The following is a 144,179-nucleotide window of genomic DNA, read 5'->3' on the forward strand; positions in this document are numbered from 1 at the left end:
CCCGGATCTCCACTGGTCTGGTGTTACATGAAACGAGACTGCTCAATAGCTCCTACTGAAATGAGGATTTCTGAAAAGAGCGTTCACTGGTTGAATAGTGTAACAAGCAGCAGGCAAAGTTGTTTCCTTGGTTTAAACGAAACAATAATCACTGGTGCAGAAAAGACCGATCCCGGATTTACTAGAAACGATCGGTGAGGACAAGCATTTCCCTTTACTTAATAAACACAGTTCGTGTGAACAAAATGGTTTCCTTGGCTTAAGAAATACAATCGATGCATACACGATTGCTTCCTTGGCTGAAAAGAAACATAATTATGTACCTCCACAAAAATTAATGTAGCTCCAATTCAATTTAAAGCAAATTTCTTTTCTGTGTGAGTCAGTGTTAATATATTTAACAGACATTTATGTTTGGGCGTTATAGGTGTGTCACTGTGATCCTTTTAAGGCATGTATCATGGTAATTGCCGATAATCTACATTGTCGCCAGTCATCATATAACTCAGTTACCAACGCCTGATGCCTCTATTGCAGATTCCAATTTGTTAATATTGTACTTTAACTTAGATTTACGATGCCGTACTTACTTTCCTAGTGATTTTAAATCATACATTTTTTCAGATTGCGTGTCAGAGTACATTAAACATATATAAGAAACCCCGAACTTTGATCTATTGTAAACATGTTGTTTTTGTCATACTAAATCGTCAAGGGAGATGTTTATTTTGATCGATGAATTTCTTACAATCCCTCCTAGGTACAGCTGTCCAATTGATTACAAAGTTAAACAAGTTTATTTGTCTTTCGTACATGCCATATATCAATAATAATAATGTCAATTCTTCCATTATTTGTTTTACAAAGACAACGTTTTGTTTTTATATTTATGTTGATAGGTGTGAGCGGTAACGACATGTTTATCTCATCGAGGAAGCGGACAAAATTGATTTTTTGTGAGTGCCGAAGCGATGAGGGAAAATGCCATTGTTGAGTCACAAGTCATAACATTGTCAGCTGACAAGAAAATAGAAAGGTTCTAATTATTTCTTGAATGTGTGTTTCACCAAAGTGTTCAGAAGATGGTACTCGTTGTAACTACCTGAGATTGGCACGTTATGGGTGAAACATGGAACGTCGACACGGAGTCTGTAGAACCGCATAATGACAGGAATATCCATGTTTGGCCATTAATATTTTTTCTCAACTCTAGCCTGAACCAGCAAAAGAGGGGAAGACGAAAACAATAAATAATAATGTAAAACAATTTAATATTATTCACTAATTATGTAATCTATTTCATGTCTGTCCTTATCTTATAACAACCAGTTTTGTGATTATGAATATATCGTTCTATGCTTATACATTTAACCTTATTGGTTATGCCTTGAGATAGACAAAAGCATGCTTAAAATATAAAAGCAGCTTATTTTATGAAATATTTAAATTTAGATCACTTGGCAACTACCTTTAAATATATTCATGACGTAAATCACGTGGCTTTTTTTCGGAAGCAATTTTGTAATACATGAAAATAAGAAAGATCAAGCTCACCTGGGTATTTTTTATGAGCGTGCGTTGGTAAGATTATTTTTGGTAACACACCGGGGCATACATTTCTACGGCGGCGGGGAAAACTTGAGCTGAGACTTCGTATTGTTTCCCATCGGAATGGAAATTTAGAGTAGGCAGGGGAAACACAAAAATTACGGACAGCCTTAACTCTAGACGTGGTATCTCGGTGGACTAGACTGAGTGAGTGATTTTAGTTTTACGCCGCTTTTGGCAATATTCCAGCAATATCACGGGGTACACCTAGAATGGGCTTGACACGTCGTATCCATGTTGGGAATCGAACGAGCGAACGCCTTAACCACTAGGCTACCCACGGCCCCCGGTGGGTAAGAACTATAAACTGGCACTAGTTCGGACTGGTAAAAGCATCCACGCACACACTTGCACCAACACACTAGAGTCAAACCCATTTCACGTTTCTAACCTAATTCACTCGAGTGAGATATACATCGTACATTGACAGATACTTGATCTCCTCATTAAGTGTATAATAAAAATATTCTATAGTTAATAATATTATATATATAGTTCGTGTGAACAGAGTAAGTTTGTATTAGTATATGTAAGCTGGTATATTCATTCCTAGATTAGAATTGAAATTCTTCAAAGGCATTTAGAAGTTGGTGTAGTAATACAACTTTAGATTAGAATTAGTCACAGAAATATGGAATTTTACAATATATGTCTACAAAATGAAAAATCAAATCAAAATGGAGCCTAGAACAATGCCTTGAGAGAGCTAAAGCAATCTTTGCCTGGTTGCCTGGGTATGCTGCGCTGACGCTGAATATACCAAGGGAGCCAGGCAAATTGAAGTTTGACTTACCAAATCATTTTAGACTTGAGTTTGATATTTTAAAATTTCTTTTAGGCCTGGGCGACAAACTAGTCCATTTAGGCAGCACCGCTGTTATTTGACAGCAAAGGACTTTCAAAACATGAGCATGTAAGCTAAATGAGATTTTATGTTGGCTCCTCCAATTATTTTTCAGCACACGATTTTGTTTTGAAATGGCAGCGACTTTAGTCGATATCGTTTATCCAAAAAATATATGTTTATTTAAATGATATTGAAAAGCTGTGCATTCAACACCTATTGAAGCACTGTAGTTTAAATCCATTATTTTACAACATGCTATATTACATGGAATCAACAAAGAGTATTTCACTTTCAAAGAGTTACCTCCCTTAGAACAGCTCTTCAAAATAATGATTAAGTTTGGTATCAACTTCCGGCTTCGTGTTGTGTAGAAATATCACGTTGACTAGTCAATAGAAGATGGGTAAAGATTCGAGTGAAGAACGAGGTAAGAGTTATATCTTACGCATCTAGTTACATTGATTCAACTGTATGATTTCACGATTCCATCGGGATGGGAGTTCCACCGAGAACCAAAGTGGTACCTTGCAGCGTTTCCGACATATCACCACTATCAGTGTATCACTGATATTCATAGACAAAACAGAAGTGTACGGGCGTACTTCTATGACGAGTTTGTGTGCAGTATACCGGTTGTATCCCAAGCGGACAAACTGTATTGACATGCCTTGACCAGCCGTCTTTGGGTTCTTGGCTTAGTGGTTAGAGGTATGAGGGGTCGCGTCACCAGACATCCCACTTTATCTCCGTGTAATAATCCAGTAATATCAATTTTTTGGACACTCCCCAAAGCTCGACTGGTTAGTGTTTGATGGACAATGGCGGACATGGTTTCCAGAAAAATATGAATGTCACTAACACCTGTGCAGTTAGTCCAGCATATAACTAGACGACTTTGCACTATACCAAGGTGTGCTCGACCTTGGCTGGAATACGAGTTTATTCATATGAACTACTGTGCAGTGCAATATTTACTTCCTTGTGTATGCATATCAACAAGGTAGAATGATCCATTAAATAGCACTAATTAACTGTGATGGTTTCATGGTCCTAAGGTAACTATCTGCTTCACTTTCTAACTGAGACAGTGATCCGGGAAGTGATGCAGCGCCCTCTGAGTCAGAAAAAGTGCACCCGATAATGTGCCCTTCTCTTATTCCCTATGATGATACCTGGCACCAGCTTCGTTGATCTTGCGTTCATTGATCATTAGATTTTGATGTGTTAGGGCTACAGTAGCTTACCCCTACTCTCAATAGCCCTTGTATACCTTTTCCGATCAACCCTTCGATTACAGTCATTAGGGTTAGCATGTTTTGGGACCCATTTCAATCGAACAGTTTTTTATGATGATAATCAAGCACTGATTAGTTGTGGCAGTACCCATGCTTCTGGGTTTATCGCTAATTGAATTAACCAATTTGTTTAGTCAAGCTTCAACCTGACCTGACAATGCCCTGTTTGCTCACACATGCTCATTGGAATCAGAATCACATTTTCAAGTCATGGAAAAAAGTTAAGGAAAAAGCAGGATAGACTCACATAGGTGTCTGTTGATTTTTCTTACAGAAAAGAACACCCAGGCATATGCAGCACTGGGTATTGGTCTCATCTGTGTCATCGTTGGGCTCCCATTGTGGTGGAAGACTACAGAGGTGTATCGCGTGCAGCTACCATATGGAGAAATCACAACACTTGCAGCCACAAAGGTTAACATATGTGATGATGAAAACTACTTGCCATGAAATTAAAGGAACAGTTATTAGTGGCCTGCCCAATACATCCACATTATAATAATGTTCAATAAAATCTTCATACATGTTCCCGTTTGAGAGTGAGAAATTCCTTTTGAATTGTCTATAATGGAAGAACAAAACATGAATCATGTCTAGAAGTAATACTGTATGTGTTCACCAATGCAAGTGTATGAAATAAGATAATGCATATTTAGCTCAGTTCCTTCCTCCCTAAATATATGTGTGCTTCTGTCTTCCGGACCGCCCTTAATCCAGAGCCCCAGCCCTTAATAATTTTCTGGCATAGGCAATAATTGATGGTGCTTTGATAAACCAATCATATGATTAAAAAGGATCAAAATTTGAGGAACAAATAGTGTGCCCTAACATGTCCTAAAATGCGAAGTACATGTTCTCGTGTATTTTATCACATTTGTTTTGGACTCTCATTTATACTTATACATGTGGCGGTGGGGTAGCCCAGTGGTTAAAGCATTCACTTGTCACACCGAAGACCCGGGTTCAATTCCCTACATGGGTCTGGTGTCCCCCGCCGTGATATTCCTGGAATGTTGCTAAAAGCAGAGTAAAACCATACTCACTCACTCATTCACTATACTTACAGCTATACATGAGTTATACAGGAAACGTGGTTATGTTTCAGATTGAGTACCTGGTCAATGTGGAGATGATCAGTTTTGATGGCAGCATTGATTTGTCTCAGTTGAGCAAAGAGGTCCAATCAAGTCTATCTTCAGGTATAAATACCTATGTATGATATATTAAGACAATATAAAATATGACACTGTCATGTTCATGGTGATGACTTGTGGCATTTGATTTGACCACAAGTATCAGGGGAAAGTGCTACTATGATATGTCATAGCTTTGAGGCCTATGGACGCTCAGTTCTACACATTGATGCTGAACCATTAATGTAGAAAAAGCAAGTATCTTTTACATTATAAACTTGGTGTCTTTAAGTTGGTGTTTTTAACGGCGAAAATCAAGATATGAAATAATTTACATTGCGAAAATCAAGATATGAAGTAATTTACATTGCGAAAATCAAAATATGAAATAATTTACATTGACCTCAATGGCAAAGGAGCTGGAAGTTTTTCAAAAGATTCAAAGCTGGTGTGGCTTAAGGCCACTGGTGGATTGTAGTTAATCAGTGTATTAAATATGGGGACTGCAAATATTGCAATATTTAATCAAGCTTTGATTATGTCAAAACGTGCCACTTAAAACATTATCGCATGGTATCACTTCCCACTGTGATTACTAAGCAATATCTCGCAGTTATCCTGCAGTAGCTTGTATTGGTGGTCTGGACTGTGTTAACAATATGTTATTGGGACTGTAAAGTTTGTTGCAATGAAGATGTATATGTGATATTATGATGCATGTTTGTTTTAGAAAACAAGAAGACACTCATACCAACCTACAGAATTTCAGCCAGGGAACCTGTCAATGAAGAAATGGTTATGCTGAAAGTTGCTAGTTCTTTAAAAGGTATTGATTGTAGTATGATACAAATTCTGTGGTTTAAAATGTCATGTCACTCGATCAGATTAAAATGTTAATGTATTTGTGTTTGAATGTTAGTCATATTCACGATGTTCATGTACAGTAGAATACTTTTATAATGAACACGGATATAACGAACTGACGGCTATAGCGAACTGTTTTAAAATAAACCTCTGTATATTATCATATAAAACAAGCCGTGAATAACGAATTCTTTATAATGAACTTAATGGCTATAGCGAACTGATTTGCATCCCCGGGAGTCCCAGTTAACACTAATTATATAACGGTGTGAATAACGACCTGAGCGAACTCAATCAGTGTCAATATTGTGGTGCTCACCTTGAAATCTGTGTATAGCGAACGAGGTATCGTTGCTAAATCATCACACGGTGAAAGTTCATCAGTCAGCCCTGTCCTCGTTCTCAGCTGCCCGGTTACCTCGAAAAGTACGATTTGAATTTGCCGATTTGAATGAGGCTGTATGAAGTCGGCCTGTCGTATGAATGACTGAATAAACTGAGTAGGAATGTACCGTACTGTACAGTGTGTCTTTATTGTTCTTTCAATGGAACTTCATGAATAGCAAACTACGGATATAACGAACTAATTTCAGTGGTCCCTTGGAGCTTGTTATAAAGGTATTTTTCTGTAGTACCTTGTCTGTCAAGTGTCATACAGACCCTGAAACAAATATCCCCAATAAGGGAGTCAGATATCATATAGAGTTATCTTATTTTATACAGAGATATCTTTGGTAGTCATATAAGATTTTTTTCTTTCAGAACTGGACAGAAAGCTGACTAGTCATCTAGGAAATGAACGCAACAAATACTTCGTAGTTTTGCTAAAGGACAAATCGAAAATGTTCTCCACAAAAACTTTCATTGGCTGCAATAGGATCACATTCCTGAACCCCGCTGGCCAAGGTAGGCTGTTCTAATGAATGTTGATGTGCTTCCTAATTACTTTGAGGTGTTGCATCACTGATGATATGTGGAATGGTGCAACATTCCACCTTTCTGAGGGTAACCTGTTTGTTTGCTTGTTGTTTAATGTCGCTCTCAGCAATAATCCAGCTATATTGTGGCAGTATGTAAATAATCAAGTCTGGACCAGGCAACCCAGTGATCAACAGCATAAGTATCGATCTACACAATTGGGCTACAATGACACCCTGACGTTGTCTTATGACATGCATGGGTTGCTGAAGACCAATTCCAACCCAGATCTTCACGAGCAGCGGGTGACCAGTAAATAATTTTGTTAGGACCAGACCAATGGTTGATGTTAAGAGCAAGCAGCAAGTAAGTCACAGAACTTGACCAGCAATTCCATTTTGGCAGAGTCTTACAGCATGGTTTGAATAGATATCTCTTTAGGTAAGCAAGAAATCAAGTCTCAAGCCAAAGAACATAGACAAAAAAACTTTTCTTGAACATTTCTTTTCTCTGACAAAATTCTTTCCCTATCACAAGAGATGCCTTGCAGGCTGGATAGTAATTTTTCTTGTGCCTGTGACTTCAGATGTGACCTCACTGGGGAAGGCGGTGTCTTCTGTGCTGAAGGAAGTGATTGTCAGAGAAGCAGCAGTGAAGAAGAGTCTGGTTGCTGCCAAAGGAGCAAGGTCTTTGAAGGTAATGAGATTACCATGGTTACTGAGAGGAAGGAATTAAATGACCACTTTGGTTTCTAGAATTCTTTATTCCTTTAGGTAATAAATCATTGTCAGTACACAGGTATCACAAACCTTTGCTCGTACTCCAAAGGGGAATAACTCTCAATAGTTTGAGTAAAAACATTGCCCCCCAAACATCTTCTTAACAGTTACTGCATATGTCTTGAAAATCATGTAAACTGTAATGGAGTATAGAGGTGAGTGGTGATGGACAGTATTTGATATATATTTGTAAGGGGGACTACCTCTCAAGGGTTTGAGTAAACACTATTGCCCTAAAAACATCTCAACAGTTACTGCAGATGTCTTGAAAATCATGTACATCTAAATTATGATGGAGGTACCAGGCCCAGAAATGGGCTTCACACATTGTACCCATGTGGGGAATCGACCCGGGTCTTTAGTGGAATGGGCAAGCGCCTTAACCTCTAGGCTACCCCACCACCCCTGCCTCAATACAAGGCCATGTAAAATACTCCTACGATTATAATGACAAACTATATGAATAACAGATTCTTTTATTTCGTGAGTGCAATGTTTCAATACAGATTCTTGTACCCTGCATGACAATGGTACAAAAATCCGTACCTCCTTGACAACAGTACGAGAATCTGTAACAGTAGTAGCAGAGACCTAAGTAAAATAATGTAAGCATTTGGAGTCTTTGAAAATGTTCTGACTAGTGTTGGGAATTGGTTGAAATCTCACAATTGATGATTGGTTCAATACCAACGACCTATCATCGAAAGAAAAATTGGTTAGCGTCATTTTTCAGATTTTCCTATTCAGGTTGTAGTTGCAGATAAGTATAAAGAAAAAAACATTTGGTTCTCTGTTGTTGTGTTTAGAAACTGCACAAATTACATTTGCAGATTTCACATCCAGTGTAAAATGATTCAGTTCCAGTGTAACATTAACTTCCCAGATTCTTCAAGAAATATTCAGTCATGACTTTTCAGAAAGTGAAGTGAGTTTTCTTGGAAATAAACACGCTTTCAGGCCCTGACAACGTCCTAATATTGTTCCATCATCAAGTATTTCAAACTCTGTTACAGCGGTTCCAAAATTGTTTGTGATTGATTATGAAAAATGTGATCGATTGCTTGGTCGTTTGGCCACTGCGACCAATCTTCAATTATTTCAATTAATCGGACCACCACTAGTTCTGACTTGTCATTCATTTGACATGTTAAACATTTATAATCTGTTTGGTTTCATGTCACGTTTAATCATGTTCATGTAACACTTTGTTGGACCTGTAGTCTGTAAATTATGTCGATGTATATTTTCATTCAGCCAGACAAGGAAAGCATGAGATCACTGAGGTCAACACCTGGATATGATATGACCTTCACCTTGGTAAACCCTCAGCCAGATATTGTTGATGCACAGTGGGACATCAAGGCTGGGATTGAGGGTACGTGAGCTAGGTCCTCGACATTGAAAACAAAATCTTCCCTTTTATACTTTGCAGGTTATGGTTGTCAGTGGTATTGTGCTTGATTTGAAAGTAACATACAGTTATGTTGGAGGTTTTACATGCAGTCTTGTAACTTGGAGTCCAATAATGGTTGGTTTGAATCCCTCAGACTAGTGAAGATCTGGGTTAGAATTGGTCTTCAGCAACCCATGCTTACCGTAAGCGGCGACTAACAGATCAGTTGGTCAGGCTCGCTGACTTGGTTGACACATGTCATCGTATCCCAATTGTATAGATCGATGTTCATGTTGTTGATCACTGCATTGTCTGGTCCAGATTGGAATATTTACAGACCACCTTCATATAGCAGGAATATTGCTGAGTGCGATGTTAAACAACAAACCAAACCAAAAACACTGTTTACTGGGACCCTTCTCCAAACCGGAATCCCAAAGCAGTCCAGATGGAAGACTGCTCATGCTGTAGACCACGAGTTTCCTTACCATGCATAACCCAGAAATGACCATTACAATTAGCCTTGTAACAGCTGGATCCTGGTCGGACAAGACGTACAACAAGACGTAACTCCTTTGCATGTGGACATTTAAATAATTGGGCAACAGACCAACAAACGCAGCCGATGATTGGAAGCATTATATTGAATCCCAGATTAGTGCTCATGCTGTCAACCACAAGTTTCCTTAATAATAATAATTGCATTTGTATAGCGCATCATTCACTAATAAATGCTCTGTGCGATTAAGATGGAAATTGACACTTAAAAAGAAATGTTTTGAGGCCAGTCTTAAAAGATGTTAGTGACTCGCTGGTTTTGAGTTCAAGCGGTAGCGCATTCTTCTTCATTGCTGCATTGAAAGCGAACGACCTTTTGCCAAAGTTGGTTTTGATGTTTGGCACTGTCACTAGCATTTGGTTTTGTGATCTCAGTGAGCGTGAGGGCTGATACAGGGGCAGTAACTCTGCGAGGTAGTTCCTGATCATGTATAACCCAGAAATGATCATTACAATCAGCCTTGTAACAGTCGGCCATGGCGTAAAACACCACTAACTCCTTGGCATGTGGATATTTGAAACGAGCAGGCATGATAAAATCCATTGAACATTTATAGAATTCTGACCAGTTACAATATTCAGCAGAGTAACACGACTGTAATTGTGTTACAGCTTACCTGAAACCCTTCCTGAGTAAGCTGGATGCCTTCGCAGACTTCACCCTGACGTCACAGGTGAGTTATCAAGGTGTCGAGATACATTGTCAAAATCTGCTAGATTAGATGTTAACACTAATATCAGTAATTTGCCAGCTTGCTGGTCAGGCTCAGTGTCTTTGCTGATTTGGTTCCATGATATCCATATGGAATATGATGCTTCTTCATCATCTTCAGTCAATCATGAGTGAGTGAGTTTAATTTTACACCGCTTTTAGCAATATTCCAGCAATATCACGGCAGGGGACACCAGAAATGGGCTTCACACATTGTAAACATGTGGCGAATCGATCAGTCAGTGGATTGTCTAGACCAGACTGGAATATTGCTGATTACAACACAGATCACCGAATTATTAACAAAATGGAGTTCATATGTTGTCTTTTGGGTTGCAGTACCATCATGAACTAATTTAAACACTTGTACATGTCCTAAACCGTGAAAGTCAAGAAAGACAGGTGGGGTGGATGATTGCGTCAGTTGACATGACAGAGGGACCCTGTACCCACCTGTACCTATCTCACCAGTGTTGGTAATCAGTTAGTGAGAGAGGGGCGGTGGGGTAGCCTAGTGGTTAGAGCGTTGGCTCGTCACGCTGAAGACCCGGGTTCGAATCCCCACATGGGTACAATGTGTGAAGCCCATTTCTGGTTCCTGCCTTGATGTTGCTGGAATATTGCTAAAAGCGGCGTAAATCCAAACTCAGTCAGTCAGTTAGTGAGAGAACCAGGTGATGTTGTAGGTACTGTACTTCACTGGTCTGGTGCGTCGCCCCCAGAGGAACTCCGTGACAGGGGACTCCTTCTACACAGAGCAGGACCTGCCTCATCTCATCACTCCGCTCGAGTCCAAGCTAGGTGAGAACTCCCCTTCTGCATATAGTACTTGTAGATTCTTCTGTGTTCTGTACAGAGTTGCTTCCCTTAGTCCTGCCAGTATCTGGTTATCTCTTTTTTTAGTCCCAGATTTTCCTAAATTATTATCAACAGCAATATAATGCTGACAGGGGCGGATACAGCTTTTTGAGAAATGTTGTGCGGCACAGTTCATTTTCACCCATTTTCATGAGCGTTTCAATGGTCAATTAATAAACTTTGAGGACAAAAGGGGGTGCACACCCCTGCACCCCTCTCTGGTTCTGACGTCTTATGAGTTCTGGTCTGGGGAGATTAAGGGGGCTGACATTTTCATGTTATGTAGAAGGAGGGGTTTGCTTTCTAAGGAGATAGTTGTCCTTAGGTCACGACAAAGGGTCATTGTTTTTTGGATGTTGCTCTTAATATCAATCACTGATCTCAGACAAAGAAGACATCGCTCCATATGTGTTTACAAGTAATTATTTCTTGTTCTGCGGACAGGTTCTCACACGTCCAACAACCCCGCTCTAAACTTCCTGGTGTACATACCAACACGAGACCAGAGTCCGCTATATGTCAAGGATAAATCAGGTAATTGTTGTGTAGTGTACATACCAACACGAGACCAGAGTCCGCTATATGTCAAGGATAAATCACGTAATTGTTGTGTAGTGTACATACCAACACGAGACCAGAGTCCGCTCTATGTCAAGGATAAATCAGGTAATTGTTGTGTAGTGTATATACCAACATGAGACCAGAGTCTGCTCTATGTCAAGGATAAATCAGGTAATTGTTGTGTAGTGTACATACCAACTTGAGACCAGAGTCCGCTCTATGTCAAGGATAAATCAGGTAATTGTTGTGTAGTGTACATACCAACACGAGACCAGAGTCTGCTCTATGTCAAGGATAAATCAGGTAATTGTTGTGGAGTGTACATACCAACACGAGACCAGAGTCTGCTCTATGTCAAGGATAAATCAGGTAATTGTTGTGTAGTGTACATACCAACTTGAGACCAGAGTCCGCTATATGTCAAGGATAAATCACGTAATTGTTGTGTAGTGTACATACCAACACGAGACCAGAGTCTGCTCCATGTCAAGGATAAATCAGGTAATTGTTGTGTAGTGTACATACCAACACGAGACCAGAGTCTGCTCTATGTCAAGGATAAATCAGGTAATTGTTGTGTAGTGTACATACCAACTTGAGACCAGAGTCCGCTCTATGTCAAGGATAAATCAGGTAATTGTTGTGTAGTGTACATACCAACACGAGACCAGAGTCTGCTCCATGTCAAGGATAAATCAGGTAATTGTTGTGGAGTGTACATACCAACACGAGACCAGAGTCCGCTCTATGTCAAGGATAAATCAGGTAATTGTTGTGTAATGTACATACCAACACGAGACCAGAGTCTGCTATATGTCAAGGATAAACCACGTAATTGTTGTGTAGTGTACATACCAACACAAGACCAGAGACTGCTCTATGTCAAGGATAAATCAGGTAATTGTGTAGTGTACATACCAACACGAGACCAGAGTCTGATCTATGTCAAGGATAAATCAGGTAATTGTGTAGTGTACATACCAACACGAGACCAGAGTCCGCTCTATGTGAAGGATAAATCAGGTAATTGTTGTGTAGTGTACATACCAACACGAGATAACAGTCCGCTCTATGTCAAGGATAAATCAGGTAATTGTTGTGTAGTGTACATACCAACACGAGATAACAGTCAGCTCTATGTCGAGGATAAATCAGGTAATTGTGTTGTGTACAAACTGACACGAGACCAGAGACTGATCTACGTCAAGAATTATTCGTCTCACTGACGCTGATGTCTGATGTACATACTAACATGAGGAGTATAAAGTTGTCTTGTTCATATATTTGAAGTTTCTTGTCATGAAAGTAAATCTATGAAATATTTATTTCATATGAAATTCTGGGATCATGTCATCCAATTTGCAGATTTAGCCGATGCATGTTATACTTTCCAAATGGGGCAGATGTTCATGTTGTCAGTCACTAGATTGTCTGGTCCAGACTTTATCATTTGTAGACATAATCATGAAGCTTGGATATTGTTGAGTGCAGTTTTTAAGCAACAGGGAAAATGAGACTTTACTGACTTTCACAGATAAGGCTGTCCCAAGCAATGCATTCTTCAGTCCGCGGTGGGGAGGGATCTGGATAAGCAATGTGGAAGTTCCCCCCAACTCCAGTCTACCCCACTCCATCAATATTGATGTCAGGAAGATGATGGAGGTGTTCATCACTCAGATGCGGATGTTGCTCAACCTGCAGGGCCAGGTAGGGTTTGTTGATGTAACTCATTTAGATATACATTAGTCACTCATTTACAGTTAGTCACTCATTTACAGTTAGTCTTGTATTTACAGTCAGTCTTGTATTTACAGTTAGGCACACATTTACAGTTAGGCACACATTTACAGTCATTCATTCATCTACAGTCAGTCTTGTATTTACAGTCATTCATTCATCTACAGTCAGTCTTGTATTTACAGTCAGTCATGTATTTACAGTCAGTCATGTATTTAGAGTTAGTCTTGTATTTACAGTTAGGCACACATTTACAGTTAGTTGTTCATTTACAGTCAGTCTTGTATTTACAGTTAGTCACTCATTTACAGTCGGTCATGTATTTACAGTCAGTCATGTATTTACAGTCGGTCATGTATTTAGAGTTAGTCTTGTATTTTCAGTTAGGCACACATTTACAGTTAGTCGCTCATTTACAGTCAGTCATGTATTTACAGTTAGTCACTCATTTACAGTCGGTCATGTATTTACAGTCAGTCATGTATTTACAGTTAGTCACTCAGTTACAGTCGGTCATGTATTTACAGTCAGTCATGTATTTACAGTTAGTCTTGTATTTACAGTTAGGCACACATTTACAGTTAGTCATGTATTTACAGTTAGTCATGTATTTACAGTCAGTCATGTATTTACAGTTAGTCATGTATTTACAGTTAGTCTTGTATTTACAGTTAGGCACACATTTACAGTTAGTCATGTATTTACAGTTAGTCTTGTATTTACAGTTAGTCACTCATTTACAGTTAGTCATGTATTTACAGTTAGTCATGTATTTACAGTTAGTCTTGTATTTACAGTTAGGCACACATTTACAGTTAGTCATGTATTTACAGTTAGTCATGTATTTACAGTCAGTCATGTATTTACAGTTAGTCATGTATTTACAGTTAGTCTTGTATTTACAGTTAGGCACACATTTACAGTTAGTCATGTATTTACAGTTAGTCTTGTATTTACAGTTAGTCACTCATTTACAGTTAGTCATGTATTTACAGTTAGGCACACATTTACAGTTAGTCACTCATTTACAGTTAGTCATGTATTTACAGTTAGGCACACATTTACAGTTAGTTGCTCATTTACAGTCAGTGATGTATTTACAGTTCGTCGCTCATTTACAGTCAGTCATGTATTTACAGTTAGTCATGTATTTACAGTTAGGCACACAGTTACAGTCGGTCATGTATTTACAGTCAGTCATGTATTTACGGTTAGTCTTGTATTTACAGTTAGTCGCTCATCTACAGTCAGTCATGTATTTACAGTTAGTCATGTATTTACAGTTAGGCACACAGTTACAGTCGGTCATGTATTTACAGTCAGTCATGTATTTACAGTTAGTCTTGTATTTACAGTTAGTCGCTCATCTACAGTCAGTCATGTATTTACAGTTAGTCGCTCATTTACAGTCAGTCATGTATTTAGAGTTAGTCATGTATTTACAGTTAGGCACACATTTACAGTTAGTAACACATTTACAGTCAGTCATGTATTTACAGTCATTCATTCATCTACAGTCAGTCATGTATTTACAGTTAGGCACTCATTTACAGTCAGTCATGTATTTACAGTCATTCATTCATCTACAGTCAGTCAGGCATTTGCAGTCAGTCATTCATCTACAGTCAGTCAGGCATTTGCAGTCATTCATTCATCTACAGTCAGTCACAACCAAGATACAACTACATATTGTAAGGATATTTAATGGGTGGTGCCATTTCCTATATCTATAAAAAAGTGAGGTCTGAAAATTTCATGGCTAACTTGACTGTTGAACTGTTTCAGGTATCCAGTGCCGATCTGTCATTCGCTGACCTGGAGAACCAGGGCATCACACCATGGGTAAGTGTTAGGTAACACATGTAAGTTATATCAATGCAAGCTAGCTTAATGGTGGAGGAATGCTTGAACTGACGTGTCAGATGTTTACCGACAAGCATGAGGATGGTGCTGAAATACCTAGAAATATTAATGGGCCGAACCGGGAGTCCAACCATCAGTCATAAGATCCTGGTTTGCCCAAGGGTTGCAACTCTGCACAGCAAAGTCATAACAGGTGACTAACAGGATCAGGTGGTCAGGCTCACTGGCTTGGTTGACACATGTCATCGGTTCCCAATTACGCAGATCAATGCTCATGCTGTTGATCACTGGCTTGTCTGGTCCAGACTCGATTATTTACAGACCGCCTGCCATATAGCTTGAATATTGCTGAGTGCGGAGTAATACTAAACTCACTCACTCACACTGCACAGCAATTGTGTGCCTTAGACAACTTCACAGTCTGTGTCCCTAGGATGCATTAGTTTAGTTTAGGATGTTTGTCTTTTAACACTGCACTCAGCAATATTCCTGCTTTCTGTAAATATTTGAGTCTGGACCAAGCAGTCCAGTGATCAACAGCATGAGCATCGATCTCAAGGATGCATTAAGAGTATCCAGTTGTCAATAGAGGACATATTGTAAGTATATAAATGATTGTTCTTTCACTGTTTCATTCTATGCAGGAGGTGGATGCATGGCTGAGGAGTTTCTGTGTGGAGAACATCGCCACATCGGCAGGAACGTTGTCCTCCCTTGCTCAGCTGCTTGGGGAGATCGGCAACATCGTCATCAAGGATGACATTGGTACTGAGGTAAGTTTCAACAACGCTGCATCACTGCTACAACTGTTCCAAATTTAACTGAACGGTCTATACATCACCCTGGTCTATACATCACAGGTGACTGGGGATCAGGTCTAACCTTGAGTCCCAAAATTATCTCCCCTTTAGATTTGCAATGGGGTGCTGGGGACATGCTCTGCCCGAGGTCGCCAGATTGCTTCATATGTAGGATTTAGCCTCTGTGTAAACAGCTGTGATACAAAGCACCCTTAGAGAAAACTAAAGCAAATATTCACTTTTCAGGTTGTGTCAGGAAGATTACTAAACATTACCAACTTTGACAGTATTGGCATTTGTTTTGAATTATAATTTATCCACACAACTTTACATACTACACTCGTGCATTTTCATGGAATTTGAAGGAAGGCCATATTAGCAGTGCGTTCTGGACTATAAATTTGGCTCAGTATTGATAGCAGTTTAAATCTAAGTTGGGCACCCAAATAATGTTTTGAAAACAGGAGTCTCAAGGATGATACCATTTAATGACTGTTGAATTGCAGGTTGAATCATCTGTGGCGGCCATCAGGGAGAGTCTGAGACAACTGGCAGAGGGACAACTAGAGGAAGCATTTCTTTCCTCCAAGAGAGCTCTCATAGCTTCAGGTGGGTTTCCGTTCTTGTTCTTTGTCTCTTTCTCAGCTTCTTTGACTGCAGGCAGGAAGAAGAAAATTATATATAAGACACCAGCTTTTGTCTGAGAATATAACTGACAGGATGTTTGTTCAAGATGTGTTCAATAATCATTCACAGGTTGATAATGCTTGTGCTGTTTTTTAAAGTGGAACAGTATTGGTGTTGAGAGAGCGAAGCTCAACGAAGTTGAGAGAAAAGCAATGGCTTGGGAGACTAACAGCCACTGAATTGAAAATGATTGATAATCCTTGTTTTGTAAATGTACATGGAAGACTTGACACAAGTGATTTTGCGTAGATCGATGCGTAGATCGATGCTCATGCTGTTGATCAGTGGATTGTCTGGTCCAGACTTGATTAGTTACAAACCACCACCACATACTGTAAATCATGAAATTAATGCGAGCATTTTATTAATGCGAAAAATGCGTCTGTACTCTTCTCGCATTATTATAATGACACATTTCAGTCTGACCATGTCTACTTAATATAAGACAGAAAACGTAAATCTGTTGACACTACACATTACACCAATACAGGTCACTTCCTCATTACAGGTATCTCAAGCCACATGTAATTATCACTGGTTACAATCACTGGGCATTGTTTAAAGTCACTCAAGCACATCAGCCAGGCCGGGACATTCTCCAGCCACTTGTTTCTTGTACCTTGGTTGATGACTTGGTAGATGACTTGTATCTTTCAAGTTGGATTACGTTTATACATCTTGTCATAAGACAAGTAGTTAGCAAGCAATCATGTGATCAAACATGGCAGCTTAATCAAAACATCATCAGCTCATTTCCATTCATTGCTTAACAAGCTCAATTCATTTTATCATCAACACAGATTCCTGAGCTCGCATTAGTTTCGTGACGCATTTTAGACTAGACCCTCGCACTCGCATTCGTGACGCATTAATTTCATGATTTACAGTAGCTGGAATGTTGCCAAGTGCAGTGTTAAACAACAAACAAACAAACAACACATAACCTGTTCATTGATATAACATGTATATGTATAAGTTTCAGTAACAGTTAATGAGATTGTCCATTTGATTGCAGAAAAGGCTTTCTTTGATCCTTCCTTGCTGGAACTCTTATACTTCCCTGAAGATCAAAAGTAAGTCAGCCCACTCCATAATTTACACTGGGGAAATAGTTGGAATATTGGTAACCGTTCATACATTCACTTTATTACCCACGTGGTCAACGTATGGGTAGTTGCATGCTAATCTCATACGTCACACGAGTGTCGTATCACGTTGACCTGTGTCGTAACGACTTGACCTGACATTCTAATGATTTGATTGGATAACTGATAAACTCTCAGTTAGGTCACGTTGTGACGGAACTACTTGGTCATTCATAACAAACACGTGAATTCATTCATTCTACAACTTATATGCATTGTGGGAATGTAAACATTGCGAACGTTGCCGTATCGCTGTTTAATTGTGAGTCGAACTGAGACATTATATGCGTTGAAAAACATAAACGCAAAGTTTCCACCAGTGATGATAACCGAGTGAAGCAACTCCAAACCAAGAAACGGGGCGCTACAGAGTAGTATAATGTAGGAGGCTGTACGAGGCGATGACAGCTGACATGCATCGTGACATCGGTTACCAAGGGGGCAGACAAGCAAAGCGTAGTGACGTCATTACACTGTGACATCATGCAAAAGGTGTACTACAGAACAACATTCTTCCGCAACCTGTTTATGAAACCGGTTTCGGTTTGAAACCATAAAAATAACAAAAATACGCTATTTTGTCAATTTAAAGCATGTAAGACGTGGGTAATAAATAAATACCACACTCGGTCTCATAACATACTAATTATACAAAACCTGTGACCTTCCTATGGTTTCTGACATGCTTTCGCTCGGTCAGATACCATAGGAAGGACACTCATTTCGTATAACTCGTATGTAATGAGACCTCGTGTAGTATTCTCTATGTATCCCTAGGTGGTCAGTGTGAATGATCATAGAATCAATAGCTGTTGTACTTGTCATGGTATAAAGGGGTATTGGGGTAGCCTAGTGGTTAAAGCGCTCGCTCATCACACTGAAAACCCAGTTCATCTTCCCACATGGGTACAATGTGAACCTCTATTGTGTCCTCTGCCGTGATATTGCTGGAATGTTGCTTAAAGTGGCATAAAACCCCACTCACTCGCTCATGATTCACAGGTGGATTAGAATGGACCCAGCATCCTGTGCTGGTCGATCAAGTGGATCGGATGGTCGGATATGATGATATGGTGGATTGCATGTCATCGTAACCCAATGCCTTGGGTTGCTGCTCACAGTATTGATCACTGATTTGGGTGGTCCCATTTTTCTCACTGCCATACGGTTGGAGCATTCTGATTGTGGCATTAAACAACAAACTAACAAAATGAACAAAATACTGTTGAATTGTTCTGTGGATATTCATGTTTGTTTATCAAAGTCAATAAATAAAGTCGATTTATCTCTTCACATGAAATTCATAATGTATTCAGTGTCATGCCCCTGCAGGTGTTTTGTGTTAAACGTCCCCAGTCACCAGTGTCTGTAATACAAGTAGACTTAATGGGGATTCTGGTGGTGGTGGTGGTGGAATTGGGTTTAACGTCGTGCTTGAGAATATTTCGCTCATATGACGACGTGCATGCTTGTGTATGTGTAAGTGCGGCTGCTTGTACTAGCCCAGACTGAAGCTGGTTTTATAGTGCTAGCTCACTGAGATACCATGCCGCAGTGAAGCAGGAATACCCCACTCAGACACATTATACTGACTCTGAGCCAACCAGTCCTTGTTGTACCCATTAATGCCGAGCGCCAGGCAGGGACCAACAAGTACCATATTTTAACGTCTTTTGGTATGACGCGGTCGGGGATCGAACCCGCGACCTTCCGCACTCCGGGAGGACGCTCTAACCACTACACCATGGAGGCGGTCAATGGGGATTCTGAGTTAGAATGGCAGTATATGTTACTCATCACATCAATCACTGGTTTTGTACTAGATCAATCTCCTTGAAAATCCCTGTCATGTGTCCATGTTGTTCCAGATTTGCCATCTACATCCCCTTGTTCCTGCCCATCAGCATCCCCGTGTTCACGTCACTGGTGCAGGCCATCAAGTGGTTCCGCAGCAGGAGGAAACAGAAGACGGAGTGACCGCACCATCACTAGTCGATTCATTCTATGCAGTGTCACTGGAACAGGCCTTGGCTCAGACAGCAGTTGTAGCGATATGACTATAAATTCTCATATACATTTCATCGTCACGATATGGCTGAAATATTGCCGATGTGACGTTAAATTTTAACTCACTTCTCATATACTTTTCAGCTTTCAAAATAATCATGGAAAGCAAAGAACCTAGTTTTAGAAATAACCTTATAAATTTTGTCAATGTTATCAAAGTAAGATTAGAGGTGGCGCCTGGACTGAACTTCCAAATTCTCATGGATCCCAGTAATATTTGGAACAGTTAGTCTCAGAACTTATTGCATTTCAGTTGAATTTGATCAATAGTATGAACGGGATGATATTTGACTGTGATGTGACAGCATTATATTAGCTCACCTAACCTCCAGTGAAATATGTTTGTTTGGCCTGTTAGTACATCATCTGAAAGCTGAATCTTTTATGCTTGCTCCACCAATGATGACACCCAACATATTCAGGTCTGAATGCATACATTGCCACCTTGACAGAAGCTGTAGAAACAGTTTTGCTAAAACAAAATAATTTTCAACATGTCATAAACACAGATAAGTTCCTTTACACAAAATAGTTGATATTTTTTGTTACAGGTTAGGAAACATTATTTAAATGTGGTAACATGATTCATATATAGAAAATAGATATTTGTATTTTTGCAGAATGTATTTTGAATATTAATGTTGTCAAACACTTTTGTTAAGTACTGCCTTTGTTTACATATTCAACTGTTGACTGCTTGTCCAGGTGAGCTACAGGGCTTGGTCTGGCACCAGGTGTACTTGGCTCACAGACCTGTTCTAGTTTGAAGAACAAAGCCTGATGGATAATACCAAGAGCATTGGTCCAGACATCCTCGTGTATCAAGTGTAATTTATCTTCATGCTATCAGGGGCGAAGACCCAGGTTAAACTTGGCGCTAAACTAAACTCACTATCTGATTTTAGCTTGTATGCAAGTTAAGCTAGAACTTTAAAGGTCTTGAAGCCAAGGAATTCCATCCCTGAGGATAATACACCCCAAAACATCTTATAGAACAGTCCTATGATTTACTTTACATGAGCAACATGTGATATGGGGAGATGAAATGGGGTTAGCTGTCAAGATTTTTGCTCTAATGTATAGTGTGTGTATGTGCGTTTGTGTGATTTGATAGTGCTAGCTCAGTCACATGACACACCTCAGTTTAACATATATACCCCACTAAAACTGTGTATACACTCTCTGAGCTGGCCAGTCCTTGTTTTATCCTGTTAATGCTGAGCACCAGGCAAGGTAACAATAAGTACCATATTCTGACGTCTTTTGGTTTGACACTTTGGGAATCAAACTAACCTGTGCTCCCCAGCAGATGCTCTGTCCACTAGACCGCACAGACAATAATTTGTTGGTAAGAGATGTGGAGGGGTCACTCCGAAGTGAAGCTGTTGAGGTAAATCTGCCGCTTAGTCTTTTGTGGAAAAGTATTAAAGATAAACGCTTGATAATAAAGGATGGAATCTTGGCTGTATTCTCTGAAATAATTGAAAGAAAATATGTTTCTGTTATTATATGTGTATTGGTTGAACAAGATGGTGTTTGTGTAAGTGTCTGACTTGTTTTGTGTAAATGTCTGACTTGTTTGTATAGCTGGATACATCTCAGACTGTGATATCAGTGTCATCCAAGTGGATATCTTTACATCATTGCTGTATATTGGGTCTTAGCTGTAGGTGTGTGTGATTATTTGAGAGAAATTATTCTGGGCTATGGCTGCTGCTTTGATGAAATGATATCATACATCTCGTGTCACGGTTGCAATTTTGATGAAATGATATCATACATCTCATGTGTCATGGGTGCAATTTTGATGAAATGATATCATACATCTCATGTGTCATGGGTGCAACTTTGATGAAATGATATGCATCTCGTGTCACGGTTGCAATTTTGATGAAATGATATCATACATCTCGTGTCATGGGTGCCATTTTGATGAAATGATAACATACATCTCATGTGTCATGGGTGCCATTTTGATGAAATGATATCATACATCTCGTGTCACGGTTGCAATTTTGATGAAATGGCGTCAGGTACTTACGTCAAGGTTGCAAGTTTGATCACAGTATATCATACATCTCATGTGTCATTGGTGCAACTTTGATGAAATGATATCATACATCTCGTGTCACGGTTGCAATTTTGATTAAATGATATCATACATCTCATGTCAAGGTTGCAACTTTGATGAAATGATATCATACATCTCATGTCACGGTTGCAACTTTGATGAAATGATATACATCTCGTGTCACGGTTGCAATTTTGATGAAATGGCGTCAGGTACTTACGTCAAGGTTGCAAGTTTGATCACAGTATATCATACATCTCATGTGTCATGGGTGCAACTTTGATGAAATGATATCATACATCTCATGTCACGGTTGCAATTTTGATGAAATGATATCATACATCTCATGTGTCATGGCTGCAATCTTTATGAAATGCACATGACTCACATGCATCTTTTTCTAACCAGCATTTATGCAGTTGTTTTCCAAAAAAGAAATCGAGTTTTGGAAGGGGAGAGTACAATATACATCATATTGATGCACATATAATAGTAGGTGAAAACTGACGGCTAATCCAGGATGTACAGGTGGCACGATCTTTGCCAATATGCTGGACTATTACTTTGTCAGCTCCACAAGCCACCATGTCATAGGTCAAATAGTGCTGAAGGTGCGTTCTCACGGTGCGACTTGTAGCAACAACTTGTAGCATGTAACACAGTAGCAACGTGAGAACACCCAAATCGTAACGATTTGAAATTACATCAACTAGTCACAGCCGAGTTGTAAGACACAGGATTTGTACTAATTCCTTCTACAAGCTCTCCAATCAATCAATAAGATCTGTGTTCACCTCCCAGTGATATCATGTTGGAGACATGACTGAAACAAAATGCCGTGTTCCGCCTAAGAATCCAGTTGCGGACCCACACCGACTTAAGCTTTCTCTTCTTCTTTAGTGACTGCGATATGTAGGCTGATATTACGGCTACGAGTTTCTTTTTGACAAATCCATGTTAGCAGTCTTTTGACATAAGTGAGAATCGCGCAAGATACAAGTTTTATAAGACACGAATAGCAAAGGCGTTAAGATCTTTGTTGTCACACAAGTCACACCGTGATGACGCACCTTTAGCACCATCCAAAACCCCAAGGTCATGCTGACAAATGGTGCAGGTGTTGCACTATAAAACATTTTAGGACATCATAGATAATTGTTTACCTTATATGGACTATTCCATTCACCATTCCCTGTGTTTCTTGCGATGTGTTTTTTGTTTTGAATGTCACTTTTTTGTATGGATGTTTGTATGATTAGAGGATATTTTGTAATAAAAGATACACGAAAAAAAGGTTGTTTATTCTTTGTAAATGTTATCATAAATGTGTTGAAACATGTGAATATATATGTTATGTATTCTTCTGAACAGGGAAAAGAAATTCTTTGACATTAAACTTTAAACATTTTATCTGAATCACTGGTAGATTAGAGAAAAAGTGTACAAATCGGATTGCTATTTCTGGCTTAGCTGACAATACAAATACACACAAAAATCTTTAACTGTACATATAAAGCAGTAACAATGCCCAGCATAACAGGAACTACAACTGAAATTGTGACTTGTCATGTCTAGTAATGTTTGAATGCAAGTTTCCTATTTCCATTTTGGGGGCTGTGGGGTAGCCTAGCGGTTAAGGCGTTCGCTCGTCACGCCGAAAACCCGGGTTCGATTCCCCACATGGGCACAATGTGTTAAGTCCATTTCTGGTGTCCCCTGCCATGATATTGCTGGCATATTGTTAAAAGCGGCGTAAAACTAAAACTCACTCACTCACTATTTCCATTTGCAAGGTTTGTTCACCTCCAGCAATAAGCATGTGACATAGTTTTGACTAAGAAAAATGCACAAAATATCTTTAATGCTATGCACAGGAAAAATATGATATTTCATGGTCTTGATTCCTTGTTATGCATAACGCGGATGTCTCATAATATAGGGGATCATCCATGGACCCCCAGACCCGCATTATTGCGAGGTATGACTGTATTATCACACATTTACATCCCAAACTTATCCAGATGCGTTTTTTAGTACATGCTCAAATGTGGCATATTTGTTCCCTGGCCATTGCATCCATATGGTTTCCAGTAATCATTCTCAACTCCCTCAGGAGTATACAATCCAAGGTGCCTGGGGGCACTCAGTTTTAGCATCAACCACTTGTCCTAAACTGAAATTGAGACAGCTGAATATGTGTGCTCTTAATGGAAACATACAAACATCAGAACACTAACACGTTAAGGTTTCCTGGTTGGAACTGATCTCCAGCAACCTATGAGGTGAGGTGAAATTGGGTTTTACGTCGTGCTTGAGAATATTTTGCTCATATGACGACGTGCATGCGTGTGTATGTGTATGTGAGGCTGCTTGTACTAGCCCAGACTTAAGCTGGTTTTATAGTGCTAGCCCTCTGAGATACCACGCCGCAGTTAAGCATGAATACCCCACTCAGACACATTATACTGACTCCAAGCCGACCAGTCCTTGTTGTACCCATTAATGCCGAGCACCAGGCAGGGACCAACAAGTACCATATTTTAACGTCTTTTGGTATGACACGATCGGGGATCGAACCGCGAACCTTCCGCTCTCCGGGCGGACGCTCTAACCACTACACCACGGAGGCGGCAGCAACCTATGATGGTAACAAGTGGCCACAAAATTGATTCTGTGGTCAGGTTGGGTTAATTGGACAATGGCTTGTCATCGCACCCCCAATCTTCAATCTGGTCCCCAACTCAACTATTTACAGGCCACAACAGTAAGAACCCTGCTGAGTGCTGCATTAAACAACAAATTTGTTTTGCATTGGCAGTTCCAGGAATTCTCAAAGGGGGGGATTCAAACCCCAGGAACACACGCACGCACGCACGCACGCACACATTCACACACACACACACACATGCATTCACACACACGCACACAGCTATATGGCGGTGTACTGTAAAAAATTGAGTCTGGATCAGACAATCCAGTGATCAACAGCATGAGCATTGATCTGTATAATATACTGCAACATGTTTTGCCCATACACAGCCCTAATGGAAATTGTATGTAAAGAATGAATGTCCCAGGGTAAGATGATCTAAACTGGAGAACTTATTTCTTATCCCATTTACATTGTGAATAAAATAGGTTTAAATCAATGAATATTTCCTTAAACTAAGAATGAAATCCAAGTCAAAGTGAAATCAGTTACAAGATGCAGTAGTAAATAGAGTTTATCATCATTACAGCAGGGAAGACAACTTCTTTACAGACAATAAGGAGATCTTCCTGTCCAAGCAGCCCTGATGCTCAGACTGGGTTGATTGTTGTCATATGCAGATCACAGGTACATGCTGGCCTCAATGAAGTGGAATACAACTGAGTACAGCAGTTGACAACAAATAAACAAGTATAGAGAAAAATCAACATTATTCAAAACAAAACTATAACAACTCATGCTAAGGTAGTTATCAGATACTGACGCACTGTAAAAATCACAGGCACAGACAGCAATGATATCAGAAGTGTAAGGACTCTTTGCTAAGACAGACACGGACTGAAGTGTAAGGACATTTGGCAGGAAGACATTGTCTGAGTTGAAGGGACTTGTTGGCAGACATTTGGCAGGAAGACATTGTCTGAGTTGAAGGGACTTGTTGGCAGACATTTGGCAGGAAGACATTGTCTGAGTTGAAGGGACTCGTTGGCAGACATTTGGCAGGAAGACATTGTCTGAGTTGAAGGGACTTGTTGGCAGACATTTGGCAGGAAGACATTGTCTGAGTTGAAGGGACTTGTTGGCAGACAGACAGGCAGGAAGACATTGTCTGAGTTGAAGGGACTTCGGCAGACATTTGGCAGACATTTGGCTCAGGAAAGACATTGTCTGAGTTGAAGGGACTCGTTGGCAGACATTTGGCAGGAAGACATTGTCTGAGTTGAAGGGACTCGTTGGCAGACATTTGGCAGGAAGACATTGTCTGAGTTGAAGGGACTTGTTGGCAGACATTTGGCAGGAAGACATTGTCTGAGTTGAAGGGACTTGTTGGCAGACAGACACTGGCAAAAATCATAAGTTCTTGTTGGCAGACAGACATTGACCAATTGCAAGGACTTGTTAAAAGATTGAAATGGAAAAGGTAAATACATACAGTTTTCTTCAGGTTAGGAACAGAATGGTTGAACCATACATTGCACATTGTGTCCAAATATGGACGAGAGAGACAAGGAGGAAAAAAGAAGTATAAATACAAAGATACATGCGAATATGAAACATAACATAAACATGTTAATCCAGTCGTATTCTTAAGATGATGATTTTACAAAAATATATTTTGTTTATCTTTAGCAAAAGTAAGCTCCCCCACCAGGAATATTGTCTCATACATGATCATTTTCTGTAGTATTTTCTAAGGACAACTTCAAATAACTCCGGATAAATAGTTTCATTGCCCACTTGCTTCTGGAGCAAAACCCATAAACTGTTCAATATATCCATGAAACTTTGTATACACACCTACCATGCACTGAACTGGTGTCTTTTGCCTCTTAGGACTGTTTAGAAGTTAAATTGTTTGCGTGTTTCTATTCAACTAGTTAGGCTTAGTTTCAAATGATGTCCGCCATATAGCTGAAATATTGCGGAGTGCTCAACTCACTCAACTCAAATGATGTCTGGACTATTTGAAATTGTATTTTGTTCGTGTACAAAGAAATTGTTGGGCTATTTGCATCATAATTCATAGGAACCATATAGAATTTACTCCATGAAACTTTACATCAATATCAACCATGCATTGTGTGATTGCCATTTTTCGAGGCTATCAAGTGGAACTTAGATACGACTAGGGTTTCATTTTGTGGAGCGTACATCCTCAACCGTTCACTATTTCCTCAAGAAACGCTTTTAGCACCTGTCATAATTCATACAAACCTATCAGAATTCCTGGTTAGAATGGGTGCTCAGCAACCTTTGCTTGTTTTGAGTGATGCAAAACCATATCGGGTGCTTTGGCCACGTGACAGACTTGACTGCGCTCATCAAATACAACCACAGCATCATATGTCAATTCAGGAATTGATTCCGTCTGTCTCCCACACTCCATAAACTGAATTGGATGCCAACTCAAGGCTAGAGTGATTTGGCAAGTCTAGCTTGTCCCAGTCAAAGGGTAGCAGAAATTAAAGATTGTTCTGGGCTCTATTTGGATTTGTTTTGCCAATAAATATATGTTTAATATTTTTAAATAAAATAACTATATATCTGGGACTTAATGTCAGTTTAAATGTTTTGCCAATAAATATATTTTTATATTTTTAAATACGATAACTATATATCTGGGACTTAATGTCAGTTTAAATGTTTTGCCAATAAATATATTTTTATATTTTTAAATACGATAAGTTTATATCTGGGACTTAATGTCAGTCTAAATGGTTTGCCAATAAATATATTTTTATCTTTTTAAATACGATAACTATATATCTGGGACTTAATGTCAGTCTAAATGGTTTGCCAATAAATATATTTTTATCTTTTTAAATAGGATAAGTTTATATCTGGGACTTAATGTCAGTCTGTTACTGATTCTGGCTATATTGTGGCGGTTACATGAGCTATGAGTTATGTAACACTGTTTATCAAAATAAAACCTCAATGAACAGAATAGAGATAAAAGTACAATCTGTCTGTTCATGCATTAAAAGCAGCTGGATGGAGGGAATCATTTGGTTTCATTATCAGTTAGTCAGTTGGACACACACAACCTTCAGATTAACCAGATATAATTAGGTAAATGAATTACTTTTCATTATTTAATGCACATATTTAAACAGGAAGGATATATCAACGCTTCGTCTTGTACTGTGAGTAAGATCCCACAATTACTGTCATATCACCATGGAATTGATACACATGTTAAAATGATGCATGTCATTCTATATTTGGTTAATGTACTTGGATGGTAATGATGCCTCAGATTATAATTTCCAGTGACAGTTTATGCCGTGTTTCTGGCTTGAACTGTCTTCTCAATGTCTTCAATCTTCTGCTGGAGCATGGCCACCCAGTCGTCCTCCTTATTCCAGTCCTGGTACTTTGTGGGTGAGTTGTGCAACTTGACGACAGCGTCCGTCTTCTCATACTGCAGCCCTGCCGCCAACACGGTCTCCTCGAACTTCACGGGGGATGCAGATGCCAGACACACTCTTGGCTTGTCCTCCGAACTGAGGAAAAAAGATTTTTTAATTATTTTTCAGACTAAGAAGGATTATGTTTTTTTCATATCCGAGGACAATTTTCTTCCATCATTATCTTACCCCTGTTTACAGTAGTGGTAGTCTAGTGTTGCACCTGATCTTACCCCTGTTTACTGTAGTGTTAGTCCAGTGTGGCCCCTGATCTTACCCCTGTCTACAGTAGTGGTAGTCCAGTGTGGCCCCTGATCTTACCCCTGTCAACTGTAGTGGTAGTCAAGTGTGGCCCCTGATCTTACCCCTGTCTACAGTAGTGGTAGTCTAGTGTTGCACCTGATCTTACCCCTGTCTACTGTAGTGTTAGTCCAGTGTGGACCCTGATCTTACCCCTGTCTACTGTAGTGGTAGTCAAGTGTGGCCCCTGATCTTACCCCTGTCTACAGTAGTGGTAGTCCAGTGTGGCCCCTGATCTTACCCCTGTCAACTGTAGTGGTAGTCCAGTGTGGCCCCTGATCTTACCCCTGTCTACAGTAGTGGTAGTCTAGTGTTGCACCTGATCTTACCCCTGTCTACTGTAGTGTTAGTCCAGTGTGGACCCTGATCTTACCCCTGTCTACTGTAGTGGTAGTCAAGTGTGGCCCCTGATCTTACCCCTGTCAACTGTAGTGGTAGTCAAGTGTGGCCCCTGATCTTACCCCTGTCTACTGTAGTGGTAGTCTAGTGTGGCCCCTGATCTTACCCCTGTCTACAGTAGTGGTAGTCTAGTGTGGACCCTGATCTTACCCCTGTCTACTGTAGTGGTAGTCTAGTGTGGACCCTGATCCTACCCCTGTCTACAGTAGTGGTAGTCTAGTGTAGCCCCTGATCTTACCCCTGTCTACTGTAGTGGTAGTCTAGTGTGGACCCTGATCTTACCCCTGTCTACTGTAGTGGTAGTCCAGTGTGGCCCCTGATCTTACCCCTGTCTACTGTAGTGGTAGTCAAGTGTGGCCCTGATCTTACCCCTGTCTACTGTAGTGGTAGTCCAGTGTGGCCCCTGATCTTACCCCTGTCTACTGTAGTGGTAGTCTAGTGTGGCCCCTGATCTTACCCCTGTCTACTGTAGTGGTAGTCAAGTGTGGCCCCTGATCTTACCCCTGTCTACTGTAGTGGTAGTCCAGTGTGGCCCCTGATCTTACCCCTGTCTACTGTAGTGGTAGTCTAGTGTGGCCCCTGATCTTACCCCTGTCTACTGTAGTGGTAGTCCAGTGTGGACCCTGATCCTACCCCTGTCTACTGTAGTGGTAGTCCAGTGTAGCCCCTGATCTTACCCCTGTCTACTGTAGTGGTAGTCTAGTGTGGACCCTGATCCTACCCCTGTCTACTGTAGTGGTAGTCCAGTGTGGCCCCTGATCTTACCCCTGTCTACTGTAGTGGTAGTCTAGTGCGGTGGCTGAATGGGGACACACAAGGTAGATGTTCTCCTCCCAGCACTTCATCATAGATCTCTTGATCCCCTCGTCATCTACCACATGGGAGCTGATCACCTCACCAATCTGAAAACAACATCCCAGCTCAATTTCTATGAATGGATTTGCATAATTGTGCCCTTTGTCATGACAGGCTCTTGCAGTGGTATGAAAACCCGGGGTGTAAGTCATGAATTACAAGGAGTAAGCAAGCTGATTGCCCATCCAGGTTCTACAACAGCTCGAATGACTTGTGCCCTCTTCTAAAATGGAGGTGCAACAACTGCTGGTTGCCTTGACAAAATGAAGAACGTACTAAACAAGTCTTGATGATGAAGTTATGACAATTCATGACACGTCCATAGACGTGGAGCAGACCGAGGATCCTGGGATAATGTCGCCATTTCCCAGTTGATCCAGTCAGGGTCCTCTGTCAGACTCAAATTTTTGCCAGCTGCCATTTTGTTTTGAGAATCACGTAACCTTAGTCAGCAATTGGCATGACTGTAAGCAACTGAAAATTAGCACTCTGTTGTGAGGCAAATCACCGTACATCGCAAACAAGCCATTGGCAGTTGCAAAGCAGCCCCTGGTTCACTCTGATAATGATACTTGACCTTAAAGAGGCATTAAGTTATATAGTTAATAAATGACTATTTTCTGAAAAAACCTGAAATGAATTACAAGGGTCAGCCAGGTTCCTATGTTTTTCGGTCAAGGTGAAACTCTGGGTTTATAAATCTAACTATCTCACTCCCAGCTATAACTCTGGTTTCAAACAAGCTGGTAACTAAAATTACACAATGCTAGGATATATTTCTTGGGGTTAAATAATGGTATCCTGTATTATATTTTACTGATGACTGCGTCAGAATTCGTCCCGTTATATTATTGTGCATGTTTGAACTTGTTCGCCGGGAAACGTGTGCACAGCTGATTGCTATTTCCGGCTTTGTGTACGAGACAAATACGCACAGTAATCTTAATCCCTGCAAATAATACAATGCCCAGCATAAACAACTTATAACTTAAAAGGTAAATAATCTTGTCTAGTGATGTTTAATTGCAAATTTGATGTCTCCACTGACAAAGTTGTCTTCTGTTGTTTGTTCACGCGAAGTGAGACGATGTTGTTTTCTTACCCCTGGAAAAAAGTTTGACGAACCCATGGATAAGACGACCCCCTTCTACAGACGGCTTTTTGGTCCTCAAAATTCGGCTTATAGACAGTCATATACGGTACATACCTTAGTTCTGAGATTCTCTGGGACTTTGACCTTCATTGTCTTCTCAAACTCTGCCATCATGTTGCTGACCATCTCAACATCACCATCTGAGAACATGTGCCAGATTCTCTCCATGTTGTATGCCAGCTGTAAGTGGGACAATAGTTAGCTCACCAGATCCAAAACAGACGTCAAATATATTGAGGGAAATTTAGGTTTTCCTATGACTGAAGTTGACAATATTAGCTCACGAGATCAAAAAGAAACTTCAAATAGTAGTTCATCAGATACAAAATGAGTTCAAATAAACTGAGGTTTACTCCAGGTTCTTCCTGTGATAAATATAAATATAAACAATATGCGCTCATTTGTTTATAGGCCAAAAATTAATTTAGCTCTGAACTTAAAAGAAATTGCTCTTAACACCAAAACCCAAACTAAAACAAACCTGTAGTGACTCAAACTCAACCCTGAACATAAGATGCTCGTTATCTAAGTATTATAGAAAAAACATTTCCAGAAAAACTAACTGTAAATGGTATTAATCCTAAGCCTAGGGATTAAGAGCATTCTGTCATCGGAGACATACAATCTCAACTTCAGTTCGTTATTGTATACAGTGAGCATTACTCTGACATTTAAAGAGAGAAAATAAAGAAAAAAAATGTATGATATGTCAACCGTACAGAGATACTTCAAAGACAGCAGCCTGTTTTGTGTTATCACTTTATGATCAATTTGTGATCAACTATGGATTATGTCAAGTTGTAGTTTTCTCACCGATAAAGCATTGTGACCTCATATAGCTTAAACTGAACCATCAGCATTGAGAATGTCACACATTTTCGATATTTTGGCCTATATTATATATATATATTGGGGTACCAACTTTAGCTTCCTCTTGATGCAACAAAAGACTTATTATCCCTTACGACTTGCCTGAAATCGATAATTGAAACTCAGGGGCGTAGCTACCATTATAAAAAAAAGCCCGGACTTACACATGATTATTGCTAAAAGGTTGGGCAAGTCCTCAATACGATCTAAATAAAAAGCTTTGCAACCTATCGGGCTTGCACAAAAAATTGGCTTGCTATGCACCTGAAACTTCAAGGTGAATAGCTTCCAAACAGAGAACACTTGCCAGATATTCAATGTAAACAATTGCTCCGTACATCGAAAACTGTTGCACGTGGTGTTGTCGGTGTTTTCCGAACTGGTTTCAATCACAAGTTGTGTGTAGGATATTATTAATTTTTTTAGAGAAGTGTGGTGCGATATAGTGGCGTTAAAATGCACATGCTAAAATATCGGAAAGTTATAAACATAATAATTCTACCTTCATGGGTAATAGCTATAACTTAATCCAGACTTCAACATTTCATCTGTTGATCTACGTGCTTCACTTACTAAGATATTCAACGAAGGAATATAGAAATAAGAACCTGTATGTCCATGGCAGGAGCTAGAGACTGTTTCACCTCTCTCATAGAGTAGTCTCCCTTTACAATTGTACGATACACTATATCATTTGTGTTGACACAGCAAACCAGCTTCACCGGCAGGCCCATCTTCCTCGCCAAACATCCAGCTAGAAGTGAATAAAACAGTTTTATATTAAACTACCATGAAGTAGCTCACACCTCCATCATTACATCATGAGTGAGTGAGTATGGTTTTACGCCAATGTTACACAAATAGCACCACAAAACGGCTTCACACATTGTACCCAGGTGGGAAACTGAAGCTTGGTCCCACCAACCCCCATTTCATTAGAACATAGGGACAGTTCATAATTTATGGCTGGGGGGGATGATGATTTTAAGGGGGGTCACCCATTTTGTTCGGGGCTGGTAAGGGGCATCAATTTTGTACATGACTTACTTTGTACATAAATTTTAGGGGGGGGATCATTCACATTGTACATGCTTCTCCATAAAAATCATCGCCACCCCCTCAGCCATAAGTTATGAATGGTCCCTGACATGCTTTTTTTGCTGTTTTGACATATCTAGTTCTACAAAGTCTTGTGAGGTTTATGTGGGAAGAAAACCCAAATTAACACAGATCATTAGATGTCAATCACTTAGATAAGGCATCGATACGGAAGCCATTATCATAATCAGGGCAAATCTGGGATTTAAACCCACCATCGGAATACCACTGGGGCTAAAAGGCCCCATGTTTATCCCACCAAAAGTAGATTGAGTAAGCAAGATGTAAATCATATCTAGAGGTACATAAAAAAACATTTTGATAAAAGGATTCAGAAGTGCATTCATGTAAACTAAATAAGAAATAATACGCAAAAAAACAACAGGAAGCTTATTAATAAACCAATCTTATTGAAGTGAGAACTGTCTGAACAAAAGACCTTTGCTGTCAAGAGTTCAAAATTGTTTGAGACAAGTAAAATTCATTGTTGCTCAGACATTTGGAATGCATGTGCAAATCAACACATGAGCCTATTATAACTTACATTGCAGAAAGTAGGGCAGTAGACTAGTCTCATCACGCCAAAGACCCGGGTTCGATTCCCCTCATGGGTACATTGTGTAAAGCCCATTTTTGGTCTCCCACGCTGCAATATTGCTGTAATATTACTAAAAGCATACTCACTCACTATTCATTATAGATAATGTCAGCTGAGTGACGTCGTAGCTGTATCTATTTCATGGCACCAGATACATACTTACACGTCACATTGCCGCAGCCTCCGGTTGGGATGGCTATTTCAACCTCACCGTCACAAGCTGGACGCATCTGCAAGACATACAGTCAAAAATTTGGTGAAATCCTTGTGTTCATTCATTTATTGTATTTGATGCCTGGAAAGGGTCAACTATGATGAGGTCATTTTTGTAACTACAAAATCTATATCAATATAAAATGTCCAGAAAACCATTAGGGAATTCATGACATCTGTTTTCATAACTTTCCTTTTTAAACATTAATAAACAAATTCAAAGATTAAGATGAACCTAAAATATGTTAACAGGCCGGTTTCTTTTGTTTTCATTTGGTGTTTTAATTTGTATGCCATAACTTATACTTTTGATTCCAGAATACCAATTATATAATAGAATATTAACTAACATACATTTACAGCATATGCTCATAAAAAATTCAGTCCAGACCACTTGCCCCATATTTAAACCAAAATATGACGAACAATGGTATCCTGTATCCATTAAATTTTACATGGACTTTAGGACTGACAAAAATATTTTCTGAAAGAATCCTCTGATCCTGTCCCATATACCAACATTTTTAACCAATCAGATTGCAGCACACAATTCTGTTCATTGTTCAGTTACCTGTAGATAGGCGTAGAAGTAGTGAACGACTTGCACCATGATACGAGCAAAGTTGATGGAGTTTATGGAGCAAAGATTGTGCTTCTTCACAAATGCAGCATCAGCAAAACACTCTTTGATTGGAATATCGCCATCATCGCTGGTTCCGTCAACTGTTGTAGAAAAACAGATCAACTGATGCTTGTCTACAGATGTACATGTTTGAAGGTTTGTAAGCTCTGACTCACTAACATTATGACTTGTATTAATCTTAACTTTACAAAAGCCAAATACATTTAGTGAGCAGAGTTCTATGCCACTTTAACTCTTGCAATATCGACCGCCTCCGTGGTGTAGTGGTTAGAGCGTACTTGTTGGTCCCTGCCTGGCGCTCGGCATTAATGGGTACAACAAGGACTGGTCGGCTCGGAGTCAGTATAATGTGTCTGAGTGGGGTATTCATGCTTCACTGCGGTATGGTATCTCAGTGGGCTAGCACTATAAAACCAGCTTAAGTCTGGGCTAGTACAAGCAGCCGCACATACAGATACATGCGCATGCACGTCGTCATATGAGCGAAATATTCTCAAGTACGACGTTAAACCCAATTTCACCTCACCTCACCTCATGTTACAATATCACGGGAGGGAGACGAAGGAAACACCAGACATGGGCTTCACATTATTACATTTGTGTTGTGAATCAAACCGAGTCTTCAACGTGATGAGGTACAATTAAACCATTTTCCACAACCCCACCATTCCCCCCAAAACACTGGAGATTGTCTGGCATACAAAACCTTGACAAAGATCAGTAATATGCAACATAACCTGAAGAGCAGCCAATAATTATTACTAACAGCCTTTGTTTTTGTATCACTTGGCCCTTGCATATAATAGACATGGACCAAAAAATTTGAATTAATATTTTGTGATTGAGAAATATTTCTTTATCACACAATCCTCAATTTTCAGTTTCGCAGATTCGTAAAAGATATACTTTAAAACGTAAAATATAAAGTCATAAAAGATAAACTATTGTTTGCAACAAAGTATACCGTACTTCGATACACGTGAACATTATCTTCAATCACTGTGGTCATCTGGAGTTCCTGAAACCTGGACGTTCGGCCCCGGGGCAACAACACAATGATGTCCACCCATGTCATCCCACGCACAGCCTCTATGGCGGCACTGCCTGTATCTCCTGACGTAGCTGGGAATAGATGAATCAGTTAGGGTTACACCACTGTCAACAGTTGGGTTAATATGAGGATCCTGGGGATAACTGTTGGGATCAATGCCAATTTGAAGAGTTAGGGATAAAGCCACTGAGAGTGAGTGAGTGACTTGAGTTTTACGCCACTTTTAGCAATATTCCAGCAATATCATGGCAGGGGACACCAGAAATGGGCTTCACACATTGTACCCATGTTCGGCAAAACAAGAGAACACTTTAACCACTAGGCTACCCTACCGCCCCAAAAAGCCATTCTGAACTGTTTGGGCTTATGCCACTGAAGTGTATTTAAGTAAGTTCAGTATTTCAAGGCATGCCAGCTTAATGTGGAACTAAAACCTGTCACTCTGTAATGGACACTAAGGGAGACAACTCTGCAAAATGATACCCACTAGCCACTAATCCTTCAAGAGCAATTGGAATTAATGTCACTTTTTAAAGGCACTTAAGACCTTAAGTAAAGAGTGATGAGAGAGAACCCAGTTTAAACGATGGGCAGTTGTTGGACCTGGTTTCATTGATATTTCAGAAGAGTCTCACATGGTGTAACCAACACTAACACCAAGCTGGTGAAAAGTTTTGCCTTCCCTATTTCCAGTATGTTGTGAAGATGGCATAAATTTTCACACACTCACCACTCATGCACTCTCACCACACACACACGCCTCTCCCTCTCTCTCACACACACACACACACCATTCATCTCTGTGTCAGAAGGTCACATGTTCTTACCTGTCAAGACGGTGAGATGTTTCTTCCTCTTGTTCAGAAAGTAGTCAAAGAATTGTCCGAGACAGGACAATGCCAGATCTTTGAAAGCGAAAGTGGCACCATGGCACATCTCCATGACATTCAGCCCACCGGGAAACTTCTTTATTGGAATGATGTCAGGATGGGAGAACCTGCTGAAGGCTTTGTCCACCAGTTCTGAAATAAAGCCCTGATGTTGGGGTTCCTACTGTCACTAAGAGAATAGTTTGGTACATGGAACACAGCCACAGTCTTACAGCAACTGAATTACAGTCCGTTTGGCTCAAAAGCGGACCGATGAATTGCAATTTAACTCGAAAAGGGACAGTCGAACACCTGGCTGTCCCTTTCTCTGCACTCCTCCCTCGTAACAAATAGTGAACTGTGTCAATATTTTAATGATAGATTGTAAACAACTTTTTTATTTTTCGGACAAAAATTCTGCAAAAACCTCACAGAGTTGATATGATGTTTTGATTATGATCAGCATTTCATTGAGTATTTTATGTTTATTAGTTTTCGAGTTAGATTGCAATTCATCGGTCCGCTTTTGATCCAAACGGACTATAAGTTTGAAGTTCCCTTCTAAACACCATGCTGCTCCAAAACTACTGAATGGCCATTACTGAAATGCCTGTGACAGTGTTACAATAATTTGTAGACAGACAAATACTTAAAATCTATGAAAGACATTTAAAAGTGATACATATAAGTGGGGAAGGGGGGAGTTTCTAAATGTCAATTTCAAGGTCAGAAGTGGAAATTCAAAAAAATTTAAAATATGAAACAAAATATCAGGTAGATCAATGTCTAAGGGGACTTTCCGCCTGGCATACATCACTTCCAAACATTACAAACTTTCTGCTACAGTTTAGGGATAAACATCATCTTAAAATCAGGTGATAAAAGAGTTGTGAGCTCTGTTTACTGACCACTGAGGTCTTCCAATGGAATCTCCTCCCCAACAAAGTATGGAATGATTTTCTTCACCAATTGGACATAGGACAAGCCTGCCCATGACTTGAGGGTATCTGTCGAAATCTGGGGGACGGACTCTGGGAGGAGTATTCCTCCATCGGCTGCATAGCCTGAATACAAGGCTTCTTCAAACGTCAATCCACGTGCACCACCTCTTGTACTAGCAAACTTCATATTGGGATCTTAGTGAGTATAGATATCTCAGTTTGTTGTTAACTTGGAAGGTCCTTACTTGCTGTACATGAATGTCTGCAGAGAATCTATCTGGAAAAATAGAATGCAAGCATTACATACAGGAGAAAAACATATTTAGTATTTATTACATTGACTTTTAATGTCAATGTCTCTCTGTGTTCTGGGACACTGATGGTCTCATCGAAGTGGAATGGTTATTGTCTCCCTGTGTTCTGGAACACTGATGGTCTCATTGAGGTGAATGGTTATTGTCTCTCTGTGTTCTGGAACACTGATGGTCTCATCGAGGTGAAATGGTTATTGTCTCTCTGTGTTCTGGAACACTGATTGTCTCAATGAGGTGGAATATCTGACAAAGGAATGACAATAAACATGATAAACAGAGCTTGTTATGCAGGACTACAGGACTACAGAGACGTGGGAACCTGAGAATAGGTGCTCTTCCATCAGGACAATAAATTGTGCACTAATCAGTCACGGACTCATTGTAATGAACTTTAAACTCCTTCAACCCTGAACTTATTGTCTTGGTCTGGCTGTGTAAGACTTCCATCTGTTCCCAAACATGAAAAGACGCCAATCCAAACCTGCCCATGACTTGTCATAGCAGCTTTGATTCCCCATATGGGTGCAATGTGTGAAGCCCATTTCTAAAAGCGGCGTAAAACCATACTCACTCACTCACTCATAGCAGCTATGGAGAACTTTGTGGAGAACTTTTAGGAACAAGACTTTTCGAGGACTTCTGACAAAATTGCATTAATATGGAGGGAGATTATTTTGAAATAAATCTTTTCATTGTGTTTGCATCAACTTTTTCTCTGTGAGGCTCAGTTCCTATAAGTCTCCCTTGCTAATGCCTAAAGTGGCAGAGATTACATCCCCTACCATGTAACACACAAGCCTGTTGAACATGGTGAGTTAGTCCCGTTTGAAGTGGACAATAGAAATGAGCTTCAAACATTGTACATTTGAAATTAAATCCGCGTCTTGATGACCTTTTACCCAGATAGCAACTCAATGAAAAAGTGCAAGATGACAATGGACACAGAGTCGGGAACCATTTTAAGGCAAATATTAAAGAAAGAAGACGACAGTTTTTTATAAAAGTATTTATCTTGAAGACGAGGCTTATACTACTGTGAGCATTCAGTAGGACATTGAGCTATCAGGCTATTATTTTCACTGAATGATATAATGATACAAATATACATGTTTTATTTTCTCTCTGAAAAGTGAAAGCTACAAAACATTTCATCACAATCCCTGATTATTGAATTTTGACAACTTGCCAAATACATTTTTCCAGATAAAGACTGATTAAAATTGAAAATTTTCAGGGAAATAGTATCTGTAAATACAAAAAATATTTTGATCTTTAATAAAAAATATTTTTGATCTTTGATTAATCTTTATCTGTCTAAGTAGAGACCACAGAAACTAAACACACTTTACTTTCTTGCATCATCACCACACAGAAACCCTGTGGCAGTATGATTAGTTATGAAATAACATATGATATAAGTATGATTAGTTGTTCAAAAGCTGGGATACACTTTTCATTCAACTGTCAATTAATGTCAAGTATCCTATTTTTAAAAAGATATTGTTTGCAGACTTGAATATATGAATACATTTCTAAGTTTTAATCAGTTTCAACATAAAATAAACTAAGTTCACGGAATCTATTGATTGCAGCTGTATGCTTCGACAAGCAGGCAATGCTTCACTAATTCGTTTGAATCAAAATATTCTTTCCCACTTAAAAAATTGTCTTTCATACAACTACTCTGAATTATCGTATAACTATGTGATAATAAAAAATCATAGGGACATAAAATGTGTTACCATTGTGCTATATTATCAGGTAAATAGTGAATAACTAATGTATTTAGCAGTGTATTTCTGGTGTCATCCACCATGATATTGCTGGAATATTGCTAAAACCATACTCGACCTGTGAAGATCTGGGTTAGAATTGATCTTCAGTAACCCATGCTTGTTGTAAGAGGCGACAAGACTAACTGGATCAGGTGGTCAGGATCGCTGACCTGGTTGACACATGTTATTGCATCCCAGTTGCGTAGATCGATGCTCATGCTGTTGATCACTGGATTGTCTGGTCCAAACTTGATTATTTACAGACCATATTGCTGGAATATTGCAGAGTGTGGTGTAAAACTAACCTCACTCACTCACTCACTAAAACAATACTCAGCCACTCACTCATCACAATGTTTATATACAACTTCTTCTTTTTTTAATTTTTATTTTGCTCCCCTTATTAGGGCCAGGGGTCAGCAATTTTGTATGTAAAAATATTAAAGATAATGCTTAAAATAATTGGGAAGTGGGGGACGGGGTAATTGATTTTGTACATGTATGACATGTAGGGGGTCATTCACAATGTAACATCGTACATGCCTCTCCATAACAATCATCATCACACTCAATAGCCATAAGTTAAGACAGAGGTCTGGACCAGACTGCAGTGATCAACAGCATGAGCATCTGGGTTATGATGACGTTTGTCAACCAAGTCTGCGAGTTTGACCACCCGATCCCGTTAGTCGCCTCTTATGACACGCGGTCTCCAGGGGTCGTATCAAAACGACGGGTTTTTTTTATACACCATCCAAACATATTTTGGATTTGACAAAACATATATTGACAGTGGTAACACTGCTTTCATTCATGACTTCAGATGCTATAAAACTTAATGTTCTTACCGTTGCGATGAGTATTACATGCATTAACGCCCCTTCGGTTCGGTTCACCGTGAGTACACTCGTGATGTAATACAGGTCTTCCAGTTTGACACGGACCAAAACGGCGAGGAACAAAAAGGCAAATAAACTGGACATCAAAACGGCCCAACATTTTTTTTTTTAGTACAATACTAGATCTATATGAAGATTTAACTGACTTGATTTTTTAATTACAACTTTTCTCTTTGCTGCAGCGGGCATGGGCAGTTATGTCCTCTTATAATACCTGGTGACAAAAGCATGCAGTTTAACTACGGGTGTTAGCTTGGCCAGTCAGCCTACTGCATTCTTGGCTTGGGGCAGTTAGCGAGTGACAGCAAAGTACAGATGTACTGTGTTATACCTGACTTGTCTAGATGAAACTAATAACTATTCATAAGAAATATATGTAAAATACTTGGATTGAAATTAAAAGAAATACATACAAAACAAATTACATGGGTCACATTGTAATCTGGTGTTTCGACAACTAAGTTTATCGACTGGTGAAATTAATATATCCATCAAAACTGGTCACACGCTTGGAACATGCTTGATGTTTGGAATAACAATTTTTATGATACATTTCTGTCACGAATTAAACAGCATTACCCAAAGGACTGTTTGTTTTGGTTGCTGCACTCAGCAATATTCCAGCTATATGACGACAGCCTGTAAAAAGATCGAGTTTGGACCAGAAAATCCACTGATCAGCAACATGAGCATCTGTCTTCGCAATTATTATTCCACTACAAGAAAAGTGACTGAAGCACTACACATAAAAAGACACCGCCCAAAACATAACTGGGACCAGGGCTCGATTTCATCCCATCAGCTTACCACACTACACCTAATCCCAAACTAATCAACTCAATCTCCCTCTCTCTTCACTTCTAATCTCGCCTATTAGTTGTCCCCGCCCCCACTGGTATCCAATTCATCATTCTGTTATCTTACCTCGAATTATCTCATGTATGGTCATGCTTGTTTTCATTCATCTTGTTTTATCATCCATTGATTTTGTTAGCTCTCATGTAACCTATATTTATCATCCAAAACTGTGTTCCACAGGAGATATCGCTTGTGTGAGATCAAACGATATCTCCTAGGAGATATCGTTTTGACAGTAGATTTTGTACAATACCCTGACAATGCTATGACTTCATGAGCATGATGACCTCACAATGCTATGACATCACTGTACTGCAAGTCTAATGACAGAACGGTGGTCAGAGATGTACTTTTTTTCAATGAAAACTAATGAGTGATTTTTGATGATAAATAGAATCTCACCCTCGTGTCTTCTGATATCAAATATATCAACCACTCGTTGATAAAGTAAAAATATCCTCGGATATTTGTAACTTTATCAACTCGTGGTGATATATTTGATATCAAAAGACACTCGGGTGAGATTCTCTCTATATATCCTGCTGTACTGATTCACCACGTCATGCTTGAAAACGGTATAAGCATCTATACCGAAACGATCGCCTCCGTGGTGTAGTGGTTCGAGCGTCCGCCCGGAGAGCGGAAGGTCGCGGGTTCGATCCCCGACCGCGTCATACCAAAAGACGTTAAAATATGGTACTTGTTGGTCCCTGCCTGGCGCTCGGCATTAATGGGTACAACAAGGACTGGTCGGCTCGGAGTCAGTATAATGTGTCTGAGTGGGGTATTCATGCTTCACTGCGGTATGGTATCTCAGTGGGCTAGCACTATAAAACCAGCTTCAGTCTGGGCTAGTACAAGCAGCCACACATACACATACACGCGCATGCACGTCGTCATATGAGCGAAATATTCTCAAGCACGACGTTAAACCCAATTTCACCTCACCTCTATACCGAAACGCCGCTATTGTACAGTAAAGAAGTTGATCATCCATAAAGGCTTGTCATTCCAATTTGGATACGGTGACATATGTCAACCATATCAGCACCGACCACCCGATCCCATTTCCCGCCTCTTTCGACAAGAAGGGTTGCTGAAGACCAATTCTAACCAGGAACTGCGTTCATTTTCAGTGCGCCTCCGTGGTGTAGTGGTTAGAGCGTCCGCCCGGAGAGCGGAAGGTCGCGGGTTCGATCCCCGACCGCGTCATACCAAAAAGACGTTAAAATATGGTACTTGTTGGTCCCTGCCAGGCGCTCGGCATTAATGGGTACAACAAAAGGACTGGTCGGCTCAGAGTCAGTATAATGTGTCTGAATGGGGTATTCATGCTTCACTGCGGTATGGTATCTCAGTGGGCTAGCACTATAAAACCAGCTTCAGTCTGGGCTAGTACAAGCAGCCACACATACACATACACGCGCATGCACGTCGTCATATGAGCGAAATATTCTCAAGCACGACGTTAAACCCAATTTCACCTCACCTCTATACCGAAACGCCGCTATTGTACGAGTAAAGAAGTTGATCATCCATAAAGGCTTGTCATTCCAATTTGGATACGGTGACATATGTCAACCATATCAGCACCGACCACCCGATCCCATTTCCCGCCTCTTTCGACAAGAAGGGTTGCTGAAGACCAATTCTAACCAGGAACTGCGTTCATTTTCAGTGATCGAGAAAATGAACCTGCGCCTTTTTGCTGGTTGTCAGGTAGTTTAGAGGTTCGCTTGTCACGCCGAAGACCCATGTTCGATTCCCCATATGGGCACTAGTGTGTTTCAGCCCATTTCTGGTGTCACCCGTGGTGATACTGCTGGAATATTGCTAAAAGCGGCGTAAAACTAAAACTCACCCAATCAAATATAGGCCTATTAATTTTGTAACTCTCCCGTCAATCCGAAATTGAAATTCATCTTGTCTTACACGTGCAAAATGACATACATAAATCATGCACTAGTTTCTTACCGCATGTTACACTAGACACATCCTTGTAAGTCGGGCACATAGAGGGAGACAAGGACAGTCTGGCGCTATCCGACCCCAGACATTTCACTGGGGTAAAATAAAATCCTGCAATTTGCGTGATGGGTGTCCGCATAAATGTCAACAGCACAATTTACATAACATTTCAAAGGTTAGCCACGACGTCTGCATGAGATCGCTAAAATCACGGGAACAGATTCTGGGGTTAGCGAGCCCTGGAGATATCCTCGTATAAAAATGGGGTGTCGGACTCTGAAGAGTGAGTGAGTTTAGATTTATAGACACATCGGCAATATTTCAGTCTGATAGCTGAAGAAACACTACTTGTTATCTTTCAAATCACGTGAACTATTAAACATCTCAATTACTTGTGAAATATAGACTTAATTCGTCTATACACGCTACCATTAATTCGTGACCGCCTCCGTGGTGTAGTGGTTAGAGCGTCCGCTCGCAGAGCGGAAGGTCGCGGGTTCGATCCCTGACCGCGTCATACCAAAAGACGTTAAAATATGGTACTTGTTGGTCCCTGCCAGGCGCTCGGCATTAATGGGTACAACAAGGACTGGTCGGCTCGGAGTCAGTATAATGTGTCTGAGTGGGGTATTCATGCTTCACTGCGGCATGGTATCTCAGTGGGCTAGCACTATAAAACCAGCTTACGTCTGGGCTAGTACAAGCAGCCGCACACACACATAGACCATTCTTAGCCAATATGCATGACCTCGAGGTCAAATCGAAAGCGAGGCTTAAATAGGTTGACCCAACCTTGAAAATGGCGACCTCGAAAAGGAAAGATTACTGCTGTGTGCCTTTGCGTTGGAGTGATGCCCGTAAGGATTTTACAGTATCTTTTCACCATATTCCCAAGAATAAGATCATAAGAAGGCAGTGGTTGACGAAAATACGGAGAGATCCTGGAAAATGATTCATAGTAAGTACAAAATAATTACGGCACATGGCATAGTCTAGATGCCGCCGTGAAATGTACAAACTCTTCACTATGCAAGGTTTTAATATTTAGGACACATGTACAATGTGAATGTCACACACACAGACACATTCAAACCCCCCCCACACACACACACACACACACACATTGTCATGTTCAAAATCAGTGACCACCCCCCTAGTTCATATGTACACAATTGACCCCCCCCTGCCTCCCAAAACAAACTGGGAGACACCCCAACCCCCACAAACACCGCACCTAAAATCATCATCACACCCCTAGTCATAAATTATGAACGGTCCATTATATTATTTGTTTTAAAGCATATGGACATATGGAGACACTCTTGTCATGATGGCAAGGGAATTTTATTTGCAAATATTCTGTATCAGTGAAATTTGATTGGCTGCAAATCAAAGTAACATTTCAAGTACATGTATATGCAGGACACACACATGCTGTTAAAAAAAATCTTAAATATGTACTTTCAAAATTACTGCATGCTGACCAGTACTTCAGGGATACAGGACATATTACTGGACAATCTAATTACAACAACTGACACATATTTAGTGTTTAAATATCCATTTCAGATGCTGCTAATTAAGAGTCAGAGAGCATGTCACCAGCTCAGGAACCTCCCATAAGCAATCTACCACAGTCACCATCTCAGATACAGTAAGAATGTCAGATCGTATTAAGTTAATTTTGCCAACTGACATGGTTTTAAAGAATTTAATACAACTGAACTTTATTATGCTATGTTATTTACATATAAAAATATTGATTGCCCATACTGTCTAAAATATGAAATGATGTTAGCCTCTACTCCTTGATGTATATTTGTAATTTCAGAGATGCTATGTTATTTACATATAAAAATATTGATTGCCCATACTGTCTAAAATATGAAATGATGTTAGCCTCTACTCCTTGATGTATATTTGTAATTCCAGAGATATATTTATTGTTTGTGTGTGTGATCGAAGAGATAATAGTGATGCTTTACAATGCTTATATTACAGTGAAGCAGAGAGTGATACAGCAGCCACTGACCCCAGTCCTACATAGAACAACTCCATCAAAAATTACATGAACAGGAGAGGCAACTCAAGGAAAAGGTTGACAAAATAGAAACATTGAACAGAAAACTTGAACTTGAAAAGTTTGGACTTTGTAAATTCATGTATGATGATAAAAAATGATTGAACAATTTACAGTATTCCATCATTTCAAACATTGGCACTGATTAGCTGGAACTTTTTCATTTGTTGAATATCTTCCCAGGTTTTGTGAAGTACCTTGCCCAAACAGCACAAGAATTGACAGACATGAATGTAAATGAAATTGTTTCATGCTTTTGTGTTGTGTAAATGATGGATGAAAAAAGAGACAGCTGTAATACATACACATTGATGGATTTAACTGAATAATAGAAAGGTATTTCATAATGGCATAGTTGTAGATGTAACTCATTTGCTGCTGTTTAATTAATAATTGATGAAAAAGAATGTATTTCATCCTGTTTGAAAAGTTAGTTAGTTGGGAACCAGAAAAACCAGGTAAGAGATTATGATAATGTGTAAGGGGAGAAAACTATGATAAATTATGAATTGATCCAGCTGTAATTGTTGCCATTCATGTCAGACTAATCTAAAAAGATATTTCTATCAACATAAATATTGCACCCAATATATTTTCAATTTGCATCCTCTGAAAATTTTATTGTTATTCATCAGTGTTACAGTTGGAAGCTATTGTGAATGTGTCTATTGTTATTGGACTTTTAAGACACCATTTCAAAATAAAATTTTATTAACTGCACTCCAGGTGTTCGTTATTTATTTAGGTTAATTGTTTGCTGTAGTGTGAATCCTGTTATGCTAACCTGATAATATGTTCTCCTTAAAAAAGGTCTTCAGTTACAGTGGTACAGAATAAATGCACAAGGTCTACAATAAATCAATGTTATGGTATAGTAACACAGTATTGAAAAGTGTTTCAAATATTCCCCATGCAGGTACCATAAGTCCATTTAGGTAAAATACCTCCAAATCAGTCACGAAAGAAAAAAAAATCATCCAGTTTTGTCTTGCACATTGTGTCCCACTCATGCTGATTGAATGAAATAGTTTCTACATGATGATGTGGCGATTCGTTTTTCCTCTGCGATTGTAACATGCAGCTACGCGCACATCGCCATCACCAGTAGTCCTGTACAACTGAAAATAAATGCGTGAATAGATACCCTATATCTATAAAACAGAGTCGATAGGACAAAACATTTCAACAGAAAAAATACCAAACAAATAATTTCATCACATGAATAATACAATTTTGTTTGGTCCAGATCCACTCGAGGAGAGCTATCTTGATCTACATATTACTTATAATCTCGATTATCCAGCTCAAGAATTAACAACACTACTCCCATGTGGAAGCGGATGATTTGAATCCAGGTCAGGAAATACGTTTAGTCTTTTGCTTTGTTCATATGTTGATAAAGTAAACGTGATTGACTTCCCTTGGTAATATTTCCACTATTGTGACTTTAGAGTAGCTTCCCTTCATAAATGCTGCGCAACATGGTAAACGTAACCTAGATATCTAGGTCATATATGACTTATCGTGATGTGTCGTGAAGTACAGTAATTATTCACCCTTCAATCCGTGAATATGCTACAGAAACATTTGTGTAGCCCTTTCCCATTTCTCTGCGATTTCCCTGAACTACATGACAGTTTCGTAATGTACCGTTCAAGGGAAATTTGAAACCAGGAAGTAAACATTGAGATTGGTCGCCATTATGCGATTGTGTCCTTGCCCAATTTAGCCTCGTTTTGGTACAGATATGAATATTCATGAGGCCTCTGCACTACCCAGCTTAGCCACATGACAAAATGGTAGTAAGTATGGAAGTCAAAACGGACAAAGAAACGCTCAGCATGGACTCGCTGAGTAATTATCATTATTATCGCAGATTTCAATGGCTGCCAGATTAGCATTGATTTATCAGTTTTGAAAAGGAAATAGTGCATGACAGACTTCGACTCGTGTTATATCATCATTGTGTGTCATACATTCGCTCATTAATGACCATCGACAGGGGGACGATTCTTCTTGGAGGTTACGGAAAAGGGCGAGTGGTTACGAATGATGTCAGATCGATGCTCATGTTGTTGATCAGTGGATTGTCTGGTCCAGACTCGATTATTTACAGACCGCCGCCATATAGCTGGAATATTGCCGCGTAAAACTAAACCCACTCACTAACTCCGCCTCTACGATTAATTTTAAAGTATGGCTTACTGAAGACCGGTTTTAACCAGGCAGGATCTTCATGGGTAGTGATTAGCTGGAGAACATGGCGTTACAATTGGACGTTCAGAACGTTGTCGGCCCATGGTGATGCCATTCTTTCTGCTACCGACTTCAGATTGACACAATGATGTTATACTGAACATCAAAACATTTGTGCTTCCGCTCATTTCCAAATGTGCGCACAGTTGAACCATTTCGAGGTTTGGACGTCAACAAAGTTACTGAAGTTCGGCGGTTCGATCCTTGGCCGCGTCAACCTGAAAAACGTGAAACTACGGTACTTGTTCTTACCTTGTCTTGGTTTCATCTTGTGCATGAAGGATTTGGTTTGTTGTTTTACGCCGCACTCAGCAATATTCCAGCTTTAAGGCGGCGGTCTGTAAACAATCGAGTCTGAACCAGACCATCAAGTGATCAACAGCATGAGTAAATCTACGCACACTGGGATACGGTGACATGTGTCAACCAAGTCAGCGAGCCTGACCACCCGATCCGGTTAGTCGCCTCTTACCATAAGGGGATAATACGAGAGGAGTATCCATATGAACGCTGAGAGTGGTGTATCTGGGCTGGCACTATAAAACCGGCATAAGTCCTCACACATATACTATATACGTAATGACGAGGTAGGTTGCAAATAGTGAAAACTTGTTTATGAAACCATACAAGCATGAACGCTATCTATAACTATATGTAAAATATGAATGATTAAAAATTATAGCTATTAATTATTAAAGGCTACCATAATTTTCAACATCTTTTCCTGACCTCTCCTTATTTTGTGTTAAAAACGTGAAATGCAGCATGGTAAAGGTGAAATAAAAAGGCGCAAATACATTCCTATTCGTTTGAGGCCTATCTCACATTCCTCTGTCAGTTAATACCGTCGAAAATATGGCGGCTTCCCTGAACTCGCGGGAAGACGAAGAGTCTATCGAATCAACGGTAAACGAATGGCTGCTAGATTTCGCTTGTTACACGGCATGGAAAGAATTTAGGGAAAAGGGAGCCGTGGATGCATTTGCTACTCGAGATTTAATTCAAGGTAACTTAGTTAATGAATTATTCCCCAATATGTGTGTGGTTGTCCAGTTTTCGGTAGTCGAGGCTCTACTTCCTTGTTGTCTGTGCTCTCTAAATATTTTAAGTGTGTGCATAGGTAGGTTATTGATATTTCACTCTGACAATAATGTTTCGGTATGATTTTATTTCGGCTAGAATGCACTTTACCGGGCGCAGCCCTCGCTGCTTCCTTTACGATCCTTAGGGTTAGGGTTAGGGTTTAGGGTTAGGCACCCTTTACGATCCTTAGGGTTAGGGTTTAGGGTTAGGCACCCTTTACTATCCTTGGGGTTAGGCACCCTTTACGATCCTTAGGGTTAGGTACCCTTTACGATCCTTAGGGTTAGGGTTAGGGAACCCCAGCAGCGCTAATTAATCTGAAAAAGTGCGCCCGGTAAAGTGCAGTACTCCCTTTATTTCTTTTGTAGATTCAGGTGTCAGACTGAAAGACTTTTTGCCTTGTTTTATTTACACTGATTTTGAAAATTACTTTTCCCTACGTCTACCAGATTTGGAAAGTCTTCCGCCTGTATCCCCCCTTAAATTTTATTCTAGTCAAATCATATCACCTGAATATATATTCCTCATCTGATAAGGATGAGTTTGAACGTGTTTTGTTTATTGCATCTGAACATACTGAAAGACACATTCTACTTCTAAAAATGTCACTCAAAGAAAGTTTTCCTCATCGTTAAAATTAAGGGGAGGAGGGGGGAATACGGACGGAAGTCTTACCCCAGATTTACACCAATATGGCAGCAATAAGTGCCTTGATATAATTTTTGGTTAGGGTGAAGATGGCTTGTGACAAAAGCAGACTGACAGGTGTAAAAGTGAAAGAAGAGAGCTGATGATTTGACGAATAATACACGTCCACATCAGCTTCCACCAAACTGGCCAAAGTTAGCATGGTTAGGCTGTCAAATTCCAGATCAGTCTGAGTTTATATATTTCGAGAATCTTAGTGCCCGGTTTAAGTATATTTTTTCTTGTATGAATTAATATTATTTAATCAATATTAATCATTACGATGTGCTCTTTTAATATTTTTATTGTGGTTTGGTTTTTATGTAATTTGTATAGCTATTTCTGTTTAAAGTGTGTATATTCAGTGTATGAAATAAGCCAAAAACCCAGCCAGACATCTGGGCTGGTAACTTCAAAAACTTACCAGCCCAGAAGAGATTTAACCAGTCAGTGCCAGTGGGCTTGTTATCGGAATATGTTTTTTCACCCGTTCATCGGGCTGGCTAGTTGTAAAATTAGACCGTCCAGCAAAAATCTAGCCCGTCTCGGGCGGTTGGATGGGCCTTATTTCATACACTGGTATATTCCATGAGTTTGGTGGATATCTGCAGGATCTGTCTCTAATTAGGAGGAGAGTGTTCGACAATATGATTGACTACTAACATCTAAGGCATTTATATTGTAATCTCAGATTTGTCAGCCCCTCGATAAATAATCAAGTACAGTTGAATACAATACGTCTTTTGTAACTCATCTTTCAGTAAATGCACAGACTTTCTCTTCAATTTACCTGTGTTTCAATATAAAGACATGACTAGGGCGAGTTATTTTGCCCTGTGATTAGTTTTTACTGTGCGGAGCTCTCTTGCTTTGGTAAGAGTATTGATTCATTTATGAATTAAGGTGGAACAACATACTTTATAATTAGTTTCATGAATAATTAAAAATTACCAAGACCAGTCAAGTACTGTCCCTTTTAAATAAGTACTTAAAAAAATATATTTAAAGACAACATTTTTTTTCCAATTTGCCCATCAAGGGAACTTAACAATCAAGAGGACTTAAAATTAGAAAGCTGTGAAGATCCGGGTTAGAACTGGTCCTCACCAACCCATGCTTGTTGTAAGAGTTGTCCAGCATATCACAGTTGTGTAGTTCGTGCTCATGCTCATCACTATAGTCTGTTTGCAGTGAAAACGTACCGATGAATTTCACTTTAAACAAAAAAGTAAATCAAATAAAGTGAAATTTAGATTGCGAATCCTCATGATTTTACCTTGCCAATTGAACATTTAAATCTCAAAATTTTAGTCAAATTAGGATAAAAGTTGTTTAACAATGATCATAGATTCAAATCGTTTTTATTGGTTTGTATTACAAGGGGGTAAGCGCAGCAGTAGGAACAGTGAAACAAATGCATGTGCGGTACGTGAAGAGCGTTAACTTATAACAGCCCTTGTCATTTTCGGTGTTTCAATTGATGTGCATACCACCTTGTAATACAAACCAATAATAGCCGTGTGAAACTATGATCGTTTGTTAAACAACTTTTATCCTAAGTCGAATGAAATTCTGAGATTTAAATTGGCAAGGTGGTGGTGGTGGTGGAATTGGGTTTAACATCGTGCTTGAGAATATTTCGCTCATATGACGACGTGCATGCGTGTGTTTGTGTATGTGCGGCAGCTTGTACTAGCCCAGGCTGAAGCTGGTTTTATAGTGCTAGCCCACTGAGATACCATACCGCAGTGAAGCATGAATACCCCACTCAGACACATTATACTGACTCCGAGCCGAACAGTCCTTGTTGTACCCATTAATGCCGAGCTCCAGGCAGGGACCAACAAGTACCATATTTTAACGTCTTTTGGTATGACGCGGAGGTGGTCCAATTGGCAAGGTAAAATCATGAGGATTCGCAGTCTTAATTTCACCTTATTTGTTTTACTATGTAGTTTAAAGTGACATTCATCGTACGTTTTCACTGCAAACAGACTATAGTTTGTCTGCTCCAGACTTCATTATTTACAGACTGCCTCCATATCACTGGAAAATTGAGTTAAACAACAAACTTAAAACAAGGTAAAACCTTGTGCTAGTGATAATCGGCAACATAACAAGATGACCAGACGAGCAACTACTAGTCCCATAATGATGTTGATTATTATTAGTATCAGATCCTGTGCTCAAAAGTGCCTAAATTTCTGCTCAATGCATCATTTTCAGATTTCAGTGCTTTTTGTGGACAATGATTAACTGACTTTAACACCAAAGTCTTTAGTTGTCCCTGGATTCATACCAGCTGCTAAAGTTGCATGTGACAGACTATACCCTGTCTAACCCGTTTCCATCGCCAGGAGTACTGTGTCGTCCACTCAAGAACTCCTCCGTGAAGAAGAGCAGAGTCCAGCTGCTGCTGATTCTGTGCAAGTTGTCCGATGGCGAGGACTACGATGCCCGGTACACCAGCACCTCCAATCTCACCGTCTTGGAGGAGGTGCTGGCATCGTTTGACTCCATCATCAAGGGCTACGACACGTCCTCTAACGTCAGGATGCAGTCTGCCAAACACAGAGTTGCCATCATGACGCAGGTAAAGACATTTAGCTCACCTGGACTAGCGCTGGAGCGACTGAATAATCTGTAAATCTCACTTGTGTCAGCAATTATCAGTGAGCTCGGGAGTCTAATCGATATTCATAAAAAATGAAACATCAACTTAAACTTTAAAAAGTATGTTATTGTTATGTTTGTTAGATCAAGACATAAGCAACTAATGCACATTCCTGACATTTCCAGCAATGTAAACAACATACTCACGTCCATGTCTCAACAGGATGTATCCTCAATTGTCTTCATCGTAGTATGAATTGGCGCCTGTTTTGTTTGCACACAGTTGTGATTGTGTCCTGTTATTCCCCACAAGAGTTTTGTCGTGGGGTTTACGATTACAGTCGATTGTTAATTCATTACTGAGCGACGATTACAGATCACTCACTCACTCACTCACTCACTCACTCACTCACTCACTCTCACTCACTCACTCACTCACTCACTCACTCACTCACTCACTCACTCACTCACTCACTCACTCACTCACTCTTCATGTTGTAGGCTGTCTATGTTTGCTGTCGTGCTGGAGATTTCGATCTGGCCAAGGAAGTGTTTGACAGACAGTGGTCAGATCCAGAAGAGACTGAAAAGGTAATTGCATGTTTATTCTGGAGGAAATGTCTTGAAAATCTGGAGAACTTCAGACTGAATTGTTATCCCCTACATTTTATGACCAATGTCTGAAATATAGAAATTCTCCATGGGATCCCTATGTTAAAATACTGTGTGAGGCCCAAACAATTTTATTTCTTGTTTTACGGATTTTTGTCCTCAGAAAAACTAGTGTGTGTGTGTGTGTGTCTGTCTGTCTGTCTGTCTGTGTCCCGAAACAAATTACAATTAAATCCACACCAGTTGACATGTTAACTCTTTTGGTTTGGTTATATGAACTAAAAATAACTTGAGTGACTTTACATTTCACTATCATTTCAAGAGTATTATTTCACTTATATCATAGCCTATCACATTAACTATAGCATTTTATTTTTTGAGTGGGGAAAATTAATTTTATTTTTCTTATTCTTGAAAAAATATGACCAGTGGATTCATAAAACAAGAAATAAAATTGGTCTGGCCTGAACAGGGATTTGTCAAGACCTGCCCAGTGGTAATGTAATGTTTGGCCCAGCTCTGAAGCAGTTGTCTGTAGAAAATATCTGAGGTTGGAATAATGAAAATCACCAAGTTATGTTATTATAGTATGAACTTTAGCTATGGCTTTTGCATAGATGGCTTATATATGAGTCCTCAATGTATTGAAAACTTCAAATTCTGGAACAAAATTATGTTGTGTCAAGGGCACTGTATTTGGAATGCTAGATTAATCACTGAGCAGGAGACCTCATTGACACTTGCTCCCATGACAAGAAGGATTATTCAAGCAATTTTTGAAGGACTTTCTATTTTTGAGGTTCAAGGCATGATTAATGCTGTCCTTGATGGGCAAACTAAAAGGCTTTACTCATTTTTACAATTGTGTCGATTTCTTATGGTTGCACATGGTCAGAAAACGCATGGACATTTCTTATGGTTGCACATGGTCAGAAACCCTATGGACATTTCTTATGGTTGCACATGGTCAAAAACAGCGTGTGGATTTCTTATGGTTGCACATGGTCAGAAAACGTGTAGATTTCTTATGGTTGCACATGGTCAGACACCGTGTGTAGAATTTCTTATGGTTGCACATGGTCAGAAACCGCATGTGGATTTCTTATGGTTGCACATGGTCAGACACCGTGTGTAGATTTCTTATGGTTGCACATGGTCAGACACCGTGTGTAGATTTCTTATGGTTGCACATGGTCAGACACCGTGTGTAGATTTCTTATGGTTGCACATGGTCAGACACCGTGTAGATTTCTTATGGTAGATCAGACACCGTTCTTATGGTTGCACATGGTCAGACACCGTGGATTTCTTATGGTTGCAGGTTTCTTATGTAGATTTCTTATGGTTGCACATGGTCAGACACCGTGTGTAGATTTCTTATGGTTGCACATGGTCAGAACACGCGTGTAGATTTCTTATGGTTGCACATGGTCAGACACCGTGTGTAGATTTCTTATGGTTGCACGTGGTCAGACACCGTGTGTAGATTTCTTGTGGTTGCACATGGTCAGAATCCGCATGTGGATTTCTTATGGTTGCACATGGTCAGAAACCGCATGCCAGTCATCGATAATGATTCTAAGATGAATGATTCAAACAGTCATACTTTCCTGTGTCCAACAGGACTTGCGCAAGACATTATCTGCTTCCTTCACAATTTACATGTGTGTGGAACACAATAATTTGCACTCCTGGTGTTATTTTAGAAATATAGGGTTGATTTGTTTGCAATCTGAAAATCAAATATGGCGACACTCTCTAAGTTGAAAGTCCTGTTGAATTTGAGACAAGTAGGGTAACCATGAACTTTTAGTTGTTCATGCCACACATAATATCTTTTTCTGAATATCCTATATTCTACATGCTTTACATTGTATTTCATTCCAGGCCAAGAAATCAGTCATACAAGCGGTACTAAAGTCCAAGAACTCCAAACATAAAGATGTTATGAAGGAGACATATAGGTCCTTCCTTGACATCATGCAAAACTTTCTACATCTAATCATTGATACTCATGAGTACATCGAAGAACCGTTTTTGTTGAAGGTACTGTATGACCATAAGGATAGGTATTATCAGTGCATAGATCGATGCTCATGCTGTTGATCACTGGATTGTCTCAGTCTGGTCCAGGCTCGATTATTTACAGTTGGCTGCCATATAGCTGGAATATTGCTGAGTGTGGTATTAAAAAACAAACAAATGGTATTATCAGTTACCATGGTTACAGATATCTCTCATCATAATCACAATAATTTATCATCTCTTCAACCCTATAATCAGTTAGTCGTTTCCATGTATGAAATCCTTGATATATTTGGAACAAGTTTTGAAATTAATTTCCATTTTGTTACTGCTGACAAGCAGCTTTACGTTATATTAGACGTGTATATTAGACGTTTATATTAGACTTCTTCACTTAGTCTCTTGTCCAGAAAAAATGTGACATTTTGTTCTATCTCACAGCTTGCCAGGGCATATGCGGAAACAGAACGGAGGGAAAACATGAATCAGACGCCCAGGAAGAGAAGGTAATTAGGGTCACAAAGACTTGAAAGGGCCTTGAAAGTTACCAAAATAGCTTCAAAAGAATTCAATTTGTGCCTAATAGCATTTACATACAGAAACCCATATCTGTTGTCAGTTTTTGAAAAGAGCTCTTCTTGTCATCAAATTACTAACCAGTGTTCATGAATAGTGTCTGAACCTCTGACAAATCCGGCAGATTCACCAACGGTCTGATGTAAGTCTACAACCGGAAGGCCCCAGTGTCTGACTGTATAGTTCACAATGACTCTGACTGAAGTTGTTATATGTGACATGTGACACTTGTTTGCTGTTTAGAAATCTTATGTTTGTTAATAATTTCAATGCCAATTATAAGAAATGTTAAATCTGAAATTTGTGTTTAATTTTATTCTATGGGTCTTGTGAAGTTTCAATGGGTCAGACAGAGATCTGAGACTTACAGGACCCAATGTGCTGTTACTTTTAAAGACCATTCGTGAACACTGCTAACAGGATTTATTTTCAGTTTTAGATTTGGGTTTACATTCACTTGTTTGGAAGAAACTTTGGTAGTTTAGTAGAAAGTCTTTTGTGGCTTTTGGCCTGTCATCTGCAGGGATTCACAGGAAGCGAATTCCTGCGTCCAATAATCATAAAAATTGACAATGGACGCAACAAAATTTATTAGCACATCCACAGGGATGCAGAAAAAGTCAAAATACTTTTTGTAAAAATTCCAATCAAGTAACAGTAAGTTATCAAAGAGTTTGCTACTAGCTGGGTTATGGTATCATTTGCAATTCAATTGACGATCATGATACACAAGACAATAACACTATTAATAATAATATTTAAGTGTCTGGACCCCCATTTTGTTGCCCAGGACCCCTAATAATTAAGAGAATGAGTCCCAAGGACCCTCAAAAACAGGAGTCAAGGTAAATCCCTGCATTTGTCCAAATGGTGGCATAATGTGACTTCTTTTGATGTCTTAGAAAGTCAATTTTCAAAACATTACGAGTAAAAGCTACGTATTCAACTAACCATCCATATGTACAGTCCGTTTGAGTCAGAAACGGACCGATGAATTGCAAATTTGATCATTGTACAAAATTGCCACAGAAATATAAATAGTACACATGTTTATCATTTACTAATACCCAACTTCTTTCTTATATGTGAAAATTTTCCGGACTCCACCAAAAAAGTTGTTTAACAAACTGTCATTAAAATTTTGACACAGTTCACTATGTGTTACGAGGGAGGAGTGCAGAGAAAGGGACAGCCAGGTGTTCGAGAAGCAGGTGCACAAGTGCCGACAAGGTTATTGATTCATTAACCTGTGCTGTGCCGTCTCCATCCTTTTTCGCACACCTGGCTGTCCCTTTCTTTGCACTCCTCCCTCGTAACAAATAGTGAACTGTGTCAAAATTTTAATGATAGTTTGTTAAACAACTTTTTAATTTTTAGGACATAAATTCTGCAAATAAATCACAGAGTTGGTCTGATGTATTGATTATGATCAGCGTTTCATTAAGTATTATATGTTTATTATTTTTCGAGTTAGATTGCAATTCATCGGTCCGTTTTTAAGCCAAACGGACTGTAATTTGAAACGGCCAATCTACATGCTTTGATTCGTTCACAGGAAACTGAACCTGCAAGACATCAAGACAATATCGGCTCATGAAGGAATTCTTGTCGACAATGAAAACATCACTCTCCCATCCAACAATGGAGATGAGTTCAACAAGAAGCTGGACAGATATAGGAACAAGGTTTGCTGGTTACTAGGAGAAACCTTTAATTGATTCTCATCCCCCTGGGGACTGCATAGGCAAATTGTCTACCAACGGGGTCGACAGTATGGATCGTGTCAGTCCCCCAAACCCATAGTTATCTGCTTGAATGTTACTTGGGTTGTACTGATTCCCAGTACAGCGTACATGGCTTGTTGTTAGAGATTTAGGCAGTAGTGGTCCATAGTAGTCTTTGCTAGTCTCTTGTGGTAGTCTGAGACCCGTGAAGATCGGGATTAGAGTTGGTCTTCAGCAGCCCAAGTTTGTCATAAGATGCGACTAAAGTGATCCGGTGGTCAGGCTCGTTGACTTGGTTGACACATGTTATTGCATCCCAATTGCATAGAGCAATGTTCATGCTGTTGGTCACTGGACTGTCTGGTCCAGACTTGATTGTTTACAGATCTCCGCCATTTAGCTGGAATATTGTTGAGTGTGGCATCACAGAGTGAAAAAAACAACCAAAGTTTGAACATGACCTTAGTACCCCACGCTTTTCTTTGTTGTAATTCAGAGCTCCAGATAAGATTTAGCTCATGTGGGTACCGTACCAACTGTATTTTTTTGGAGTGGGTATTATGAATGTTGAGTGGGTATTTCATTTTCCGTTACCCACCGCTTTCAAATATGTGCGTATTTCAGTCATTTTACTCACCTAAGTATTATGTCATTGAGTAAGTTTACTAAGCAGGTATGTTCTGCCTTATGTCATACCTAATCAAAACCAACCTAAATATAATGGAAATGATTTCATAAAAAATTCCTCATCCTATACTGACAGTACAACACTAGTCCTATACCAACAGTACAACTTGATAGCAATCCATGTCTTTTTCATTACGCAAGCGATTTTTTATAAATATATTCCGTACGCATTTGTTTTAAACATTTTGCGTATCTGACATTTTAAATGCGTAATTGGTACGCAACAATTATTTTTCAATGCGTAATTGGACATTTTCTATGCGTATTTTACGTAATTGGTACGCAACAATTATTTTTCAATGCGTAATTGGACATTTTCTATGCGTATTTTACCCAGATACGCAGCTTATCTGGGCCTCTGGTAATTTGAGGAAAAATAGTTTGTTTGAGGCTGTTGAGATTTTCCAGTTTCATTTTATTATATTTGCTTTGCAATAGCAGTCATTCCATCATAAAGAATGGTAGTCAAAGGGCTCGATTTAGTGCTTTGTTACTTGCACCAGTGCTACCCAATATTACAAAGTGCAACCTAGTTTTAGTCAAACTTGCACCAGGTACAAGTCAATTTTTGAGGAATAAATCAACAATAAATTTAACATTCTAAGCATATCAGCTCATTTTTCTTCTAAACTTTAAATGGCTATGGCACCAAAACATTGCTATTTATAGACACGTCTCGGCTATGATAGCACTTGTACACAGGGATCAACTGTGTCTCCGTGTTGCTATGGTTTCATGGGTACTACATCACGGAAATATGTTTATGTGCACCGAAACCACTGACGTTAACGCACTACATTGCAACTGGAATTTGGCTTGTGCAACTAGGTTTTTATCTTAGGTTGCACCTGGTTCAAGTAGGCTAACATCTCTTAAATTGATCCCTGCAGTCGTGTTGTGTAGACAGTATCACAGTCGTGTTGTGTAGACAGTATCACAGTCGTGTTGTGTAGACAGTATCACAGTCGTGTTGTGTAGACAGTATCACAGTCGTGTTGTGTTGACAGTATCACAGTCGTGTTGTGTAGACAGTATCACAGTCGTGTTGTGTAGACAGTATCACAGTCGTGTTGTGTAGACAGTATCACAGTCGTGTTGTGTAGACAGTATCACAGACAGGACATGATGGAACATGCTCTGATTGGTTTCAGACGGTCAACGGCATCGTTACGGCAGCGCTGCAGGACAGAAACAACTCCAACATGGACGACGAGTCAGGGGGAGGTAACTCATAGATAGGCTTCATTCTACTCTTGCACAAATGTGTCATCACAAGCCAAATTGACTGTACTCCTTTATCACCTGTGAATAAATACGTCTGCATTGCAGTATCGTAGAGTGCAACCTGGTTTTGTCTGATGCAACTTGGTTTTCATGTCAACTTGACCTTGGTGCAAGTTTTGTCAAGTTCGTTAAATCAAGACCAGATGTATGTTTTCAAACCTGTGAAGTATTGATGACAATAAGCCCAGTGCCACCTCCGTTTTTTAGTTGTTGGAACTAGTGCTGGAACGAATAATCGTGGCTCGATCTAAGACAAAAATAAACTATTGTCAATTACAAATAACCTGCAGATGGATAATCGGAAATAATCATTATCTAGATGCACATGCATTCTAGCGTTTTATTCTACCTTATTGCGTTTTCTTTTACTGAACAGTCTGGTTGGTCATCATTGCTTGTGTATCATTTGATGAAAACAGACCATATACATGTAATAAATTATATGGCCTCTGATGAAAGTCCACAGGCCTCATATTCTGTTAAAATTCAAGTAAATAGAAATTATCTTACCTTAGTATCTTTTACTGGGTTTTGGAGCAATGACATGATATGAAATTATTCTACTGAACTTTCAAGGATTGTTGCTGTGTGCTGAAGTGTCTGATTGTGATATGCTCCAATTACTACAGTATGTAAAATTGTCTCTGCCATCAAAACCAAAAAATGTCAAGAACAGTCTTCTTTGATTTAAAATAGTGCCAAAACCTGAGCACTCTTTCATTTAATGTCTGTATGTATGTGGTATTGTCGTTGCCACATATATATGGCAATAAGAAATCCAAATTGAAATCTCAATGAATTAGCTGCAAACTGGATGACAAAAATCATTTATTGCAGGGCTCGATTTTGGGAAAGGAAACCTATATGTCCCTGATACCACCTTACATGATTACCTTGATGCCTCAGACAAAAACAGGTTGCACCTCCTGCTCAATACATAATTATCTATTTCTTGAGGTTTTGATATTGCTGATTCACAGCATCATTACAACAAATTATTCTGGGTCTGGTATGATAATTTTATATTACTTCATAAAATTTCATGACATGAAAAAAAGGGTCATTCTTTCAATCGCTGTCAGTGTAATCATTGCTCCAAACCAGTTTGGGTCATCAGTCTGTTTCCCAGATGAAGTCTGTTTTTTTTTAACAGCAAAATATCAACATGCACAGTGTGCAAGAAGTATTAAATATAATACTTCACAGAATAAATTTTCTATTTCACCATTATTTAAACGTCTTTGTTCACCCTTCAACATCAACACAAGACAGAAAAAAGTTTTTATAAAACGTTTATTGTTTTACTTGATGATCCAAAGACGCTGCAAATGTAAGTAACTTGCTAGCGGTAACAATTGACAGGTGCTGACAACAACCCGGGAAGTTAGTTCGCTAACGTAGGTATTTGACTTTGAAATGACTGTCCAAACGATTATAGTTGACCGATTATTGATCCGACACTAGCGATTATCGGTCTGACAAAATGTAACGATAACCAGCTCTAGTAGGAACATTAACTATTTAGATATTACTTGTAGGGGTGAAACGGTACGCTCTTACCACGGTATGGTACATATTGCTGTACAAGGCCTTCGGTTCGGTCTGTTTCGGTTCGGTCCGTTTCGGTTCGATATATGAGATATGATTATTTCGCATAAATTTACAACAAGAGCCAAACCTTACATTATAACACGGGAATAAATAACCATAATCTTTGTCATTTTGAATGAACAAAAAACTCATTTCATGACTAGATAGAAATGACGGTACAAAAACCGAAAATACCAAATATTTGGATTGCATTACAGTATACCGAACCAAAGAGAAAATACTGCCGTTCTACTAATACTGCGCTATACCATTTCACCCCAAATTACTTGATGTCTGAAGAAAATGTTGCTACACCAAGCTCCCCACTAGCGTCTATAGTCTCCCAACTGTTGCAGATGATGATGACTCACCAGACACAGACAGAGGCAGCCATTCAAGGTATGTCAGTATGAATTTATGTTTGACATTCAAGGTATGTCAGTATGAATTTATGTTTGACATTCAAGGTATGTCCGTATGAATTTACGTTTGACATTCAAGGTATGTTAGTATGAATTTACGTTTGACATTCAAGGTATGTCCGTATGAATTTATGTTTGACATTCAAGGTATGTCAGTATGAATTACGTTTGACATTCAAGGTATGTCAGTATGAATTACGTTTGACATTCAAGGTATGTCAGTATGAATTTATGTTTGACATTCAAGGTATGTCCGTATGAATTTATGTTTGACATTCAAGGTATGTCAGTATGAATTACGTTTGACATTCAAGGTATGTCAGTATGAATTTATGTTTGACATTCAAGGTATGTCAGTATGAATTTACGTTTGACATTAAAGCTTTGTTTTGGCAGTCTTACTTAACACCAGCGGGAAAGTCTGTTGTTGGATAGGTATATTAAATTTTGTTTCTTTTTACATGCTGATGTCATGTATTTAACAATTTGTGCCTATTTCACATAACTAATTTTGAATCATTATAGCAAAACTAGAATAAGAGTTATGTTGTCCTTTAAAAATCACTTTCCATGTACCTTTGGGTATTTTGTCATTGAAACATGTCATTGCCTTGAGAAAGTGATAGAAATGGACTCATTCATGATCACTTAGTCTTTCACTCACTCGATCTGGATCCCTCATTCTCTATCACTTGTGCTCAGTTACTCTCGTATGCTCGCTCAATCAGGCTCTCTCTATCACTCACACCCACAGACTCATTCCCACTCATAAATACACAGTGCCATTTAGAAAGAGGTCAAAGTGAACATATATTTGGGAATACACTTTCTCACAGAGAAAGGTTGTGTCTCATCTGGGATTCAAACCCACACTCTCACAGTCAGGCACCTAATCGCCAGTACACAAAGTCAGCCATCTAACCCACTCAGCCATCTAACCCACTCAGCCATCTTACCCACTCAGCCATCTAACCCACTCAGCCATCTAACCCACTCAGCCATCTTACCCACTCAGCCATCTAACCCTCTCAGCCATCTAACCCACTCAGCCATCTAACCCACTCAGCCATCTAACCCTCTCAGCCATCTAACCCACTCAGCCATCTAACCCACTCAGCCATCTAACCCACTCAGCCATCTAACCCTCTCAGCCATCTAACCCTCTCAGCCATCTAACCCACTCAGCCATCTAACCCACTCAGCCATCTAACCCTCTCAGCCATCTAACCCACTCAGCCATCTAACCCACTCAGCCATCTAACCCTCTCAGCCATCTAACCCTCTCAGCCATCTAACCCAGTCAGCCATCTAACCCACTCAGCCATCTAACCCTCTCAGCCATCTAACCCTCTCAGCCATCTAACCCTCTCAGCCATCTAACCCACTCAGCCATCTAACCCTCTCAGCCATAGCAGCTTTCACGCTGAGCGTGTTAGGCGTCTGACTTTGTGTGCTGGCGATTAGGTGCCTGACTCTGAGGGTGTGGGGTCGAATCCCAGAATCTGTACTTTACTGAGAAAGTGTAAACCCAAATATAACGTATGTTACATTACCACTCAGTCAGGATGAATCAATCAGTCATCCGCTCATCTTCAGATTCCATTTTCAGCGACTCTAGAAGCCCAGGAAGAGATCATTACAGTAAACACAAGAGTAAAAGGTGAGAATTACTGAATTCAGTGGACTCTTATCCAGCAGATTCATAAGATGATCAGGTTTGTCCTATCTTTGTTCATCCCAGTTGCATATCAACAAACCTATTGTTTGTTTTTTTGTCAAATGCTGCACTCAGGCTATATTTTGGCTGTCTGTAGTGTAAATAATCGAGTCTGGACCAGACAATCCAGTGATCAAGAATATGAGCATCGACCTGCCCAATTAGGTTAAGATGACGTGTCAACCAAGTCATCGAGCTTGACCAACCGATGATAAGCAAGAAACTGTATCATACTTGCGTATTTTTCTCTAAATAAGTAAGTCAGTACTTTAACATGTTTAAGATAAAACTGTTTCGAAATAAGTTGTGTATCGTTTTGTATCAATACACCAGTCGACGATACGATAGCTGTATCAGCTTAAATGTATAGCGATGTATCGGTGCATCGGTGAATCGTCCCAGCCCTACAATCTAGTGATCAACAGCATGAGCATCGAACTACGCAAATGTGATATGATCTTGCTAGTCGCCTCTTACGACAATCATGGGTTACTGAAGACCAGTTCTAATGGTCATTAACAAAAGTATGGAATTGCAACAAATTAATCTTTCTAAATGGATAATGTGGTCAGACGTCACAAGGACCGCCTCCGTGGTGTAGTGGTTAGAGCGTCCGCCTGGAGTGCGGAAGGTCGTGGGTTCAATCCCCGACCGCGTCATACCAAAAGACGTTAAAATATGGTACTTGTTGGTCCCTGCCTGGTGCTCGGCATTAATGGGTACAACAAGGACTGGTCGGCTCGGAGACAGTATAATGTGTCTGAGTGGGGTATTCATGCTTCACTGCGGCATGGTATCTCAGTGGGCTAGCACTATAAAACCAGCTGAAGTCTGGGCTAGTACAAGCAGCCTCACATACACATACACACGCATGCACGTCGTCATATGAGCGAAATATTCTCCAGCCCGACATTAAACCCAATTCCACCACCATCAGACGTCACAATGTGGTTGATTCTGTCGCTTTGTTCTGTAATGATGTGGGATGTTTATACATGATGTCAGGGCCGGTGGGGTAGCCTAGTGGTTAAAGTGTTCGCTTGTCACGCCAAAGACCCGGGTTTTATTCCCCACATGGGTACAAGGTGTGAAGCCCATTTCTGGTGTCCCCCGCCGTGATATTGCTGGAATATTGCTAAAAGCGGCGTAAAACTGAACTCACTCACTCACTATACATGATGTCAGTCACCTGGTCACAAGATATTCTGTTGTTTTACAGTTTTTTTCGTGAAGACAGAACATGTGTCAAAGCCTTATTGATTTCGCTTCTCTTCAGCCCTTCAGAAAGAAGAAAACTGTTACTTTCAACACAAAAAACGAGAAAACGACTTGCAAAGACAACAGAGGCCCTAAGGTCAGTTTGATGATGATGATGATGATGATAGTGATGATGATTATGGTGATGATGATGATTATGGTGATGATGATGATTATGGTGATGATAGTGATTATGGTGATGATGATTATGGTGATGATGATTATGGTGATGATGGTGATAGTGATTATGATGATGATTATGGTGATGATGATTATGGTGATGATAGTGATTATGGTGATGATAGTGATTATGGTGATGATGATTATGATGATAGTGATTATGGTGATGATGATTATGGTGATGATGATTATGATGATGATAGTGATTATGGTGATGGTGATGATGATTATGGTGATGATGATTATGATGATCGTGATTATGATGATGATTATGGTGATAATGATGATAGTGATTATGGTGATGATGATTATGGTGATGATGATTATGGTGATGATGATTATGGTGATGATGATGATTATGGTGATGATGATGATTATTGTGGTGATGATGATTATGGTGATGATAGTGATTATGGTGATGATGATGATTATGGTGATGATGATTATGGTGATGATGATGATTATGGTGATGATGATGGTGATAGTGATTATGATGATGATGATGATTATGGTGATGATGATTATGGTGATGATAGTGATTATGGTGATGATAGTGATTATGGTGATGATGATTATGATGATAGTGATTATGGTGATGATGATTATGATGATGATAGTGATTATGGTGATGGTGATGATGATTATGGTGATGATGATTATGATGATCGTGATTATGATGATGATTATGGTGATAATGATGATAGTGATTATGGTGATGATGATTATGGTGATGATGATTATGGTGATGATGATTATGGTGATGATAGTGATTATGGTGATGATGATTATGGTGATGATGATGATTATGGTGGTGATGATTATGGTGATGATAGTGATTATGGTGATGATGATGATTATGGTGATGATGATTATGGTGATGATGATGATTATGGTGATGATGATGGTGATAGTGATTATGATTATGATGATGATGATGATGATGATAGTGATTATGGTGATGATGATGGAGATGATGATTATGGTGATGATGATTATGGTGATTATGATGATTATGGTTATGGTGATGATGATGATTATGGTGATGATTATGGTGATGATGATGATTAAAATATCATGTTTGCCTAATATCCTAATCTTATGTGTCTCTGATGTGATGGTATGCATGGTTGGTGTAATCCAAGATTTAGAGCCTGCAGTATATGTTAACAGAATTTGTGCAAGATATTAATTTGGTGTGTTGATGCTACGATTGTTTTACAGGAAGACTGTTCACGGTGTGCAAGCAGTGTCATCATCCCCACAATCAAACAACAGGTAAGGAAAACAAATGAAGACAACAAACTAGTTTTCAGTTTCATTAAATGATTAGAATTTAAGATTTTCGTATCATGTTTAAATACAAGACAGCTCTTATGGATAACAACTTCTTGATTTATTTTACACAACGTTTCTGGGCTAGTTCTTGCCCCTTCGTCAGGTGGATAATGATCATAGTGAACAATACAGTATATATATATTGATGTACAGGAAGCCAGATATGTAAATAAGTATATACAAGCGCAATCTGCCCTCAGAACGCATCATCAAAAATGTAAGATGTTTGATTATCAGTATGCAAGATGTTTGATTATCAATATGCAAGGTGTTTGATTACCCATGTGCAAGATGTTTGATAATCAGTGTGCAAGATGTTTGATGATCAATGTGTGAGACGATTAATGATGAGTGTGCAAGATGTTGGATGATGAGTGTGTAAGATGTTTGATTACCCATCTGCAAGATGTTTGATGATCAGTGTGCAAGATGTTTGATGATCAGTGTGCAAGATGTTTGATGATCAATGTGTGAGACGATTACTGATGAGTGTGCAAGATGTTGGATGATGAGTGTGTAAGATGTTGGATGATCAGTGTGCAAGATGTTGGATGATCAGTGTGAAAGATGTTGGATGATCAGTGTGCAAGATGTTTGATGATCAGTGTTGTGTGCAAGATGTTTGATGGTGACTGCAAGATGTTTGATGATCAGTGTGCAAGATATGATCAGTGTGCAAGATGTTTGATGATCAGTGTGCAAGATGCTGGATGATCAGTGTGCAAGATGTTGGATGATCAGTGTGCAAGATGTTTGATGATCAGTGTTGTGTGCAAGATGTTTGATGGTGACTGCAAGATGTTTGGTGATCAGTGTGCAAGATATGATCAGTGTGCAAGATGTTGGATGATCAGTGTGCAAGATGTTGGATGATCAGTGTGCAAGATGTTGGATGATCAGTGTGCAAGATGTTTGATGATCAGTGTGCAAGATATGATCAGTGTGCAAGATGTTTGATGATCAATGTGCAGGATGTTTGATAATCAGTGTGCAAGATGTTGATTACCCATGTGCAAGATGTTTGATGATCAGTGTGCAAGATGTTTGATGATCAGTGTGCAAATTTTTTTGTTATGAGTGTGCAAGATGTTTGATGAACAGTGTGCAATATGTTTGATGATCAGTGTGGTGCAAGATGTTTGACTATCAGTGTGCAGAATGTTTTAATATCAGTGCTGACAGCAGCCTCTGTTAAGTGACTCTCTTTGTTCAGAGTTTGAGCTGTTTACTACACGAGGGATGTCGAGGTGGGACTGTTCTATCTGTTAAATTGATAGGTTTAGGTATTGAATATGTGTATCACTAACACAGACCAACAATTCTGTCAGCAGTAAGAGGAAGGGGAGTGTGAAATCCTCAGATTCAGGACGTTCTGGAGAAGAAACACCACGCTCACGATACAGAGACCAGTCCCGAGATCGTGACATTAGCAACAGGTCGCGAGATGGATCTTCACGGTCTCCACACACAAGTCCATCTAACAACCTTCAGAAGTTCCGGTACAGGAAGAATGTTAACAGAAAGGACCGCCATGTCTATGACATGCCCAGCTCAGATGATATGGAGAGTGTGGATCTGACGGACGAGGAATATTCTGATGATGAAGGTAGGACCTTGCTGTGTTTAGTTATCCTAATATGATAGCTACATCATTCAAGATTTTCACTAAGCGGAGACTTGCAGATCTGTGGATGTGTCTATCCCTGGTCTTATCTGTGGGGATGGCTAAAACCGAGATTGACTTCTTTCAACAAATAATCATTGGACTGACTGACTGACTGAGTTTGGTTTTACGCCGCTTTTAGCAATATTCCAGCAACATCACGGCGGGGGACACCAGAAATGGGCTTCACACATTGTGCCAATGTGGGGATTCGAACCCATGTCTTCGGCGTGACGAGCCAATGCTTTAACCATTAGGCTACCCCACCGCCCCAATAATCATTGGAAGAAATGAGAATGCTTGGAGATTGTGTTGAAACATGACTGCCACTGATGCTGTGACATTGAAGATTTTTCTCCGTTAATGCATGTGACATGAAAATGTCAAAGGTCAAATTTCATATTTGTTCATAAGGTAGAGAAATATGTTTGCATTTAGACATTGAAAACTTATTTCCCAAATGTCCCTGGGAAATTCTTTTAGCGCTGTGAAAAAGTCAAGGTCAAATTTCGTATTCACAAGAAAGAAAAATATGTCTGTTTACATTTTCTCAAGAGGCATTGATTCATTTCTCATTAAACATGGTACTGTCTGGGATAGGAGCCTGATATAACTTGATTTACAAATATTTCAACATGAAGCGTTGGGCCATGTTTTACAAAGGTCAAGGTCATTTATAAGGTTATTATGAAACATCCTTCGTTCATTATGATCAAGTGGTCAGGCTCGTTGACTTGATTGATGCATGTTATTACATCCCAATTGTGTAGATTGATTTACATGTCAGGAACTGGATTGCCATGGCCAGATCGGACTATTTACAGACATATAACTGGATTGCCATGGCCAGATCGGACTATTTACGGACATATAACTGGAAAATCACTGAGTGCAGTGTTCACTAACAAAGAAAAAAATAGAGAAAGTTAATTAAAGAAAATGTTTTTCATATATTTCATAGTGTCATCCCGAAAACAAATTCGTCTGGAAGGGCAACCGAAAGTGTGGCGGAGCTTGCAGCCTAAGTCGCGCAGGGTGAAGCGCAAGGGTGGCTCCAGGAAGTTCTGGACTCCCAAGGAAGAGGAGGAATTCTACAATGCAGTCCAGGAGTTCGGTGTGGGGAACTGGACAAATGTGAAGACCTACCTACAGACATTCAGGTCATCAGTAGATCTGAAAGATAAATGGCGGAATTTGGAACGATGTGGTAAAATGAAAACTTTGTCAAAGAAATTTGGAAAAGTTGTGTGAGAATATTTTGAAGCAGATAAGGAGAGAAAATCTGCAAAAGTGTTTGGATACAAGAGCAACTCGTGTCAACTTGACTAAACTTTGCGCGTCTGTCTGCTCCAGGTATTGTTTACAGTGTGAGACTCCGGGGCAGTCTAAGGATACAGTTCCTAGCTGAACAACATTTGTAACTGACCGTAACAGTTGTAACTTTTTATTGTATATGCCATGAGTTTGTTTAACATGGATTGATGTCAGCTGCATTTATAGAGCTTGTTTTGGAATGTGTCCAAGTCCCCCGGTCAGTCTTAGAGATTCTCGATAAAACTGGTTTGAATTATGAGGTGCCACAATTTGCTGTACGGAGCAGGTGCCACAATTGGCTGTACAGAGCAGGTGCCACAATTGGCTGTACAGAGCAGGTGCCACAATGTGCTGTACGCTGGAGGTGCCACAACTGGCTGTACAGAGCAGGTGCCACAATTGGCTGTACAGAGAAGGCACCACAATTGTCTGTACAGAGCAGGTGCCACAATTGTCTGTACAGAGCAGGTGCCACAATTGGCTGTACAGAGCAGGTGCCACAATGTGCTGTACGCTGGAGGTGCCACAACTGGCTGTACAGAGCTGCACAGGCGGTGCCACAATGTGCTGTACAGAGAAGGCACCACAATTGGCTGTACAGAGCAGGTGCCACAATGTACAGAGCAGGCACCACAATTGGCTGTACAGAGCAGGTGCCACAATTGTCTGTACAAGGTGCCACACAGGCAGGTGCCACAATTGGCTGTACAGAGCAGGTGCCACAATTGGCTGTACAGAGCAGGTGCCACAATTGGCTGTACAGAGCAGGTGCCACAATTGGTGTACACTGTACTGAGCAGGTGCAGAGCAGGTGCCACAATTGGCTGTACAGAGAAGGCTGTTGGCTGTACAGAGCAGGTGCCACAATTGGCTGTACAGAGCAGGTGCCACAATTGTACAGAGCAGGTGCCAGAGCAGGTGCCACAATTGGCTGTACAGAGCAGGTGCCACAATGGCTGTACAGAGCAGGTGCCACAATTGGCTGTACAGAGCAGGTGCCACAATTGGCTGTACAGAGAAGGCACAATTGGCTGTACAGAGAAGGCACCACAATTGGCTGTACAGAGCAGGTGCCACAATTGGCTGTACAGAGAAGGCACCACAATTGGCTGTACAGAGGTGCCACAATTGGCTGTGCACAATTGGCTGTACAGAGCAGGTGCCACAATTGTGCAATTGGCTGTACAGAGAAGGCGCCACAATTGGCTGTACAGAGAAGGCACCACAATTGGCTGTACAGAGCAGGTGCCACAATTGGCTGTACAGAGCAGGTGCCACAATTGGCTGTACAGAGCAGGTGCCACAATTGGCTGTACAGAGAAGGCACCACAATTGGCTGTACAGAGCAGGTGCCACAATTGGCTGTACAGAGAAGGCACCACAATTGGCTGTACAGAGAAGGCACCACAATGTGCTGTACGCTTGAGGTGCCACAATTTGTGGACAGATTAAGTGTTTCTGAGTCTCAGGGGAAACCCTGACAGTTAATCGAAATGCCCGGTCTCCCTGATGATGTTACTGGGTTTGTCAGCTCCATACCCCTGTGTGAGGGTGTCGCAAGAGAGTTAAACAACTAAGACCTGCATCTCTTCAGGCTTTCCTCCACATCCTCTCATCATGTGTACCAGGAATACTGGAATACTATTCAGAGGACCCTGTTCTCGCAGTGCCCCATGCTCTTCTCCCATAAGGATTCTGGTAGAGATCCGACAAGATGGGTTTACAGCAGGAGCAATGATCATTGTAACTTCCGTATCACCCATTGGCCATGTGACACATTGTGCTCAGTATTATTTCATTGCCTCTTTCAAATATTGCATCTTGGCATCAATGCCATCAATAAGATTGATACACCATTCAGAAGCTATAACATTTGGTTATTCATCTTGATCTGAACTACAGATTTTCAGGTCTTCAGCAATCCATGCATGTCCTTAGGGGTAATTGTGTGGTTTATACTAGTCATTAGGGTTGGGTCTTGTCAAAGTGTCGTATTGCGATATATTGTGATATGTGTTGGCGTATTGCAATATGTATTGCAATATATTGTGAAAGTGTAACACATGGTTTTAGGTAATGAAATTACTGTTTCCTTTCTTTTGAAACAATGCCACTGGCCACTGTCAGGACAAGAGATAAACTTAAAAGGTTTACAAATTGAAGAACTATAGAATTGGAATACTAATTTGGAACTATAAAAAAAGCGTCTGCAGAGGCATCTGCCATTTTGGTTTTTCTTCATCCCTACAACGGGTACCAATTCTATTTGGTTTTATTTATATGGTTTATAAGTCAGGCAAATGCAATTATACGACCAATAAACATTCTCAAAACTATATACAGGAAGTACAAATTTTATTAGTATTTTTTACTACATCACGGAGATTATCGATCATGGTCACAGAAATTGCCGATCGTATCGGATGAATTGGTTCGCAAAAAGTGTACCGCAATATATCGTACTGTGAAGTTAGAATTGCAATATACCGGTTAACCGGTACTATCGCCCATCCCTACTAGTCATATCCCATTGTTGTAGATCGATGCTCTTGATGTCGACCATTGGATTATCCAGACCTGATTATTTAGAGACGACCATCATATAGCTGGAATATTGCTGAGTGTGGCATTATACAATGAGAAACATTCCTCCACGATGACAAATTTAACATAATTTAGAACCGGCCCATGAATAAAGTCCTAACCTTGTGAATTGTGTGAGTAAATTATAACTATATTCTATCACGAAAGTTTTTGTATGATATTATCTATGTCACAATGTTCATATCAAAAATCATTAATAACTTTTCCTATTGACAGTATTTCTGATTATCAATCATTTATGTGGTGGCGTGGAGTCCTTTGCTCAGAGCTCAGGTCACGAATCTGTTGAAGTTAAGCAACTTCAAGCTCGAACAGTCCTTGGATGGGTGAGAGTTTCAGGGACTTCAGTCCTGCCCCACAACGAAACACATGTGATACATGTGGTCTCACCTTAGGCAAGTGAGTTTGTTCAATTTTGCCTCTGTTCACCCAGCAGAAAATGGGTACCGGGTTGGATAGAGTCATGTGACTATAACCATCTAGCGCCTAACAGGCAGCTTGGGTTATCCGGGGTAAAAATAATCAGATTCTTATTAAGCGCTGCGAGCAATCACTTGGTGTTTGGAGACTGTGTGCTATAGAAGATGACTTATTATTATTATTTAACCACCCTAATGACAGTAGTTATTGATAGTCACCCCTCCTGACTAGTACTGTGTGAGCGAGTTTAACAATGGATTGTCTGGTCCAGATTTGATTACATAACCCATTGTAAATATACTGCTGGAATATTGTGGCATTTAATAACACATGTAAATAAACTTGCATTATCAAAGGATTTTGTAGTAGTTCTTCCTTGTTACTTGACATTGGGTTTTCTCTGCAGCTTATTGTTGATAGATATTCATCTTTGTCTTGTTTATGATGCTGTAGAGTAGATTCAAGGGTCAAGTTGCATGGAACAATCTTAACTCCCCTACTCTAACACAGACTTAGAGCGGTGGGGTAGCCTAGTGGTTAAAGCGGTCACTAGTCTTGCTACTCTGGTTAAGTTCCCTACATTGGTTCAATGTGTAAAGCCCATTTCCGGTTTCCCCTGCCATGATACTGCTGGAATATTGCTAAAAGCAAAATAAAACTAAACTTAAGATAGTCATCGTGTTAAGATCACTTTGTGCAAGTGGGCCCAGTTTGTATCTTGATGCTGTGTTTTTGCTGAGTGACTTGGGTTAAATCTCATTCCAAGATGAATTTTGAAAATACTGTTTGATTGGTGAGGTTTCAAATTACGGTAGCCCATTTCGCCATTGGAACCACAGTACAGTGGATGCTCTCAAAACCGGCAGCCCACCAATCTGGCATGCTCTCAATATCGGCACTAGGACTTGGTCCCGGCAGGAGCTATTAATTTATTATCATTTACACGCCCTCTAATCCGGCATCAGTCTATTACGTATTTTGGCTCAACAAAGACCGCCCAGTTGACTGTAATTAACGCTCTCTAAATGGAATGCTGGATTAGAGGGCTTCCACTGTACATGTATATATATTCAACAATCATGCCTAATAGTAGTAAGTTGTTGACATCAACGACTGACTGACTGACTGAGTTTGGTTTTACGCCGCTTTCAGCAATATTCCAGCAAAATCACACCAGAAATGCCTAATATGTATTCAACCCGTCTTTGGCGGAAGCCAACGCTTTAACCATTAGTACCCTGACCGCATCAAGGAGATGAAGTAAGTGTTGAGATGACACAGAAGCAATGACACTCATTGGTTAGATGGTCCAACTTGTTGAAGAATGTTGCTTGTATGTATGTCATCTATTGCCGTGTTTGACAGTGTTATTGCAAGAGAAATCCGAGCTAAAGTTTGTTCATGTTTAATAACGATAACAGTAAAACCTTCTGTTGACTTAATGGTAAATTTGAAGTAACTGATCAGTTCTGAGCAAATTGAATGCATTTAGGTTAAAGCCTTGATTTGTCACAATCAAGACCCGAGTTTGAGTCCCCACATTGTACATTGTTAAGCCCATTTCTGATGGCCCCGCTGTAATAATGCTTGAATATTGATACAAAAGGCCAAAAGGGATTTCACTCACTCATTCATTGTCCGATGACATCAATAATGACTGACTGACTGACTGAGTTTGGTTTTACGCCGCTTTCAGCAATATTCCAGCAACATCACGGCGGGGGACACCAGAAATGGGCTTCACACATTGTGCTCATGTTGGGATTCGAACCCGGGTCTTTGGCGTGACGAGCCAACGCTTTAACCATTAGGCTACCCCACCGCCCTTGACATCAAGGAGATGAAGTAAGTGTTGAGATGACACAGAAGCAATGACACTCATTGGTTAGATGGTCCAACTTGTTGAAGAATGTTGCTTGTATGTACGTCATCTATTGCCGTGTTTGACAGTGTTATTGCAAGAGAAATCCATGCTAAAGTGTGTTCATGTTTAATAACGATAACAGTAAAACCTTCTGTTGACTTAATGGTAAATTTGAAGTAACTGATCAGTTCTGAGCAAATTGAATGCGTTTGGGTTAAAGCCTTGGTTTGTCACACCGAAGACCCGAGTTTGAGTCCCCACATTGTTAAGCCCATTTCTGATGCCCCACGCTGTAATAATGCTGGAATATTGATACAAAAGGCCAAAAAGGGATTTCACTCACTCATTCATTGTCCGATGACACCAATAATGGTTGATGTGGGATTATAAACATGATCGGACCATAAGATCTTTCTCTTGCTGTGATATTGCTAGAAGCGGCATATACTTAAAACTCATTCACTCACTCATCTGATATCAGAGGAAGTGCAGTAGCCTAGTGGTTAAAGCATTTGCTCGTAACAACAAAGGCATGAGTTTGATTCCTGACAAGGGTACAATGTGTAAAGCCCAATTTTGTTGTCCCTTGACAATAATATTGCAGGAATGTTACTAAAAACAGTGCTAAACCATGCCCACTCATGTTTGATATCAAATATTTCAACTCTGACTGATAATATGCTTTATGGACCTGTATGGATATATTTCATATCTAAAGACCATATGGGTAGTCTCAATCCTATTATCAGGTATATTGGGGCGATGGGGTAGCCTAGTGGTTAAAGCGTTGTCTTGTCACGCCGAAGACCCGGGTTCGAATCCCCACATGGGTACAATGTGTGAAGCCCATTTCTGGTGTTCCCCTTCCGTGATGTAGCAGGAATATTGCTAAAAGCGGCGTAAAACCAAACTCAGTCAGTCAGTATTATCAGGTATCAACTGGACATTGTAATTAAAACAAATTCTATCTGCATTATTTATCTACCAAAAACGTCAATTGTTTTGTTGTGAAATTGTTTGCAATTGAAGGGGAGATAACTCTAAAGTTGACTTGCAATATATATATCATTTAGTATGTTAACTGCCAAAATAAGTTTATAATTGCATGATGTTTCCTTGAACTAAAACATGAAAAACTATACCCTGTTGTTAGTTGGTATTTGACTTGACTGTGATTCATGTAAAATATTCTGTGAAAGCTGTAATTGTAAAGTTAAGACTGATGGTCCAAAGTGCCTCATTAGTTGCCAAGACCATACATAAATTATCTTGTTTGAATGAATAGTATGCATGCTTGCTATATTTTCATAGGTATCTGTGTTCATATACCTTGTGGATACTGTTAATTTAGACTAAACATTTCTTGTAAAATGTTGCTCTGTTTTACTGTAATAAAGTTATTGATGACATGATGCAGGGGTGGAAATAACTTTAAAATTGTTTGTGAACCCGGGTACAGTGGCACATGTAAAATCACTTGCCCTGATAACTTTTCCACTATACTGGCCGATTTTCTTGTTGATTTTTTAAATAAACAACATAATTAACATTGGAAAGTCAACTGGACACTGGTACAGTGTGATTTACAAATTTGCTTGCCCAACAGAAAAAAACACTGGACTGGGACATCGGGCAATTCATTATTTCCACCCCTGTGATGTCTCGAAACATTTGGCATCCCTGTTCTGAAAGTATTTATAACTGATATTGAAGGGGATATTTACTGGGGCGGTAGGGTAGCCTAGTGGTTATAGTGTTCGCGCGTCGTGCCAAAGACTGGTTTAATTCCCCACATGGGCACAATGTGTATGCCATTTTTTGGTGATATTGGTGGAATATTGGAAAAGGCGGAGCAAAACCCAACTCACTTATCTAGTCCTAGGCCAAATGTAAGAAAATGTGCCTATCTTTTAGGATCTCACAGAAACGGTGAAAGTGTCATCCAGTAATTGGTATGACACATCCCACCCTCCAGAAATTTCTTCCTGGCCACAGAATGTATCAGGTTACTATAAGCAAACACGACTTTCCACACTGCTTGACCCGCACAGACCTCATGGCTCAGACACAGCATCACTCCTCACTTTCTTTCCCAACTTCCAGTAGAGCTCAGCCTCTACACTGACCATCTGCTAAATATATATAGTCCTCATTGTCTAATGGAGGGTGACAGGCACGGTGTCCTACACAGTTCAGCTATGCAGTGTGGGTGATAAGGCTCCGGGTATCATATTTCCTGATTTTGATGGCATCTCTACATTTGGCCTATATCCTCACACTCACTACTGGGATCCGTGTCCGACTATGATTTAGATTTGCCACCATCTGATTCAAGGCATCTTTAGGACAGACTCTCAGGCAGTGGTTGCCTATAACCCTGAAAAGCTGCAGGCCCTAAGGACCCAGAACCATACAAAGTTGCGGGTCCTGATCAGAATGTGTAGGCTCTATTTTAATATGGAAATATTACTCTTAGTTACTGGGGATGAAAAAGCTGTCGGCCATAAGGACCTGCAGAAAACAAAAGCTGTGGGTCAAAATGGTTTTCAGTCGGTTTTGGGCCTAAGGACCGACGTTAATTTCGAACGCTGCTCTCCGGTCACGTCACACGTGTTCCTGTGTTTACAAATACCTAAAGTGTGATTGAGGCTATTCTGCTTTGGCCTTCTTGTTCCCGGATTTGTCACTCGTTGAGCAGTTATGGGATGTCCGTGAGCGACGTGTTGAACTTCAGAACCTCCAACAAATCCATGCAGCCCTCCAGGAAGAATGGCAGAATATCCCACAGGACACTATTCGACGTCTTATTGTTTCAAAGAGTCGTCGTTGTGAGGCAGTGATTCAGACTCGCGGTGGTCACACACGATACTGACCGTCTCTTCCTTCTGAGACTTGTGAACCTTCTGAGACATTTTAAACAACCATCGGGGCGGTGGGGTAGCCTAGTGGTTAAAGCGTTGGCTCGTCACGCTGACGACCCGGGTTCGAATCCCCACATGGGCACAATGTGTGAAGCCCATTTATGGTGTCCCCCGCCGTGATATTGCTGGAATATTGCTAAAAGCGGCGTAAAACCCAACTCACTCACTCACTAAACAACCATCAATCTTTGTAAGCATGAATACCTTACCTTTCCATGTACTGGAATAAATCAATATATGCATGAATATTGTTGTATTTATGTTCACTTTAACACCGATGTAAAAGAACGTTTTTTAAGCAGTATATTAAAGTTGTTGTCTACAAATTATGGCGATACCGAAACACATTTGACATTTGATGCGTCAGCCAAACTGAAACTGGTTTCGTGCATCGTGAAAACAAAAACAGGCAAACACAGCTATGTCGAAATTACGGTTGTCTTGAAGCTGGATTGCTGACTGTACGTGCTGGCGATCAGGTGCCTGACTCTGAGGGTGTGGGTTCGAATCCCCGATGAGACTAAGTACTATAATGTCAGCGTTTAAAATTCCCGCTTGCCCGACCGTCCGGAACGGTTTATTTTCATCTCGGACGGTCAAATTTCAAAAGAAGCCTGTCCGGTGGTCCGTATATGCGAGTCTTCGCTCGCAAATACGAAGACTGGTCATTTTCTCTTTGTTGCGCAACACTGTTTGCGCTACAGTTTGCCTGTGGTTTGAGGAGTTTAAGGTATTATGAAAATTATGTTAAACTTCCTACGATTGGACAGTTCATGTTACGACAACCAATCATAACACATAAGAAAGTAAGATTGTTTATGGATAACAACTTCTTTTATTATATATGATGCGACGTTTCGGTATGGATTCTTATACCGTTGTCAAGCAAGAGTGAAGTACTACAGCACAGAACAGACATATATACATGAACAGGGATTAAGTAATAACAACATGTAGGTATGAATCAAGGGGATTAACAACAAGGCACGGTGGTTATAATGTAGTGACAATAGGAGGAAGCCAATGGTCCTAGAGGCAGAAACAAAATATGCATGGCTGATGAGATTAATTAGCAATGATAGCTGGAGTGCTCTAAGCTGTTGTTTTTATCAGTTCATTGTATGCAGAAAGGATGAGATATCCCTGGTCTCTGTTGATTGAAGGCTTGTGTCTCCGGATTTGAACTGCTTCTGCAAGTTTTCTTTTGGTGAAGTCCTGGTGGTTTTTCGATAATATCTCTACATTGTCCCAAATTATGTTGTGATTGGGACAGTTGATGATGTGGTCTGATAATGCTGATTTTCTGTCAGATTTAGTGGTAGATGATAAGTGTTGTTTGATTCTGATATTTATGCGCTGGGAGGTTTCGCCTACATAGGCCTCACAACACGTGTAATTTAAGCTTATTGTTGAAAACCGGACAGGCAAGTTTGTATCCGGACTGGTAATTTTTGAAATGTTACCAGTACTAGTCCTGCTGTCTGGCTTGGAATTTTGGGAATTTTAAACACTGATATTGCGTACCTTATTAAGAAAGTGTAGTCTCAAATATGACATACGTTAAATTCCGTATTAAGCCATCATTATGCGCTGGAACTCGAAGTATTGATGCTGGTCCCTACAACGTAGCAGCTTCGATATGACGATGTTGGACTTTACATTTGTATACATGTATACTGAAACCTAGGATCATACAACCATATTGGAGCAACTTTAATGTGTTCATATGATCCTTCAATCCTTTGAGTATTGTCTACAGTTACATCGAATCCGCTCCAAAAGGATAAGATTTTGACGGCATACACAGCCTATTGAACTACCAAACGTATAGATTGTTATTTCTGCTGGACAGTACATTTTTTGTAAGATCAGTTGGATAAGAACAAAACATTGATGTAAATACTGATATTTTATCCATCGAAATATATTATGTTCTATTTGGTTTGTGACCCGCTTTCTGCTATATTCAAGGTATATGGCGGCTGTGTGTATATTATCGAGACAGAACCGGTAATCCAGTGATTGACACCGTGGTTGACATGAGCACCGGTGATACGATGACATGCATCAAACAAACCAGTGAGTCATACCTCCGTCTGACAATGCGATACCGTTAGGACAACCATGGATTGCTGACGATGGATTGCCGCATCTTTAAGGGTCTTTAAGGAAATATATAGGATTGACGTTTTGGTGTATCTTTCTTCAACGTTAGTATTGTAGGAATATACATTGTATCACCATTTGGGCGGAAGTGTTAATACAAGTATAACAAGAAAAACAAACTTTACAATAACTTATACAAGTTTTATATTGAATAATGTCAACAATGGATTTGTTTGTTTGTTGTTTAACGCCACACGTAGCAATATTCCAGCTATACAGCGGCGGTCTGTAAATACTCGAGTTTGGACCAGATAATCCAGTGATCAACGTTATGAGCATCGATTTCCGCAACTGGGATACGATGACTTGTCAACCAAGTCAGCTAGACTGACCACCCGATCCCGTTAGTCGCCTCTTACGACCAGCATGGGTTACTGAAGATAAATTCTAACCCGGATTTTCAACAATGGAGATACAACTTATCAACAATGTTATGGATACATGGTGCCAATAAATACCACAGGTATTGATAAAATACTGTTAGGGACGTATATAAATATAGAATTAAGTAATTAAAACTGTTTTAGTAAAATATTTTGTGTAAATAAATATCACTAGTATGTTGCCTAAAATGCATAAAAATGTATTTACAGAAGTATCATAGACCTTCACCAATGATCGTATATTTGCGCCATTAACAGGTCATGTGACCATTCTCAGCCAATTAGAACACATATTGGATGGCTTTTATATCACGAACAAGGTCACAGGTCGTATAGCAGGAAAACATATAAGTGATTACAAAGTGTCTGTTTATTTCTCCTTCTCCGAATACAACAAACAGTTACTGTGGCACTGTGTAAATTGTCTGGAATTCCAGACAATTTGATATATTAAATGGACAATATGTCCGCCATCTTGGACGGTCGCCAATGTCAAGCGAAATTATCAGTTTCCTTCTTCAATCTACCTTGTCCATTGTACAAAGTGTCCAAATGGACAGATAGATTAAATTTGTGTTTATCTCCAAAAATATACATGTATATGGGTAAGCGTGTGTTCACATCAAGCCAGACGTTAGGACAGTTTGACAGACGGCAAACCTAGGCTAAAAACCTTTGATAAACATAGGTGGCCTCAAGCCAGGCATTGATGTTGTACTATATACTCTTTAATAGGGGTGACTATCGAGGGGGAAACAACTATTGCGATAGCGATAGTCTATTGCAACATACTATATCAATAGCGATAGTCTATTGCGATCAACTATTGCAATGCTATTGCATTAGTTTTGTTTTTCCTTGACTTGTCTCATTTGAAGTCATTTCCCAAATAAATGTATAGTTTATATGAAATAAAAACAACTTGAAGTAGTTTCAGCCTCTTTTAATAGCTGACAAGAAACTTGAAACCCAGATCAAGTAAACGGTTAACTTGAGTAAACATGAACTCAATGAAGCTGCAAGTCTGCATCCAAACATCCTTTATTTTGCGCTGCGCATTTATCAACGGAAGTTAATTACTAAACTATCAATAGTCACACATACTATCGATCCATCAATAGTTTTTCGTTTTAACAGTCGATTAATTGCTATCGGAGACTCAACATGAACATGAAATCACAATAATTAGAACGTGCTGTACTCACACATTCCGAGATTTAAAATACAAAATATAAAGGTTAAAGAATATCAATACTCTTTTTATTAGACATTATTATTTTGCAATAAAATTGCGTTATAAATAGTAGTCTTTTTAAAATAAATAACTTTAAAAAACAAACAAACAATAGTTTGTAAACAAACATGGCCACCATTAGGATAACCCCGATCAAGGCCAATGACCTAGTTAAAGTTGACGGTGACATTTCTAGTAGACACTGTAGTGAAATATATTATTGCAAACATCAAATTGTTATTCAGTGGTGTCAAGTGTAACTATCAATATCCGAAGTAAATGTATTTTAAAACAATTTAGATGAAATAATATTGGAAAATAGTCAATCAATATTGAAAAATAAGTTTTTTATTAATAAGTTTGCACAGGATAAAATCTGGATCAAAATAAATCCCAAACATCAAACAAATAAAGATTGAAATATATTGATACACAATCGTTACGTAACCCTTACAAGACCTCATGGACAGAGTTGCTGGAAAACGTGTTTGGATGTAGCGTGACAAAAGCTTTGACATCATTATCGGAACAAATGCTACTGAGGATTGCAACAGGTGAATGCTCTCAAGCACATTCTGGGTCAAAGTGGTCTAGAAGAATTAGGCAGATGCTTAGGCATGCTTAAAACTGGTACAACACAACGTCGCTTTACAATCGTCTTTGGTGTAAGCTAAAGTGTTATAAGGAGGGCTTGGAGTCGATATCAGAGGTCAAGATCAACTACCCAGCAATATGCGAGTGGTCGACAGCGTTCCACCATAGAGTGGGAAGAAATTGTTTTCCTGATTGCAGCAGGACGTCATCTCTTTGTGATATGTCGTCACACTCAGAAATGACCTGCTAGCATCAGTGACGTGAACGTTTCTACAGTGTCTAATCGTCCCCAGGAGACTGATCTCCGGTCACGGAGGACATTCATTCCTATCGCACTGGCCCGATAATCACAGGCAGGCACATTTGGTTTGGACTGAAGACAACATCAGTTGAACAGACCTGCATCACAGGCCCTCGTGTCTTTGCGAGGATTAAAGATTTTAAAACAATATATATCAATTTGAAATGGCCCCTCGACTCAAAAAAGGTTCACGGTACAATACATTATGATGAATTGTACTGTAAAGCATTTCGAGTCGGGGGTCATCTCACAAACAATATTTTTTTAATCTCCAATCCTCGCAGATACGAGGGACTGTGACCTGCATTGGCATTTTTAACTGTTGAATCTAGATACAGGTTTACATTTCCCAGATCGTCGTTACCGAGGTAAGGGTAATGATTTCACGATTCCAACGCAGCCTCACATGATCGGACATACATGATTTGAAAAGTGGAACAGTCTACCCTTGACAACCCGACCTTGGGCGCAGTTGCCAGCCTGGGATCACGTCATCACTTGGAGCTTTTTGTTTGTTGAGAATGCATTTCTTTTTATGTTGTTTAATTTGTTTTATTTCAAATTTTGTCGGATATTTTTCATTTTGACAGTTGACTGACTGATCATGGGCAAAGGACTTTCGTTCATGAAACGTCTTCATGAAAACATTGTCTTTTTGACAGATGCTCATGGCGTAGAGTTTGACTTTTAACTGGTAATCATTGGCATACTTTGTGTCGTATATTTAGTGGGAAAATGTCAAACAACCTGGTTGCAAGAATGGATACAATAGTCCCTAACATAATAGATATTATCACTCAAAAGGCATAATAAATCCAAACAGTGAACACATAAACTTACATGATAACACTGAAAGCGACTGCCTGAGTGATAATAATGCATTTTTACAAAACAACAGTTCGTAGAGTTTTTATGTGTGTTAAAAACATAGTGAAACACGGTTGTAATAAGTTGTAATTAATTATTCATTCATTTATTTATTTATTTTATCTTATTTTATTTATTTATTTATTTATTTATTTATTTATTTATTTATTTATTTATTTAAAAAATTATTTATTTATTTATTTATTTTATTATTTATTTATTTATTTATTAATTCTTAAAATAACAAAAAAATTTGGGGGGAGGAAATATGTTTGCTATTGATTCAATTTAATGCGATGTCAACATTTACTCAGAGTAATGGGTTTATGATATACACTCTGACATCACACAGCGTCATAGCGGAAGTCACCGTCAGTTTGAACGTCACATAACGAAAACTGCCCTTCCCCGCACAGTTATACGTCAAAACGCTGCCAGCAGTGATGGATCCGGAAGACCTCGGGCACGTTGTTGTTGACGCCCCATTGGATGATTGTACCTCATTGGTCAAGGTCGTCATTCGGCTTGCTGAAATAATAATAGGTGTCTTTGGTTCAGTGACAATATTGTGCTTGTCACAATGTGAGTATAATGGGTGATTCTAAGATGCTCCGCTCAATGATCAGAGGCGCCGACAGCACACTTTTTTGCATTACGTGACACTGTATTGACGTCAATACGCCATTCTTGACTGCCCCTCCCTCGTAATCACTGACTGAGTTTAGTTTTACGCCGCTTTTAGCAATATTCCAGCAATATCACGGCGGGGGACACCAGAAATGGGCTTAACACATTGTGCCCATGTGGGGAATCGAACCCGGGTCTTCGGCGTGACGAGCCAACGCTTTAACCACTAGGCTACCCCACCGCCCCCCCTCGTAATCAAAAGTATTCTTGGTAACGCACATCTCGGCGCTTTGAGGGGGTGATGGTTGTTGGTTTTGTGTGCAGTATACATGTATTATAAACATAATTTATCTAATAATTTGTTTTTATGTACTGTGGAACTTCATAAGATATAAGTCGATCTGTTTTTCAATGATTTTCTACATGATGACCACCTGATCCCGTTAGTCGCCTCTTAGGACAAGCATGGGTTGATAGGTTTCTTGTTTAACGCCGCACCCAGCAATATTCCAGCTATATGGCGGCTGGCTGTAAATACTCGAGTCCGGACCAGACAATCCAGTGATCAGTATCATGAGCATCGATTTACACAACTGGGATATGACATGTGTCAACCAAGTCAGCGAATCTGACCACCCGATCCCGTTAGTTCAATTCTAACCCGGATCAAAGAGGAATGCATTACCACAACAATCGCCTCTCAGCTTAGCTCTTAGATGGTCAATCTTATAGTCGCTGCCCAAATCCACTTTCCACCATGGCTTGTTAACGTAGTTTCCATCAGCGCATTTGCCTGACAGCGCCTTGTCGGCAGTGGCTGATCCGTAGGTACTCAGTTGTGTAGCATGTTTGTCAGCCGCAATATTTACAAAGTCTGAAAAACAGAATCGTACGAAAGTAAGTATGGTTTTACGCCGCTTTAAGCAATATTCCAGTAATATTACGGCGGGGGACACCAGAAATGGGCTTCACACATTGTACCCATGTGGGGAATTGAACCTGGGTCTTTGGTGTGACGAGCGAACGCGTTTTAGATACCCTGTACAGTCCGTTTGGGTTCAAATGAAAACGAAGAATGATTAAATAACTCAAAATAGGGATAAGTGCACAACACAAAAGAGACACGTGGCCTTGAAACCTCTGTAACCAACAGGATCTGAAATCTGTTGGGTACAGAGGTTTCAGGACCATGTAATCATTCGTCGTTCTCATTTGAACCCGGGCGGTGGGGTAGCCTAGTGGTTAAAGCGTTCGCTCGTCACGCCGAAGACCAGGTTTCGATTCCCTAAATGGGTACAATATGTGAAGCCCATTTCTGGTGTCCCCCGCCGTGATATTGCTTGAATATTGCTAAAGCGGCGTAAGACCAAACTCACTCACTCACTCACTCACTCATTTGAACCCAAACGGACTGTAGGGTATCTAAACTTGAGCGACCATGAATAGGTATTGACGTAACTTCACTTATATTAGTGTGCGTGTGCGTGTGTGTGTTTATAGAAATATTTTTATGATGTGTTTTTACCCTTTTTAGTTATGTATAGATGATTGTGTCTCATAGACCTCTTAAGGCTGCAGGTATGTAAAAATGTATGTGTTTATTGTATATGAACTTTTTATCTTGTTTACATACATGTGACACCTAAATAAACTGTGTCTGTCTGTCATACCTAAACGGTAAAATAATAAACACATAAAATATATAAATAAACAAATGAAACAAACAACAGCAACGGAATATGTGTCTATTGAGCTCCACTAAACCTGCACTTTGTTGACACTACAAGTACAATTCCATGAAATTTTGAGCTGGAATTGTTCGTGAAACTGCGCTGAAAAACACACACTCACATTCTACACAAAGTCCGTCCATTCCTATCCAAACCCCCGTCTGGGTACATGCCAAGTCCAACGTCGTCCCCGTGAAGACGTAGTCTGTGTGACATCCGTATGTGACGTTGGCTGTGAATGTCGTTGTGGTGTAGGTGGCGTTGGCGTTCTCCACAACAGGAGGTGCGCCACAATCTACAACTGTCAACCGAACCATGAACATCCGGGTTAGAATTGGTCTTCAGCAACCCATGCTTGTCATAAGATGCGACTTGCGGGATCAGGCGATCTGGTTCACTGACTTGGTCGATGGATGGAATCATATCCCAATTGTTAAGATTGATGCTGGTGATACAGTTCACCGGATTGTCTGGTCCCAGTGATCAACATCATGAACATCGATCTACGCAATCGGGATAAGATGACATGAGTCAATCAAGTCAGCGAGCCTGACCACCCGATCCCGTTAGTCGCCTCTTACGACAAGCATGGGTTCTTAAAGAACAATTCCTAACCCAGATCTTCACGGGTCTCGTGCTCATGAACACCCGTATGGGAACGACTGTTTGATAATCTTGGCGGGGGTGTTGCAGACTTATAACGGTATACGTCTATCTTATTAAAACTATTTAAAACATTTTAAAAATAACATTATGCTACAATTTATGCTTTTTGACAATATTTCCCATAATTTTTCTTTTCATGCATTTTTTGGGGACAAGTCAGCTTCGGTAAAATCAATTCGGTTTCATCAGCTAACACGTTGTTTAGACGATTCACAAGTATCTTGATAATGTATGCAGCATATGTTTGTCTCGTACGACGGATAACTGAAGTTGTAGTTACGTTGACATGTCCCGCGGCCCTGCCACAGGCCGGTGTGGTCGCAGGTGGCGCCCTCTCTGATGCCGGTGTAGTTGAAGCCAACGTTGCAAGTGTACACGGCTATGGAACCATACGTGGACTCGTCGTAGGTCACGTTGCCGTCAGCGACTTCGCCGGGGACGCCGCAATCAACAACTTGAGGAGAAAAGTCAGTTTTAGAAAAATAGCATCAAAGCATGTATTCAACTGAATTAAAGTTCTCAAATAGATTTGTTTGTTTGTTCGTCTGTTTGTTTAACGTCACATGCAGCAGTTCAGCAATATTCAGCTATATGGCGATGGGCTGTAAATAATCGTCTGGACCAAGGCCTCCTTTCACATGGTGATCGTAAGTCATTAAGGTAACCTTAGTGCAATGTTAAATGGGAGTTAAGGTTAACGTTAAGGTTGCTTCGAAAGGAGCCAAGACATCCCAGCGACTCGTCAGCAGCCTTTTACGACAAGCATGGGTAGCTGAAGACCAGGGACCCGTTCTTCGTAACGCTACGACAGTCGTAAGTCTTGTTAAAGTATGGGAGTTACGAAATACAATTGATTTTCAAATAGACTGTCTTGCTGACGTAAACCATTCTAGAAAGCTAGATTTGAAAACCCGGGTAGAACCAGGACCCCGTTCCTCACAACGATCGTGGCGCTAAGATGATCGTAACTCCCATACCTTAACATAGACTTACGACTGTCGTAGCGCTACGATCGCTTTGAGGAACGGGGCCCTGGTTCGAATTGGTCTTCAGCAACCCATGCTTGTCGTAAGAGGCTACAGACGAGTTCGGGTCGTCAGGCTGGTTGACATGTCATCGTATCCCAATTGCATGAACCGATGCTCATGATGCTGATCACTGGATTGTCCCGTCCAGGCCGCCGCCAAATAGCTGAGATATAGCTTAGTACAATATCAAGAAACAAACATAACAAAAACTTCGGAATAAACATTCAGAGCGGGCGGGAGACGGATATCCCTATAACACGATCCCGGTAACAAACACATTCCAATTACGTTTCAAGTATTACTGTTTCCTGGAGACGAGATTTGGTCCCGGTGCTTACTTTGACAGATTCCATCAACGCCATTCCAGGTCCCATCGACATTACAAGACGCTCTGTTCCTGTTACCGGAGAAGTTGTAGCCGATGTTGCAGGTGTAGACGGCAACTGACCCGTACGTCGTTGTGGTAAACGTACTGCTGCTGTTGTTGAGACTTGTAGGCGGACCGCAGTCGATGACTAGAAGAGGAAAAACAGAGCTAATTTTCAGTTATTAATTACTTTATCACTAAAATTCGAAACGATACCTCTACGATACTACTAAAGAAGCTGGTAGCCAAGCGAACCCTGACCGAAATTTGACCTCCCAATCTGAAAGAGGGATTCCTAGGTTTTTAACCAGTCAGCAGTCAGATTTCCAGAGCTATTCTGCTTTTCATGTTTATTTTTATTTGTTCAGTTCGGTCTGCGATGTATACAAATGAAAATCCCACTGAACACCATGTCCGTGCAGAAGCCGTGGCGCTCAGAAACGATCGGCTGCATGAAATATCTGCAATAATATAACTGTTACACCGCTGGCACTGACGTGGCATAATCTGCATAATCTGCAGTTAGAAATGAAGTGGTGTGAAATGGACAAATGGTGTACTGTGTAGATCTCATTCGTCTCCATCCAATCGACGGTAGATGACCAGATGGTGGAAACATCAACCTGGGCAAGTGACCCATTTGAAATGTGCCTCTGTTCATCCAGCAGGGTACCCGGCAGTGAAGTGGATGTAACTTGATCGCTTATTCCCGGGGAGTTGAGAATAATTATTATTGGAAAGCATACAAGTCAACAAGTGCATTTTGGGGACAAGTCAGCTTTGGTAAAATCAATTCGGTTTCATCAGCTAACACGTTGTTTAGACGATTCACAAGTATCTTGATCGTTTATGCAGCATATGTTTGTCTCGAACGACGGATAACTGAAGTTGAAGTTACGTTGACATGTCCCGCGGCCCTGCCACAGGCCGGTGTGGTCGCAGGTGGCGCCCTCTCTGATGCCGGTGTAGTTGAAGCCAACGTTGCAAGTGTACACGGCTATGGAACCATACGTGGACTCGTCGTAGGTCACGTTGCCGTCAGCGACTTCGCCGGGGACGCCGCAATCAACAACTTGAGGAGAAAAGTCAGTTTTAGAAAAATAGCATCAAAGCATGTATTCAACTGAATTAAAGTTCTCAAATAGATTTGTTTGTTTGTTCGTCTGTTTGTTTAACGTCACATGCAGCAGTTCAGCAATATTCAGCTACATGGCGACGGGCTGTAAATAATCGAGTCTTGACCAGACATCCCAGTGACTCGTCAGCAGCCTCTTACAACAAGCGTGGGTAGCTGAAGACCAGTTCTTCACAACTGATTTTCAAATAGACTGTCTTGCTGACGTAAACCATTCTAGAAAGCTAGATTTGAAAACCCGGGTAGAACCAGGGGCCCCGTTCATCACAACCATCGTAGCGCTAAGATGATCGTAACTCCCATACCTTAACATAGACTTACGACTGTCGTAGCGCTACGATCGCTTTGAGGAACGGGGCCCTGGTTCGAATTGGTCTTCAGCAACCCATGCTTGTCGTAAGAGGCTACAGACGAGTTCGGGTCGTCAGGCTGGTTGACATGTCATCGTATCCCAATTGCATGAACCGATGCTCATGATGCTGATCACTGGATTGTCCCGTCCAGGCCGCCGCCAAATAGCTGAGATATAGCTTAGTACAATATCAAGAAACAAACATACCAAAAACTTCGGAATAAACATTCAGAGCGGGCGGGAGACGGATATCCCTATAACACGATCCCGGTAACAAACACATTCCAATTACGTTTCAAGTATTACTGTTTCCTGGAGACGAGATTTGGTCCCGGTGCTTACTTTGACAGATTCCATCAACGCCATTCCAGGTGCCATCGACATTACAAGACGCTCTGTTGCTGTTACCGGAGAAGTTGTAGCCGATGTTGCAGGTGTAGACGGCAACTGACCCGTACGTCGTTGTTGTAAACGTACTGCTGCTGTTGTTGAGACTAGTTGCCGAACCGCAGTCGATGACTAGGAGAGGAAAATAGAGCTAATTTTCAGTTATTAAATATATCACTAAAATTCGAAACGATATTTCTCCGATACTACTAAAGAAGCTGGTGGCCAAGTGAACCCTGACCGACATTTGACCACCCAATCTGAAAGAAGGATTCCTAGTGTTTTTAGCTAATCAGCAATCAGATTCCGAGAACTATTGAGCTTTTCATTTTTTATTTTGAATTTGTTCAGTTCGGTGATTGCGATTTATACAAATGAAACCTCGCTGAACACCATGTACACGCAGATGCCGTGGCGCTCAGAAACGATCGGCTACATGAAATATCTGCAATAATATAATTGTCCACTGCTGTTACATTCGGTGGCATTGTCGTCATAATCTGCAGTTAGAAATGAAGAGGTGTGAAATGGACAAATGGTGTACAGTGTACACTCATTCGACTCTGCATCCAATCGATGACCAGATGGCGGAAACACCACCATACGTGCACCCGACATCAACCTGGGCAAGTGACCTATTTGAAATGTGCGTCTGTTCATCTAGCAGGGAATGTGTACCCGACAGTGAATTGGACGTAAAAATCTGCTATCGTCCCTGGACAATTTGGATCGCATATTCCCCGGGGAGTTGAGAATAATTATTATTGGAAAGCATACGAATCAATTGGTCGGGGAACAAGTAAGACGTAATTGCACAGATGCGCTTGTTTGATTTATCTCCACTCAGGGGCGGTGGCCTATTGGTCAAAGCGTTCGCTCGTGACGCCGAAGCCCCGGGTTCCATTCCGGGTTCACTTACATGAAGCAGCCTTAGCGCCATGATAATCTTCACTCCCATACTCTAACACAGACTTAGGCCATAATGGTAGCCGAATGGTAAAAACGTTCGCTCGTTAGCCACAGACCCAAGTCCGATCCCCCACATGGGTTCAATATGCGAAACCAGTTTCTGGTGTCCCCCGCCTTGATATTGCTGGAATATTGCTAACAGCGCGTAAAACCCAACTCACTCACTCGCTCACTACACCCACTCACGATTGCACTGTCCATCTAACCCCTCCCATCTCCCCGAGGCTGAACATGTCGCTCTGTTGCTCTCTCCTGTGAAGTTGTAGCCGGTGCTGCAGTTGTATGCCACCACCGCGCCGTAGGTGCTGTTGTTGAAGAAATGGTTGGCCTTGGGGAGCGCGACTGGTGCAGAACAGGTAATTTCTGAAACAGGGACGATCACAGGTAAGAATTGGCGTAACGATCTATCCCCCGAGGACTTCTAACTTCGTGTTCCGGGACAACGCCCACAATTTGATTCCGCTTGATCCTGAAAAGAACACTTCAGCAAACTATCTGGTAACCTTAGGTACATGAACTCCAGGTTGTTAAAAAACACAGTTCGTCACGGTATACTACTCTTAGCGCATTCTCATTCGTCAGTCGAATGGGTAAAGCGTCCATTCGTCACGCCGAAGACCCGGGTTCGATTCCCCACATGGGTACAATGTGTGAAGCCCATTTCTGGTGTCCCCTGCCGTGATATTGCTGGAATATTGCTGGAATATTGCTAAAACTCCTACTCACTTTTAACACATGTAAACTGACGGACAAAAGAAAGTACACACCTGATACTTTGGTAAAATGTTTTCCTACAAACAGCGTAATATTTAGAAAAGTGTTTTGATTGTGACTCACAAGTCACAAACATTGTGTACGTGTTGCAATAACACCATACATATCGTACATAATTGGAACATTGTTAGCAAAATATTTACGTTTTTCAATAGTCTCAAAACACCAGGTGTGTACTTTCTTTTGTACACCAGTATATGTATTCAACGCATCACTGACATCCATCTTCTGTGGTAATTGGGTCAGATGTTCAATACCTATTATGCTTTGAACGACCACACCATTCTCACAAATCAAAAGCATATGAATGTAGATGACGGGACACTTGTCAGAAGAGTACCATTTGTACGTAATCCAGACTACCATATGTCAGCCTTACAATTATAAGGAAGCAGCGTTGGCTGAGTGGGTTAGATCGCTAACATTGTGTACTGACGATTAGGTGCCTAACCCTCAGAAAGTGGGTTCGAATCCCGGAAGGGACTCAACCTAATGAATGTACGATAATCTATTCTATACAAGAAAGTATAATCCAAAATATAATATACGTTTAATATATCCCGCTTTATGACAATAACACTACGAACTTTTAGCACCTTTTTTATCGTTTCTTCCTTAACTCTTCCATGGCCCGAAACATTGATTACACAACAGTCTCGTTTCCTGTTGACTGGGCCCCGTCCTATTGCGCAACTTGGTACAATAACCAGTCCAGTATTTTGAGACCAATTCATGTAACTGGATACATAATTATTAATCAGTATTATTTGATACATCTAAGCACTTGTATATTGCACCACTACGCTCCTTCTAATCCTTGCAAACACGTCGTGCAGCGTGCTCTGTCGTACAGCGAGCTCTGACAAACGGAAATCTGAAAATTATGGAAATCTCAAAACGAGGCTCTGCCGCTAGAAATGTTTGGCGGTCTGGTACGGACTTGATATTATATCAATCACATTGTGCGTTACAAAACTACACTGAATTAGCGCATAAAACACATAACAGGGGTAACCAGTGAGCCAGATGCATTGTGAATCATTTTACGACCTCATCAAACAGGAGCAGTCTGTGACGTCTTAGTTAAGGTCATGCTGCCTACACCTCACCATAAAGTATAGAAATACGATGTTATTAATATTTAAAATTAAATTCATGTGTAAATACCATTTTCTTATAAAACAAGGAATTGGAATTCAGTGTAACCATAGTTGTTTGTGATGTCTATTTTCACTTTCACACGAGAAAATTCGGATCGGCTGAAAAGTAAGTCATTGTCTGCATAGGTTAATGAGACTCATGTTTCGGTTTGTGACAAACGCCCACAAGGGGAATCGGATGTTGCCATGGGATATGTATTCATTTCGAACAGCACTACGAACTCTTATCACCTTTTTTATCGTTTCATCTTCATTCAGGAGCACGGCCCGGTGACAAACGCTCACGAAGGGAATCGGATGTTGTCATGGGATATGCATTCATTTCGAACAGAATACCGACTTTAAAAAACAGTGAACATGAACCGGGGGGATTTGGTACATTAAAAAAAACATACGTTGTAAATAGTACAGAGCCATTGGGTGCCATCATTGCCACGGTGGGCCATCCGTACTAACAAACACCCCACGTAGGTATTGATTTTCCTTTATGTAACTTTCTACATTAATAATCCCTGAAGACCCGGGTTAGAAGTTGTCTTCACAACCCAAACGCGTCGTGAGAGTCGACTTAACGGATCGGGTTGTCATGCTCGTTGACTTAGTTGACGCATGTCATCGTAACACGTTTGTGTAGATTGATGCTCATGATGTTGATCACTAGATTGTCAGGGCCAAGCTTTATTATTTACTGACTGACTGACTGAGTTTGGTTTTACGCCGCTTTTAGCAATATTCCAGCAACATCACGGCGGGGAACACCAGAAATGGGCTTCACACATTGTACCCATGTGGGGATTCGAACCCGGGTCTTCGGCGTGACGAGCGGACGCTTTAACCACTAGGCTACCCCACCGCCCCTATTATTTACAAACCCCCGCCATATAGTTAGACTATTGCTGAGGACAGCGTTATACAACAAACCAAAACCAAACATCCGTACCAACCAACAAACCACATAAATAGTTAAAGACAGACCCTTCTTTATGAGTGAATGAGTGAGTGTAGTTTTATGCCCCTCTTAGCAACATTCCAGCAACACAATGTGTGAAGCTTATTGCTGGTGTCCCCCGCCGTGATATTGCTGGAATATTGTGAAGAGCGGCGTAAAACCATACTCACCTATTCACTCTTTATGAAGCAATAAACAAAAACGTCCTACATTATTAGGCTACGGTGTTCAGCCTTTCTGAAAAGTGGGCCTATGTCCAGCCATCAGTTCTGTGGGTCACTTAAAAAATATTGTGGGTCACTGACGTGATTTGTTGGCCATAGACTAGTAACTAGAATGAGTTCAATTACGTTTTAACTTTCAGTCAAGGTGAGCTCAACAAGAGTAACCATTTCTCAACACTCAACATCAATTCAAAATATATTTGAAAGAAACGAATAAATAATAAACTTAATGTAAACCCAATCTGAACATTTCTATAATTACTGGACATTTATCTTTGTCCAGCTGACACTAAGTCTGAATTTCCAACCTGAAACTTTGGAAACAACTGGACCCTTCAGCAATGAACCATGATTCTTGTTATTATGATTATCATTATCATTAGTCTGATAGTGACTGTTACATTTAGTCGGATTATGTTTGGAGTTAATGACATGTTTTGCAATAGTTGTTTGCGAATGTTTAAGCGTCCGAAAGCCAATAACACGAGGATACCTGTAATGTTGGTTCCAAATTCACAACCTGAACTTAACCATACCCTGTAAATACATTGTTTATCCGGGCCCGGTTGTTCAAAACTCGGTTATCTTTTAACCAGCCGTTAACAGAGGGTTATCTTGTTGTTCAAGACTCGGTTATCCGACCGTTAACTAATAACAGAGGGTTATCTTGTTGTTCAAAACTCGGTTAACTTTAAACAGGTTGTTAACGTGACGTAAAGTTAACACACCTAAGGACCGCCGCTAACTTTTTAACAGTCTGGTTAGGTGAGGTGAAGTGAAATTGGGTTTAACGTCGTGCTTGAGAATATTTCGCTCATATGACGACGTGCATGCGGGTGTATGTGTATGTGCGGCTGCTTGTACTAGCCCAGACTTGAGCTGGTTTTACAGTGCTAGCCCACTGAGATACCATGCCGCAGTGAAGCATGAATACCCCATTCAGACACATTATACTGACTCCGAGCCGACCAGTCCTTGTTGTACCCATAAAACCGAGCGCCAGGCAGGGACCAACAAGTACCATATTTTAACGTCTTTTGGTATGACGCGGTCGGGGATCGAACCCGCGACCTTCCGCTCTCCGGGCGGACGGTCTAACCACTACACCAATATTATTCAAACAAACACTTTCAAAGAATCAAACACGTAGACCCTATACCCACGTATGATATAATATTGAACAAGACTAAATGTAGATAATTAAATTAGTTTCATGAAAAAATACCCGAATGATTACATTATGATACTAAAAAGTGTGTAATCGGCGTATATACTCTTATTCTACCGACCTTCACCTCAGAGAAATAACCAAATGTTGACGTATGACATCACTACCCTTGAGATTTCTAAAAAAATGGCGGCTTACTTTGGTTTTGCGAGGACCCTTCCTTTGATTCAGGGATCGTTTGTACATAAATATGAGATGTAAGTAATCAGAATGATTCTGACTATCTGTGTATTGTTACATGTTTTTATCGTTTTCATTTTAAGAAAGAGAAGAAGCGGCCAGAAATGCTGATTATTACCATTGTCGTTCTTACGTGATTTTGCGTCAGTCAGTCCTGTATTGTATCTATTTTTAATTTCCTATTTCTTGCTACTATGCTCTTTCCATGCAAATGGGTGTCTGAAAATTTGAGAAAAATGCTACACAGTATAAAGTCTGAAATTTTCTTTGTTTACATTTCAAACAGGTGTTGTCTTTCGAGCACAGCATTTGTTTCTACCCCCAATATCTTTCGTTTCACTTTATCTAGACACTTGGTATTGGCTACTCACTGCTCATGCACATATAAATTACAGTCATTAAAACTATGCTCCATTAATCGGACAATACCAATGATGTAAAAAACCGTGAATTTCCGGGTTAGAATATTGATCTTCAGTAACCCATGCTTGTCGTAAGAGGCGACTAACGGGATCGGGTGGTCAGACTCGCTGACTTGGTTGACACATGTCATCGGTTCCCAATTGAGCAGATCGATGTTCATGTTGTTGATCACTGGATTGTCTGGTCCAGACTCGATTATATACAGACCGCCGCCATATAGCTGGAATATTGCTGAGTGCGGCGTAAAGCTAAACTCACTCACTCACTCACTCAATGATGTAAATGTGTGTTACGTCAAAAACGAAAAAGACAAGCTATTGTCTGCCCTTCTCATTACAGAGCTCTCTCCCTTTCCGGGTACTCGATTCCTAGAAATAGGACTCGATTCCAGCTGTACCCGACCCGGATTCGAGTACCCGAGTACCCGTCCCAGCCTTAGAATTCAGTGATGCATTTGGCGCCGCTGAATATGAAATATAAGTGATGTAATTGGCGTCTCAATACAGGCCTTCGCGAAACGTGATTTTGTAAACACTATCCAATAGGGCGCAAAGTGCACTTGAGTGTATTTCTGAAAACATCTGAACACGATTCCAGGTTTATCGGCAACGTTTCAGAATTAGTAGTGATTTTATGAAAAACTGATATCATTGATAATTAATCTGCTATTTTTGAAAGTCAATACTCCGAGTAATTATCCGATTTTGGTTTGATATGTCCGTCTGGCATCCCTTCCCATAGATGGATTTTAATTATATTATTGTTACTAATCATTTCAGCAATAGGCCTAATTTCTTTATCATTCTTCGAATTTTTTAATTGAAGCAAATCATCTTTAAAAAATGCTATATAAATTGACGAAAACTTTATTAGCATAAACATTGCTCTCGCAACTGTTGTGTAGGAAAATAAACAAATTATTATTATGTATCTATTTCGGTTGTGAGTGATATGCAGGCCTACTTCGTAGTCACTTTGATTAAATGTTATATTTGAATATCGAAACCTTTTTGCCACAGCGAACGCAACACTATCTCTGGTCAGTTTACACGATAATGTTTGGAATTTTAAACTTATTTTATAACAATATCTGAATGCTAATGTTATTCAATGATGTATTTCATATAAGGAATACAATGGCACAATAGTATTTCTCTGCCGAATCGTTTTCCGTCCTTGAATACATTGAAAAGAACTATCTATGCATTTTCTGTAGTCACTTGTGAATTGAACTAAATGGAGGTTCATCTGATCAATGAGTATCGAGGAAAATATGTTCATCTACTACAGCGTTCTATAATACACTTATGAAATATGATACATGTTTTCCGACCTTGAAGTCATTTATAAGAATAATGCATTTTATGCAGTCACTTGTGAATTGAACTAAATGAAGGTTCATCTGATTAATGAGTATCGAGGAAATTATGTTCATCTATAAATTAGACTCAGCTTCATTGTATTTCAAGACATCTTTCCGGAATATGCGTCTGTGAAGGCGTTCAGATAATGACGATATTGCACAGTTTTATTCATGAGATTCCTGTCAACAGTAAGGTCGAATAATAGATTGATTTTATTCAGCAGTGTTGGCCCTGAGGCCTATAGTACAATTACAGTTTGATTACTTGCACGTGGTGCTAGTAACATATTACGTTTCTATTGGCATTGAATGCACATTTCAGATAAAAGCTAATGGTATCAATTTCACAACATCTATATTGTTTGATGTTAAAAGATTTGGCAATGTGCGTTCATACATTACAATTTTTGACAGACTTGGCAAATAATTCATAAATGATATTGATAGCATCTTAATGACTTGGCCATACAGTCTTGACAATTTAAGGAGTGAAAAGTGAGCGATAGGTCTTGTGGGAATTCAAAGATTCATTAAGACTGTATCCGTCTAAGCGTAACTCCTGTGTGTAATATTTGTAAATATTCTATCCACTGAAAACATGCTTCTACTATTAATATTACATGTATTTTCTTGGATTCATCATGTTTTATCTATAGCTGTGCTATAGTTTCTCATTAAAATGTCTTTTCTGTTGTCGGTATTGAAGTAAGTCCCACACAGAGCTGGGATCATATGTCTTTGAAATATATATGCAAACGTCTGGAACCTTGTGTTCCAATACAAGCGTTCGTAGCGCTACGACATTCGCATGCCTATGATAAACTATAGAGTTGGCCTCAACCATTGACTGGATTACATTCTCTTCGTCAGCAGAGAAATTTCGACTTCTCTTTTTCCTTGGGGTGCAGGCGACATTTCGCGATTCCATTTTTGGTAATCCGGAAGTAAACAGAAAACGGAATTGTGGGATATATGAAAGCTAACCAGTGACGTAAACCACACTGTTAAACTTTGACGGCGACGTTACCTAACGGCATGACTAACCATGTTTTGAACAACGCATATTTAACGTTCGGTTACCTAACGGTCGGTTAAGGATTTAATCGGCCGTTAGGAGTTAACCGGCGGTTAAGATAAGCGAGTACATTTGTATTGAACAACCGGGCCCTGGTGGGTAATGCACAACCCTTACGATTTGCTGCTGGGGTGAATGAGATCCAATGGCAAAGTTGGAACCACATATTTTATGAAAGAACCAAACACGTGTATATTGCTTTTGCTCTAAAAATGTTACACGTTCACACCAGAAACCACATATTATATGGTCTCTTTTCAGACTGACATGTGTCCCAAATGACGACAAAAATGTGAAACTGCAACATGCAACGTGATTGGTTAACTAAGCAAAACCGACCAATCGGAACCAATTTTGCTAAGCGCTTCGATTTTCCTCATTACACCGATTTGTAGGTTTTGCACTGTCATAAAAGTCACGAGCTGAGTTCTGAGTACTCAAAATAACAAAAACTCGTTTCGGCGAGAATAGGTGTAATGTTGTTTTTCAAAGACCTACTTAGTTCGGAGATGTGCTTGAGTTGCCAAGCGAAAACAAACCCATAATACCTTTCAGATTTACAGTTATGGATGCGCCGACACGACCCTTCCATGTTAAAAGTTAATGCGCGAATGGCTCAAGGGCGCGGCCTACAATGAACACTGCCGGTGCTCCTGTGTATGCTGTTTGTCAGTCTCAAGACAGGGGAATAGCATTTATTTTCAATTTATTTTTTCATTTATGTTTTAGAGCTTTTAGAAAATTAGTCATTATGATCCAGTTCTGTTATCTGATGGTTAAAACATATTCATATCAATGAGCATTTGAACGGAAACCATATCTGGTCCCCAGTACAATGTGTTTGCTGTGGCGTCAGACTGCTCTGGATTGGGTGGTTCGTGCCATCAACCACCTGTCCAGATTTCTTAGAACTGATTATTTATCAACCTTATAAAGCTTGACCATCTGGTAAGAATATGAGTGATAATAGCTGACTTCACCAATGAAACAACTGAAATAGCTGACTTTATCCATGAAACAACTGAATTCACCCATTAAATAACTGAAACAGCGGACTTTGCCCATGAAATAACTGAAATAGATAATTTTGCTCATGGAATAACTGAAATAGCTGACTTCACCCATGAAACAACTGAATTCACCTATAAAATAACTGAACTAGCCAACTTCACCCATGAAATAACTGAAATAGCTCACTTCCCACATGAAACAACTAGAATAGCGGACTTCACCCATGAAATAACTAGAATAGCGGACTTCACCCATGGAACAACTGCAATAGCTAACTTCACCCATGAAACAACTAGAATAGCGGACTTCACCCATGAAATAACTGAATTCACCCATTAAATAACTTAAACAGCTGACATTACCCATGAAACAACTGAAATAACTGACTTTACCCATGAAACAACTGAAATAGCTGACTTATATCAAAACACCAGATGGCGAAGTCAGTATAGATTTGTCGAGTGCGCCAAGCTAATAACTGTTCTGCTTGGGGAAATGGCTTCTCATATTAGATTACAGGTATGACTGCTTTAAAAAGTGATTCAATATCAACATCGAAATAGAGACTTGGGTTTTACAACGCTTTTAATAATATACCAGCAATATCACGGCGGAGGACACCAGAAATGGACTCTTAGTACCCATGTGGGGGAATCAAACCCAGGTCTTCGGCGTGACGAGTGAACGCTTTAACTACTGGGCTACCCAACCGCCCCTCAGTATCGAAATAGCAAAAACACGGAAGATTAATTGTATCTGCGGATATTGAACTCAGTATCGACAATCTGTCACTGGACCGGTAACAATACAAACCATTTCTGTCAATAAAGACAAGATAAAGACAATCAGTACAGACATATCGACATTTTCGACCTTGCAAGCGTAAAAAACAGATGTTATATTTTATTTTTGTTTGTTTCTTGTTTCCCGCCGCACTCAGCAATATGGCTGCGGGCTGTAAATAATCGAGTCTGACCAGACAATCCGATGATTAACATCATGAGCATCGATCTACACAATTGGGCTACGATGACACGTGTCAACCAAGTCAATGAGCCTTAGCACCCGATCCCGTCAGTCGCATCTTAAGACAATCTGTGGTGTATTGGTAACATGTACACAGTGTTTGTGACTTATAAGTGACAATCAAAACACTTTGCTTTACGGAAAATAGTATATCGAAACACCAGATGTGTAAGTAAGTTTATTTGGCTGACTGCGCCATGAAAGAAGCTGATGGTTCTCCAAGTAGTGACTGACCTTCACATAGCTGACTGACCTTCACATAGCTGACTGACCTTCACATAGCTGTCTGACCTTCACATAGCTGTCTGACCTTCACATAGCTGACTGACCTTCACATAGCTGACTGACATTCACATAGCTGACTGACCTTCACATAGCTGTCTGACCTTCACATAGCTGACTGACCTTCACAAAGCTGTCTGACCTTCACATAGCTGACTGACTTTCACAAAGCTGACTGACCTTCACAAAGCTGTCTGACCTTCACATAGCTGACTGACCTTCACAAAGCTGTCTGACCTTCACATAGCTGACTGACCTTCACATAGCTGACTGACCTTCACATAGCTGACTGACCTTCACATAGCTGTCTGACCTTCACATAGCTGACTGACCTTCACAAAGCTGTCTGACCTTCACATAGCTCACTGACCTTCACATAGCTGACTGACCTTCACAACGTTGTCTGACCTTCACATAGCTCACTGACCTTCACATAGCTGACTGACCTTCACATAGCTGACTGACCTTCACATAGCTGTCTGACCTTCACATAGCTGTCTGACCTTCACATAGCTGACTGACCTTCACATAGCTGTCTGACCTTCACATAGCTGACTGACCTTCACATAGCTGACTGACCTTCACATAGCTGTCTGACCTTCACATAGCTGTCTGACCTTCACATAGCTGTCTGACCTTCACATAGCTCACTGACCTTCACATAGCTGACTGACCTTCACATAGCTGACTGACCTTCACATAGCTGACTGACCTTCACATAGCTGTCTGACCTTCACATAGCTGTCTGACCTTCACATAGCTGACTGACCTTCACATAGCTGACTGACCTTCACATAGCTGACTGACCTTCACATAGCTGACCTTCCTTCACATACATAGCTGTCTGACCTTCACACAACTGTCCGACCTTCACATAGCTGTCCGACCTTCACATAGCTGTCTGACCTTCACATAGCTGACTGACCTTCACATAGCTGTCTGACCTTCACATAGCTGACTGACCTTCACATTGCTGACTGACCTTCACATAGCTGACTGACCTTCACATAGCTGTCTGACCTTCACATAGCAAACAGAACATACGTGGACACACGGTGTCAAGCGTTGCAGGGAAAGCCTTGTAGGATTGTGGCACCAGCAATATCACAATCAAATCCACAATTTGGCAATGACACACCAGCGAATGACTAAGCGTCATATTTTTGGCTTCATGGGCATTCCCAATGAAATAGTTAGCACTGAAACCTTAGCACTGAAGGAAGCATCAGCTTTGGGGTTTCGAAACTTCTGATATCAGATATAAAACCCAAGTCTCGTGAGACCTGGCCCTGGGGATGTTTTCGAGGACTACAACGAAATTGGAATAATATTCCCCCAAACCCGTCGGCACATTCCATCTAAGTGGAAGAGGAGTATGTCAATGATGAAATTTATCAAATGAACTTAGGCCGAGTCTTTCTCCGTAAGGTTCAAACCTCCCTTGTATTTAAGTTAGATCACGGTAACTTTAAGGATACCGTGATGTCGCACATCTCATATGCCTACCAGTCTGGCAAAATACACGAACACGGGTATGGAGCTGTCAAACTAAGATTCGAAATCACGATCATAGGTTTTGGGCACGTCTAAGGGACGCAACTCAGTAGTGAGTGAGTGAGTTTGGTTTTACGCCGCTTTTAGCAATATTCCAGCAATATCACGGCGGGGGACACCAGAACGCAACTCAGTACATGTACTTGAGACGGTTTGACAAACTGGCTATATATGCCCAAGTTTGAGGGGAAACAGAGAGTGAGCATTGTTTCAGGAACATTCAGCAATATTCCAGCTATGAAGCTGCGGTCTGTAAATAATCGAATCTGGACCAGACAACCCAGTGATCAAAATCATGAACATCGATCTACGCAATTGGGATACGATGACATGTCACAACCAGGTCTGTATCCATGCAGGTAATGGAGTCCGCAGTGATGAACGAAAGGTTTTAACTTAACTTCTTCACCACCTTCTCTCCTGATGGGGCGGTGGGGTAGCCTAATGGTTAAAGCGTTCGCTCGTCACGCCGAAGACCCGGGTTCGAATCCCCACATGGGTACAATGTGTGAAGCCCATTTCTGGTGTCCCCCGCCGTGATGTTGCTGGAATATTGCTAAAAGCGGCGTAAAACCAAACTCAGTCAGTCAGTCAGTCAGTCAGTTTCTCCTGACGATAACCAATTTTTTTCAAAAGACTAAACAGGAACGAATTCCTTACTTTCACATTGGCCACTGACACCTTCCCACACTCCACTACTACCACACGTGGCAACGTTGTCGCTGCTGCTGAAGTTGTACCCAGTGTTGCAGAAGAAGATGGCGTTTTCACCGTACGTTGTGAGGTTGAAGGATCGATTGCCATGCAGGAGATGGGCAGGTTCATCACAATCAATTACTGAAAATAGATATTTTAGTGTTTGAAGCATAATATTGAGTACACAATGATGACTTCCCAACCATCCATAGTCTGTTACATACACTAGAGCATATTTTTATGACTTCTTCATTGATCTTTTGAATGGGTCGATGGTTCACACTGAAAAGGTTATTCAAGTGTTTTCCTGACAACATAATGGTAATTGAAGTGTTTGTCTTCTCTCCAGAGATTCTGAAAGGAAAATTAACAAATTTCCTTGCAGCACTGAACATTTTATTTTTAATCTTTTTATTACTGAAATTAGTTATCTGTTTGTATCTCTTTAATACGATGCATCATATGGCGGCAGACACTTTGCTCGTCAAAACAAATTTAAATCAAATCATTTCTAATAAATTCCTTCGCTGTTTCGCAGCTTTTTGCCATGATCCGAACTCCTTTTAATCTTAAGTACTTACAAAGTAATTTTGTACACACATACTAGGGGGTCAGCAATTTTGTACATAAGAATATGTTTAAAATTATGCTTAGAAATTATGGGGAGGGAGGGTCATTGATTGTACATGACAAACAGGGGGTCTCTTATTTTGTACATCAATTTTTTTTTTTTAGGGGGGCATTCACATTGTACATGCTTTCTCCATAAAAATCATCATCACTCCCCCTAGCCATAAATTATGCACGGTCCCTTAGGTATTTCGTTCGAGTTGGATAAACAGGACAGATTCAAAGGAAATATAATTCATCCTCTACAGTTTTAAAGTTACATAATTGACATATTCTGTTTTCTCTTAGTTATTAGGAATTAACTCCCTTATATACTGATATGATAAACAACGTAAATGCGTGCAGTAGCCTTTTAATTCTCAAACCAGGTCCGCAATACAAGAGCTTCTTTCTGACACGTCACCATTCTGTGCGGATCTGTTGTCGGCCATTTGTGCTCTTGTTTTCAAAATGGCGAGTCAACCGCCATCGGTAGTCATTATTGGATAGTATTGAAATATTGGAAGGTAAGATGTATTTGGAATGAATAGTCCAAATAGACAAAGTAGATAACAGATTTCTGTGATTTGCAAATGTTACTTTAGAACCAGTGATACAAGGTCAGCGTAACTGTGGCCTTCTTTAAATAGTGCACAGTGCATTTAAGTTACAGGTTATGTTAACTGATCTTTAAAAAAGGACACAACCCTTATGTACTTTTGACAAACCTGTCACTGAAAAGCCACGGCCTCTGCAAGCATCGTGGCATCCTAAAAGTTACAATGAACTGAGTATTGTGTCGAAAGCACTCATTGTCTCGTCACCTTGAGCCTAGCATTACAAATTGGAGTAACGCCCCTCGGACCAAGAGGTCAGTCGTAAGAAAGGTCGACCTAGTGTCAACCGATGCAATCAGGTGTCGTAAACCTTTTGTTTAGATAATCGATAACCTAACCAGTTTTTAATAATATATAGACCATCTCCAGACTCGTATGAAATTACACAGCGAACAAAACGAAGCTGGATTTGGGTTTTTATGTGTAACGCCGCACTCAGCAATATTCCAGTTATACGGCGGTGTCTGTAAATTATCGAGTCTGGACCAGACAACCCAGTCATCAACAGCATGAGTATCGATATTTGGGATACGATAACATGTGTCAACCAAGTCAGCGACCATGACCACACAATCCCGTTAGTCACCTCTTACGACAAGCCTGGGTTGCTGAAGACCAATTCTAACCCGACATGACTCGCCTTGTGGTCTCAACGCACCTTCACTTTACCGAGTTTGAAGCTAATTTTACTGTGATGACTGTGCATATAAATGGCATCATGGATATAACGAGTGTGACAGAATGAAATGATTCCAACTAAATTTCACATTAGAGTGAAATCATCCCGGGATAACCAATCCCCTTAGGATAAAATGACTCAATATTCAATATATATATTTGGAAATAATATTGCTTAAAATGATACAAAATGCCACACAAAATATCAACATGGGTGTTACCATTGGACTGGGTGTGACTGGCGTCCACATGTTATATTGATATACTGTTTGTTTACCTTGGGTTTCGTTCTGATTTGGCCCGTGGGAGTGACCCTATGCCCCTAACCCGACATCGTGTCAATCATGATATGGTATCGAATTACACTTGGCGCCTTTTGCCAGGTTGCACCTGGAGAGAATGTTGAGTGTCTTTGACGGATTTTTCATCCACGAAAGTCATTTCAACAACCACTGTCTTTTTTTCAAATCTCGGTACTGTACGAATTTTAAGTGGGGTATATGTATATTACTACATTCGCCCCCATCGTTCACCTTCGATCGTTAGGTAATGAAGACGTAATAAAAACGGTGCCTGACGGGAACTCGTTTAATGTTTTAAAAATCTACTAGAAACAGACAATGTAAAGTTCACTTTGGCATTTTCCGCTGAAGCCCCTCCACTGTCCAAGAGCGCCGCATACTGCGATGTTGCTGTTGCCGCTGAAGTTGTAACCGACGTCACAGTTGTAGATGAGGACCGAGTTAAATTTTGTGTCCGTATAAGTAAAGTTTCCGTTTTCGAGGGCGTCCGGAGTAGAGCATTCTGCTTCTGGAACTAAGATATGAACAGAATTAACAGAATTGTACTCCCTAGGTAACAGATGCTCCGAACTGGATGTTTGCGTATGTATAACAATGGCCCAAACCTATAACAACGCACCACAAATGAAAACATCTTCGCCTAGATGGGTCGTGAAGTTTAAATTCAAATTTCACAAACCTACACCTTCTTTTCCTCTGTAGACTGACATTTAGTGCATCAAATAGAGTGACTGAGTTCGTATAGTTTTCGCCGTTTTTAGCAATATTTCAGCAATACCACGGCGGGGGACACCAGAAATGGGCTTCACACATTGTACCCATGTGGGGATTCGTCATGTGTCGCTTCAGCCACCCGCCTACCCACTCTCCTAGCCAGAGTTCCATGCGGCAAGCCAGCATAGTATCTCTGCCACAGGCCAGAAAAATGTGACGATTCGTCACATCTTGCACCGTCCATTCAATATAATTTAAATATTTCTCAACTCTTTTATTTTTGACGAGTCTACACAACTAATTAAACATCTTTGATAGAATGGCTTAGTTTCACTGAGAAAATATCCTAAAACATGTAACACTATTTCGATTTGCGTAGCGATCCTTTGTTTACATAGGTTGTACGGCTCCACGTGCTGTCATCGAAGCTGATGGAGAGCAAAGGATGCAGCCAGTTTGATATCTAAATATGTACTGTCATAGATCTTACTGTCGCAGTTGTGGAAGAATATATATGTAACAATGTAAAACAATATGAAGAGAGTGCCGAAAAGCTTTCGTGAGTCCAGTTTCTTCTTATTATGAATATGCGCGTTTGATTACAAACAAGAGAAAAGTCCGGTCACGTGATATGCAAATTAGCCTGTGGCAGTGATGTTATGTTAAGTCATCGCTGTGCTGGAGTGTGTCGCCTACCGGTAACATCTGCAATTCATACAATTTCACAAGTAGTTCGATCGACACGATTTACTCCAGTTGTTAGCATTATCATGGTTGCATTCGCACAATTGAGTCTATAAATAACTGTCGAAACTTGGCAATTTACCAAACTCAACGAACACCGGACGGTGCAACCGAACTATCTAAACTTAATAGTATCGTCATTGCAGATTTGATATCTCATTTTTTAACTCAAAAGTAGCCTCTAGGAAGATTTCTTTTGGTCTCAAAGATAAAACCAACCTTGACGAACACCGGAACACATAATGGTCCACGTGTAACCTAACTATCGAAAACGTAACAATATCATCATTTCAGATCTGACTTCTCATTCCTGACTCAAAAGATGATCTAAGGAGATGCTTTCATCTTGAAGATAAAACCAACCTAGTAGAAAACCAGGCTGTAGAACACCTAATGGTGCAACCGAACTATCGAACAATCTTGAAGTTGGATAAAACCAATAGCAGGCTGTAGAACACCTAATGGTGCAATCGACCTATCGAACTATCTTGAAGTTGGATAAAACCAACCTACTAGAATACCAGGCTGTAGAACACCTAATGGTGCAATCGAACTATCGAACTATCTTGAAGTTGGATAAAACCAACCTACTAGAATACCAGGCTATAGAACACCTAATTGTGCAACCGAACTATCGAACATTCTTGAAGTTGGATAAGACCAATAGCAGGCTGTAGAACACCTAATGGTGCAATCGACCTATCGAACTATTTTGAAGTTGGATAAAACCAACCTACAAGAATACCAGGCTGTAGAACACCTAATGGTGCAATCGACCTATCAAACTATCTTGAAGTTGGATAAAACCAACCTACTAGAATACCAGGCTGTAGAACACATAATGGTGCAACCGAACTATCGAACAATCTTGAAGTTGGATAAAACCAAAAGCAGGCTGTAGAACATCTAATGGTGCAATCGAACTATGTTGAAGTTGGATAAAACCAACCTACTAGAATACCAGGCTATAGAACACCTATTGGTGCAACCGAACTATCGAACAATCTTGAAGTTGGATAAAACCAATAGCAGGCTGTAGAACACCTAATAGTGCAATCGAACTATCGAACTATTTTGAAGTTGGTTAAAACCAACTTACTAGAATACCAGGCAGTAGAACACCTAATGGTGCAACCGAACTATCGAACAATCTCGAAGTTGGATAAAACCAACCTACTAGAATACCAGGCTGTAGAACCAGCCTAGAATACCAGGCTGTAGAACACCTAATGGTGCAATCGACCTATCGAATTATCTTGAAGTTGAATAAAACCAACCTACTAGAATACCAGGCTGTAGAACACCTAATGGTGCAATCGACCTATCGAATTATCTTGAAGTTGGATAAAACCAACCTACTAGAATACCAGGCTATAGAACACCTAATGGTGCAACCGAACTATCGAACAATCTTGAAGTTGGATAAAACCAATAGCAGGCTGTAGAACACCTAATGGTGCAATCGACCTATCGAACTATCTTGAAGTTGGATAAAACCAACCTACTAGAATACCAGGCTATAGAACACCTAATGGTGCAATCGACCTATCGAACTATCTTGAAGTTGGATAAAACCAACCTACTAGAATACCAGGCTGTAGAACACCTAATGGTGCAATCGAACTATCGAACTATCTTGAAGTTGGATAAAACCAACCTACTAGAATACCACTAGAATACCAGGCTATAGAACACCTAATGGTGCAATCGAATCGAACTATCTTGAACTATCTTGAAGTTGGATAAAACCAACCTAACTAGGCTGTGAACACCTAATTGTGCAATGCATACAAACTATCTTGAAGTTGGATAAAACCAATAACAGGCTATAAGAACACCTAATTGTGCAATCGAACTATCAAACTATCTTGAAGTTGGATAAAACCAATAACAGGCTGTGGAACACCTAATGGAGCAATCGACCTATCGAACTATCTTGAAGTTGGATAAAACCAATAACAGGCTGTAGAACACCTAATTGAGCAATCGACCTATCGAACTATCTTGAAGTTGGATAAAACCAATAACAGGCTGTGGAACACCTAATTGAGCAATCGACCTATCGAACTATCTTGAAGTTGGATAAAACCAATAACAGGCTGTGGAACACCTAATTGAGCAATCGACCTATCGAACTATCTTGAAGTTGGATAAAACCAATAACAGGCTGTGGAACACCTAATTGAGCAATCGACCTATCGAACTATCTTGAAGTTGGATAAAACCAATAACAGGCTGTGGAACACCTAATTGAGCAATCGACCTATCGAACTATCTTGAAGTTGGATAAAACCAATAACAGGCTGTGGAACACCTAATTGAGCAATCGACCTATCGAACTATCTTGGATAAAACCAATAACAGTTGGAACACCTGGTTGATAAACCAATAACAGGCTGTAGAACACATAGTGGTGCAATCGAACAATCGAAAACGTAGCAGTATCGTCATTTCAGATCTGACCTCTCATTCTTGACTCAAAATAAGCCTCATCTTGAAGATAAAACCAACCTCGACAGAGGACTGTGGAACACATAAAAGTGAAACCAACCTTCACCGAAGAAAAAAAATATCCTTCTCATATCTATCAGAATAAACCGCTTGAAAAATACCCAAGAGTAACAATGAAACTACATTAATCTTCTGTATGGTTGATGATTAGCTATTAGAAAATCAGACGCCATTCAATGACAACAGGGTGTATTGATTTGGACGTAATTAGTATTGATACAGCTTGTGGTTTTAGAAGAAGCTCCTATAGAAAGTAGAAAACTATGAATAATACATGTGGTAAATGTGTTTCTTTCTTCCTGATACGTTTTTTTGGAGCTTTTATCAATTTTCCAGTAATATCGAGTATAGGTCGCTAGAAATGGGCTTCACACATTGTAACAATATTGAGAATAGAACCCGGGTCTTTGGTGTGACGAACAAACGCTTTAACCCCACTAGCCTATCCCAGAGCCGCTACAATTATATAGCTAATACCATCACCATCACCATCATCATCATCATCATCATCATCATCATCACCATCATCACCGTCACCGTCACCGTCACCGTCACCATCATCATCACCATCATCACCGTCACCGTCACCGTCACCGTCACCGTCACCGTCACCATCACCATCACCATCATCATCATCATAATCATCATCACAATCACCATCACCATCACCATCACCATCACCATCACCGTCACTATCATCATCAACGATACGTTCTCAAAAGACTCCTGAAGATCCGGGTTAGATGTCGTCTTCAGCAACCCATGCTTGTAAGAGGCAACTTTGGTTAAAAGCCAAACGGTAAAACCGCTATTGTATCTTTGGATTGCCTGGTCCAGGTTCGACTGTGATCTGTATTTCGCGGTATTTCTTTTCTGCTGAGTGCAGCGTCATGCACAACAACTGTGTGAGGAGCTGGTGTTATCTCTTGAGCAGGATACGCTTACCAAGATCGCTCAGTTCACTTAGCGCCCCTCTACACTTTTCATTCTGGCTTGTCGGCCCCTCAGTTTCAGTTCTTTGTCAGTAGGCTTTGGCTGGATGAATTGTCTTATTCTCCACCATTGAATCTTATACCCTAACCATGCGTTAACTTGATATATGTCTCCTATGTATTTGCAAGCTTATTAACCAGTTGAAAGTGCTTTAGATGTCTGAATGTATCTGACAAGTGGAATGCAATGTATTGTACTCACCGATACCAAGACACCTGTATCCAGAAGGAGGTGTAACGACAGCGCAAACAGTCTGTTGAGGACAGGGATACGATGCACAAGGGCTGTGTTGAGGAAACAGCTGCAAGTTCAAATTGTGAGACATTTAAAAATAATAAAAGATACGAAATACTTTCCACTATACTTTGTATAATTTATAAATATTGTACTTGTATAGCTACTGCACATGCATTACCCCAGGTTATCTGTGTGCAACCCATGAAGATCCGGGTTAAAATTGATCTTCAGCAACCCATGCTTGTCGTAAGAGGCGACTAACGATATCGGGTGGTCAGGCTCGCTGACTTGGTTGACACATGTCATCGTATCCCAATTGCAAACAAACAAACAGTATGCTCTCAGCTTCATGGGTTGCTGAAGGCTAGTTCTAACCCGGATCTCAAATCTGCAAGGTTTAAGTGATGTTTTAACTTTGTCCATGTGTTTGAGTGGGTGAGTGAGTTTTACCCCGCTTTTAGCAATATTCCAGTATCAGAAATGGTTTTCACACAGATGTATTTTTGTGTGAATATGTAGTGAATCTACATATGAATGTGGGTCTATCCTATGGAGGTACATACGCAGGCACCCTAATATCAATAACCAATTTTTAACATATTCAAGTGTCTCGTGACATATTTAGCCTTCTGTCATATTTTTGTCAATAAATAATACCGATACAACTATTTATAACAATAAGAAATTGCTCCTAAAGCAGTCAATGTACGACTCAGCAAATATGAGCAAACATTTATGAAGCAATTATAGATGTATATATACAACCCTTTTGAAAGTACAGTGAAACGATATTTTAGTTTTTTATTTCTTTTTACCCAAATATCTATCAAAATTACATGAACTCTCTCGGTCTGATCTTTATTGTGTCACGTGTCCATTTCCCTAATTCAAACGGTAAGATAACCAAAAAATCTGTATGCTAATTACCATGACAATTAATTGTCACTGAAGTTATTGAAAAGCATTTAGAAGTTGGACAAACATGAATACATGACATGTTTTCATGGATAAAAACTCTTTTGATTTTTCATACGACGTTTCAGAACCAATTCTTGCTGCTTCATCCTTCACCTGATGAAGGAGCAAGAATTAGCTCTTAAATAATTAATTAATAATTGTCGCTGGCTTGACTATTGCCCATTCGTGTATTTCTAGACGGTTTACCTGTCCCTTGCTATTTGCAGTTGTTCTGTTTGAGTGATTTGATTAATTACCCAAACTGGTTCATCAAGCAGAGGAGTGTTTCGCTTCAGGGATTATTGTTCCTTCATTACCTTTTGTATTGTCCTCATACATTGAGTCATCAGATCCCTTTGACCTTGCATTTCTACCTATTTTCCTCTAGCTTCCTGGAATAGGTAGTTGTCACCGTTTGTCACCTGTTAACCCACCAGTCATTTTCATGGTTAATGTTGTCTTTTATGTTAATTAAGTAATATGAATTAGACCATAACCTACTCTTTGCAACAAACCATTGGGAGTGAGGGAGTTTAGTTTTACGCCGAAATAGCAATATTACAGCTATATGGCGGCGGTCTGTACATAATCTAGTCTGAGCCAGACAATCCAGTGATCAACATCATGAGCATCGATTTACGTAATTGGGGTACGATGACATGTGTCAACCAAGTCAGCGAGTCTGACCACCCGATCCCGTTAATCGCGTCTTACGACAAGCATTGGTTACTGAAGATCAATTCTAACTCGGACCTTCACGGGTCCCATTGGGATAGAATCTTCAGAGAATAGAATTTGGGCATTATGAATTAGCAGATACTGTCGACGATTCCCATGATAATCTTTCGTTAGACCCGGGTCAGAATTGGTCAATTGACGGTGTAAAAGCGAGTAATGGGATCAATGCTCATGATTTCAATCACGGGATTGTCTGGTCCAGACTCGATTATTTACAAGCTGTCGTCATGTGACTTGTTTGAGTTCCATTTTAGAAGTTGGGAAGTACAATACAAACAAACCTTATGAATAACAACTTGTTTATGTCGTTTGTGCGACGTTTCGATACAGATTCTTATACGGTTTCAAGCAGGAATGAAATATAAAGTTATTGTCCATTAAGTTTGCCTATATCGTTGTCATACGGCTTTCAACATCGTTGAGGGCAGCGTCAAGCAACGAAAACACAAACAATATATTTTATTGGTATTCAAATAATTATCCGTGCTTGCCAAGGGTTATTGTATCAATAGCATCTGCAACGAAACTTGAATTTAACGGTAAAATAAAGAAGTTGTTATTCTTAAACGTTTGTCTTCTTTGTTATCTATCAACTTGTCGGTAATACAATGAAACAATTTACCTCTGTACAAAACCTGTGGGCATTTGTTTACTCATTATTACCTGCTCGGGCATACAAAGCAAATCGTGGCACAAAATGCACGTCAATATAGGTTTTCGTTAATCATTAACTAATTAGTACATAATGACAGTCACGCTGCAGGGAGTGTACCTGTGAGATGTCAACAAATCGAAGTGAATTGTAAAAGTTGTTTTTATTATTCTCTTTTTAACAATTTATTTGCCTCAGTTTGTGTTGATAACGTAAGGCGACAAATACAAGTAAACTTTTCTGTTTAAATCATTTATTGATGTCTGGTTGTAGTTCTGAGCAACGCTTATAGACACGCACTCCTTAACCTGCAGACCCATGCTGATTGTGAACTACATGGCTTAAGTACTTAGTTAAATTAGTTAGAGTGATTGAGTATAGTTTTACGTCGCATTTAGCAATGTTCCATCTATATCACGGCGGGGGACCTCATAAATGGGCTTCACACATTGTACCAAGCTCTTTGGCGTGACGAGCGAACGCTTTAAATTAGTTAGAAAATGGGGGCGGTGGGGTAGCCTAATGGTGGAAGCGTTGGCTCGTCACGTCGAAGACCCGGGTTCGAATCCCCACATGGGTACAATGTGTGAAGCCCATTTCTGGTGTCCCCCGCCGTGATGTTGCTGGAATTTTGCTCAAAGCGGCGTAAAATCAAACTCAGTCAGTCAGTTAGAAAATACGCAGAATTTCATGAATATAGATAATGCTAAAAGTTAAAAGGGGTCATTTGGTACCATAAACTTACTCTTACATTCTATGAGCGAACCGTCCATATAGTCTTCACCAATTAATTAGCTTTTTAAAAACAAATGATTATTAGACTCTGGCAATGATGTTCAATATTTCAATAAAGAATAACCTTATAAGTGACAATAAATATGTTTTGTTCAGTAATGCAGAAGACCTGGTGTGTGGCAGCAACAGTCTCCGAGGGTATAATGTAAGATGGAACTGTCTCCGACACAATCAATCTATATTTCTTCATCCCATGATGACAATCTAATATGTCTTAAATAAGAGACGTAATTTTCTTATAAATACTTTTAAAATAATTGTGAAGTGCTAAATTCCTTATTCACATCCAGACCTTCGAAATCGACTCATGAGTTAACTAATTTCGGAAGACAACTCGTGATCTTGAGTAAATTCAACACTAATTATCTGAGGCTGAAAGCAATTATTCCTTTTAGACCGCAGCCTTAAAGCAGTTCATCAATTTTATATACATGTAGTCACAGATAAATACTACGGTTACGCTTTGATAGTCCGTTTCACATCATGATGTAAGTGGGGCGGTGGGGTAGCCTAGTGGTTGAAAACACACACACACACACACACACACACACACACGCATGTCATGTACAAAATCACCCACCCCCCCTAATTTTTAAGCATTATTTTTTAATATCTTTATGTACAAAATTGCTGACCCTCTAGTACATGTGTTCAAAATTGATGACCCCCAACCTTTCAATGGGTGACCCCTCCTTAAAATCATCATCATCATCCCGCCTAGCCATACAGAACGGTCCCTTAGAAAGAGAGAACTCTACATAACATGGTATGAATGATTTAGCAGTCGTCCATGTCATATGTATGACAGCTGGCGTTGTTTTGGGGGTTTTTTTTGGCTGTACGTTTCTTTCACCATCTACGACAATGGATAGGCGGTATTACATTATATGAAAATTACACAAATTAATCACAGAAAAAACAGTGACGACACCCGGGGTTCGGATAAAGACCAACATTTTATTAACACCATATCAGCCCCCAAAAGGAGCTAGGCCGGAGGTGCTGAATACCATTCACTTCACTATTGTATGTACAGGGAAATCTCGAACACCCGGTGTCAAGAAAAAAACTTTCTCGATTTGTATTGCGACATATATTGGGATATACATAGACAAAGTTCTCTACCACAATTGATCTTCAGCAACCCATACCTGTCGCAAAAGGCGATCAGGTAGTCAGGCTTGCTGACTTGGTTGACACATGTCATCGTATCTCAGTTGTGTTGACCGATGCTCACGCTGTTGATCACTTGATGAACAGGTCCAGACTCGATTATATACAGACAGCCGCCATACAGGTGGCATATTGCTGAGTGAGACGTTAAAAAACCAACCAGCCAACCAACTATACCACATATATATGAGTTTGTTCAAAATTGTCTCTGTTCACCCAGCAGGAAAATGGGTACCCGGTGGAAAAAAGTCATATGACTATAACCTTCTAGCGCCTAACAGGCAGCTTGGGTTATCCGGGGTAATAATGTGCTGTGCCTTGATTGTTAGCGCTATGAGCATACCTAGTGTGGAGATTGGCGCTATATAAATGGACACATTATTATTATTATTATTATATCTCTAACAACCATTGGAATGAATTATTTTAAATTGTTTATCGAAACAAACAAACAAGCAAACAAACAAACAAAATGTTAAATTTCCCCGTATTAACAAAATGTCATGAACACTGACAGAAATTTCAGTGCTAATATGTTCCCATCATGTTTTCATATAACATGAACAATGTTCTGGAATGTTTAGACAAGGAATGACATTGTGACATTGATTGTATGAAGGTTCATGGTGCACATATTTCAGTGGCTGAACAGCGACTCATTCCCCTGTGAACCCCAGCCTTCGTGTGGTGGGTTTGAACGGTACTAGAACATTCATTAGGTGGAATCGGCGAGACGTGTTTTTAACGTCATACAATTGAGAGAGAAGGTGAGTTGATTTTGTTCCGGATGAGACACAGACACAGGGACACTAATCCCGCGGTCCTAGATTGGCCATTGTAGTATATGCTGTGATAAAGTGAGTGAGTGAGTTTAGTTTTACGCCGCACTCAGCAATATTCCAGCTATATGGCGGCGGTCTGTAAATAATCGCGTCTGGACCAGACAATCCAGTGATCAACAGCATGAGCATAGATCTGCGCAATTGGGAACCGATGACATGCTGTGATAAAGGGTTGGCTATCGACATATATCGCAGAGATCGATAATCGTTAACCAAACATCGATCGATTATCGATAAATATTACTTTAACGTAACTTTGAGCAAAAATGCCAAAAAAGTCTAAAGGAAATCAACACATTTCACATCACTGGTAAGTGGTGACATGTTTTTGTATGGACTACTAACGGTACAGGGGCCTGAACATAATCAAGAAGCAGATCATGAGTGAGGAAATTAATACTTGTTTCTGTCATAATGTACGATATTATCGATAACACATTTTTCATATCGATAATCATTAATCATTTTTCCTATCGACGATATTTCCGATAATCGATCAGTTTAACTCTACTGTGACGTATCCAAGGTAACTGCCAATGTACAGACTCATGGAGTATAGGATGCACATTGAGAATGTCATATAATGCATCTGGTATTGGGTATTGACAGTGTGAAGATCAATAATTATTGTCCCATTTACACGAACGTACGGTAGTAAATATCCAAGGCGCTTTCCGCTTGGCGATTCAGACTGATCAGTATATCGGAGATCGGACATTGGATCAATACATTTTTTCGCAGAGACATTGATGATATATATCTAGCATATATCTACATGGTTGTTGAATGTTAGATCAATTTTGATTATTAGGAACAAATACACACAACTATGGCCTTCAATTAAATATGCCCTTTGGGAATAACCCATGAAAATCACCTGTACAAACACTATCTCATGACTACCCAATATGATCCTGAAAAATAATATCCTGGTCAAATATTGAGGCTAGTGCAACCGGTGTTGATGGTCCAACAAGGCCCGTAAGTAGGTCACGGCACGGTGACAAACAACGTACACTTGGTCCGGTCTAGTAAAGGCATATTTGGCGGTCGCGCAATGTGGAACCAGAACTGGTTCTTGAATATACGCGCGTCACCTGATATCGGAAGTAAGCTCGGCCCCGTCTCGCATATCGCAAGTTCGCGCGCAAAGGAATCCCGGAACCAGCTCAGTACCGGAAGTAGCACCTCGCGAGACTTTACAGGTCCTACTGTGACAGACCTGGGCCCGAACCTGGTAGGACATCCCACAAGCCTTTCCTTAGCTAGATGCGTCGTCAATTAGTCGCAGCTTGTGTCACTGCTAACGATGGTCATACCCTATCTTCCGTCTTTATATTGCAGAAATTCTGCGAATTGCGCCGTAAAATCGAATTCACTCACTCAGATTAGTTCATTTCTTCATTGATATCAGCATACTGTTCACTTGCAAACACGTTCTTTATTTGAATTTTTGTTATAATTTCACATGCAAGTCACCGAGGGACAGGATTTGGTTCATCAAGTACATAATATCTGTATATAGAACCCTAAGGATATCCATGTCAACACATATTGCCCTCATCTATTCCTTAAAGGTTAGGGGCGGTGGGGTAGCCTTGTGGTTAAAGCGTTCGCTCGCCATGCCGAAGACCCGGGTTCGATTCCCCACACGGGGACAATGTGTGAAGCCCCCCGTCGAGGTATTGCTGGAATATTGCTAAAAGCGGCCTTAAAGTAAACTCACTCACTCACTAAAACTCTGCAAAGGTTAGGGGCGGTGGGGTATCCTAGTGCATCACTCGTCTCACTGAACTACCCAGGTTCGATTCCCTACATGCGTTCAAAGTGTGAAGCCCATTTCTGGTGTCCCCGCTCCCCTCCCAATGATATTTCTGGAATATTGCTAAAGGCGGCGTAAAACCTCACTCACCCATTCACTTAAAATGAGTGAGTTAAATTTATAGTCACTTTCTCAAAATGTCAGCCATATCGCGACTAAAACTGGTTATACTTAAATAATTTATAACAGTATATTATCATATCTATCGACGAAGGACTTTAAAATATTTAGAATATCATTGTTAGAGATTGAAAACTAGCATGTAACTTTAATTATATAGTATTTAGGTCATTACAACATAAAAACGGGCTATAGATCACCCACAACCGAAGGTAGATCACCATACTAGGGACCATGGGGACTTAAAGTACTTTTGCTACCTGCATGGACCCTAGCTGGATTTACACCATCCCTTCATCCATTCGCTATTGTACTGGGATTTAGCCGTGATATAAAACGATAAATATACTACTACGATAAATACAAGTCTTCAGGGTAACTTTCGGACTACCAAACTTAAAAGTACCCTCTTAGGAGGACAATAATTTTACAATAATTTAACCCTCTCTGAAGATACAGCCGCTAACAAGGTTATTTGATTCTTATCAAACACGGGACGATAATCAATCACCCTCATGACTGATAAACGAAGCAATATATGTTGTTTATTTGTTTTTCATCATTAGACTGAAATACCTTTTATACAAGAAGTTGATTGCCACGAGTCTTTCTTACATGTTTTTCTCATCAATGAATATTATATTGGGCGGATATTCATTGAATTATATTACGAATAAAGATTATTTGTTTATAGATCAAGATTACACATAAATAATAGGAATTATTGAACAGTTATTGACATCATGCAAAATATCCCTTTTCAAATGACCTCTTTAGAACGAGTAATGTCCATTTAAAGAGCGTGCTAGTCGGGACGTGAACAGAAGACTTTTGTTTGAAAGTGGCTTCATTTTGTATTTTAGCATCACATTTCTTATAACCTTTTAAAAAGGAACTTCTGTCAGTTTCAAAAGATTAATGGATATCTTCTTAGTTCGCTTGAGCTGTCATACAAGTTCTGAATAATTAATCTGACATCGAAACAGCTCCAAATGAGATATTGAACCATTACTATATATTATATATGTAATGGTTTATGTCAAATATATATTTTGTAACCAAGTATCGACAATGCAGTTTCTTATACTGTAACAATTCAGTGTTTGTGCGGAGAGGCAACATGCCTATGAAATGTAAACTTTCAGAACGTTCAAATGGTCGCATGAACAAAACTGTTATTTCTTAATTATTAAATATTTTTAATAAATTGCTTTTGATGGCTTGGTTCCAAGACCACAAAAGGCGTTTTGGTAAACAAGGGTAAATCTGCCATGTCACCATTTGCACCTAGTGTACGACCTGTGAAGGTCCGTGTTAGAATGAGCCTTCAGTAACCCATGCTTGTCGTAAGAGGCGTCTAAGGGGATCGGGTGGTCAGGCTCCCAATTGCGCAGATCGATGCTCATGCTGCTGATCACTGGATTGTCTGGTCCACACTCGATTATTTACAGACCGCAGCCATATAGCTAGAATATTGCTGAGTGCGGCGTAAAACTAAACTCACTCACTCACCTACAGTCCGTTTGAGTCAGAAACGGACCGATGAATTGCAAATTTTATCATTGTACAAAATTGCCACATAAATATAAATAGTACACATGTACTAGAGAAGCACGTGCACAAGTGCCCACCAAGTTATTGATCCATTAGCCTGTGCTGTGCCGTCTCCATCCTTTCTCGCACACATGGCTGTCCCTTTCTCTGCACTCCTCCCTCGTAACAAATAGTGAACTGTGTCAAAATGATTTAATGATAGTTCTTAAAGAACTTTTTAGGTGGAGTCCGGAAAATTTTCAAATATAAGAAAGCTGTTGGGTATTAGTAAATGATAAACATGTGTCCTATTTATATTTATGTGGCAATTTTGTACAATGATAAAATTTGCAATTCATCGGTCCGTTTCTGACTCAAACGGACTGTAGTGTACGAAGTCACGGGCGTTATGGCTGTCACAATGTTGTGTTTGCGACCTTGAGTTCATCGGTGATGTTCTTTCCACACAAACCACTTATTTTCTGTACCAGAAATTGCTGTATGTTCCTGTAGTGTAATCTCAAAACGCCAGAAAGATCTGATTGTTCGTTCGAATCCCGTTCCCCCGATTATTATATTGCGGATTGTTGGCACCAAAGTGGTAAACCTGCACCACTTCGGGATTTTCCCCCTTAATAAACAGACCGTGATGTAACTGGAATGCTGTTAAAAGCGTTCGATTCCCATTATCCTTTATTATGTATTCGGGTTTGTTGGCACCAAAGTGGTAAACGCCTTAGACCTGCTCCACTTCGGGATTCTTCCCCGCAACAAGCAGACCGTCATGTAACTGTAAGCGGCGTTAAACCCAACTCTAAGTATGGCGATCTATGGCGAAACTGGTGAGAAATAGTTCCGGCAATATTGTTTAAAGCACTTTGGCCAAGTGTGCATTGACAGTCAGTGAGTTCTAGTCCCATCGGCAGTTTTTCAGCCATTGTGACTAAAATAAATTCATGAGTGAGTTTAGTTTTACGCCGCACTCAGCAATATTCCAGCTATATTACGGCGGTATGTAAATAATCGAGTCTTGACCAGGCAATCCAGTGATCTACAACATGAACATATCGATCTACGCAATCGGGATACGATGGCATCAACCAAGTCAGCGAGCCTGACCACCCGATCCCGTTAGTCGCCCCTTACGACAAGCATGGGTTGAAGATCAATTCTGACGCGGACCTCCACGGGTCTTATACATTCATGACACATAAACTGAGAATATAAAAACCTGTTGACGACCTACATTAAAAACATACAGAAAATCGCAGACACAGATGTGAACCTGCACTTAAAGCTAAAACTATAGACAAACAACATATACATCGTACTACAGATCACCAACAACTGAAGGTAGATCACCTACTAAGGACCATGGGGTCTTAAGGTACGTTTGCTTCCTGCATGGACCCTAGCTGGATTTACACCATCACTTCAGCCGTTGGTGATTGTGCTATTTATCTATTCACAAAACATGTTTATCAAAACTTTTCAAGCAATTCAATTTCTTTAAAAACCCAATTCATTATATAATAATTCACGTGGTTAAAACGAACCATCATTATTTTTACACTTAAATATTGATCCCTTGTGATGGAAAAATCAATATGGTCAAGCAGGTCATGATTGACCGTGGTTATAATGGCTACAGAATGGATGATTTTCACCTGTCAGCAAGTACTAAAGAGTATATCTGGAATGACCAATACGACAGCGTCGCATAGTAATTTCCTCACATCTGAACTGACAACCAAAGTAGCTATAACCAATAGTTATTTTATTTTCATGTAATTTATTTACAAGCACCTCAGTGTCCCACTTCTTTAGCATCAGATCGCGGATGTCAGTTCTAAAGATCGGTTTGTAATCAGCATAGGTAAGTAGAAGTGGCGTCTTAGATTTGTAGAGAGCTGTTTTACCTGCAGCACCTGCCATAGTGCTACCGGTGTTACCAGTGTTACCAATATGGCTGGGCAGCCAACAAAAACGATGCCGCATTGGTCAGTAGCAAGAACGTTAAATCGTTTAATAATTTCGGACAGATGGATGCAGTCCAACTCGAAAGCAACTAAACATAGAATACCCAATGAAACACTGATCATAATCATAGCATCAGACACTGTGGGACTTTTTTTTTGCAGAATTTATGACCAAAAATAATAAAGTTGTTTAACAAACTATCATTAAAATTTTGACACAGTACACTATTTGTAACGAGGGAGGAACAACCAGGTGTACGCGAGCACGTGCTCAAGTGCCGACAACGTTATTGATTCATTCACCTGTGCTGTGCCGTTTCCATCCTCTCTCGCACCCCTCCCAAACAGTGAACTGTGTCAAAATTTTAATGATAGTTTTTGAAACAACTACATTATTTTTAGGGCATAAATTCTGCACATAAAAAATCACAGAATTGGTCTGATATTTTGACTATGATCAGCGTTTCATTGAGTAATATATGTTTAGTTGTTTTCAAGTTAGATTGCAAATCATCGGTCCGATTTTGATCCAAACGGACTATAATATGGCATTAGCTTCTGCTGTAAAAATGGAGCAGCCATCCGGGTAATCTTTAAGATATTGTTCTGGATCCAATGACACTGGCTCTAGATAGCAATTGGGTCACCATCCTAGGGTCCATCTTTAAAGATAGATTTGAAAGTATCATGAGTGCTTGTTAATTCTATATATTGTTGCTGGTTAATAAGTTAGTTTGTTTCAGATTTCTTTAGTTAATGTTAGGTCCATCTTTGGCCATACGAACTGCTTTGGTGGGGAAGAGTTGAGGCTATATTTTCAAGATAGTTTTAGCTGCAGAAACAGCAGATTGTATTCTTATTCCAAGTGAATAAGGGATATTTTTTAGTGTAGAGTTCTTTATAAAGAGCACTGAACATGCAAATCATATGCAGGGTCAGTCTCTTCCCACAAAGGTTACTCAAGTCATATTTTCCCACGTACCTGTTTAATACGGCCATATTTCCCAGTTCCCATAAAACCGTAAACTGAGTTCTGTCTAGAAGAAACGTTTGCGCGTCGCGCAGGGGAAGAGGTTCTACGTTTCCCGAAGCATACGGAAATTACCGATGCTTTGCGAATAATGGCTTTTGAAACAACGTCGCTGATTGCACAACTAAATCTGATTGCAACCAATGACGAATCCTGAACACTCGCACCATGAAAGGGCCGTATTAGAACAGAGGTACGCGGGAAGATATGACTTGAGTAGGGAAGAAAATGATGCTGGGTTGGATTTAGTAGAACGTAATTTAGAAATATACTGTAAAGATAATTTAAGACGGCGTAGTTTTAGCGATGGCTCATCAGCCTCTACATATAAATTATGTGTCGGTGAGGTACTGAAGGCTCCAAAGCAAAGCCTTGGGCCTCTGAGATTGATTAAATCTAATAGTTTTAAAGTGCTTTTACAAGCCCCACCATAAATGATGGAGCCGTAATCCAGTTTAGAACGGATCTGAGTTCTGTACAACCGGAGGAGGTTATTTTGACCCCCGAACCACATATCAAGTGCCTTCGGGCATTAATTATTTAAATATTTTATATGAGGCTGAAAGGTCAAATGGTGATCGAAAATAATCCCCAACAACTTGTGTCAAGTAAACTTAGTTCTGCCTCCGACATACAATATACACTATCACAGTGTGTGTGTGATATTTATTCATTATCCTTCATTAAACGTCAAATTCACATTGTACATTGTACATGCTTGGCCCATTTAATTTTTATTCTAACAGCCTCACTTGCCGGACTTCAACCATTAAAAAACACAAGAGTTCATATGGATCCATGGCCAGTTCTGCGTGTTTGGCAGCGGACACACCGACAAAGCACACCAAAAAATCAAACGCTCAGAATTCAACTTAACATGACGTTATCTGAAAACGAAATCAAAGGCCTATCAAAATCATCCAAAAGTGGCAACGTAAATACCAAAATTCAAATTCTCGGAATCGGGTGGTCAGGCTCGCTGACTTGGTTGACACTTGACACATTCCAATTGTGTAGATCCATGCTCATGCTTTTGATCACTGGATTGTCTGGTCCAGACTCGAAATCTGATCTACCGCCGCCATTGAGCTGGAATAGTGCGGCGTAAAACTAAACACACCAACTGCAAATCCTTCGCCTCTTGTTATCTAACACCGCACGGCAGTACTCAGCGGTCTGTAACACTATAATTACGTTTCACTGTCTGACTTTTTACGGAAAACATTGTAACAAGATCATAAAGATTACATAAATGTATTCATGAACATTTACAACAAACAAGCTGTAAGAAATTTTATCGAGTAATTTTAATTGACTAGATAAAGTCATGGCGACCCAGCACAAGCCAGTATAATGACGTCGCGAATGAGTTACTTGCTAATGCTGTACGGACAAGATTCTGACAGCACGATCAGTGATCACAATGTTTGTTTGTTTGTTGTTTTATGCCGCACTCAGCAATATTCCACCTATATGGCGTCGGTCTGTAAATAATCGAGTCTGGACCAGACAATCCAATTATCAACATCATGAGTATCGATCTATGAAATAGAATTGGTCTTCAGCAACCCATGCTTGTCATGCATATGAGGCGACTAACGGGATCGGGTGGTGAGAACTCGCTGACTTGGTTGACACATGTCATCGTTTCCCAATTATGTAGATCGATGCTCATGATGTTGATCACTGGGTTGTCTGGTCCTCTACATGTCTACCATGAAACGTTTTGAAAGTTTTACTGAGGCCTTGAATGTTGTAACCTTGATCGAACACCTTCTGAGCAAGAGGCAGCGGTGGCGTAGCCTAATGGTTAAAGCGTTGGCTCGTCACGCCGAAGACCCGGGTTCGAATCCCCACATGGGCACAATGTGTGAAGTCCATTTCTGGTGTCCCCCACCGTGATATTGCTGGAATATTGCTAAAAGCGGCGTAAAACCAAACTCAGTTAGTCAGTCAGTCTGAGCAAGAGTGACATGACGCTCTTTGAAATCTTGATGAAAGGAGAATACTCAATTGTTTTCCCATAGGTGTGTCATGTGAGAAAATGGCGTTCAACGTTGAAAAATCAAATGTTTTGACAGAACTGAACAGAAAGATTATAAAAATTGAAGCAAATCCTTCAAGTTTTTGAGAATCCACATGCATTCAACTGGTCTCAGATACTCTCTGTGAATATAGAGAATTACCTTCCTTGATAGTATTAAGGATTACGGTTAATGTTTGAGCCAGGGATTTGGTGGTCCATCAGCTGGACCTAGCACTATATTCTCATTGTCTGGGTTTTTATGTAGCTTCGGCATCTTGCACAATAGTGGAATGGACATGTCTTCAGGTTTAAGCTAAACGTGGATGACACCGAGTAATGTTTTGTCAGATTTCTTCCTGGTTTACCATACTGGCCTCGTATGTGGCATTATTTGACGTGTCACGCACAGCAGTTGTATAAAGCTGTATTTTAACCATAAATCAGAACCTCGATAATCTACACGCATGCCTTTAACATTTTAACAGGTTAGCACACATAATGGTAAACTGTAAACATTCTCACAGAGAATCATTATCATTACTTAGTAAAAATACACAAGAAGTGAAAAATACCCCTTCTCATAATTTCCACTTCTCATAATGTGCCCGTCTGTATATTGATGACTATACTTACGAGTATATGAATATCTAGATATATATGATAAATTGCGATGTCAACTCAAACTGGTTTTAGAAAAGGTCAGTCCTCGTGACGGATACATGCTGACAAAGATTCTGACAAATAGTGAAAGGAAAACACATTATACCTATTGACTTTTTAAAACTTTAGTTGATGTATGGAGGATATGGCGTCTGTCTAAATTATTTAGCGAGGTGTTATGGTGCTTTCTTTCATTTAGTATAAAATATGCATGCATATATAAGGTGGTGTTTGTGGTGACTTCTCAGAGCTGCAAGATCCATTGACGGGGCTTCTATTTTCACTGCACAAACCAAGGCCCTTTGTTTAGCTTTGAATAATATACACTCTTCAAAAAAAGAAACGCAAAACCCAAATATCAATGAAAATTTGGTGTTATTCAAGGGCGTGTAGATCAGCGGAAAACAAAGATACATGAATGAACTTTTTTGGAGCAATGCATTGCTATCTTGTCCATATTTCATGAAAATAACAGTTATCACAGTCATTACTGCTGTCCACCAGGTGGTGTTGAAGTCAGTACCTCGTATGACCACCTCCAGCTGCTACCACTTCCCGACACCTCCTGGGTACAGATCGAATCAGTCGTTGGATGTTTTGTTGTGGAATCCTTCTCCATTCCTCCTGCAGCATGTGGAACAACTGTTGAAGATTCTGTGGTGGAATACGACCTCGACGTACCCGTCTATCGATCTGATCCCAAAGGTGTTCGATTGGGTTTAGATCCGGGGATCTGGAGGGCCAGGGGAGGGTATTGATGTTGTTATTGGCCAGGTAGTCCACGGTGGCACGTGCTGTGTGGGGCCTGGCGTTGTCCTGTTGGAAGAGCTGCCGTTGACGGTCAACAAAGTGGAAGACGTGCGGACGGAGAATCTGGTCGATGTATCGATTGGCCGTCAGATTGCCTTGGACAAGCACAAGCTCCGATCTGCGGGTGTATGAGATCGCTCCCCACACCATAACACTCTCTCCAACGAATCTGTCCACCTGTCTGATGCAGTTAGGAGCAAAACGTTCATGACGTCGTCTGTAGACACGGTCTCTACCATCACGTCGCCTGAGGAGATAACGGGATTCATCGCTAAACCATATGCGCCTCCAGTTTGCCAGGTTCCATGGTAGCACCGTGTTACACCATCTCACTCGTCGACGTCGATGTAGTCGTGTCAAGGAGGGGGCAACTTTTGGACGTTTGGCACGTATTCCTACTTCTCGGAGACCGTTCCTGATTGTCTTATCGGACACTCTTCGGGCTCCAAACTGTTCTTGTGCTGTGTCCCGGGCGGTACGATGGCGGTCACGTAGGTGGGTTACCCGGATGTACCGATCTTGGGCAGGTGTGGTGACTCTAGGTCTTCCTGATCTTGGACGGTCATTTGTCGAATTTGTTTGACGAAATCGATCCCACAATCGAGTTATTGTGCTGGGATGAATGTTGAAGATCCTTGCCACCTCACTCTTTGATTCGCTAGCTTGCAATCGTCCAATTGCCTGATTTCGATCGGCAGCGTTGAGACGTCCCATTTTCGTGTACAGTACTTGCAAAGATCGTTGATGAAATTGTGAGATTCATTTGGGTCTTTTATAGTCACATGCTGTACTCGTGAGAAACAATCATTGTGCCTGATATTCGTGCTGCATGACATCCACGCACATCATGACAATCCTGATTGATAAAACCGTTCAAAATCATTTTTGGTTGCGTTTGGTCAAGCATGATCTTCTAAAACATTCCAGAAACAATGTGCAACCCTAAAAAAATGTTTGAGTTTACATATGTGTACAAAATTGTAAGTATCATTCTTGAATTTCATTTTGCGTTTCTTTTTTTTGAAGAGTGTATATTAAAGGCACTACATCACACCACACTTCTCTAAAAATAGACAATGCACTTCTCACAATAATACTACCTATCAGCCCTCATATAATTTATTCCCAAAAATTTTACGTATTTAGATTACAATATTGAATTAAAAAGTTCGAATGAATAAATGCAACGTTGCATTAAGCCGACTCTCGCGCCCTCTACCGGCCGAACATTATTTCAAGCGAAGCCTATAGAGTTATGTCCCTTGGAACACTCTTTACGAATATCTTACGCATAACTTGCTATTGAAACAAGTTCGGCAAACACCGACAACACCACGTGCGACAGTTTTCAAAGTACGGAGCAATTGTTTACATTCCATGTATGGCAAGTGTTTGGAAGCTGTTCGCCTCGAAGTTTCAGTTATCGATTCCAGGCAAGTCATAAGAGATAATAAGTCTTTTATTGCACCAACAGGGCGCTAATGTGAAGGCATATGCCCTAATATCTATAATATAAAACAAAGTATTGTCGAAAATGTGTGAAATTGTGCCTTTAAGCATACAGTGAATGAGTGAGTTTAGTTTTACGGCGCTTTTAGCAATATTCTAGCAATATCACGACGGGAACACCAGAAATGGGCGTCACACATTGTACCCATGTGGGGAATCGAACCCGCGTCTTTGGAGTGACGAGTGAACGTTTTAACCACTAGGCCACCCCACCGCCCCTTTAAGCATTCAGAGAATAGGCAATGTTATTGTATTTCTAACAGATTGTCATGTTTACTGGTCTGAAATCTGAACATCAATTTCTGGCAATCCAATTTGGATAAACAAGCCACCAACAAGATACATGGTATTCATCCAATAATATGAGGTAGGCATGATAAATCATCTTTATGGCAAGATATAGGTTTCAGCTCAATAGTCACTTACACTTTGTACGTGATATATGACTGATATTTCTCATTGTATTTGGCATAATTTACGACTCTGGAATTCCTAGTCAATAGTAATAGCTGGAAAATTGCAGTCGTGGCTTTAAGCAATATTAGTTGAAAAAGAAAATATGTCTCCGCCTCTGTTCCGTAAAGTGAATGAGTGAGTGAGTTTAGTCTTACGCCGCACTCAGCAACATTCCAGCTATGTAATCGGATCAGACAATCCAGTGATCAACAGCATGAACATAAACCCTGTTCCGTAAAGGCTAAACATGTCCTCCTCAGCCTGTAGCAATCGTAACACACATGCATAAAAATGTCGGTGAATTTTGTTGTCCAATGTTGCACGGAATTACTGGTGTCCAGGAGGAGTAGCGTGGCGTTAAACAAACAAGAGGCACCCAGAATTATATTATACACTCTAAAAAAACTATTGGAACTTCATTTTTAATTTACGATATATATAATTGGGAGACATATCGGAGTCAATCAATGTTGATATGATGATATTGAATGTTTTGAGAGTGCATCACCGCTTGCACTTCCTTATGACCATAATTGTTTGTACAATAATCGCTCTTGAAAGATGATTGGTGTACTTTCATTTTCAAAAACAAAACAAAAAAACACAAAAAAGAACCCGGCTAGAAACAAACACTAACAAGTGTGTGATGCAAGTTGATTGTCAAAATTAATTGTCTACAGTGATTTATCGACCTTCTTGAAAACCGTCAAAATCAAGAATGACACCCCATGCACGTGCATGGGGCTACTGCGTTGTGCGCGTACATCCCATGCGTTGTGTTAAGGGGTGGTGATCAAGAGAAATGGTGGTGCGTTCATAAGATGTCTGTATTTGAAAAGTTTGTTAACGCTTATACTTCCTATCCAAACTGAAAGTTCCAGTTCCCTACTTTTTTAAGAGTATATATGTCTCACTTTTGAAAGATCAATTTACCAAAACTAGAAATAAAATGTTGACATAAAACATTATTATAGAAACATTTATATTTAACTGAAATAAGTCCAATCATATGAAACCCAGTTGACAGCGGTTTTCTAACCATCTGCCCCAAATCTACCCATAAAAGTTGACGCACTGGCTTGGTTTGGCTTGAGAAGTATTAACATGAACAATGCACATCGCAAGCTCTAACAGCTGTTATTGCATAAAATAAAGGTGAGGTGAAATTGGGTTTAACGTCGCGCTGGAGAATATTTCGCTCATATGACGACGTGCATGCGTGTGTATGTGCGGCTGCTTGTACTAGCCCACACTGAAGCTGGTTTTATAGTGCTAGCCCACTGAGATACCATGCCGCAGTTAAGCATGAATACCCCACTCAGACACTTTATACTGACTCCGAGCCGAACAGTCCTTGTTGTACCCATTAATGCCGAGCGCCAGGCAGGGACCAACAAGTACCATATTTTAACGTCTTTTGGAATGACGCGGTAGGGGATCGAACCCGCGACCTTCCGCTCTCCGGGCGGACGCTCTAACCACTACACCACGGATGCGGTGCATAAAATAAGAAGACGCTCTATTGTACGTAATAGGTGTATAGAGACGGTAGGGTTACAGCGTCCGTTCGTCAAGCTGAAGACCCTGGCTCGATTACCCCCATTTCGGGTGTCTCTCACCACCACCACCCCCCCCCTCCCGTGATATTGAATGAACAATGCTAAAACCTGACTCACTCACTAATAAGTGTACAAACATGCTGGCATAGGCACCCGAAAGCTTAATGAATACAAGACCCCCGCAAAATTTCTTCCCATTATTAAAAACACCACGCATGTCGTCATGGACTATTCATTAATGTTATCTAACTTGTGTGTTAATTGTAATAACATCCATATGTCCAAGTATATGTATGTATAATTGTGGTTATTAGCTTAACTTACCTATATTGCCATTTTGTAGAAATAAAATATCTTGTACCACGGTGGGTGCTTCACTAAAAATAATTTGAGTAGAGTTGCAGAAGATCAATTCTAACCCGGATCTTCACGGGTTCATGAAAATATCCTTTCTGTGCTTACTTCTGCTTTAAAATATACGAGTATACTGCAGGCTGTCAAGTATGCGAGTATACTGCAGGCTGTCAGGTATACGAGTATACTGCGGGCTGTCAGGTATACGAGTATACTGCGGGCTGTCAGGTATACGAGTATACCGCGGGCTGTCAAGTATACGAGTATACCGCAGGCTGTCAAGTATACGAGTATACCGCAGGCTGTCAAGTATACGAGTATACCGCAGGCTGTCAAGTATACGAGTATACCGCAGGCTGTCAAGTATACGAGTATACTGCAGGCTGTCAAGTGGGAGTCTTAGAATTGGTCTCCGACAAGCTTTGCTGTTCATAAAGGCGTCTTACTGTATTTGGTTGTCTGGCTTGGAAACTTGTTTGATAGCAAGTGATCGTGATCCAACGGGGTGGATGAGGTTCATTATACTTATCACCGGATTGTCGGGTCACAGTCGGTTATTTAATGCCTGCTGCCATATAGATGGAATATTGGAATGCAGCATTAAATAAGAATTACACAATGTCACACATATAACACTCACCCTGGGCTCCTTCAGGTGGATTAGTCCATGCGTATACTGGGAGGATTTCGTTGATGAACCTACTGTTTGGCACACTCGTCTCTGTGGATCATAACTTGCTGAACTGCATGACTTCAGTTTGACACAAAGACTTTCACATTGGAATTTGTTCATAACTTTAGCGGTCCATACTGGAGGTCCTTCAAGAGAAGAATGGATGACATCAGAGATCTGTAACCAGTCATTTCCGTCGGTTCGACAAAGCCAGATAGGTAGGATAAGGCATGTGGATAATAGTTGTAGAGCTTCCATCATGTCTCATGCAGTGCCCCTGTCGACTTGAGCTGCGTCTTTTACGATGCCAAGTTTGTATCAGTCGCCCACTGATGTCCCATGGGGAAACAACGTAGACAAAATCAATAAATCTTTAGGGCTGGGACGGGTAGGAAAAAATGGAATCGAGTACCCGCACGTACTTACCCGAATCGGAATCAAGTACACGGAAATGTTAGGAATGCATAGCTTCTGTCAGCTTTCTGAATATTCAATCACGATTTGACAGAGATTATATAGAAAACCTGAAAGGATGGCAATGAGGCATTGAAACTGATATGAGGCAATCTGACTTAAGTGTGTTTATAACAAATATAAAGAGTAACACCATTACTTACATTGCTACTTAAAACACAGAACATTTTTAAAACACTTTTCATTCCCGCTTTACTGTGACTTGACTACTCACTGCTCATGCACAGATAAATTACCGTCGCTTATGATAACCTCCATTAACCGGACAATACCAAAAAATATGTGTTACGTTAAAAATGAGAATGACCAGTTATTCATTCAGCCAGTAGACAGCTACGATCATGTGTGATATTTTAACTTAACCTATAATGTTTTTACATGCAGACTTTATGTAAAGTTACATAGAATAAAATGTGATTGATATATTTACTGCCTGGAGAATTCTATACGAGATATACAGACAGGCAAACTTTAATGCAACTGAGTTGGCAACATAGCAAAATGCTGGGCTCGCATGAAGAGTGGCCATTTTGCTCAGTTGCATGAAAGGTTGCCTATCATGCATTACAGAGTAGAGACTAATGCAGAGCCGTGAATAACTCATTGGCCGTATATGAAATATTTATGGTGATTTAATTTTGATCCTTCCAGAAGATAAATGTCGCATTCAAATGCTTTTGTTTGAATGTAGGGATAAAGAAATGTATCTAAATGCTATATTATCACGTTTAAATTTACAAAACCAACTATTATTAAATCAATATTCTAAATTTGCATCTAAGCAAACATTGCGTATCTTCATTGGGATAACTGTATGCTTGTTATTATTTGTTAAACTATAAAATGTATAGAAACTGCAGTGGTATTGTATGTGAGTTACGTGACTTGTGCTTCTATTTCTGATCATCTTTCTTCTTATTGTAATAATAACCAGTTGAACATTGTATTTGCAAATCAGAATGTGCTCTTTCAATACTGGTATACGTTCGTTTAAATATGTTAATTCATTAGTTTTAATTGCTTTTCCCAACACACACAATCATTTAATTGCAATCTCTTTAATAGTCAGTGTATTCAGGTTTGACGCAAATGTAACAGCTGTGTTTCATGAAATTGAAATAAAATAGAAACTAAAGACAAAATTCAATGTAATCTTAAACGCTTTTAATGAACTAACTTGATAAGCAATGAACACAGTTACACAATGTAATGAACACGTTAATGTTTTACGTTGTGTTTTAGTGCAAGATGTTTGTGCATTGAACTTGTACTGCTTCCGCAGTAGATTGGCATGGTACCACAGAGTCGGCATTTGGTTTTCTTGCCATTTGCACCAAGCTCACAATGAGCCCAAACACTCAACTTTGCATGCGCGTCGTCCATATTCCTATAGGCTAGAGTTACCTACCCTTGTCATTACAGAGTTCTCTCCCTTTCCGGATACTCGATTCCTTGAAATATGACTCGATTCCAGCTGTACCCGACCCGGATTCGAGTACCCGAGTATCCGTCCCAGCCCTAGATCCCAGTGGTCAATAATTTTTAATATCTGGTTCAGAATTGGTCTCCAGCAACCAACATGCCCGAAGTAGCAAATAATCGTGTGGTCACACTCGCTGCTATGTTTATGCACGACGTCGTATGATCCCACGTGCGTAATAATGCCGTCTCGAGCGCGCTGAAGACCCGGGTTCGATTCCCCGTATGGGTACAATGTGCGAATCCCATTTCTGGTGTCCCCGCCGTGATATTGCAGGAATATTGCTAAAAGCGGCGTAAAACCATACTTACTTACTCACTCACTCACTAATGTTGTGTCTGGTGTTCAACAACTTGTGATGGTGTCCCTATTCTGTGTGACGAGTTACATCTCTGGCCCGTGCCAAATAATTCCTTGGTTGTATTTCAGATTCCCTCAAATTGTAATCTACATTAGCGACATGCCTTCCTCTTTCGTGTATTCTAAATACGCGACATTATCTTTCATGATATGAGTGTTGCAGACAGACAGACAGACAGACAGTTTTATTTCAGTATATAAGGCCATGATCTACATTACAGAATAATTTTACATTTTGTTTGATGCTGGTAAAACCAGTAATAATCATACATTATTGCCTTTGAAAGCTATGGAACCATTTTTGCACAATGTACAGGCATAGTGTACCCTTTTAAAGAAAAAGTAGCAATACTTATGAAAACATCATCCGGAGATGACACAAGTCTAACAAAACTATCCTTACACGGGTTACCAATATATAGGTACGGTGGAAAACATTCTGTCTTATGCATTTTTTTAAACTTTGACAATTTAAATGGTATTCCTCTTCAACTACTGGTATAGCAATATAAACAGAGTCTATTACAGTACAGTGTATTATGCCTCCCTGTTACAGTTGGAGGTTGGAAGCTATTATATCTGGACTAGCTTTAAACATGTTTATAATACTGTATAATATATCTAAGGAAATATATCTTTCAATTTGCACAAGTGACATAAAGTGACAGTATGTTGTAACAATCATACAATTTTGCTTCATAAAGTGTCTGACATATTTGCACAGTGTATAGGCATAACATATCTAAGAAATAACATATAGATCTTAATGTGTAAAAATTGGCTGAAATTTATGCATTTCTTATTTTACGAGCCTTCATCAGAAACCTAGCAATACTTATCAAAACATTTTCATCCTTACATGACATAAGTCTTGCAAACCTCTCCCCTACCCGGGTGTTTATATAGGTATGGTGTAAACATTCAATTCTTACATCTTTATAGTATTAACAAACCATCAATAGGTGGTATTCATCTTCAACTAATGACATGCCTTTGCTATGACAATATAAACAATTCTATTACAGTACAGTGTATTATTATGCCTCCCTGTTTCAAGTTTGAAGTTATTACATCTGAACTGGCTTAAAACATGTTTGTAACACCATGGAATGTCTAAGGACAGATATCTTTCAACTTTCAAAATTGTCTTAAATTGACAGTATGTCTGACATTTGCTCATAAGTGAAACAGTATGATGCCAATCTTGGTTCAAACAATCAGACAATCTCTGCTTAAAAAGTGAGATAAACATTTTTACATTTCCTATGTCTTGACTTATCCATAAAATACCAAAACCAAATTGAAATAAAATATTTCCGATATGAGATGCCCATGTAATTCTCCCTACATCATTAAGTGTCTTAAGCATACAATAAGCTTGATAAGGTATTCTATTGTTATGCATCATAATCAACTAACACCAATATTTAACCGATTTTAACATGTAATTATACTGAAGGGGAACTCTGCCACATTCACCCAATGCCATAACATTATATATAGTCAGCCTCAATACCCTCTTGCATAACTGTGTTTGTACTCTTTCAATAATTTGTGAAAAATGAACACCCCATACCTCTGCTCCATAAGTAACTATAGGTAAAATTATTGTGTCAAAAACTTTAAATACATCAGTACAAGAGACTAATCCATATTTATATTGGTAACCATAGAATGCCATTAAAGCTTTATTTGCCTGAGATGCTAAACAACTCTGTGCCCTAGTCCATGATAGAGTAGGAGTAAACACAACACCAAGATATCTATAATTATTAACAGCCTCTGTTCTGTTGCCCTTATGGTACCATTTTTCATACGATCTGAGGGGACCACCTCCACAAAACACCATGATTTTAGTTTTGCTTATGTTTACCCTCATTCCTGTCTCATCACAAAACCTTTCCAGAACATTTACCTTCCTTTGGAGTTGAGCAGCAGCATCACTAACACCAGAAATATCATCCGCAAAAAATAGTGCACCACGTTTGGACACTCTTGAGTCATGAAAATACCATTTCCACCTTTCTCCTCAAGCATCATTGATAACCGATTTATGAAAATGATAAATATTATAGGACTTAAAATGCAGCCTTGCCTAGTTCCGATATTACACTTGAAAAACTCTGTTATTCCACTGGGTGTTCTGACACAGGATGCAAGAGCTGAATACATGGAAATCAGGAATTTAAGAAATCTACCCTTAACACCGATATCATATAAACTCTGAAACAAAACTCTATGATTTATACAATCAAACGCCTTGCTAAAATCAATGAATATACAATAGAACCTACCATTTTTCTTGGAGAGATGTTTTTGAATCATTGCTTGCCCAAAAAATATCTGGTCAACAGTTGAGTAATTTGGTCTAAAACCAGCCTGTAACTCCAAAATAATATTTCTCTTATCACACCAAGTTCTCAACCTCTTATCTAAAACAGCAGCAAGGGTTTTACATAGAGTGTCTATTAGTAAAATCCCTCTATAATTATCAACACTCTTTTTATCTCCAGACTTATGTAATGGACAGATAATGCTTTTACCCCATTGAGCTGGAAATACACCACTATCAAACAAAGTATTAAAGACTTGTGTCAACAAAGGAACAATATATAGTTTAGTGCTTTTCAGAAGTTCACTTGGAATACCTCCCCCGGCGATTTACCTTGCTTAAGATTTGACAGACTCAACTCAATTTCAGCCTCAGTAAAAGGAATGTTCAGTTCTTCCTCAACATCAACACCGACCAACACCCAAATCAGAACATAAGGTAATCTGTTCAAAACAAGGATGAGAAGTCTCATCTATAACAGAAATAATATCATCGGTATTGTCAGCAGAACATACATGTAACAATTTCTCAAAATGATTGAACCACTGATAAGCACTGATTTCCTTTGGCAAATCTCTCTCAATTCTAGAATCTTCCAGAATGTTTTAGGATCATTTCTAGATTCCATAAGTAATGACCTCTGTTGGGTGTGATAAATCTCTCTTTTCACTGAGAATATGGACTTTAATATTTTTCGTAGGCTACTATATCTGTCAAAATCTATTCCGGACCGATGGCATCTATTTAGTGTCAAGTACGTTTGATGCTTGTAGTATTCCAATTCCTCATCCCACCATGGTGGTTGTTGCGCTTCCGATATACGGTGGCAAGGATAACTTTTCCTCATACATAGTGCTGCTGATTGATATAGTCTGGTACTTTTCTTGAAAGTTTGTCAAAAAGAGTACCGCTTTTTTCTTATTCCATGCATACATTACCAAGGCTCAACATTACAAGTTTCTGAATATACAACCGCATTGTCTATACTGGCAATTTCATCATTTTCAACATGATTATCCCATGACAGGGTACAAGAAAGAGGAAAATGTGTGGAATCGTCCCGTGCTAAAGTTCTAAAATCACTGAAGTACTGGAATAAGTCACTAGAACCTAGAAAATAGTCTACTAAGCTTGAACCATTGTGTGTTACACATGTCATATTACCTTGGAGATCACCAAAGAGTCTTCCATTTAAGGTGTGCACACCAAACATACTACACAGATTTACCAATTTGATACCAAAGTTATTATAGTGCTTATTGTCTCTTGTATTTCTCGGAATGTCAAAATGGTCAGTTGGGTAGTCATCACAATCTTGTAATATATGTGTCAGATTATCACTTGGTATATAGTCCAGAAACTCCCTTATTCTGGCATTAAAGTCCCCTGCTAACAACAAATGGTGATTATCATAAGTCTGCACAATAAGCTCCAGGTAACTAGAGAGTCGAGTGATTCCACCCATACCCATGTTATCATACAATGGGGAAGACTCAGGGGAAACGTACACAAACATCAGTATCATGTCACGATCAAGTCCCAACTGGGAGGTTTTTATCAATAAAACAACAACATCTTCAAAATTGTCAAACACACGACTAACGTACCCATCTTTTACAAGATATCTTTTTATAAAAGCGGACACACCACCACTATGTCTACCCACCTTTTTTGATTTCACGCGAACACAGTTATACACATGTTAGCTTTCTAGAAAACCAGTAAATTCATCGTTTTGCCGTACAAATGTTTCACACAAACCTATCACGTCATATAACATTCAAAAATCCTTAAAGTCTGAAAATTCATTATTTACGTGTTTCCTTAGTCCTTCCACATTCCAGCATAGAATCGACAGGCCATGGTCCTTGTCTCACTTGTTTGTGTCTGCATGTCGTTGTATATTCACTGACTACTGACAACGAACACCATTGATTTTCATCGGGTTTACTGCCACCGGTCTCCGTATGTCCTTCGATTGCTGTCATTAATCACCATCAATATTTGTATCTATGGTGATGAAATAATCACGGTCAACCATGTCCTGCTTGACTGTATTGATATTTCCATCACAAGGGATCAATATTTCAGTGTAAAAACAATGAAGGATACTTTTAACCTGGTCAGTTATCATTAAAGTGCGAGGGTCGGTCAAAAGTAGTGGGCCTAACTATAGCCTATTCTCGATATGTCAAGAATGTATCACTTGTTTCTGTTACTATATGGCTGAAATACTGTCTATGTGACGAAAAATCTTAACTCACTCACTCTATCAATATTCGAGTGTCATGAAACCAAGGCTAAAAGCTGATTACAAAACGCTAAGATCGACTTCAATCCCTTAAAAACTATGTGCACAAAAGCACCAGGACCGATCCTTTACATCCAACTCCTTTGGGGGATTCATCAAATACAGTAGCATCGACTGGCTCTCATCTAGTTTCACCTATTAGAGTTTCTTTGTTTAACGCGGCACTCAGAGGTATTCCAGCTATATTACGGCGGTTTGTACATATTTAAATCTGGATTACACAATTACCTGAGTGATAACATGTGAATCGATCTACACCTGGGTTGCTGAAGATCAATTCTAACCTGAATCGACTGTTCACCATGGATGCATAGCGACAGAAATAATTCCAGCATCTTAAGAAAGTCCTTCTAAATCTTCCGCTGTTCAATTCATTTTTTTATAATTGACAATTTTTCTTTCCTGTTTCCCCAATTACATTAAAAGGCAATAGAGCCAGGGGACTGCAAGAAAACTTTGTTTGACAACAGAAAAACAGGATTTGTTTTTCTAACAAAGCACAAAACAACAACACAAGACACCACAACACATCCACTCACCAATCACACTTACAAGTTTCAAATAATTACAGTAAGTTTGTTTAAGTTCAAGTTCATTCAGCCTATATTCATTAGGGAACAAGAAGAAAGAATTCAGAAAGTCATTTAAAATTAGAAAAATCATGATATAGCATCCACTTTGTATGTATCTTGTTCAAAGCTATAAGTAAATGACCTAAAAAAAGAAAGGGGATAAATCTTTCCCAAATTATTTATAAAACTCATACTCGAACCCATCCGAACCTGGACCTTATTATTCTTGGCCTTCTTCAGATATTTTAGAAGTTCATCATAAGTTATTGAACCTTTTAATGAATCCTATTCTTCTATACCGAGCCTACACAGATCTCCCTCCGAAGAAGGTTCATCAAGGTTACAATCTTTCAAGACTTGCTCCTTGGAAGAGTACAATCTTTCATAAGAAAAAACAACACAATACACTCCATCGTGTGTCTATTATAATAGGAGTTGCACTGGGCATCAGTTTCTTCATGGATACGTAAAATTGGAAAGATCCTCCACATGCTGAGTCATAATTTGAGTTTGCGATGACACCCTTTCAATCTTAGTTTGGTTTGGTTGTTGTTTAACGCCGCACTCAGCAATATTCCAGCTATATGGCTGTAGTCTGTAAATAATCGAGTCTGGACCAGACAATCTAGTGATAAACAACATGAGCCTTGATCTACGCAATTGGGATACGATGACATGTTCCAACCAAGCCAGCGAGCCTAACCACCCGATCCTGTTGGTTGCATTTTACGACAAGCATGGGTTACTGAAGATCAATATTCTAACCCGGATCTTCACGGATTTTCAAATCTTTGTTGAAGGAGTCCATGTCACGTTTACAATTCTTACCCCAAACATGGGTTCCTGAAGACCCAATTTGTAGCACGGTTCTTATCCCACATTCTACGATGAGCATGTGCTCCTATCGAGCATTCTCCGTAATACCACAAAGAATGTGCAATGTAGAAACTAAACTCTGAAGCTGACAACATCCAGGGACAGTTAAAGGAGAACACGAGCGAATTGCAATAATTTGCTGGGTGAAAGATAAAGTCATCAGAAACATATTCCCAAATTTTCAATTAAAAATTATGTATAATTATTTTTTAATCGCGAAAACAGTTTCTGTAAATCTCAGCTTCGGCCATTATGCATATTTCGCTGGAACCCACGTGACCTTTCCGCTCGTGACGTCAAATGTGCCTGGAGTCCGCCATATTGCCAAAGACCAAGCGCTACAATAGTACAAATCGTGTTGCTTCTGTCGCTTTTGTAAATGGTATAATTGTGTATTCTGTTGCCTTGGGATGCACGGAATCATCGAACAATGGAAAGCCACCATTTCTTCCGTTTTCCAAGTAAAGAGACAGACTTAGGCAGGAGAAATGGTCCGATCATTCCGAGTCAGACGCATATGAAAGAGACAAGCACACATGGGGCATACAAATCCCAAAGCTTGGCTGAAGAAGGAAGAATTACCCACGAGATTCATTTATACTCCATCATTCCCTGTTACAGCTTACTGTCAGTGGTATTTTTAACATAAATTATATCAAGTACGATTACCAGTCGAATTGCCCTCCGCTCCAAATTGCCCAAGCAAATTTGGTCTAATTGCCCCAGGGGGTAGTTAAAATGCCCCAATTTATTTAAATGATTAAATATAGGCCATAAATGCATAGTTTTGTCAACTTTGATATTATGTTCTTCATATAAAAGTATATACATAGTTATGAGTTTACTGATGGAACATTTATCAGAAATATTACTTCTTAATAACTTTTATATGAAAACATAATATCAAAGGTGACAAAAAATATGCATTAATGGCATATATTTAATAATTTTAAATAAATTTGACCAAATAAGAATGGATGACCAAATTTGCTGGGGCATTTGTAGCTGGGGCAGTTCCACTGGTACCCATGAGGATAGATATCAAAATCAGTAAGAAAATTTCACATGAGCTTGAAAATGTGTCGCTATGACGTTCTTTTGGGGTTGGAGCCCTAAATGTTGCAGACTACCCGAAACATTGCCGAATAGAACGGCAAATCGTGAAGTACTTGTTGCTTTCATTGTTTTCCATTTTGTCCAATTACGCACGTCGGCATCAGACTCAGTATTTGTCAGTAGTGTGTGCCGTGAAGGTTGTTCTGTGTTCACATTGGCTGACAAGATGCCATTCTAAGGCTATGGCCGAGTACCATAACTATTTCCATAACCAAACACTGGGGAAACATACATTGTCCTTACAAGTATTTTATAATTCACAGTTTTCGGGGAATAACTTATCTGCGTCGCGAATATTATCTCTGCTCGACCAGGCTGGGATTTTGTGTGGAGACTTGATACGTTATTAATGAGAACAAGGATCCTAATTTTCTTTTCACCAAAATAACTCCAGTGTAATTTTTGTAGCAGATAATTTCTATTTTCCCCCGTCTGAAGCATAATTATTGTGTTTTTAAATCCCAGACACCCTACAGTCGTCCATTTGACACAAAAGGAACTGCAATCACATTGCAAAAAATATTGTTCTTAGGGACTGGTCATATACTTATAGGGGTGGGTTTGCTGGTTGGAACTGTATCACATTTTGCTGTCAAATAGTATTCTTGTTAAATGATATGGTATATTTTTAAATTTATTTTGAACTCAAGCGGTGCTTCCGTTTCGCTTGATTCTTCTTCTTCATTTTCCCTGCAATATTGTTTTGCAAGATGTAAAATCGGATCGTATTGATCCGGTCTAACATCCATTTCTGCAATGGCATCAGGAACATCTTTTACTGCTTCAGAATCCATGGACACTGTTAAGTTGTGAGGTAAAATCAAAGAGGCAGCCATCAGCAACAGGCCCTTATGACGTCATGTCAATTGATACCCCCTCTGCTCATTAACCCAGCAGGCACATCAACGTTGTTTCAACGTTGAGAATAGGTTGATCCTCAACGTTGAAAATAGATTGAAAATAGGTTGTATATGAAAGTTTTTTTGACGTAGATATCCGACGTGGAATCAACGTTGAAGTTTGACCGATTATCAACGTTGAAAGAAGGTTGATCCTCAACGTTGAAAATAGATTGAAAATAGGTTGTATATGAAAGTTTTTTTGACGTAGATATCCGACGTGGAATCAATGTTGAAGTCTGACATATTATTAACGTTGAAAATGGGTTGTTCCGTGGTTGTGTCTGGGAGGTATTACGCTTTCCTGTAAATAGACTCGCACTTCATCTTTAAACTACAATAAAGTAGCACCAAACTCATGCATCCAGCTAAAATACCCAAAAAGCTACCTGCAATAAACAGTGTTCAAACAGAAAATTGCAATAAAAATATTTACCTGATAAAATTCTTGGTTAAAATTCCACATTCAATATAATGTTCATTTAAGTTTTATGTCAGTTGGACGTATAATTCCAGTAAGAAGGAAAGAGTATTCCAAATTAAGAAAAACTATTTACTGTTGTATTGTTACCTTGAAAAGGTGAAAATTGTCCCGAGAAGACATTTTGTCTGAATTTCAGCTCTTAGACAGACCCCTGAATAAACACAATGCAATTACTTTCACCATTAAAGGGATCCAAGATGACCAGGAACTATACCTGAAGACAGCACATAAAACAAGTCACTTTTCATGAAATCTTTATTCACACACACGCACATAGAAAACGTGGTTTAATGCATAATGTAAAACATCACACATGACATAGTCTGTAGGTGATCTCTGTTGTGCTAATAACACAATATCATCTGCATATAGCATCAAAGTGACATTTACGCCACCAATTTCAATACCACAGTTCAGATTTTTCAACACAATTACAACTCCAAAAACACAATTATCAGTTCCTCTTCTTTCTGCCACTCCCTGCCTGGCGGTCAGGTGGATACTTCAGGAACGTTTCTAACTCTTTCTTGAAATTTGCTTCGGATGCATTCCAATATCTCATTCCCTTGAGATAGGACACATTCTGAAATTTTATATTTAAATACATGAATAAGTTATATGGAAGATATATTGTCTTAAATGATTCAAGTATTTGTTTAATCAATCACTTGAAAGGTTCATTTCTTGGCATGTGAACATATGAACAGCATCAATACAAAATATGACGAAAAGTGTAAACAATTTATATTTTCAACCGAAGGAATGGAAGTTTTCTTAAACATTTTCAAAGAAAATCCTCAATTGCAAGTTGATTATTTAATTAGACTATGAATTACCGGTAGGATGAAATAGACGATGCTTTACTGTCATATATTATTTGCTATGGTCATGATGAAAATGCTGCACTTGGTAATTAACTTACCAGAGATGATTGAATACAACCTTGTATTCTTAAAAGAAAACTTGCTGTTTTGCCCATCAACATTCATTCTTGACATCAAATTGTTTGCCATTGTCCTGCAAAACAATGGAATATTGTTGTTATTCTGTCAGATTTAGTTTTCTTTAGAGATTCTCGGAAATGATTATTTCAAATTAATAGGAGTTGAACTGATGTAGCAATTTTGCTACGAGGAGTCATAACTTGTAACAAATGCCATTTTACATTAAATGATAAGAAAACAAAATGGGTGGTGGTTCACAGGTCAAAGAACAAGTCTATTGTGGGAGGTCTCCCAACACCATTTATTCCCAAACACAAGGAAGTATGGAGCATGGAGTTCTGAAAACAATAATCAGCTCTCATAAGTATACAATATATTCTCTATTATCTACTCTCCCTCTCTCTTTGTCATTTGTACACTCATAAAACTCAGATAAATAACTTTTTTATAATTCATAAATGTTTACACTTAATCTCTTATAGGAACGCTTAGAAAATCTCTCATATAATGAATTATGTGTGTGTATTATCTGCGACGTCATAACTATGCTTCTCTGAATCATGAACAATAAAATAATGAGATTAAACTCTACATTGCCAGAAATAATCTATCATACCATGAATAATACGACATTGAATAACATCTCTTACAACTCCAATCTACACTCAAAAAGACTTAAATGTACTCGTAAACAAACATCGCTGGCACACGCAAATTCTTGGAAACAGTGCATCTCTGACTCTCAATTCCAAGAAATGGAAGTCCTACTCTATTTGACCAAAGGGGTGACAGGTGGCCAAAACATATTGAAATGTAGGTCATACACTGAAAATAACTCTGATTTAAAACACTACAAATAAACACCTTCTCTCTAAAATACTCGATAGATGATCTTAACAAGGGAACATGTACATAAAATGCTGATATCTAACAACACCTGTACTTTAAATAATGGACCCTTCCAAATCTCAGTATGTTTCACTGCACACATATTAGATTGCAAATAATGAAAAACCTACCCTTTGACAATAATAAAAAACATCATATTAAAATTCTACAGCTGACCAAATACCTGAAGAGTGTTTCCCAGCAATAAACATCTCTATATATCTATAAATGTATGACTTCTATCCTCTCGCGTCCTATCTTGCATCCAGCTGTTTACGGCGAAAAACAATATGGCGCTAAGCAAGGGAGTGCTCATTAAACTAATCATCTCCGGGAGAAATCATTGTCAATTTTTTCTCTTAAATGATCAACTTTAATATATAAATGAAAATAAATACCAACTATTATCACCAAAAAAGACCAAACATAACACAAATATTCAAAACAGGTAGTAATGAAAGAGCATTATCATCTTTCTCTTAAACTTTGTGGTGGATATACTGGAAACAAGTGAAATGTTAAAAACGTGGTACCTTAGCCTTGCTCCTTTTATGTGATCCACAAAATTGCTGCCACCCAGTCTTCGAAGATGAGATTTCTGCAAATTCCATTAAAATAATCTTATTTCATAATTAAATGTTCCTTACATTAAAATTACTTCTTTTGTATGTAAGATTTTAACCTTTAAGAGACATGAATTATCATATCCCTTCCAAACAAGTGTAAGAATGAAAGTCTGTGGGTGCAGTTTTGTTAATTGTCCCATCAAAGCATCATTAGTGAAGTTACACTTTTTGAAAATAAATAAAAGTTCAAATAAATTATATACAATTTCATCCTTAACAAAGACATTTTAAAGTGAAAATTTTCGTTGCATTTCCTTACGCCATTCTCCACCACCCCTTCCCCCCAATAATATACATATGTTGACAGGGTTCAGGGCGTGCTCAATGCATCATTTACTGATAGATCTATTCAAACGAACAACTGTTCATAATAATGGGATGCAATATAAAATGTTGATTAATCCTATCCGATTTTCTATATCCGCCCTTAGGGACCGTTCATAATGTATGGCTTTGGGGTGATGTTGATTTTTATCTACAATGTGAATTACACACACACACACACACACACACCCTAAAGTGTATGAGTATGTACAGAATAAGAGACGGCCCATCCTGCATGTCATGTACATTATCTATGACGCCCTCTCCCCTTCCCATAATTTCTAAACATAGTGCGTGTGTACAAAAATGCTGACCCTTTAGCTCCCCTGAACAAAATGGGTGACACCCCACCCCACCCTTACAATCAACACCCCCACCCGCAGCCATATATTTAATTATGAACGGTTCCTTATATTGATGTACTTCATTGATTATTTGAAAATGTATATTTGCAAAATTCAAATCAGGTGATGGGTACGAAAGGAAATCTTATTCGATTATATAATAAAATGCCAAATATATGCATGCAAATATATTGAAAAATAACAAAACAAGTTCATGGGAAACACGGGCTTCCACTAAATTTTGAGAAACATGTACTGTGACATACCGGTAACCTTGTGAGATAAAACATGAGCCGTAATTCGGAGTTTCTTGCTACTGCTAGATTTAAACGGCATTCCTACGTTTTCATTATACACGAAGGACATACTTACCAAATAAACACCAGCATGCCGTGAAGATGGTGAAAATAGAACGATGTTGCGTTGAACTTCGCCAAAGTGAACTGACAACGATCAGCTGCCTTTGCGCGCGCGATAATTGTGCGCATGTCCGGATATGGCCAAACGAGGCGATCGGAAGGTCAACATCTGGCTTGTGTTTGAAAGCAAATTGTCGGGAATTATACAATTTTCACAGTTTTGTGGGAAAATATCAAATGTAATGCAATTTGGATAACTGATGACTTTATACCTAAAACTGCGATTTACGTAATATTTCCGTCCGTTGATCGATGCACAATCAAATAATATATAAGATTATATCTGTCACTAGCTCGATCTTGATCTTTTATGAAAATAATGTTCCGAAATGATAGTTGCTAAATTGGATACCTATTACCAATATGAATTATGTATCAAATTTGCCAAGGAAACAATTAGTTGACATTTTGTTGGTTCCTTACGTTGAAACAACGTTGACAACTAAACGAATCTCGACTAACTTTCTTTGGTCGCATGATAAACGTTGAATCAACGTTTATGAAAGGTTGATCAACCAAACAACCAAAATTCAACGTTGATTCAACGTTGATTCAACGTTGTGTGCCCGCTGGGTAACTGTCGGCTGTTTCCGTAAAAGGCGGAAATACGAGTACGTTTTTTGTGTTTTTATTGCTTTTTTACAAACTTTTTGTTCGATTTTAATCACGGAAGGTGAGTTTTAGAATATCCGTTACAATATATCAGAAGTTTTGTTTTCGTTCGGATTCTCCTTTAACAATTTAAAAGTTGAAGTCACCCCTAAGAGGGAATTCAGTTATGTCAAGAGAATGTATAAACTAATGGCAAAGGTGACTTGCATTTCGTTCCTTCTAACCATAAAACCACATTGAGTGGGTGAAAAGGGTTCTACTTTGATTTTAGCAACATTCCAGCAATATTACCGCGGGAAATATAGAAATTGGCTCACATAATGTACCAATAGGGAATCGAACCCTATAATGTTTTCCGTGACGAGCGAACACTTTCACAATGTTACCCCACCGCCACAGAAAGGAAAGGAATGTGTCCTTTAGTGTCCTGAATCTTTTATGAACGTATCAGTTACTTTTGTCATCTTTTGAATGAACATATCAGTTTCTATATAGACAATGATTAAGGTCAATAAATGAAATGATTACTTTGATGTTTATCAGGCTTTGAAATAGGGACTAAAATGCCTTTAAATGCCGACACAGATTTGTTGATCAGATTTATAACAAAAGGGAGTTATGTCCCTTAACCAACGCTCCTGGATCTCGTGTCCTCGCTAGGCATTCGTCACCACTCGCCTCTTTTCGTAACCCGCAATTCGGTCTGTACCGGGATAACACGAGTTGACCACCAATGTTCGTTAGGTTCTTGTAGCGTGTGCCTATTAATCCTACAGTGAAGACATATCTCGTGTCCTGCTGATTCCCTCAACACAAAGTGGCCTGGATTTACGTCCAACGAACCAGCTGTCACAACCGACTGTTGCTTGTGTTTCAGTGAACGTGGTCATTGGAGCGCCTGGATAACGCATGCAACGACACCATCATGATGGCGACCAACAACAGGTAAAACAGTGGTACCTCGGCAAACCCAAGGTGGTGAAATTGTTCGAGAACTGGAGGTTAAAACTTCGCCCAGTTTAATACTGATGGGACTTCTTCGCTGAAGAAAAAACACGGGCAGCGCCCCTCAAGGCTACGATAGACTGGAGACGGCTTAAAAGCCCAAAGACTAACGTCACAAAAAATAGAAGAGGTTCAGAACTATTTGGCCAAATTGCCAATGATTGTCCAATAATGTCAAGGACTAAGATAATCAAGATCTCTACTTCCGTATATTGGATGTAGCACACCATACGTCTCCACTTTGGATCTGAGGTAACAAGTGCTAATTCCCTTGAATATATCCCCGCCCTGGGAAGACCTGGGGAATTTCACCAGGAACTCATGGCCCTTGTTGAGGGCACTTTAGGGTAGCATATTCCACCTTGGCACAATTCCTGACAGTCTGATATAGTTTGGATGTGAAGAGTTGTATACCTATTGCCTTAAAGATAGATCTCCTTAGTATATACTTAGTTTTCCATCATTAAATATCGAATGGTTTCCTATGGTAACACTCTTGTGACAACTGTATTAAAATCAATTGCACGTTTATTGT

The 144,179-nt window shown here is 39.7% G+C and overlaps 4 protein-coding genes and 1 long non-coding RNA gene across 16 annotated transcripts; 3 read left to right on the forward strand and 2 right to left on the reverse strand.

Moving 5' to 3' along the window:
- Positions 1 to 2,798: 2,798 nt before the first annotated feature.
- Positions 2,799 to 22,322, forward strand: LOC124271653 (GPI transamidase component PIG-S-like). Its single transcript, XM_046706802.1, has 17 exons — positions 2,799 to 2,882; positions 4,025 to 4,164; positions 4,856 to 4,949; positions 5,614 to 5,709; positions 6,510 to 6,653; positions 7,252 to 7,361; positions 8,699 to 8,819; positions 10,008 to 10,069; positions 10,794 to 10,908; positions 11,410 to 11,499; positions 13,061 to 13,233; positions 15,049 to 15,105; positions 15,771 to 15,899; positions 16,433 to 16,535; positions 17,629 to 17,686; positions 19,627 to 19,833; positions 19,903 to 22,322. The coding sequence occupies exons 1-16, from the start codon at positions 2,855 to 2,857 to the stop codon at positions 19,733 to 19,735; spliced, it is 1,629 nt and encodes a 542-aa protein (XP_046562758.1). The 5' UTR covers positions 2,799 to 2,854; the 3' UTR covers positions 19,736 to 19,833; positions 19,903 to 22,322.
- A 5,402-nt stretch (positions 22,323 to 27,724) lies between these two features.
- On the reverse strand, positions 27,725 to 42,905 carry LOC124271654 (threonine synthase-like 2). Of its 4 annotated transcripts, none has more exons than XM_046706805.1 (10): positions 42,827 to 42,905; positions 36,974 to 37,283; positions 36,024 to 36,218; positions 35,115 to 35,267; positions 34,074 to 34,225; positions 33,453 to 33,519; positions 32,202 to 32,347; positions 30,778 to 30,903; positions 29,481 to 29,617; positions 27,725 to 28,112 (listed from the first exon to the last, which is right to left on the reverse strand). In XM_046706805.1, the coding sequence occupies exons 2-10, from the start codon at positions 37,191 to 37,193 to the stop codon at positions 27,887 to 27,889; spliced, it is 1,422 nt and encodes a 473-aa protein (XP_046562761.1). In that variant the 5' UTR covers positions 37,194 to 37,283; positions 42,827 to 42,905; the 3' UTR covers positions 27,725 to 27,886. The 4 variants fall into 4 exon arrangements, with proteins under 4 accessions (XP_046562761.1, XP_046562759.1, XP_046562760.1 ...); XM_046706803.1 differs by lacking the exon at positions 42,827 to 42,905 and adding an exon at positions 39,944 to 40,053; XM_046706804.1 differs by lacking the exon at positions 42,827 to 42,905 and adding an exon at positions 39,944 to 40,046 and having other exon boundaries at positions 36,974 to 37,279.
- Positions 42,906 to 48,010: 5,105 nt separating this feature from the next.
- LOC124271656 (myb-like protein F) lies at positions 48,011 to 69,450 on the forward strand. Of its 9 annotated transcripts, none has more exons than XM_046706808.1 (16): positions 48,011 to 48,162; positions 51,284 to 51,519; positions 52,041 to 52,130; positions 54,039 to 54,197; positions 54,618 to 54,682; positions 56,308 to 56,437; positions 58,315 to 58,387; positions 60,394 to 60,436; positions 62,069 to 62,119; positions 63,453 to 63,530; positions 64,835 to 64,888; positions 66,277 to 66,554; positions 67,573 to 68,445; positions 68,616 to 68,693; positions 68,996 to 69,044; positions 69,168 to 69,450. In XM_046706808.1, the coding sequence occupies exons 1-13, from the start codon at positions 48,012 to 48,014 to the stop codon at positions 67,860 to 67,862; spliced, it is 1,698 nt and encodes a 565-aa protein (XP_046562764.1). In that variant the 5' UTR covers position 48,011; the 3' UTR covers positions 67,863 to 68,445; positions 68,616 to 68,693; positions 68,996 to 69,044; positions 69,168 to 69,450. The 9 variants fall into 9 exon arrangements, with proteins under 9 accessions (XP_046562764.1, XP_046562772.1, XP_046562768.1 ...); XM_046706816.1 differs by having other exon boundaries at positions 66,280 to 66,554; positions 69,116 to 69,450; XM_046706812.1 differs by lacking the exon at positions 69,168 to 69,450 and having other exon boundaries at positions 67,573 to 68,211; positions 68,316 to 68,445.
- A 3,331-nt stretch (positions 69,451 to 72,781) lies between these two features.
- LOC124271657 lies at positions 72,782 to 74,184 on the forward strand. The gene is made up of 2 exons (XR_006897100.1): positions 72,782 to 73,562; positions 73,746 to 74,184. It is a non-coding gene; the product is annotated as an uncharacterized LOC124271657 (long non-coding RNA).
- Positions 74,185 to 81,546: 7,362 nt separating this feature from the next.
- LOC124271630 (sushi, von Willebrand factor type A, EGF and pentraxin domain-containing protein 1-like) lies at positions 81,547 to 127,946 on the reverse strand. The gene is made up of 12 exons (XM_046706785.1): positions 127,546 to 127,946; positions 107,855 to 107,954; positions 103,023 to 103,205; positions 100,450 to 100,626; positions 88,727 to 88,903; positions 87,527 to 87,703; positions 86,596 to 86,769; positions 85,669 to 85,845; positions 84,583 to 84,756; positions 83,758 to 83,937; positions 82,592 to 82,780; positions 81,547 to 81,807 (listed from the first exon to the last, which is right to left on the reverse strand). Exons 1-12 carry the CDS (start codon positions 127,837 to 127,839, stop codon positions 81,590 to 81,592), a joined length of 2,220 nt encoding a protein of 739 aa, XP_046562741.1. The 5' UTR covers positions 127,840 to 127,946; the 3' UTR covers positions 81,547 to 81,589.
- Between the last annotated feature and the right edge of the window lie 16,233 nt (positions 127,947 to 144,179).

The sequence above is a fragment of the Haliotis rubra genome, unplaced genomic scaffold (assembly GCF_003918875.1).
Source record: "Haliotis rubra isolate DU_JTF1 unplaced genomic scaffold, ASM391887v1 Scf162, whole genome shotgun sequence".
Taxonomy (NCBI): domain Eukaryota; kingdom Metazoa; phylum Mollusca; class Gastropoda; order Lepetellida; family Haliotidae; genus Haliotis; species Haliotis rubra.

What these genes read in the sequence shown, in the direction of transcription:
- LOC124271656 (XM_046706808.1), top strand. Translation starts at nt 48,012, where the DNA reads ATGGCGGCTTCCCTGAACTCGCGGGAAGACGAAGAGTCTATCGAATCA. An exon ending in TGGACAGATATAGGAACAAG is followed by an intron (nt 56,438 to 58,314) that starts GTTTGCTGGTTA and finishes GATTGGTTTCAG; the next exon opens with ACGGTCAACGGCATCGTTAC. An exon ending in AAGACAACAGAGGCCCTAAG is followed by an intron (nt 63,531 to 64,834) that starts GTCAGTTTGATG and finishes ATTGTTTTACAG; the next exon opens with GAAGACTGTTCACGGTGTGC.
- LOC124271653 (XM_046706802.1), top strand. Translation starts at nt 2,855, where the DNA reads ATGGGTAAAGATTCGAGTGAAGAACGAG. An exon ending in TCCGCTCGAGTCCAAGCTAG is followed by an intron (nt 10,909 to 11,409) that starts GTGAGAACTCCC and finishes TTCTGCGGACAG; the next exon opens with GTTCTCACACGTCCAACAAC. An exon ending in GAGAGCTCTCATAGCTTCAG is followed by an intron (nt 16,536 to 17,628) that starts GTGGGTTTCCGT and finishes ATTTGATTGCAG; the next exon opens with AAAAGGCTTTCTTTGATCCT.
- LOC124271654 (XM_046706805.1), bottom strand. Translation starts at nt 37,193, where the DNA reads ATGAAGTTTGCTAGTACAAGAGGTGGTGCACGTGGATTGACGTTTGAA. An exon ending in TCCATTGGAAGACCTCAGTG is followed by an intron (nt 36,219 to 36,973) that starts GTCAGTAAACAG and finishes GCTTTATTTCAG; the next exon opens with AACTGGTGGACAAAGCCTTC. An exon ending in CAGAGAATCTCAGAACTAAG is followed by an intron (nt 29,618 to 30,777) that starts GTATGTACCGTA and finishes TGTTGTTTTCAG; the next exon opens with ATTGGTGAGGTGATCAGCTC.
- LOC124271630 (XM_046706785.1), bottom strand. Translation starts at nt 127,839, where the DNA reads ATGATGGAAGCTCTACAACTATTATCCACATGCCTTATCCTACCTATC. An exon ending in TCCACCTGAAGGAGCCCAGG is followed by an intron (nt 107,955 to 127,545) that starts GTGAGTGTTATA and finishes TTGAACTTGCAG; the next exon opens with CTGTTTCCTCAACACAGCCC. An exon ending in GGACGGACTTTGTGTAGAAT is followed by an intron (nt 82,781 to 83,757) that starts GTGAGTGTGTGT and finishes TCTGTTTTTCAG; the next exon opens with ACTTTGTAAATATTGCGGCT.